We start from the raw sequence: 144,179 nt of genomic DNA, 5'->3' as shown, positions 1-144,179 counted from the left end.
GGATGATGCCATAGAACAGCTTAGAGGAGTGTGCATTAGAGCTTGGAAAAAATCACTTCATGTGGAGAACACTACCCTTTCTTTAGTGCTATAAAACAGGGACCAAGAGAACCATATGTGGATTTTACAGCTTGGTTACAGGAGTCTCTTAAAAAGATTATTGCAGATTTGGCTGCTTAGGATATAGTGTTGCAGTTATTAGCTTTTGACAATGCTAATCCCTATTGCTAGGCTGCTCTGCGACCTATCAGAGGGAAAGCACATTTAGTTGATTATATCAAGACCTGTGATGATATCAGAGGTAATCTACATAAAGCTACTTTGTTGGCACAGGCGATGGCAGGACTGAGAGTGGATAAAGGAAATACTCCATTTCCTGGAGCTTGTTTTAACTGTGGGAAACATGGCCATACTAAAAACAATGTAGAAAAAAAATCAGCGAGTCAGGCCACCAGATAGGGGAAAAAAGAAAACTGCTGATCCTGAAATATGTCCAAAATGTAAAAAAGGAAAACTTTGGGCTAATCAGTGTCACTCTAAGTTTGATAAAGAGGGGAACCCAATTTTGGGAAACTCCCTGATGGGCCCATCCCAGGCCCTGTTCTAATCCAGGGCATTTCCAGCTCAGGCCATTCCCTCACCCCCAAATATTATCTGTCCCCCACCACATTCCATAGTGCTGCAGTAGATTTATGCTGCACAAAGGCTGTGAGCCTTCTGCCTGGGGAACACCCACAAAAGGTCCTAACAGGAGTCTGTGGACCGTTGCCAGGAGGGACAATGGGATTACTTTTAGGAAGATCTAGTTTAAGTTTAAAAGGGGTACAAATACACACTGGAGTCATTGATTCAGATTACAATGAGGAAATTCAAATTGTGATATCTATTTCTGTTCCCTGGAAAGCACAGCTAGGAGTGCGCATAGCACAGCCCCTGAGTGTGCCATATGTGGGAATGGGAAAAAGTGAAATTAAATGAACTGGAGGATTTGGAAGCACAAATAAAAAAGGCAAGGCAGCTTATTGGGTAAATCAAATTACTGATAAACATCCTACCTGTGAAATAACTATCCAGGGAAAGAACTTTAAAGGTTTAGTAGATACTATTTTTTTTTTTTTGGTAGGACTGGACATTTCAATCATTTCTCTACAGCTCTGGCCATCCACATGGCCAATTCAGCCCACTCAATTTAACACAGTGGAAACTGCTAAAGCTCCAGAAGTGTATCAAAGTAGCTATATTTTGCATTGTGAAGGGCCGATGGACAACCTGGGATTGTTCAACCAATTACAACTTCTGTACCTATAAATTTATGGGGGAGAGATTTATTATGACAATGGGGAGCACAAGTTCTAATTCCCTAACAATTATACAGCCCTCAAAGTCAACATATGATGCACGAAATGGGGCACGTCTCTGGTATGGGAGTAGAAAAAAATTTGCAAGGTTTGAAAGAACTGCTTCAAACGGAAAGACAAAGTTCCTGCCAAAGATTAGGATAGCATTTTTGATGGTGGCCATTGTTAAGCTTCCAAAACCTATACCTTTAAAATGGTTAACAGATAAGCCAATTTGGATAGAATAATGGCTGCTAAGCAAAGAGAAACTGGATGCTTTAGAGAAATTAGTTACTGAACAATTAGAAAATGGGCACATAGCTCTAACGTTTTCCCCTTGGAATTCCCCAGTTTTCATAATTAAGAAAAAATCAGGTAAATGGAGAATGTTAACTGACTTAAGAGCCATCAATTCAGTTATACAACCAATGGAAACATAACAGCCAGGATTGCCTTCTCCTACTATAATTCCAAAAAATTGGCCTTTAATAGTCACAGATTTAAAAGACTGTTTCTTTACTACCCTTCTAGCTGAGCAAGACTGTGAACGGTTTGCATTTACAATGCCTGCAGTAAACAATCTGCAGCCTGCTAAGCGTTTTCATTGTTTCACAGATGGGTCTAGTAATGGTAAAGCTTCTTATTCTGGATCAAAAGGTAAAGTTTTCCAGACACCCTATACTTCAGCTCAAAAAGCGGAGCTAGTAGCTGTAATTGAGGTGTTGACTGCTTTTGATATGCCTATTAATGTGATTTCTGATTCTTCATACATGGTTCATTCCACACAGTTAATTGAAAATGCTCAGTTGCGATTTCATACAGATGAACAACTGATAATAAAAACAAAAAAGGGGGAGAAACAGGGATTACGGGATAGCCCATATACAATTGAATCTAACATCATTAACTTTCAATTTTTTGAGCCTGCCCAAAGGCCAGATGTTATCAGCAGCTGAACAGCATCTACAGAAACCAGCTGCAAAGACAGAAGCAGAACAACTGGTTTAGCGGAGCGATCCAATAACAAAAAGTTGGGAAATAGGCAAAATTATAACTTGGCATAGAGGTTATGCTTGTGTTTCTCCAGGACCGAATCAACAACTGATTTAGATACCATCAAGACACCTGAAATTTTATCATGAGCCAGATGCTGAGGAAGAGATAAAAAGCACAATCATCATTGAAATTAGAGCTTCTGGCTGGGTGCAGTGGCTCACGCCTGTAATCCCAGCACTCTGGGAGGCCGAGGTGGGTGAATCACAAGGTCAGGAGATCGAGACCATCCTGGCTAACACGGTGAAAACCCGTCTCTACTAAAAATACAAAAAATTAGCTGGGTGAGGTGGCGGGCGCCTATAGTCCCAGCTACTCAGGAGGCTGAGGCAGGAGAATGGTGTGAACCCAGGAGGCAAAACTTCAGGTTTTGCCAAGAATGACACTGTAAATGTAACAAAGCTTCTGTGCTTGTTAGTGAACACCAAATCAGCTACTCTCCTGTATTTGGAGATCAGGATGAAATGAAAAGAACAAGCAGGCTGGGTGCGGTGGCTCATGCCTGTAATGCCAACACTTTGGGAGGCTTAGGTGGGCGGTTCACCTGAGGTTGGGAGTTCGAGACCAGCCTGACCAACATGGAGAAACCCCATCTCTACTAAAAATGCAAAATGAGCTGGGCGTGGTGGCACAAGACTCTAATCCCAGCTTGGGAGGCTGAGGCAGGATAAGTGCTTAAACCTGAGAGGCGGAGGTTGCAGTGAGGCAATATTGCATCATTGCACTCCAGCCTGGGCAACAAGAGTGAAACTCCATCTCAAAAAAATAAAAAATAAAAAAGACCCCCAACCTTGTCTAGACTGTGGGGTTTCAGTTTCACCCCAGGGGGGTCCTGGTTGGGTTAGAATCCTGCATCTGGTTTGAGTTCGAATCCTAAAGAATAAAGGGAATAAAGGCTGTAGCCACTGACATACTCAATCTGGTCTGGTTCTGGCTTTTGCGTGTCTATCTGTATTTTTGGTCTAAATATTTGGCCCAACAGAGGTTAAAGGCTTTGATGTTCTCAGCAAAAACCTTGTGAGATCTCTAGTTTATCTGTGTGCTCAGCTGGAGCAAAGAGACTCCATAAACTAGAAAAACCTAAAGAAAATGGTACACTTGAAAAATTGAGAGCCAACTCCTGTTTGTTGTTCTGTCCACCTCCCTCTCTCACTCCTCCTTCTGCCTTTGCTGTGGTCCCATGGTGTTTCTGTCTTTACAGGGACCTGCGATTCAGTGTAGGAGTGAAGTCCATGATTTTAAAACCTTCATGTCTCTGCTTTTTAACTCTGCCTGCTTTGCTGAGCTCTTATAATGAGAAATAAACCATTCAGAACAGAAACAACAGGGCATCAGAAAACCAACTTCCGGCAGTGCTCCGGCAAGTACCTCCCTAGAGGGGAAGGGCTTACTAAAGGAGATTTAATCTTGAAAAGGTCAAAATGAGAAGCTCTAACCTTAAGCTTGCTAGGTTTTCTGGGACTCGAGCTGGCTATATATTATGGACCATTCTAGTCACACACACACACACACACACACACACACACACACACACACACACAATTTTTTTTGAGACAGAGTCTCGCTCTGTTGCCCACACTGGAGTGCAGTGGTGTGATCTTGGCTCACTGCAACCTCCACTTCCCAGGTTTGAGCAATTCTCCTGTCTCAGCCTCCTGAGTAGCTGCGATTACAGGTGTGTGCCACTATATCCGGCTAATTTTTGTGGTTTTAGTAGAGATGAGGTTTCACCATGTTGGCCAGGCTGGTCTCAAACTCCTGATCTCAAGTGATCCACTTGCCTTGGCCTCCCAAACTGCTGGGATTACAGGCATGAGCCACTGTGCCCAGCCTATATATATATATATATATATATATATATTTTCTTTTTCTTTTTGATACAGAGTCTTGCTCTGTTGCCGAGGATGGAGTATGGTGGTACAATCGCGGCTCACTGCAACCTCCACCTCCCAGGTTTGAGTGATTATCCTGCCTCAGCCTCCTGAATAGCTAGGACTACAGGTGCACACCACCACACCCAGTTAATTTTTGTATTTTCAGTAGAGATGGGGTTTTGTCACGTTGGCCAGGCTGGTCTCAAACTCCTGGCCTCAAGTGATCCACCTGCTTCAGCCTCCCATAGTGTTGGGATTACATGAATGAGCCACTGTACCTGGCCTCTAGTGCACACTTTAAACCTGACGGCCAAATTACATGAAAGAAAATTCAGAACTCAAATAGTGACTATTTTTAAAAACCATAAAATGAAAAAGTCTCAGTTCTTTTGCCTAACTTTTTTTTTCCACTGCCTACTTTGAATCTGCTGATTTGTCTACTGGTGTTGAGATAAGACTTACTGTCTGTTGTGTTACCAATTCGAGGTTACTTGGCTGAAGAAAAACAAAAGAATGAAACAATTCTATATTTTTTTCTCTTTTTGAGACAAGGTCTCACTCTAAGGTCTCACTCTGTTCCCCAGACTGGAGTGCAGTAGTGGGATCATAACTCACTGTTATCTCAACCTCCTAGGCTCAAGCAATCTTCCTGCCTCATCCTCTCTAGTAGCTGGGACAATAGGCATGCACCACCATGCCTGGCAATATTTATCTTATTCTTAGTAGAGATTGGGTCTCACTATGTTGCCCAGGCTGGTCTCAAACTCCTGAGCTCAAGTGATCCTCTTGCCTCAGCCTCTCAAAGTGCTGGGATACAGGCATGAACCACTGTGCCCAGACAAAAGAGTTCTTTTATAAATACAAATAATTTAAAAAGTATTGGTAAAATAAAAATAGAAATGTCTTCAGAATTGTCAGCATACATTTTTGACTGTGTTTTATATTTACATTTGCTAGATATTTTAAGGTGCTAGGTTTTGGCATGAAGGTTATAAAGCTATAAACACAGGAAAGAAAAGAATATTTGTTTATGTGATTTTTTAAATACATAAGACCAATTTAATACGGTTTGTTGAACAAAAATAATGGAATTTTCTGAGTTATTGGTAAAATACCCTTGTATTTAACTTTGAAGTCCTCACTTATGTGAACACCTGATATTCACAGGCTATATCATGGTTAACAAGAAAATAACTTAGAAATGATGACTAGCTTTGTCTAATACCTCAGTTCTCACAAATACTCTAGATAAACTGTCAAAAATAAGTAAATGTAAATGGATAAATATCTATACAAGACATCTTAATGTATTTTTGAAAATTTTTTGAGCCAGTGTCTCTGTCTGTCACCCAGGCTGAAGTGCAGTGGCATGATCACAGCTCATTGCAACCTTGACCTCCTGCACTCAAGGGATCCTCCCACCTCAGCCTCCCAAGAAACTGTTAATTACAGGCATGCACCACCATGGTCAGCTAACCTTTATTATTTTTTTTGTAGAGTCAGCATCTCTCTATTTTGCTCAGGCTGGTCTCATGGTGTGAGCCACCATGCCCAGCCTATTTTTGAAATTTTAGTTATGTTACATTAAATAATAGATACTCATTAAATATCTGGGTTATTTCCAATTTGAAACTCATGTTTTAGCCCAGGAACTGTGGCTCACACCTGTAATCCCAACACTTTGGGAAGCCAAGGCGGGTGGCTCACCCGAGGTCAGGAGCTCAAGACCAGCCTGATCAACATGGTGAAACCCAATCTCTACTAAAAAATACAAAAAATTAGCCAGGTGTGGTGGTGTGTCCCTGTAATCCCAGCTACTCAGGAGGCTGAGGCAGGAGAATTGCTTGAACCTGGGGGGCGGAGGTTGCAGTAAGCTGAGATCACACCATTGCACTCCAGCCTGGGCAAAAAGAGTGAAAATCCATCCTAAAAAAAATGTTTTAGGAACACATAATTCTAAATTATGAAATTATTCTCATATGTAAGATACTGCTATATGACAATTCAAGATTTCTTGCTTCCTAGGTTTTTTATTAAAATAAGGGTTTCTAAGTGTTAATATCTTTGTAGATATATGTGATTAAGATGACTAGATACAAAAGAAACAATTCTGTATGCAAAATGTATACCGGTTTTTGTTTCAGAGAAAGTAAATTCGCTTAGAGATTTTTAAGGATTATTTTAAATTGAAGGAATAAAAAAGAAAGATAAAACTAAATGTGTATAAAAAGTTAGGAAAGATGGAAAAAATTATACGAGGTTATTAAAAGTTTATGTAAATCTTACCTCGAGGTCAAAACTGATTGAGATCAGATAGACTGTTTATAAAGTTTATTTAAATTAGCTGTAATATTAAAAACATAGTGATAAAAAACTAAAAATTTTGGTTAAAACAACAAAGTTTTCTTAATGTATTTATTTGCTCATAATAAGAGGTAATAAATATTGACTTTTAATCCTGAAATCTGTTACTATAAAAACTTTTCAGATTTGTATATCAGAAATTCAACTTTTCCTGTACTTTCATGTTACACATGACTCACAGATCACATCATTGTCTCCTGTTCCTTCTTGAGAAGGAATAAAAGGCTTGGGTTTCCTGCTTGGCTGGGATGATAACTCTTTCAGCTTTTTCATCAGGTCTAATTTTGTACTCTTGGCTTTTAAATATGTCTTAATTACTTCATGTAACCAGGAAACTTCCATGCTATCTTTGAGAGCTATGGATCCCCACTGCTCTATGCTCTCGTTTTCCTGTTTACATTCCTCTGTAATATTATGCTCACTCATGACCCTGGACACACTCTTTCTATGTCTAATTAAATTCAAGTCTCCTAGTCATCGGGTTTGACTTCCAAGTGATTTAAATTAGCTTCCCATAAGAAGACACAATTATGCCACAGGAGGTTTTACCCTTTAAATGACTGGCCTGTAATGAAGATTTTAGGTTTTATCAAGATAATCCATGTGTTGCCTTTATTGTTTTTTTAATTACTTGGGAAAACTGAGGGTTTTCAGTTTTCACATCCATGTAACCTTCTATGTTGCTTTTGATGTCTTTTGGTTGTCATGCTAATTAAATGAATGACTGTTATTTAAAAATGACATGTGGCTGTGTGCAGCGGCTCATGTCTGTAATTCCAGCCCTTTGGGAGGCCGAGGTGGGTGGATGACTTGAGCCCAGGAGTTCAAGTCCAGCCTGGGCAAAATGGCAAAACCCCATCTCTACTAAAAATACAAAAGCTAGCTAGATGTGGTAGCACGTGCTCATAGTCCTGGCTACTTGGGAGACTAAGGTGGAGGATCACCTGGGCCTGGGAGGTTGAGGCTGCAGTGAGCCATGATTTCACCACTTCACTCCAGCCTGAGCAACAGGGTGAGACCCTGTCTCAAAAAAATAATAAAATGAAAAACAATAAACTGTCATTCTGTTTTGGTCAAATGTTTTCAATTTTTTGACATCTTTGCTAAAACTTAGTTGATAACATTGTATGGGAAGCATTGCCAAAAGATAAGTAACACTAAATCTTCTTTTTTTTTCTCTGAGACAGAATCTTGCTTTGTCACCCAGGCTGGAGTGCAGTGGCGTCATCTGGATTCACTGCAACCTCTGCCCCAAGGTTCAAGCGATTCTCTTGCCTCAACTTCCCAAGTAGCTGGGACTACAGACACGTGCCACCATGCCCGGCTAATTTTGTATTTTTAGTAGAGACAAGATTTCTCCATGTTGGCCAGGCATGTGTCGAACTCCTGACCTCTGAGGATCTGTCCAACTTGGCCTCCCAAAGTTTTGGGATTACAGGCATGAGCCACTGTGCCTGGCCTAAATCTTCTTTTGGTTACATTTATAAGTATGTTATTAATATAAATATTTTCAACGTTATATAAATTATACAAATCTAATATGGTATCAGTCATAATTTTGATGATGTTAAATATTTTCTAAGGTTGTATGTGTATAGATATATTATTAATATACATATTCTAAAGATTATATAAAATTTGTGGAAGTCTGATGGATCTGATGTGTTGCCATCAGTCATGATTCTGGCTGTTATCTTAAAATGCTTCATATAATACAAATAACTAAATTTTCTCGCCATTTGAGAACTTCCACTGGATTTTAACCAAAGGCTATTCTAAGTTTTTGTCATCCACGGTGATTGTTTAAAGTTCTTCTCTGAAAACTTTTACAGGTCGGGCGCGGTGCTGGAGGCCGTGCAGGGCATGGTGCTGGGCGTGGTGCAGGGCACGGTGGCTCGCGCGTGTAAAAATCCCGGCACTTTGCAAGGCCGAGGTGGGTGAATTGCTTAAACTCAGAAGTTTGAAAGCAGCCTGGGCAACATGGTAAAATCCTGTCTCCACAAAAATACAAAAATTAACCAGGCATGATGGTGCATGCCTATGGTCCCAGCTACTTTGGAGGCTGAGGTAGGAGGATGGCTTGAGTTTGGGAGGGACAGATTGTGGTGAACCAAGATCATGCCACTGCACTCCATCCTGAGTGATAGAGCCAGACCATGTCTCAAAAAAAAAAAAAAAGCCTTTACAAACAGCTATCATCTAAATTACTTTTAATGGAAAGGACTCTGACAAGTTCTCTTAAATATGGTTTCAGATAACTTTGGGGATCATACCATTGGACTAGGAAAACCTTCCAGGACTTTAAAAAGCTGAATGAGAATTTCCAATTGAAATCCAGCAAAACACAAAAAACTGAATGAGAATTGCTATTTGAAATCAAGCAGAACAAGATTTAGTTACATGGGACTGAACTTATAAAAGAAGGAAAAGATTTTATTCATGGCCCTTCCATTGGAAACATTGTTGATTCTCTTTATGTTTTGTTTTCCAAAGTCAAGAATTTTTTTTCTTTTCAGCTATTTTTAACTTACAATACATTAGATAAACTACATTGTGAACAAAAATTTGAGCCATTTATCTGTCTCTCTAACTGATTTCTCCAGAATTCAGAAGCCATTAGTGAGCATTCCTAAATTATGGCAATATAATTATTTGCATAATTTCAATAAGAATCTATTTTTAGTAACAGGATTCAATTGGAGACACTGTTTGTTTTATCAAGGCTTTAACTCGAATGGCAGATACAACCAGACCACTTTAAGGAATTGAGGTTGACTTTATAGCACCAATACAAAGCCCCTTAGAATGACTGGCTTGGTGTCCTGTCTACAAGGGTCCTTTACAAAGTTGCTGTCCTTGTGGTAAGAAGTAAAGAATGTCACTTTCTGACGGGCACAGGAACCTCAAGTTATTTGGGGACCTTGAGAAGAGAGGACTACACCCATTCATAAAAGTATTACAGGAGAGCTGGCAAGATGTCTGAATAGGAACAGCTCCGGCCTGCAGCACCCAATGAGATCAACACAGAGGGCAGGTGGTTCATGCATTTCCAACAGCCTCCACTGGTGATACCCATGCAAACAGGGTCTGGAGTGGACCTCCAGCAAACTGGAGCAAACCTGCAGCAGAGGGACCTGACTGTTAGAAGGAAAACTAACAAACAGAAAGGAATAGTATCAACATCACCAACATCAAAGAGCAAAGGTAGATAAATCCATAAAGATGGGGAGAAACCAGTGCAAAAAGGCTGAAAACTCCAAAACCCAGAATGCCTCTTCTCCTCCAGAAGATCACAACTCCCCACCAGCAAGGGAACAAAACTGGACAGACAATGAGTTTGATGAATTGACAGAAGTAGGCTTCAGAAGGCAGGTAATAACAAACTCCTCCGAGCTAAAGGAGCATGTTCTAACCCAATGCAAGGAAGCTAAGAGCCTGAAAAAAAAGGTAGGATGAATTGTTAACTAGAATAACCGGTTTATAGAAGAATATAAATGACCTGATGGAGCTGAAAAACCCAGCACAAGAACTTCATGAAGCATACACAAGTATCAATAGCTGAATCAATCAAGCAGGAGAAAGGATATCAGAGATTGAAGATCAACTCAATGAAATAAAGCAAGAAGACAAGATTAGAGAAAAAAAGAGTGAAAGAAATGAACAAAGCCTCCAAGAAATAGAGGACTATGTTAAAAGACTGAATCTATGTTTGATTCGTGTACCTGAAAGTGACAGAGAGAATGGAACCAAGTTGGAAAACACTCTCAAGTATATTATCCAGGAGAACTTCCCCAACCTAGCAAGACAGGCCAACATTCAAATTCAGGAAATACAGAGAACACCACTAAGATACTCCTCAAGAAGAGCAACCACAAGACACAAAATCATCAGATTCACCAAGGTTGAAATGAAGGAAAAAATATAAAGGGCAGCCAGAGAGAAAGGTTGAGTTACCCACAAAGGGAAGCCCATCAGACGAACAGTGGATCTCTTGGCAGAAAGACTACAAGCCAGAAGAGAGTGGGGGCCAATATACAACATTCCTAAAGAAAAGAATTTTCAGGACAGAATTTCATATCCAGCCAACTAAGCTTCATAATTGAAGGAGAAATAAAATCCTTTACAAGCAAATGCTGAGAGATATTGTCACCACCAGGCCTGCCTTACAAGAGCTTCTGAAGGAAGCACTAAACACGGAAAGGAACAACTGGTAACAGCCACTGCAAAAACATACCAAATTATAAAGACCATTGGCACTATGAAAAAATTGCATCAACTAATGAGCAAAATAACCAGCTAGTATCATAATGACAGGATCAAATTCATACATAACAATATTAACCTTAAATGTAAATGAGCTAAATGCCCCCAATTGAAAGACACAGACTGGCAAATTGGATAAAGAGTCAAGACCCATCAATGTGCTGTACTCAAGAGACCCATCTCATACACATAGGCTCAAAATAAAGGGATGGAGGAACATTTACCAAGCAAGTGGAAAGCAACAAAAGGCAGGGGTTGCAATCCTAGCTTCTGATAAAACAGATCTTAAGCCAACAAAGATCAAAAGAGACAAAGAAGGGCGTTACATAATGATAAATGGATCAATGCAACAAGAAGAGCTAGCTATCCTAGACATATATGCATCCAATACAGGAGCACTCAGATTCATAAAGCAAGTTCTTAAAGACCTACAAAGAGACTTAGACTCCCACACAATAATAGTGGGAGACTTTAACACTCCACTGTCAATATTAGATCAATGAGACAGAAAATTAACAATAATATCCAGGACTTGAACTCAGTTCTGGAGCAAGTGGACCTAAAAGATATCTACAGAACTCTCCACCCCAAATCAACAGAATATACCTTATTCTCAGCACCACATTGCACTTATTCTAAAATTGACCACATAATTGGAAGTAAAGCTCTCCTCAGGAAATGCAAAAGAATTGAAATCATAACAAACAGTCTCTCAGGCCACAATGCATTCACATTAGTATGCAAGATTAAGAAACTCACTCAAAACCTCACAACTACATGGAAACTGGGTGACCTGCTCCTGAATGACTACTGGGTAAATAACGAAATGAAGGCAGAAATAAAGATGTTCTTCAAAACCAATGAAAACAAAGACACAACGTCCCAGAATCTCTGGGACACATTTAAAGCAGTGTGTAGAGGGAAATTTATAGCACTAAATGTCCACAAGGGAAAGCAGGAAAGATCTAAAATTGGCACCTTAACATCAAAATTAAAAGAACTAGAGAAGCAAGAACAAACAAATTCAAAAGCTAACAGAAGACAAGACACAAATAAGATCAGAGCAGAATTGAAGGAGATAGCGACACGAAAAACCCTTCAAAAAATCAATGAATCCAGGAGCTGGTTTTTTGAAAAGATCAGCAAAACAGACCACTAGCCAGACTAATAAAGAAGAAAAGAGAGAAGAATCAAATAGATGCAATAAAACATGATTAAGGGGATATCACCACTGATCCCACAGAAATACAAATTATCATCAGAGAATACTACCAAGACTAAACCAGGAAGAAGTGAAATTCCTGAATAGACCAATAACAAGTTCTGAAATTGAGGCATTAATTATAGCCTACCAACCAAAAAAAATTCCAGGACCAGACAGATTCACAGCCGAATTCTATGAGAGGTACAAAGAGGAGCTGGTACCATTCCTTCTGAAATTTTTCCAAACAATAGAAAAAGAGAGAATCCTCCCTAACTCATTTTATGAGGTCAGCATCACCTTGATACCAAAACCTCACAGGGACACAACAAAAAAAGAAAATTTTAGGCCAATATCCCTGATGAACATTGATGCAGAAATCCTGGATAAAATACTGGAAAACTGAATCCAGCAGCACATCAAAAAGCTTGTCCACCATGATCAAGTCGGCTTCACCCCTGGGATGCAAGGATTGTTCAACATATGCAAATCAATAAATGTAATCCATCACATAAAGGGAACCAATGACAAAAACTGCATGATTAGCTCAATAGATGCAGAAAGGGCCTTTGACAAAATTCAACAGCCCTTCATGCTAAAAACTCTCAATAAACTGGTATTGATGGAACGTATCTCAAAATAGTAAGTGCTATTTATGACAAGCCCACAGCCAATAACATACTGAATGTGCAAAAACTGGAAGCATTCTCTTTGAAAATCAGCACAAGACAAGGATGCCCTCTCTCACTACTCCTATTCAACATAGTATTGGAAGTTCTGGCCAGGGCAATCAGGCAAGAGAAAGAAATAAAGGGTATTCAATTAGGAAAAGAGGAAGTCAAATGGTGTCTGTTTGCAGATGACATGATTGTATATTTAGAAAACCCCATCATCTCAGCCCAAAATCTCCTTAAGCTGATAAGCAACTTCAGCAAAGTTTCAGGATACAAAATCAATGTGCAAAAATCACAAGCATTCCTATACAGCAATAACAGACAAACAGAGAGCCAAACTGTGAGTGAACTCCCATTCACCATTGCTAAAAAAAGAATGAAATACCTAGGAATACAACTTACAAGGATGTGAAGGACCTCTTCAAGGAGAACTACAAACCACTCCTCAAGGAAATAAGAGAGGACACAAACAAATGGAAAATCATTCCATGCTCATAGATAGGAAGAATCAGTATCGTGAAAGTGGCCATACTGCCCAAAGTAATTTATAGATTCACTGCTATCCCCATTAAACTACCAATGACTTTCTCCACAGAATTGGAAAAATATACTTTAAATTTCATATGGAATTGAAAAAGAGCCCGAATAGCCAAGACAATCCTAACCAAAAAGAACAAAGCTGGAAGCATCATGGTACCTGACTTCAAACTATACTACAAGCTATGGTAACCAAAACAGCATGGTACTGGTACCAAAACAAATATATAGATCAAAGGAACAGAACAGAGGCCTCAGAAATAATACCACACATCTACAACCATCTGATCTTTGACAAACCTCAGAAAAACAATCACTGGGGAAAGGATTCCCTATTTAATAAATGGTGTTGGGAAAACTGGCTAGCCATAGGCAGAAAGCTGAAACTGGATCCCTTCCTTACACCTTATACAAAAATTAACTCAAGATGGGTTAAAGACTTAAACATAAGACCTAAAGCCATAAAAACTATAGAGGAAAACCTAGGCAATACCATTCCGGACATAGGCATGGGCAAAGACTTCATGACTAAAACACCAAAAACAAAGGCAACAAAAGCCAAAATTGACAAATGGGACCTAATTAAACTAAAGAGCTTCTGGACAGAAAAAGAAACTATCAGAGTGAACGGGCAACCTACAAAATGGGAGAAAACTTTTGCAATCTATCTATCCATCTGACAAAGGGCTAATATCCAGAGTCTACAAAGAACTTAAACAAATTTACAAGATAAAACAACCCCATTGAAAAGTGGGCGAAGGATGTGAACAGACACTTCTCAAAAGAGGACAATTATGCAACCAACAAACTTATGAAAAAAAAGCTCATCATCACTAGTCATTAGAGAAATGCGAATCAAAACCACAATGAGATACCATCTCATGCCAGTTAGAATGGCGATCATTAAAGAGTCAGGAAACAACAAATACTGGAGAGGGTGTGGAGAAATAGGAATGCTTTTACACTGTTGGTGGGAGTGTAAATTAGTTCAACCATTGTGGAAGACAGTGTGGCTATTCCTCAAGGATCTAGAACTAGAAATACCATTTGGTCCAGCAATCCCATTACTGGGTATATACCCAAAGGATTATAAATCATTCTACTATAAAGACACATGCACATGTATGTTTATTGCAGGACTGTTCACAATAACAAAGACTTGGAACCAACCCAAATGCCCATCAATGATAGACTGAATAAAGAAAATGTGGCACATATACACCATGGAATACTATGCAGCCATAAAAAAGGATGAGTTCATGTCCTTTGCAGGGACATGGAAGAAGCTGGAAACCATCATTATCGGCAAACTAACACAAGAACAGAAAACCAAACACCACATGTTCTCACTCATAAGTGGGAGTTGAACAATGAGAACACATGGACACAGGGAGGGGAACATCACACACTGGGGCCTGTTGGGGGGTGGGGGAAGGGGGACGAATAGCATTAGGAGAAATGCCTAATATATGTAATGGGTTGATGGGTGCAGCAAACCACCACAGAATATATATACCTATGTAACAAACCTGCACTTTCTGCACATGTACCCCAGAACTTAAAGTATAATTTAAAAAAGTAGGTTAAAAAATTATTACAGACACAGTCTGATGCAAATCTTGACTTGGCTAGCTTCAAGGCTCTTAAAAGTCTAAGATTCCTTATTTAAAATTTCCAACAAAGCCAATTTTAAGAAGCCTATATGGCCAATAAATATTCTTGCTGCACTTTATGGAAATAATCAGGCCAGGTATGATAAGACTAAAACTTATTTTGCATACAAAATTGGTCCTACTATGATTTGTCTTTGATAAAATGATGGACTAGAGAGAAAATTTATGTTCCAAAAGAAAACTATGACATATGCTATTAGATTCCAACCCTGATCATTGTTTTAGAGCTTTTATTATTTGCCTATAATTTGGGCTGAATCCTGAATTATTTCCTGGCTCCAAGTGTTCCCTAGTGAATCTGAATATAATATATTTTTAAAAACTTGTTTTATCCTGTCAGGAATGAGATGTATTTTCTGAAGGACTACTTAAACTAGCAATTACAATTCGATTGTTATGATTATAGAATCTCGGGATTTCTCTTCCTTCTTGTCAAGGTCTTTACCTGATGTTTGTCTCATTAAAAAAAAAATGAGACTGATTACACTCTACTCAAGACTGAAGACATGTACTTTAACCTGTCTCTGTTACCAGTAAACCAAAGCCTTAACTTTCAGAATATGTCAGGGACCCTGTGTGGTCCCTGGATCAACCACCCATGGGTTTATGAATGTGTTGACCGCTGGCATATGAGAAGTAATTGTCTATTAGGTTATGTGACTCTTCCTTTTTCTATTTATAACTCCAATGTTTCTGAACACTGAAGTAATTCATCGAAATTACTTTCCAGGATTAGACAAACCATACCTGCACACCAAGGAGATGAATTTTGGCCTATGTTTGGCAGAAGTCACTTGCAATGTTGGGGAGTAACCTCTCATGAACGTATAATTAGAAATCTGTCAACCACTCTAGGTAACTTAGCAAATGAACTAGCTGAAGCCATAGCTACCAAACAAAGATCTTTAGACTCTTTAGCCAGGATAGTCATGGATGACAGAATAACTTTAGGCTACATAGTGGTGAAACAGGGAGAAATTCATATGGCAGCTAGCTAACACATTATGTTGTGTTTAGATCCATGCATCTTCTGAAGTTGAAACACATGTAAAAACATAAGACAATATGAGAATTAATTATGACAAATCCTAGGGAAGAGGCTGAAAGAGCTGTAACACAAACAGGGCTGAGACATGCCCCTTGCTAGCCACATTGTGGGCAAAGAGAAGGAAAGAAGAGCTGTGACCCTTTGGGAAGCCCAGACCTGGGAGCTCCCCGAGCCAGGGCTGTGATTCCCTCTTTGGGGCCCTGTGGTTTCTGGTATCTCCAAGCTTCTGGGTGCCACTGTGTTCCCAGTGTGCCAGCTGCGGAAGCTGCTTGCGGTGCCCGTGGTCCAGCCACAGCCTTGTGGAGAGCTGGTACCCATGTTGGCACCTGGAGTTACCTGCCGCACTGCAGCAGCCAGGAAGTCTGACTGCACAGTGGCCAGACCCCATGCTCGCTCACACACCCCTTGCCACTCCGCGCAGTCTCCCTTGGCAAACATGGGATCCAACCTGGTAGCATGAGCTGAGCACAGCCTGCCAGGCTGAGTGGGCGGGGCCCAAGCAAAACTCAGGTAAAGGTGCCACCAGCCATAGAGTTTTCTGTCCAGAAAAGTGACACTCCAAAGATCCCATAACACCGCTACTCTTCCCAACCTCTGGAAACTCTCAGTCTACTCTCTATCTTGATGAGTTCAATTGTTTTAATTTTTAGCTCCCACAAATGTGTGAGAACATGCAAAGTCTTTCTGTGCCTGGCTCATTGTACTTAACATAATGTCCCCTAGTTCCATCCACGTTGTTGCAAATGACAGAATCTTATTCTTTTTCATGGCCGAAGAGTACTCCATTGTGTACATGTACTACATTTTCTTTATCCCTTCATCTGCTTATGCACACTTAGGTTGCTTCCAAATCTTGGCTATTATGAATAGTGCTGAAATAAATATGGGAATGCAGATAAATCTTTGATATACTAATTTTCCCTCCCTTGGGTATATACCCAGCATTGCTGGGTTGCTGCATTGCAGGATTGCTGTATCATATGATAGTTCTATTTTTAATTTTTTGAGGGACCTCCATATTGTTCTCCATAGTGAATGTACTAATTTACATTCCCACCAACAGATGAAGAGGGTTCTCTTTTCCCCACATTCTTGCAAGCATTTGTTATTGCCTCTCTTTTGCATAAAAGCCATTTTAATGGGGGTAAGATGATATCTTATTGTAGTTTTGATTTGAAATGCTCTGATGATCAATGATATTAAGCATCTTTTCATATACCTATTTGACATTTATATATCTTCGTTTTTGTTTTTGCTCATTTTTTGAGACAGGGTCTCACTCTGTCACCCAGGCTGGAGTGCAGTGGTATGATGATGGCTTACTGTAGTTTTGACTACCAGGGTTCAAGCAATCCTCCCACCTCAGCCTCCTGAGTAGCTGGGACCACAGGCATGCATCACCATGCCCAGATAGTTTTTAAAATTAGTTGCTATGTTTTTCAGTTTGGTCTTGAATTCCTGGGCTCAAGTGGTCCACCTGTCTTGGCTCCCCAAAATGCTGGAATTACAGGTGAGAGCCACTGCGCCTGACCTGTGTGCCTTCTTTTGAGAAATGTCTGTTCAGATTTTTTGCCCATTTAAATAATTGGATTATTAGTTTTTTTCTTATAGAGTTGTTTGAACTCCTTATATATTCTGGTTATTAATCCCTTGTCAGATATATAGTTTGCAAATATTTTCTTCCATTCTGTGGATTGTCCTTTCACTTTGTCCATTGTTTTCTTTACTATGCAGAAACTTTTGAACTTCATATGATACCATTTGTTCATTTCTGCTTTGGTTGCCTGGGCTTTTGGAGTATTACTCAAGAAATCTGTGCCCAGACCAATTTTCTGGAGAGTTTCCCTAATGTTTTCTTTCACTAGTTTCTTGTCCTTGATTTAAGTCTTTAACCCATTTGGATTTGATTTTTGTATATAGCGCAGGAGAGGGTTCTAGTTTAATTATTCTGCCAATGACTTTGGGAGGCTGAGGTGGGCAGATCATGAGGGCAGGATATCGAGACCATCCTGGCTAACACAGTGAAACTCCGTCTCTACTAAAAATACAAAAAAAAAAAAAAAATTAGCTGGGTGAGGTGGGGGCACCTGTACTCCCAGCTACTTGGGAGGCTGAGGAGGAGAATGGTGTGAACCAGGGAGGTGGAGCTTGCAGTGAGCCCAGATCGTGCCACTGCACTGCAGCCTGAGCAACAGAGCTAGACTCAATCTCAAAAAAAAAATTATTCTGCCAATGAATATCTAGTTTTCCCAGCACAATTTGTTGAAGAGACTGTCCTCTCCCCCATGTATATTCTTGGAACCTTCATTGAAAATGAGTTATTTGTAAATGTAAGGATTTATTTCTGGGTTCTCTTTTCTGTTCCATTGGTCTATGTGTCTGTTTTATGCCAGTATCATGCTGCTTTGTTTACAATTGCTCTGTAGTATAATTTAATGTCAGGTGATGTGATTCTTCCAGTTTTGTTCTTTTTGCTAAGGATGGCTTTGGGTATTCTGGGTCTTTTATGATTTCATATAAATTTTAGGATTTTTTTTCTGTTTCTGTGAAGAATGTTATTAGTATTTCAATAGGGATTGCATTGAATCTGTAGATTGCTTTGTGAAGTATGTGTATTTTAACAATATTTACTCTTCCATTCAATGAACATGGACTATCTTTCCATTTTTTTTTTGGTGTCTTCTTTAATTTTTTTGCATTGGTGTTCTATAGTTTTCATCGCAGAGATCTTTCACTTCTGTTGTTACATTTATTCCTAGATATTTTATTTTATTTGTAGCTATTGTAAATGGGATTACGTTCTTGATTTTCTGCTTTAGATTGTTCATTTTTGGCATTTAGAAATGCTACTGAGTTTTGTATTTTGATTTTGTATCGTGTGACTCTGAATTTGTTAATCAGTTCTAATAGCTTTTTGGTGGAGTCCTTAGTTTCTTCCAAATATAAGATCAAATCACCTGCAAACAAGAAAACAATAATAATTTTACTTCTTTCAATTTGGATGCCCTTTATTGTTTTTCACTTTTCTGGATTGCTCTAGCTAGGACTTCCAGTACCATGTTGAGTAACAGTGTTGGAAGTGGACATTCTTGCCTTGTTCCAGATCTTAGAAGAAAGGCTTTCAGGTTATCTCTGTTCAGGATGATACTGGCTGTTGGTCTGTTGCATATGGTTTTTATTGTGTTGTGGTATGTTCCTTCTAAATCTAGTTTTTTTTTTAGGGTTTCTTTTTATCAAAGGGATGTTGGATTTTATTAACTGCTTTTCAGCATCAATTGAAATTACCATTTTTTTTGTTCTTCATTCTGTTGATATGATGTGTCACATTGATTGATTTGCATATGTTGAACCATGTTGGCATCCTTGGGATGAATCCCACTTAGACATGATGAATAGTCTTTTTCATAGAATGATTTTGGAAATACTACAGCGTTCTCTGTTTTTTGGAATAGTTTGAGTAAGATTGATAGTAATTCTTCCTTCAATGTTTGGTAAAATTAATCAGTGAAGACATTGGATCCAGGCTTTTCTTTGCTAGGAGATGTTTTACTATGGGTTCAGTCTCATTTATCCAGTTCTTCTAGGTTTTTTTTTTTTTTTTTTGAGATGGAGTCTTGCTCTGTCACCCAGGATTGAGCTTGATACAATCTCAGCTCACTGCAACTTCTGCCTCCCAGGTTCAAGTGATTCTCCTGCCTCAGCCTCAGGAGTAGCTGGGAGTACAGGTGCACACCACCATGCCTGGCTAATTTTTGTATTTTTAGTAGAGATGGGGTTTCACCATGATGGCCAGGCTGGTCTTGAACTCCTGACCTCAGATGATCACCTGCCTTGTCCTCTCAAAGTGTTGGGATTACAGGCATGGGCCACGGTGCCTGGTCATTACTTGCAGGTTTTTCAATTTATTGGAATATAGTTGGTCATAATAGTTTCTAATGATTCTTTGAATTTCTGCAGTATCAGTTGTAGTGTCTCCTTTTTAATCTCTGGTTTTATGTATTTGAGTCTTCTCTCTTTTCTCTTAGTCTGGCTAAATGTTTGTTGATTTTGTTGATCTTTTAAAAATATATTAACTTTTCATTTCATTGATATTTTATATTTTTCAATTTCAATTTCATTTATTTCTGCTCTGATCTTTGCTATGTTTCCTTCTACTAATTTTGGTTTTGGTTTGCTCTTGCTTTTCTAATTACTTAAGATGCATTATTAGGTTGTTTATTTGAAGTTTTTCTACTTTTTTTGATGTACATGCTTTTTGCTATAAACTTACTCCTTAGTACTGTTTTTGCTGTATCCCATGGTTTGTTTTTTGTTTTTTTGTTTTTGTCTTTTTTTTTTTTGAGACAGAATCTCTCTCTGTTGCCCAGGCTGGAGTGCAGTGGCACAATCTTGGTTTACTACAAGTTCTGCCTTCTGGGTTCATGCCATTCTGCCACCTCAGCCTCCCAAGTAGCTGGGACTACAGGTGCCCGCCACCATGCCCGGCTAATTTTTGTTTTTTGTATTTTTATAAGAGACAGGGTTTCACCGTGTTAGCCAGGATGGTCTCGATCTCCTGACCTCGTGATCCGCCCGACTTGGCCTCCCAAAGTGCTGGGATTACAGGTATGAGCCACTGCGCCTGGCCTGTATCCCATAGGGTTTGGTTTGACTTTAAAGTTTTTCTTTTCTCAAAAACTCAGTGTCGTGGTACCGGCTTCTAGTGCTTTGGGCAGTGAGACCCTTTTACTTGATAACAGTGGTAGCTGGGACAACTTGGCAACATAAATAAATAAACGGCATCTAGATTGGAAAGGAAGAAGTACAGTTATCTTTATGTACAGATGACATGATCTTGCATTTATAAAATCATAAGAAATTTACTAAAAAGTGTTAGGACTCATGAACAAATTTAGGAATGTAACACTATGTAAGATTGGTATACAAAAATAACTGTATTTCTTTACCAAGAAATCAAGAATCCAAAAATGGAATTACAAAAGTAAATCTTGTTACAATAGAATTAAAGCTGGGGTAACTTTAACATAAGAAGCTTAAACTTGAACACTAAAAACTACAATACATGGTTAGTGTTGGAAACACCCAGGTACCATCCCTGAGCCTTCTCTCCTTGGCTCTGAGGACTTTACCTTCATGGGGTGAGGAATGGGGTTGCATTCTTGGCTTTTACATTATATTAGGTGGGTTCAGGGTGAGGTATCTGCAAGTCAAATGAGTATTACAATCTCTACTTTAATGTATAAGAGACTGAGGACCACAAAGAGAGAGAATGACAATCCATATCCTGGAAGGCGAATTGTCAGGCACTGATTTCCCCTATGTATACCCTGTCAATCATCGTGTATTCAAAGGATCCCCAGATACCTTACCAATAGGTGTTCAAGAGAGAGGTCTGTAATCTAGGCTTCTGAGAAAACAAGGCTAGAGATTCCAATATTGGAGACAACAGGGCTCTGGGAAGATTAAGGTTGAGTTTTCTGGATCTGCAGAATAGAGTCACTGAGGACCAATTGCAAGATCAGAGGAGATGAAAGAACAAGTCAGGTCATGCTTAGAAAAGAGAATACCAGGGATAGCTTTTAGGCAAGAGTCACACTGAGGAAGGGCAGGTTCTTGGCATCGCTCAGGAAGGAATCCAAAAGCAAGCCTGTAGTGGAAGAAAGCAGCTCTACGGAGGCACTGGCGGTGTTACAGCCCTGCGTCTGCTCCTGCAGGGCAGGGAGCCCTCCGTGGGTTGTTCTCCCAGAGTAGCAGCCTAGGGGTGGCTTGCAGTCATTTTTATATTTCACTTTTAATGGCATGCTAATTAAGGAGCGGGTTATTCACAAATAGCTAGAAATGGGCAGTAACTTCCAGCTGTTTCCATGGCAAGGGTTGGGGACTTCCCGTGCTGCCATGGCATTGGCAAACTGTCATGGCCCTGGTGGGAGCATCTTCTGGTGATCTGAGGCTTGAGGTGCTTTCGCTGCCTCTCCCAGTTTCATGCGTGCCTCTTACCTGAAAGCCCTTCACACCCCCATCTACCCACCTACAAAGTTCCCTGCCCTTTCACCCCACCCCCATTTCACACGCACTCCCACATCAACCCTGAGCATTCAAGCCTGCGTTTCCCTGTTAGGAACCTCGGTGATAGCCGGGGCTCTGAGAAACCCCTAGGCAGAAAGCCTTGCCTAGTTTGTGGCAGAAATCAGGGAAGGAAACAAATTTCAGGTATTTCTCACAAATAAATAAAGATAGGGAGATTTGATTGATTGATGGATGGATGAAACGTGGGAGTTTACGGGCAAATATTTATCAGACACTGGAAGTGTAAGTTGTCACAAAGATTATGGAGTGCACCTGTCTTATGACCCTGTTAGCACTAGAACATATTTTCTAACTGTGTAAATTGAAGGCTCACAAATTAGTTTAGTGAGAGAAAAGATAACGGATTAGAAGAGAATTACCATATTCATTAGTCGTGTTTTTAAAATTTTAAAGTAAAATAGAGACATGATTTTTTTCACACTTTCGAATGCATCTATAAAAAATAGACTTGAGGGCTGGGCGCAGTGGCTCACGCCTGTAATTCCAGCACTTTGGGAGGCCGAGGAGGGCAGATCACGAGGTCAGGAGTTGGAGACCATCCTGACCAACATGGTGAAAACCCGTCTCTACTAAAAATACAAAAATTAGGCGAGCGTGGCGGCACGCCTGTAATCCCAGCTACTCAGGAGGCTGAGGCAGGAGAATCGCTTGAACCCGGGAAGCGGAGGTTGCAGTGAGCCGAGATCGCACTATTGCACTCCAGCCTGGGCGACAGAGTGAGACTCCGTCTCAAAAAAAAAAAAAAAAAAATAAGTTACTCATTAATAGCATAGACCAATTGGCCTCTATTGAAATTTCTCCTTTATTTTCACAATGTCCCAGGCTGTGAAATCAGGATTTAATAAAGAACCAGAATGCCACATCTGTGTCACCTGGGTAGGGACCAGTCCAGAACAATTAAGTCCGGGTCTCTGGGTAACTGGACTCAACTGCTGGGCTAAACAGAATGTCCAGCGTGGGTTCCTAACGGGGGACCACAGAGCCTCATGGGAAATGTAGTGTCACCTTCCAATGATGTTACCATCAAGGACTTTGGGAACCAGCTTTTCTCTCTGCGCATGCGCCGCCCGGCCCACTCCGCCACTTTCATCCGGAAGTGGGGCACACAGAGGCGGCCCTGTAGCTGGGCCGGCTTGGGGCTTGGTTCTATGTCCCTGCGGGTCGGTGCGAGGGCGAAGAGGAACCCGTGGGCCTCGGGGGACCCCGGGGGGCCAGATCAGTTCCCCTAGTTGTGGGAGCAGACGCGTGGGTGCATCGCGGGAGGGCAGGGCCTGAAGTGCAGGTGCGGGCCGCGGACCGTGGCGGGGGCTGGGAGGATAGGCGTGGGGTCCCGGCAGTGATGCGGGTTCTAGAGGCGCAGAGCGGGTAGGCGAGGCCGGTGGCCCTAGGCCCGGAGTCTGCAGGCCGCGCTCCTGTCCTGCCGCTGAGGGACCCGGTTACCAACCGGCATGACGCTCAGTTTGCCCATCTGTCCCAGTGCTAACACACAGTTCTCGGGAGACGTTCCCCATTCCCAGAGGAGTAGTGTGAAACGCGTGCGCCTCTAGTCTTAAACTTGCCGTTTGTATTAGTTGGGTTTCCTGGTGTCTCTTTAGCAAGTGAAATTTCTGGTTCCCTCCTTCACTGTGTGACCTGCCTAGTCCTCCTGGGTTGCATTTACAGAAGTTTATATGAGACCTAGTTTCCAGGGAAGAACTCACTGATTCCGCGAGGGAGATGGCGTAGTGGATAATGGTCTTCAGCCTTAAGGGTACTTCAGTCTTAACTGTGTGTTACAAAGTTTGAAAGGGAGGGTTCCCTATGAATAAGAAGCACACTTGAAAGAACAGCTGTCTGGTCTAACCTCTCACTGGTGCTTCAGAGGAGGAAAAAAGATCACAGGTGAGGATCCCAGTTTTCCTCGCTCAGGAAATATTAATTCTACTCCCTAGAATGCACAAGATTTGCAAAGACTAGGTGATAGTAGAAGGTTTGGAAGAACTTTCAGAAGGTTGAGGTGAATTCAGCTGAGAAGAACAGGCAAGGACCTAGGAAATATTTCTTATTTGAAGGGGCCTGAAAGTGTGGTCTGGGGTACAGGAGTGACCTTTCATACTTGAGAAGATTAAAATACTCTCCAAACACAGTCCCATTCCTTCAACCTTAGCTCGTTTTTCCCAGCGTATGAGATATATTAAACCTAGTCCATCACCAAATTTAGCATTAGATTGTGAAGTTCTATTGATTGTATTTGATTTGTAATTTGTAAATTTTCTCCCCCTACGTAATTTTGTTAAAAACACAGAAATGAATTCTGTTCACTTAGGTGTAACAGTTAATACTTCCTGTTTAAGGAACTAATTAAACCTTACTGGCTTATTAAAAACAACCACCATTTTATTTGTTTGAAGTTCTGTGGATCTGCATTTTGGTGTGGTGGGTTCAGCTGGGTAGTTGATATATTTGTGTTGCCTGGATCACAAAAAGGCCTTAGTCACCTGGTACCTTGACTGAGCCTGGTTGGTTTAAGATAGTTTCCTTCACAATCTGGTGGTTTGTGGTGACTCTTGGCTAGGCCCTGTGTCTCCGACAGGGTAGTTCCAGACCTCTTCACAATATGACTGTGTCCAAAAAGGGAAGAACCAATGGATATTTGCATCACATTTTCCATTGTCCATTCACTGGACAAGTCAGATGGAAGAGCCCAATTTATTGTCAGAGCATAATATGAGGGCTTGGATAGAAGGAAAGGTGTTATTGGGAAACATGAGTACAATGGTGTACTGTAGGAAATACATATTATGTACATTTTAAAAAATGTAATTGTAGGCCAAAATTGCTGGTTTGCAAGATGCACTTTCCATGATGTTCAGGTATAGAAAAGCAAGATGTACTGTCATGGGAACACTCATATGAAGTTATTTGTGGAATCTACATATTAATAGGAAAATAGTTAATACAGCCCAGTATATTTCTATAACACTTATTTTAGTGAACTTATAATGTTTCTTTGCATTAAATTTTTAGATATCTTTAGATAATATTGTTACTAAATTAGTAGGTAATACATATTTTTATTCAAAAATAAATTGTGCATCTAATGTCTACCAATTAATGTACTTGTAGATGTATCTTATCTTAACTTGAGTCTTTGCTGCCCCTAATGAGGTGTGAAGGACTCTTCTCCCATGGGGAAGTTTTTCTTTTTCAGGAGGGAGGAGGGCTTTCCCAGGTAATGTGTCTAGAGTGTTGGGCAGAAGAATCTGGGACCACACCTCACCAGTTCTCTCCTTAATCCACGTCATTTGCCTTCCATCCCAGCTATGTTTCCAGTGTCCTCTGGGTGTTTCCAAGAGCAACAAGAAATGAATAAATCTCTGGTGAGTTGTTTATTTGTTCTTCACTTTGTTTTACACTGTATTTTCTGATTTTATGGGTGTCTGTGAATTAAAAAGGAAAAGTAGAAATAAGGAAAACTCAGGTTGAAGGAAATATACATAAATAAGATAAACTGACCTGTAGATATAGGCAGGTTATAAGAGCTTAGAGTTGTCTAAGTTGGGTGCAAATTTTCCTCTGATCTTTCTGATGCCAAGACGAAAAAGGCAGTCATATTTGTTACGTGATTGGAATGGAACCTGAGAAGAGAGCATGCTGTGTTCTTGTGGGACAGGAAAGTTTGTGTGCACCAAGTCTAAATCACGACCTTCATTGGTGACATAGATTATGTGCTTGAACATATTTCACACCGGCCTGGCAGTAAACACTTGTAGTGTTGTGCAGTGGAAACGGTCATCTTCCGCTAAAGCATGGCATGTTGTGCAGTGGAAATGGTCATCGGCCACTAAAGCACAGCTTCCATCGTAAGGTATGCTCCTTGCTCAAAGAGTGTGGTCCCAAACAGCTTTTGGGAGGTCCTCCTTGGTTCATGGATGAAACCTGGAACATCTTGAGGACTGAGTTAACCATAGGTCCTTAAATAACTCTCCACACCTTTTTCTTAGTTTATCTCTACATGCAGGGTGTGCAGCAGCCTGTTCAAAGTCATATTTTCTGGGAAATATTTCCAGTGTTTATTTGCAATTTAGCCCACTCTGTGTAGTCTTAACTTATTTCTTCTAAACTCACCATTAACCTAAATAATAATCAAATTTAGGGGGGCTGTATTTGTCTAACTCGAGTCTTCTACCATAGTTGAAACTGTCGTACCCAAGCGAGTTAGAGAGAAATGCCACACTTTGAGACGAATTCAGGAGTCCTTTATTAGCTGGTGACTGAGAGATGGCTAACACAGGAAATACTCTCGGCCCTAAAGAATGGGCTAGATTTTCTTTTATACATTGGTTTAGAGAGGGGAGGGGGGATTCCAGCTGCAATAAACTTACAGAAGAAAAAACAGACAAAAAAATTAAAAAGACAGATGGTTACAGGAAAACAAATTGTTCCAGGTGCAGAGGCTTTAAATTCACCACAAAGTGATGAGTGAGGGGGCTCTGGGCATTATCTGCCAGACAAATGTAGGGGCTTTATGATATTATCTCTGGGTAATTTGCTGGGAACTGCGGACATCACTTGCCTCAGCACTTTATCAGTTAATTGCACTCTTTGATATGTTGAAAATCAGCTTGCACAAGTTAAAGTCCTTGAGGAAAGGGGGTGGGTAAGGAGCCCTTGATGTCTTGTAAATGAAGGAGCCAAATGGAGTTTGTCTGGTTTTCTCAGCTGAGGGAGAGTCTATTCATATTAAAAACAAGGTTAGCTATCTAAGGAAGAGTCTATTCATGTTAATACAACGTTGGGTATTACAAAACGTCTGTTCATGATCTGGAAATTCTTCCGTGTTAGTTCTGTTAAAAGAAAAACTTTAAAGGAGTTTAATTGAGCAATAAACGATTCACGAATCGGAAAGTCCCCAGAATCACAGCAGATTCACAGAGACTCCAGCACAGTCATGTGGTGGAAGAAGATTTATAGACAAAAGGGAAGTGGCATACCGAAATCGGAAGTGAGGTACAGAAACAACTCAGCGTTTGCCTTGTTTGAGCACAGTTTGAACATTTGGCAGTGCCTGAGTGGTTGAAGTTTGGCCATTGGGATTGGCCAAGATGTAGCTGTTGTTTGAGGTGCATACACTCAAGTTAGGTTTTCATTCTTGTTTACCTATTAAGGTAGGTTGCAGGTCATCCACAAGGACTCATATATATAATTACGGAGTCCTTCTCAGGACATACTTAGTTCACTGTAACAATGCCTTCCCTTTGGTTATTTTCTCAATTTTGAGAGATTGGCCAAAACTTCAGTCACTGGTGTCACTATTACCATTGCAAATGTACTTATTTGGTTTAGAAACCCACTGGGAAATAGAACAGTGAGATTTGAAAAGGTGGAACAAGGACTTGAGTAGAAGGTGTCTTCTTATGCTGGAACATCCTGTTTACAGGAGAAAAACAAAACCTGGTTTGTTCTAGGATTTATGTGTTCCCTTAAAGTCTTAGTTTGATTATGTTCCATTTAGCATGAGTGACTCCATTTTGGTTTGGTTTGTTCTGTTGGGACCTATTGCATGAGCTTAGTTCAAAACAATGGCCTCCCATAATTTTGCTTAAAAAATTCCTCCTTTTGGCTGGGCGTGGTGGCTCATGCCTGTAATCCCAGCACTTTGGGAGGCCGAGGTGGGCAGATCACGAGATCAGGAGATTGAGACCATCCTTGCTAATACGGTGAAACCTCATCTCTACTAAATACACAAAAAAATAGCCAAGCATGCTGGCGGGTGCCTGTAGTCCCAGCTACTCAGGAGGCTGAGGCAGGAGAATGGCCTGAACCCGGGAGGCAGAGCTTGCAGTGAGCCGAGATCATGCCACTGCACTCCACTCTGGGGGACAGAGCAAGACTCTGTCTCAGAAAAAAAAAAAAAATCCTCCTTTTCAGTCAAGTTCTCACTTAGTTGAGAGTGTGACCAAAATGTAGGGCCTTAGCCTCACTCTTAGTTACCATTGTTTTGGGTTTCCGGTTTAGCACATCACTCCCATTGTTTTGGGTAATGGTTTTAGCACGTCACTCCCATTGTTTTGGGTTCTGGTTTTAGCATGTTACTCCCATTGTTTTGGGTTTCTGGTTTAGCACGTCACTCCCATTGTTTTGGGTTCTGGTTTTAGTACATCACTCCCATTGTTTTGGGTTCCGGTTTTAGTACATCAGTCCCATTGTTTTGGGTTTCTGGTTTAGCATGTCACTCCCATTGTTTTGGGTTTCCGGTTTAGCATGTCACTCTTAGGTTACGGTGTCCTTATGGTTGCACATTTTTTTTAATCTGTTGTCATTCCAGTTGAAGAGATACCATTTGACATTTTAGAGATGGCTGCATGCAAACTCTTAAAACATTTGAGTAAGTACAGTGCACCAGGGAGACTCTTATGACTATTGGGATAACACCAAGAATTTGGTATATGCTCCTTACTCAGGGTCCCCATAAATCAAACCACCTAAAATCAAATAGATTAAAGAATGAATTAGATAAAGAGTTTACTTGCTTAACTAAGTGGGTTTTTTTGTTAATTCTCTACAACCAAATCTTTATAATACCCGATGTTTTCTCCATATGCCATGTTAGCAACTGCATAGATACTTAAGATAAGAGTCTCATGATAGTAGAGAAGTCTTGATCTGTGATCTTGGGAAAAGCTGTTCACATTAAGGATGCCATCTTCTTCTGGTGGGGAACTGTCCTTGTTAGCTTTACCTTAAGGGTTCCAAGGGGTGTATGGTTCCGAGTGTGGAGGGACCCTTCTGAGTTGTAAGACTATGAACCCAAAGTTTAAGGTTTTAAAGTTTTGCTGCCATGTGGATGGCAAGGGCAGTCCTCTGATGTTCTCAGAAGATCCAGTCATCAGATTCTAGATTGTGAAGGGGTTGGCTGTCCTCTGTGAACCATAAAAGGCTTTCTTTAGCTGGTGAAAATACACTTCAGCATAGTAATCTACTGTTTTAACATCAACCCTCTTGCATGGAAGAGCTTTTATACAATCAGAAAACATGCACTGAAAATGACAACTGAATGAAATCCCTTTATAAAAAGTTTAAATGGCCCATCAGGTAACCAAATGTACCTGAAGTTTTGATTGTTTTCCTAGGAATATAGGTTTGACAAACCAAACATTGATTATAAACTATTTTAGCAATTTAGAGATCACCACAGCAATATATTTAATTTGGATCATTTTCTCTTTCCATGATGAGTTATGGAATGCAGAACTTTTAATAACAAAAGTTTTAAGGACTTAAGACGGACAAGGTGGCCATCCTGGTTCTTCATAAGTCCGTGCTTAATTAACATTAGACTTACATCCTCTTGAATACCAGCTGTTTCTTCAAATTAGGTGCATGGCACTGGTAACTGATGAGTTATAGGTAATTTGGCTTAGACCATAGAGTTTATTTAAATTATATATCTAAACAATTTCAATATTGGTGATTTAGCATGCAAATCTGGCAAAATATTTCCTTGATATTCAATTTTTGTTTTACTTGGGTTAGCAGTTTTATAAACCAGTTGGTCTTCTTATTAAACTTTAGGATTTTTTTTTTTTTTTTTTTTTTTTTTTTTTTTTTTTTTTTTTTGAGACAGAGTCTCACTCTGTTACCTAGGTTGGAGTGCAGTGGCACAATCTTGGCTCACTACAACCTCTGCCTCCTGGGTTCAAGTGATTCTCCTGCCTCAGCCTCCCGAGTAGCTGGGATTACAGATGCATACCACCACACCCGGCTAATTTTTGTAGTTTTAGTAGAGGCGGGGTTTCCCCATTGGCCAGGCTGGTCTCAAACTCCTGACCTCAAGTGATCCACCGGCCTCAGCCTCCCAAAGTGCTGGGATTGCCAACATGAGCCACTGCACCCAGCCTAACTTTTGAGAATTCTTAACCAGTCCAATTATTGGGGGATCGGGGAACTTATGGGGAATTTTTACCCTTGATATTAAAGTTATTAGAAACCTGTGTTCCCGAGTGTTTTTCATGGTCCTTTTCATTCTTTCATGAATCTTCTATTCTAGAATTTTGCATGCTTGTGAAGTTTTTAGAAACTGCATCACCATTAAGCAATTAACTGTGGAAATGACTTTAAATAGTTATAGTTAAAGACAATTGATAAGGAAATTTGGTTATTTCTGTGGTCTACAATAACTTAATAACCATAATTAGGGTGGATGTGGTGGCTCATTCCTGTAATCCCAGCTCTTTGAGAGGCCAAGTTAGGTGGATCACCTGTGGTCAGGAGTTTGAGACCAGCCTGGCCAACATGGTAAAACCCTGTCTCTACTAAAAATAAAAAAAGTTAGCCAGATGTGGTGGCAGTTGTCTGTAATCCCAGCTACTTGGGAGGCTGAGGCAGGAGAAATGCTTGAACCCAGGAGGTGGAGGCTTCAGTGAGCCTAGATCACACCATTGCACTCCAGCCTAGGTGACAAGAGTGAAACTCTGTCTCAAAACAAACAAAACAGGTAATTATGATAGATAGCATATAGGCATATTAGAATTTTAGAATCCTGGCCAGGTGCAGTGGCTCACGCCTGTAATCCCAGCACTTTGGGAGGCCGAGGTGGAAGGATCACGAGGTGAGGAGATGAGAACATCCTGGCTAACACGGTGAAACCCCGTCTCTACTAAAAATACAAAAATTAGCTTGGCATGGTGGTGGATGCCTGTAGTCCCAGCTACTCGGGAGGCTGAAGCAGGAGAATGGCATGAACCCAGGAGGCGGAGGTTGCAGTGAGCCGAGATTGTGCCACTGTACTCCAGCCTGGGTGACAGAGCAAGACTCCTCAGAAAAAAAAAAAAAAAAGAATTTTAGAAATCCTATACAATTTTAGAACGGGTTGATGACATAAACTAAATATAACCTGTAGAAGGTTCAACATTATGTTTTATTTTGACAGTGCTACCCATGTGACTTAACATGTTAAATAGTCCTGTTTACCTCTCTTTTGGGTGCTTCAAGGGCCTCTGTAGTTTCCCAAAGTTAGAGGTCAGAAAAGACAATTTTGAAGTTGAAATTTGATTTTGGGAAGCCTATTAAATATATTAAAAGTTTAAACACTTGATGTTATGAAATAGAATTCCAGGTCACCGTAAGTCATTCATTTACTTAAAATCATGACTTAAAAAAGTTTTAAAGGGCAAAAATCTTTACTCATTGATAGAGGGAAGACTTATCTTCACAAATGATCTGCCTCTTGTTTTTCCTTTTTTTTTTTTTGGTAGTTTATTTAAAGACAAACAAATTTTTCATTATTTTTTAATATTACCTGAACATCTTCTTTAAAGAGAGAAAGCCAAATGTCACCCACTTTTTCATAAAACCTTATAGACAAACCTATTATTCTTTCTTTTTTTTTTTTTTTTGAGATGGATTTTCCCTCTTGTTGCCCAGGCTGGAGTGCAAAGGTGTGACCTCGGTTCACTGCCACCCCCTGCCTCCCGGGTTCAAGCGATTCTCCTGCCCCAGCCTCCTGAGTAGCTGGGATTAGAGGCATGTGCCACCATGCCCAGCTAATTTTGTGTTTTTAGTAGAGACGGGGTTTTTCCTTGTTGGTCAGGCTGGCCCTGAACTCCTGACCTCAGGTGATCCACCTGACTCAGCCTCCCCAAGTGTTGGGATTACAGGCATGAGCCACTGCACCTGGCCATTTTTTTTTTAAACATTGCGTCTTGCTCTGTCACCCTCCTCACCACATTATAGCTCTGGGGGCCAAGCTGCATCACAATGGAAAATCATGGAATCACAGGAAGAATCCACTCAGCTTTGCAAGATGCTGCCCAAGGGGTTGCTTGGAGTATCCAAATTAACATTTTTCATTCTGCTCAGAGCAAAATACATGTGACAAAACATAGACACGTGCCACTTTGCTCAGCACCCAGTATCAAACTGGTAAGACTCAAACTTGCTCCCAGATGGGCCGTGCCATCTCTAAATCTTTTTAGAAGCTTCTGCCTATTAATAGGCATCCCTAGATGAGACTAATTTGGGAGCCCTCATTTTTAAATGCACTTCAGGGCATTATTCATTTGGAATGTTCCACTGTAAGTTATCTTAATAAGATTTTGCCATTTCTGTAAGACTTTGCTGCTTCCCAGGCCTAATGTATTAGCCAGAAGGAGCTTAGTTTGCCAGAAATTAAGGATCCTATTTTTACCTAAAATATTGGCTTTACTCCCAGGTTCCCTTCATTAACTTAGCCAATGATTTTTTTTTTCCTGCCTAAGCGTGTGAGAAAAATGAAACAAAGGGGTAGAACACAAAAATCCCTGTGAATTTTCAAAAGCCAAATGTTACACCCTTCCAATATTATCATTTACTACCACTTTCCTTCTGACCCAGTCAGATGTAGGAGGCCTCTAACTGGAACTGGATTCAAGCCAGTTAACTACTGGATCAAATCTGATCCTGGACCCGGTCCCTTTTCTGTCATAACTTCTAAAACATCCAGCCAGTCATGGCTGGATAGCAGTTTGGAACAGAAATTTGCTCAAAGAAACTCAGAGCTCAAAACACAAATCCATGGAGCTCTGAAATCCGAGAGAAAATTTACCATTATCCCCAGCTGCTCCGAGAGATGAAAGGACACAAGTGTTACAGAATCCTGAGGTGTCACTTTTCTGCCTGAAACCTCTGGCTGGTGGAGCCTTTACCTGTGTTTTGCTCGGGCCCACTGGGTTAGTTCTGTCCACTCAGCTCATGCTAGTGGTCTGGATCCCACACCTGCCAAGGGCGAGCTGGGTACAGAGCAGTGAGGGGTGTGTGAGCAAGCGAGCATGGGATCTGGCCACTGCACACAGCCAAGCATGCCAGCTGCAGTGGGGTGGGCAGCTCCAGGCACAGGTGCCAGCTCCCTGTGAGGCTGCAGCTGGACCAGGCCGACTGCAAACAGCTTCCACTGTGGGTATCAGGGAATGAAGTGGCACCCAGAAGCTTGGAGATGCAGGACCTGCAGAGCCCCAAAGAAGGTGTCACAGCCCTGGCTGTGGGAGCTCCTAGGTCTGTGTTCCCTGAAGGGACACAGCTCTTCTCTCCTTCTCTCTTCTCTTCTTCTTGCCTGCAATTTGGCAAGCAAGGAGCGCGTTTCAGCCCTGTTTATGTTACACCTCTTTCAGCCCTGCTAGTTGGCAGGTCCCGAGTTCTTGTCCTGAGTCCAGGAAAAATGAGGTATGTGGACAAGTAGAAGGTGAGCAAGGTGAAGAGGTGCTTTATTGAGCCACAGTATAGCTCAGAGGAGACCTGCAGTGGGTAGCTCCTTTCTGCAGGCAGGTCATCCCAACGTCTGTTCAGCTCTCAGCAACTGAGAGGAGACGCACGGTGGGTAGCTGTGCCCATAGTGCCCAGGCGTTCAAGCTGAGGAGGGCCTTCCGACCACTGCTGAGCCACTCTTAGCCCCACCTCAGCCTCCGTCCTGTGCTTGCCAGTGCCCAAAGTCTGGAGGGGGCCGAGGTGGCAGGGGGCTGGCATGTCAGCACTGCCCTGAGCTTGCACAAACTGGGCCGGGTTGTGACTGTGCCCGGGTTTGGCCTCAACTTGGATCCGAATTTGGAGTGGGCTCTGGAAGCAGAGAGATGCCAGGTGGCAGGACCAGGTACAACTGAGCCTGCAGGGCAGGGGGGCTTGCTGGGCCTCTGAGAGTGCAGAGATGCCCGGGTTTGCAGTCATGGCTGGATGGCTGCAGCTGTGCCTGGGAGGGCACGGCTCCTGCCTGATAATTTAGAAGGGGCAGGTCTCCCACCCATTCCTGGCTCCCACCAGCTTTGAGGAGCGCACAGCCCCAGCCACTCCTCTCCATTGCAGCCAGTGTCTCCATAGCAACTGCTCCACGTGGGCCACTGCTGCCATCACAAACGGGTCCTTTCAGGTTCCTTCCTTGTACCTCAGCACTCTGGGGGTCATTAGAAGCCTTAGCAACACTGCTCACCACAGTATAGCTCCAGAGGCCCTAGCAGTCCTGCTCCCACAGATCCCACTTCTGACACCATCTATTAAAAGAAAATCTTCAGCTGAATTAAATTTAAAGGAACTTAATTGAGCAACGAATGATTCACGAATCAGGCAGCCCCCAGAATCACAGCAGATTCAGTGAGACTCCAGCACAGACACATGGTGGAAGATTTATAGACAATAAAGGGAACATGATGTACAAAAATCTGAAGTGAAGAGTGAGGTCTAGAAGCAACTGGGTCCATTACAGTTCTCAGCAGTGAGGTCCAGAAACAACTGGACTGGTCACAGTGCTCAGCATTTGCCTTATTTGAACACAGCTGAACACTCAGCAGTGTGTGAGTGGCAGAAGTTTGGCTGTTGGGATTGGCCAGGACTCAGCTACTGTTTTAGGCACATACTCCTAAGTTAGGTTTTCAGTCTTTCTACCTATTAAGTTAGGTTGCAGTTTGTCCACAGGGACTCAAATCTAGAAGTACAGAGTCCTTCCCAGGCCATATTTAGTTCACTGTAACAGTTCCTATTATGACCTCACTGACAGTTCTTTTTCTCTGAATTCTCCTTTCTTCTCAACAGCTTATCCAAATGTTCCATTGGTCCCTGTTCATCTTGCCCTGCAGTTCTCCTTAACTGATTCAGCCCTTTGTGGTTTGCAGTCCTGTTTCTCTACAGCTTGGACCTCTTCAGTCTTTCCATCATAGGTTTAACTCTCTGTTGAATGCTTCTTTGTAGCTATCCAAATTTACTTTAAGATCAAAAAATTCGAAGTGAAAGCCACATCCTCTTCTCTTCCCTTATGAGTATGGCATTACTACCAAGCAGCTAGTGACCCAAAATCGGATTTCTTCTGGGCTTTTCTTGCTTAGATTCAGGCTCATCTGGTGTCAAGCCTTGTTACTTTTGTTTCCTTGTTCTTTTATTTTTATTTTTTTTCTTTTGAGACAGAGGTTCGCTCTTGTTGCCCAGGCTAGAGCGCAGTGGTGTGATCTCAGCTCACCGCAGCCTCCACCTCCTGGGTTCAAGCAATTCTCCTGCCTCAGCTCCTGAGTAGCTGGTATTACAGGCATGTGCCACCACGCCCGGCTAATTTTGTATTTCTAGTAGAGATGGGGTTTCTCTGTTTTGATCAGGATGGTCTCGAACTCCTGACCTCAGGTGATCCACCCACCTCTGCCTCCCAAAGTGCTGGGATTACAGGCGTGAGCCACCGTGCCTGGCCTGCTTGTTGTTTTCATCTCATCCTGATTTCCAAATACAGGAGAGAAGCTGAGTTGGTGTTCACTAACAAGCACAGAAGCTTTGTTATATTTACAGTGTCATTCTTGGCAAAACCTGAAGGGTGTGTTTGCGGGGTGATGAGGTTCAGTCACCTGTGACCTGTGCATCTGGCCAGCACTGTGGTGACATCCTTAGGAATCCACGGGGAGAGAGAAAGCATTCAGGAGTTAGTGGGTCACGTTTGACAAGGGCCAATAAAGAAATATGCAAAGACAAAAAACAAGAAGAACATTGTCATATTTTCTACCTTTTGTTTATATAAATTTATGTCAATGATTTTAGCTTATGTTAATATGCAATGTATACAATATGCTAACATTTACAATATATGTTTATAGTTTAAACATTTCTGTCATATTTTCAGATTCTTTAAAGATTATATTATGCTTCCTATTTCAGATAGCTGCTTAAAATGAGTAAGGAAAAACGGATGTGTGCATCAGTTCCAACTGTTTATGGACTAAAACTAGTTGATTTCTTGGTTAAGAACAAAAAGTGACAACCTAATTAACTGAAAATTTTAAGTGGGCAATTATAGTTTTAGCTTTAACGTAAAATATTAACTATGCTCCATTCTTGCATTTTTAACCTAATACTCAATATAAATCGCCACATGCCATGTTTCAGATCAAGGTTTTACTTGGGATCTCTCATGAGTTTTTCAAAGTTTTAATTATCTGCAATGTAACAATGTACCAGTAACCTTACTGACTTAAACCAGGAATTTATTCTTTTTACATGTCACAATTTTCTGGGTCAAGACACTGGACAGGCGATGTGGGTTCATTGCTTCATGATGTCCTTGGTCTCATCTGGAAGGACTCTAGTGGCTGGGGACATGGAGCAGGAACCCAGCCCTCTCTTTGTGGCCAGCACGGACTTCCTCCCAGTCTGGCAGTGTCTGGTAGTCAGGTTTGTCTGGCTTCTCCCAGGGTGTGTGTCCAAGAGGCCCAGGCAGAAGCTGTAAGGTCTCTCATGATCATCCCTCAGAAGTCCCAGAGCATCTCTCCTGCCACACTGTCCAGTCGTACTCATCACTGAGACCAGCCATGATTCAAGGGGGGAAGGTGATTAGATTCCACCTCTTGATGAGAAGCATAGTAGGAACCTGCAGCAGTCTTTAATAAACCACAGTCTGTCCTCTGGCCACAAACTATTAACGTTTCTCCCACATGCAAATTATGCTTTGCCCCTCTCAAGAGTCCCAGGATGGTTTTCCTTATGGCACTGGCTGGTAGCCCAACTGAATCCTGAATCAGGTTGTGGTGGCCTGTCACCTGCACCCACACACACTCAGCCTCAGTGAGGACTGAATCAAGTTGTGGTGGCCTGTCATCTGCCCCCCCACACACAGCCACAGTGAGGACTGAATCAGGTTGTGGTGGCCTGTCGTCTGCCCCTGACGCACTCAGCCACAGTGAGGACTGAATCAGGTTGTTGTGACCTATCATCTGTGCCCACACACTCAGCTGCAGTGAGGGGACTGGTGTGAAAACAGTCGGCATTCTGCTAGCTTTTGAACGTGTTTGCTCTTGCTTTTCTAGTTCTTTTAATTGTGATGTTAGGGTGTCAATTTTGGATCTTTCCTGCTTTCCCTTGTGGGCATTTAGTGCTATAAATTTCCCTCTACACACTGCTTTGAATGTGTCCCAGAGATTGTGGTATGTTGTGTCTTTGTTCTCGTTGGTTTCAAAGAACATCTTTATTTCTGCCTTCATTTTGTTATGTACCCAGTAGTCATTCAGGAGCAGGTTGTTCAGTTTCCATGTAGTTGAGCAGTTTTGAGTGAGTTTCTTAATGCCGTGTTCTAGTTTGATTGCACTGTGGTCTGAGAGACAGTTTAATTTCTGTTCTTTTACATTTGCTGAAGAGGGCTTTACTTCCAAGTATGTGGTCAATTTTGGAATAGGTGTGGTGTGGTGCTGAAAAAAATGTATATTCTGTTGATTTGGGGTGGAGAGTTCTGTAGATGTCTATTAGTTCCTCTTTGTGCAGAGCTGAGTTCAATTCCTGGGTATCCTTGTTGACTTTCTATCTCGTTGATCTGTCTAATGTTGATAGTGGGGTGTTAAAGTCTCCCATTATTATTGTGTGGGAGTCTAAGTCTCTTTGTAGGTCACTCAGGATTTGCTTTATGAATCTTGGTGCTCCTGTATTGGGTGCATATATATTTAGGATATTTAGCTCTTCTTGTTGAATTGATCCCTTTACCATTATGTAATGGCCTTCTTTGTCTCTTTTGATCTTTGTTGGTTTAAAGTCTGTTTTATCAGAGACTAGGATTGCAACCCCTGCCTTTTTTTGTTTTCCATTTGCTTGGTAGATCTTCCTCCATCCTTTTATTTTGTGCCTATGTGTGTCTCTGCACATGAGATGGGTTTCCTGAATACAGCACACTGATGGGTCTTGACTCTTTATCCAATTTGCCAGTCTGTGTCTTTTAATTGGAGCATTTAGTCCATTGACATTTAAAGTTAATATTGTTATGTGTGAATTTGATCCTGTCATTATGATGTTAGCTGGTTATTTTGCTCGTTAGTTGATCCAGTTTCTTCCTTGTCTCGATGGTCTTTACATTTTGGCATGATTTTGCAGTGGCTGGTACCGGTTGTTCCTTTCCATGTTTAGTGTTTCCTTCAGGAGCTCTTTTAGGGCAGGCCTGGTGGTGACAAAATCTCTCAGCATTTGCTTGTCTGCAAAGTATTTTATTTCTCCTTCACTTATGAAGCTTAGTTTGGCTGGATATGAAATTCTTGGTTGAAAATTCTTTTCTTTAAGAATGTTGAATATTGGCCCCCAATCTCTTCTGGCTTGTAGGGTTTCTGCCGAGAGATCCACTGTTAGTCTGATGGGCTTCCCTTTGAGGGTAACCTGACCTTTCTCTCTGGCTGCGCTTAACATTTTTTCCTTCATTTCAACTTTGGTGAATCTGACAATTATGTGTCTTGGAGTTGCTCTTCTCGAGGAGTATCTTTGTGGCGTTCTCTGTATTTCCTGAATCTGAACGTTGGCCTGCCTTGCTAGATTGGGGAAGTTCTCCTGGATAATATCCTGCAGAGTGTTTTCCAACTTAGTTCCATTCTCCCCATCACTTTCAGGTACACCAATCAGACGTAGATTTGGTCTTTTCACATAGTCCCATATTTCTTGGAGGCTTTGCTCATTTCTTTTTATTCTTTTTTCTCTAAACTTCCCTGCTCGCTTCATTTCATTCATTTCATCTTCCATCGCTGATACCCTTTCTTCCAGTTGATCGCATCAGCTCCTGAGGCTTCTGCATTCTTCACGTAGTTCTCAAGCCTTGGTTTTCAGCTCCATCAGCTCCTTTAAGCACTTCTCTGTATTGGTTATTCTAGTTATACATTCGTCTAAATTTTTTTCAAAGTTTTCAACTTCTTTGCCTTTGGTTTGAATGTCCTCCTGTAGCTCAGAGTAATTTGATCGTCTGAAGCCTTCTTCTCTCAGCTCGTCAAAGTCATTCTCCATCCAGCATTGTTCCGTTTCTGGTGAGGAACTGCGTTCCTTTGGAGGAGGAGAGGCGCTCAGCTTTTTAGAGTTTCCAGTTTTTCTGTTCTGTTTTTTCCCCATCTTTGTGGTTTTATCTTCTTTTAGTCTTTGATGGTGGTGATGTACAGATGGGTTTTTGGCGTGGATGTCCTTTCTGTTTGTTAGTTTCCCTTCTAAAAGAGAGGACCCTCAGCTGCAGGTCTGTTGGAATGCCCTCCCGTGTGAGGTGTCTGTGTGCCGCTGCTGGGGGGTGCCTCCCAGTTAGGCTGCTCGGAGGTCAGGGGTCAGGGACCCACTTATGGAGGCAGCCTGCCCGTTCTCAGATCGCCAGCTGCGTGCTGGGAGAACCACTGCTCTCTTCAAAGCTTCCAGACAGGGATATTTAAGTTTGCAGAGGTTACTGCTGTCTTTTTGTTTGTCTGTGCCCTGCCCTCAGAGGTGGAGCCTACAGAGGCAGGCAGGCCTCCTTGAGCTGTGGTGGGCTCCACCCAGTTCGAGCTTCCCGGCTGCTTTGTTTACCTAATCAAGCCTGGGCAATGGCGGGCGCCCCTCCCCCAGCCTCGCTGCTGCCTTGCAGTTTGATCTCAGTCTGCTGTGCTAGCAATCAGCAAGACTCCGTGGGCATAGGACCCTCCAAGCCAGGTGCGGGTTATAATCTCGTGGTGCGCCGTTTCTTAAGCCCGTCGGAAAAGCGCAGTATTCGGGTGGGAGTGACCCGATTTTCCAGGTGCCGTCTGTCACCCCTTTCTTTGACTCAGAAAGGGAACTCCCTGACCCCTTGCACTTCCCAAGTGAGGCAATGCCTCGCCCTGCTTCGGCTCATGCACGGTGCGTGCACCCACTGACCTGCGCCCACTGTCTGGCACTCCCTAGTGAGATGAACCCGGTACCTCAGATGGAAATGCAGAAATCACCCGTCTTCTGCATCCCTCACGCTGGGAGCTGTAGACCGGAGCTGTTCCTATTCAGCCATCTTGGCTCCTCCTACCACCCTGGCTTTTTCATACATCCTTTGAAATAAAGGTGGAGGCTCCCAAGTCTCAACTACTTGCATTTGGTAAACCCACAGGCCTAACACCACATGGAAGCTACCAAGGTTATGGCTTGCACCCTCTGAAGCAGTGACTGGAGTTGTAACTGGGTCAATTTGAGCTACACCTGGAGCTGAAGCAGTGGCCAGGAAGCAGGGAGTCTTGTTCCAAAGCTACCCAAGGCAGCAGGTCCTAGGTCTGATCCCAGAAACTATTCTCTTCTTTCAGGCCTCAGGGCCTGTGATGGGGTGCTGCCTTTTAGATTTTTAAAATGCCTTCAATTCCTCTTTCCCATTGCCTTGGCTATCAACACTTGCTTTTTTTAGGTTATACATATATCTCTAACAAGTAGTTGACACATATCCTGCTTGAGTTCCTCTCTTATAAAAGCTTTTTATATTTTAGCCACATGACTAGGCTGCAAAGTTTTCAAGCTTTTACACTATGCTTCTTTTGTAAGTATAAGTTACTACTTATTTTATTTTACTTTTTTTTGCTAGAACATGTGAGCATAGGTTATTAGAAGCAGCAAGGCCACATCACAACTGCTTTGCTGCTTAGACATTTTTCCAACAGAAACCCTAAATCATCAATTTCAAATTCAAACTTTTATATATCCGTAGGGCATGACAGAAATTCAGCCAACAACTTTGCTAAGACAACATGCATGATCTTTGTTTCAGTCCCAATAAGTTTCTAGTTTTCATCTGAGACCTCCTCAGCCCAGGCTTCACTGTGCAGATCACTATCAGCATTTTGGTCACAGATATTCAACCAGTCTCTAAGAAAATCTCAACTTTCCCTAATTTTTCTGTCTTCTGAATCCTACAAACTCTTCCAACTTCTGCCTGTTTATCCAGTTACAAAGCTGATTCCACATTTTGGGGTATTCTTATAACCATTTTCCATTCCTTGGTGCCAATTTACTGTATTAAGCTATTTTTGCATCACTATGAGAGTGGGACTGGATAATTTATTTTTTACAAAGTAGGTTGAAGTGGCTTATGATTCTACAGGCTGTAGAGAAGACATAGCACTGGAATATGCTTCTGGGGAGGTCTCTGGAAGTTTACAGTCATGGCAGAAGTTGAAGCAGAATCTTGCACATCACAGAGCAAAAAGCAGGAGCAAAAAACAGAGGGGCGAGTTGTTACACAGTTTTAAATAACCAGATCTTAACAAATGGGATGGTGCTAAACCATTTATGAGTAATCCACCCCAATGGTTAAATCACCTTTCACCAGGCCCATCTCCAACATTGAGAATTACATTTAAATATGAAATTTGGGAGGGGACACACATTCAAACCCTATCAGAGGAGTCTTTATGCTTTTACCAATATAAGATTATATAATTGGCAAAAAAAAAAAAAAGGTAATTTGACTTCTTTTCCAATTGGGATGCGTTTTATTGCTTTCTCCTGTCTGATTGCTCCAGATAGGACTTTCAGCATTATGTTGAATAACAGTGGTAAAAGTGGACATTCTTGTCATCTTCCAGATTTTAGAGGAAAGGCTTTTAGTTTTTCCCCACTTAGTGTGATACTAGCTGTGGGTCTGTCAAATGTGACTTTTATTATGTTGAGGTATGTTCATTCCATACCCAGTTTTCAAAGAGTTTTTTTATTATTAAAGACTATTAAATTTTATCAAAAATTTTTTAGCATAATTGAAATGATTATATGGATTTTGTCCTTGTTTTGTTTTGTTTTGTTTTGTTTTGTTGAGATGAAGTCTCCCTCTGTCACCCAGGCTGGAGGGCAATGGCATGATCTCAGCTTAATGCAAACTCTGCCTCCCAGGTTCAAGTGATTCTTCTTCTTCAGCCTCCTGAGTAGCTGGGATCACAGGTGCCCACCACCACGCCTGGCTAATTTTTGTAATTTTAGTAGAGACGGGGCTTCGCCATGTTGGCCAGACTGGTTTTAAACTCCTGACCTCAGGTGATCCGCCCACCTCGGCTTCCTAAATTGCTGGGATTTCAGGTGTGAGCCACTGTGCCTGGCCCCTTCATTCTCTTTATGTGATCTATCACATTGATTGATTTGCATGTTGACCCATCCTTGCATCCCTGGGATAAATCCCACTTGGTCATTATGAATTACCTATTTATGTATTGCTTAATTCAGTTTGTTAGGTGTTTTGCAAATTTTTCCACCAATATTCTCAGATATGGGCCTGTCGTTCCCTTTTTTTAATATGTCTTTGTCTGGTTTTGATATCAGGGTAATACTAGCCTCAAAGAATGAGTTTGGAAATGTTCTTTCCTTCTCTAGTTTTCAGTCTGGTCCTACAGACTTTTTTTATTAAGGCTTTAATTTTGTTAATAGTTATTGATCTGTTCAGGTTTTAGATTTTTTTCCTAGTTAAATCTTGGTAAATTGTGTGTGTCTAAGCATTAATTTCCTCTAGGTTTTCTAATTTGTTGGCATACAATTGCTGATATTATTTACTAATTATCCTTTGCTTTTCTGAAGCATTATTGGTAATGTCTCCTTTTTCACCTCCGATTTTACTAATTTGTATCTTTTCTGTTTTTTAGTTAGCCTGTTTATATATTTGTCAATTGTTTTACTTTTCAAAAAATCAACATTTTCTTTCATTAATTCTTTACATTATTTTCGTCATTTTAACTTCATCTACTTGTGCTCTAATCTTTATTATTTCTTTTCTTCTAATTTTGGGTTAGGTTTGGTCTTTTATTCTAGTTAATTAAGACGTATTGTTAGGTTATTTATTTGAAGCTTTTCTGTTTTTTATGTAGGCACTTACAGTTATAAATTTTCCTTTTATAATAGTACTTCTTTAACTATATTCCATAGGTTTTTCTATGCTATGTTTCCATTAACATTTGTTTCAAGAAATTTTTCTATTTTCTTCTTAACATTTTTATCAACCTACTAACCATTCAGGAGCATATTGCTTAATGTCCATGTGTTTATATAGTTTCTTAAATTCCTTTTTTAATTGATATCTAGTTTTATCCCCTGTAGTCAGAGAAAATGCTTGATATTACTTCAATTTTTTGGAATGTTTTTAGACTTGTTCCTTAACATATGGTCTATCCTTGAAAATAATGCATGTGCTGAGGAGAAGAATGTGTATTCTGCAGCTGTTGGATGAAATTTTCTGTAAATATCTATTAGGTTCATTTGTTCTATAGTACAGATTAAGTCTGATGTTTCTTTGTTTATTTTCTGTCTGGAAGGTCTACCTAATGACTAAAGTGGGGTGTTGAAGTGTCCAGCCATTATTGTATTGAGGTCTCTTTCCTTAGCTCATAATATTTGCTTCATTTATCTAGGTGCTTTAGTGTTGGGTGCATATATATTTTCAATTATTATATCCTCTTGATGAATTGATCTCTTTATTATTATATAATGACCTTTTAATTTCTTCCTACAGTCTTTTGTGGAAATCTATTTTTGTCTGGTATAAGTATGGCTATTTCTGCTTTTTTTGGTCTCTATTGGCATGGGATAACTTTTTCCATCCTTTTATTTTCAGTCTAAATGTATCTTTGTAGGTAAAGTGTGTTTTTTTTTTGTAGATCACAGATTATTGTCCTGCTTCTCTATCCATTCATCCACTATTTTTCTTTTGACTGGAGTATTTAGTTCATTTAAATTCAATGTTATCAGTGATAAGCACTTACTCCTGCCATTTTTCATTTGTTTTCTGATTGATTTTTGCCCTCTCTTCCTTCTTTCCTTTCTTCCTGTCTTCCTTTTAGTGAAGGTAATTTCTCTTGAATTATAATCTAATTTCTTGCTTTTTACTTTTTGTACATCTTTGGTACACCTTTTGATTTGAAATTACCATGAGGCTTGAAAATAATATAATACATGATTTTAGACTGTGGACAATTTAACACTGGTTGCATAAACAAAGAAACAAGCAAAACAGAGGTTGGAGCCCAGATGGCCAAATAGCAACAGCTCCAATCTACAGCTCCCAGAATGAGCAACACAGAAGATGGGTGAGTTCTGCATTTCCAAATGTGGTACCGGGTTCATCTCACTGGGGAGTGTCAGACAGAGGGTGCAACACAGTGGGTGCAGTGCACTGAGCATGAGCAGAAGCAGGGTGAGACATCACCTCACCCAGGAAGCACAAGGGGTCAGGGAATTCCCTCTGCTAGTCAAAGAAAGCGGTGACAGACGGCACCTGGAAAATCAGGTCACTCCCACCCTAATACTGCACTTTTCCAATGGTCTTAGCAAATGGCACACCAGGAGATTATATCTCACGCCTGGCTTGGAGGGTCCTACGCCCACAGAGCCTCACTCATTGCTAGCACAGCAGTCTGAGATCAAACTGCAAGGTGGCAGTGAGGCTTGGGGAGGGTCCCCTGCCATTGCCGAGGCTTGAGTAGGTAAAGCAGCCGGGAAGCTTGAACTGGGTGGAGCCCACTTCAGCTCAAGGAGGCCTGCCTGCCTCTGTAGACTCCACCTCTGGGGGTAGGGCATAGCCAAACAAAAGGCAGCAGAAACCTCTGCAGACTTAAATATCCCTGTCTGACAGCTTTGAAGAGAGTAGTGATTCTCCCAGCATGCAACTGGAGACCTGAGAATGGGCAGACTGCCTCCTCAACTGGGTCCCTGAACCCTTAGTAGCCTAACTGGGAGGCATCCACAGTAGAGGCGGACTGACACCTAACATGGCCGGGTAATCCTTTGAGACAAAACTTCCAGAGGAACGATCAAGCAGCAGCATTTGCAGTTCACCAATATCCATTGTTCTGCAGCCACCGCTGCTGATACCCAGGTAAACAGGGTCAGGAGTGGACCTCCAGCAAACTCCAACAGACCTGCAGCTGACGGTTCTGACTGTAAGAAGGAAAACTAACAAACAGAAAGGACATCCACACCAAAAACCCATCTGTACGTCACCATCATCAAAGACCAAAGGTAGATAAAACCACAAAGATGGGGAAAAAACAGAGCAGAAAAACTGGAAACTCTAAAAATCAGAGCTCCTCTCCTCCTCCAAAGGAATGCAGCTCCTCACCAGCAACAGAACAAAGCTGGAAGGAGAATGACTTTGAGGAGTTGAGAGAAGAAGGCTTCAGATGATTAAACTACTCCAAGCTAAAGGAGAAAGTTTGAACCCACGGCAAAGAAGTTAAAAACCTTGAAAAAAAGTTAGATGAATGGCTAAGTAGAATAACCAATGCAGAGAAGTCCTTAAAGGACCTGATGGAGCTGAAAACCATGGCATGAAAACTAAGTGATGAATGCTGAAGCCTCAGTAGCCAATTCGATCAACTGGAAGAAAGGGTACCAGTGATGGAAGATGAAATGAATGAAATGAAGCGAGAAGAGAAGTTAAGAGAAAAAGGAACAAAAAGAAATGAACAAAGCCTCCAAGAAATAAGGGACTATGTGAAAAGGCCAAATCTACGTCTGACTGGTGTACCTGAAAGTGACGGGGAGAATGGAACCAAGTTGTAAAGCACTCTGCAAGATATTATCCAGGAGAACTTCCCCAATCTAGCAAGGCAGGCCAACATTCACATTCAGGAAATACAGAGAATGCCACAAAGATACTCCTTGAGAAGAGCAACTCCAGGACACATAATTGTCAGATTCACCAAAGTTGAAATGAGGAAAAAATGTTAAGGGCAGCCAGAGACAAAGGTCAGGTTACCCACAAAGGGAAGCTCATCAGACTAACAGCTGATCTCTCGGCAGAAACTCTACCAGCCAGAAGTGAGTGGGGGCCAATATTCATCATTCTTAAAGAAAAGAATTTTCAGCCCAGAATTTCATATCCAGCCAAACTAAGCTTCATAAGTGAAGGAGAAATAAAATCCTTTACAGACAAGCAAATGCTGAGAGATTTTGTCACCACCAGACCTGCCCTAAAAGAGCTCCTGAAGGAAACACTAAACATGGAAAGGAACAACTGGTACCAGTCACTGCAAAAATGCCAAATTGTAAAGACCATCGATGCTAGGAAGAAACTGCATCAACTAACGAGCAAAATAACCAGCTAACATCATAATGACAGGATCAAATTCACACATAGCAATATTAATCTTAAATGTAAATGGGTTCAATGCTCCAATTAAAAGACACAGACTGGCAAATTGGATAAAATGTCAAGACCAATCAGTATGCTGTATTCAGGAAACTTATCTCATGTGCAGAGATACACACAGGCTCAAAATAAAAGGATGAAGGAGGATCCACCAAGCAAATGGAAAACAAAAAAAGGCAGGGGTTTCAATCCTAGTTGCTGATAAAACAGACATTAAACCAGCAAAGATCAAAAGAGACAAAGAAGGCCATGACATAATGGTAAAGGGATCAATTCAACAAGAAGAGCTAATTATCCTAAACATATATGCACCCAATACAGGAGCACCCAGATTCATAAAGCAAGTCCTTAGAGACCTACAAAGAGACTTAGACTCCCACACAATAACAATGGGAGACTTTAACACCCCGCTGTTAATATTAGACAGATCAATGAGACAGAAAGTTAAAAAGGATATGCAGGAATTGAACTCAGCTCTGCACCAGGTGGACCTAATAGACATCTACAGAACTCTCCACCCCAAGTCAACAGAATACACATTCTTTTCAGCACCACACCACACCTATTCCAAAATCGACCACATAGTTGGAAGTAAAGCTCTCCTCAGCAAATGTAAAAGAACAGAAGTTATAACAAACTGTCTCTCAGACCACAGTGCAATCAAACTAGAACTCAGGATTAAGAAACTCACTCAACACCACTCAACTACATGGAAACTGAACAACCTGCTCCTGAATGACTACTGTGTATATAATGAAATGAAGGCAGAAATAAAGATGTTCTTTGATACCAACGAGAACAAAGACACAACATACCAGAATCTCTGGGACACATTCAAAGCAGTGTGTAGAGGGAAATTTATAGCACTAAATGCCCACAAGAGAAAGCAGGAAAGATCTAATATGGACACCATAACAGCACAATTAAAAGAACTAGAGAAGCAAGAGCGAACACATTCAAAAGCTAGCAGAAGGCAAGAAATAACTAAAATCGGAGCAGAACTGAAGGAAATAGAGACACAAAAAACCCTTCAAAAAATTAATGAATTCAGGAGCTGGTTTTTTGAAAGGATCAACAAAATTGATAGACCGCTAGCAAGACTAATAAAGAAAAAAAGAGAGAAGAATCAAATAGACGCAATAAAAAATGATAAAGGGGATATCACCACCGATCCCACAGAAATACAAACTACCATCAGTGAATATAATAAACACCTCCATGCAAATAAACTAGAAAATCTAAAAGAAATGGATAAATTCCTCGACACATGCACCCTCCCAAAACTAAACCAGGAAGAAGTTGAATCTCTGAATAGACCAATAACAGGCTCTAAAATTGAGGCAATAATCAATAGCTTCCCAATCAAAAAAGCCTACGAGCAGATGGATTCACAGCCGAATTCTACCAGAGGTACAAGAAGGAGCTAGTACCATTCCTTCTGAAACTATTCCAATCAATAGAAAAAGAGGGAATCCTCCCTAACTCACTTTATGAGGCCAGCATCATCCTGATACCAAAGCCGGGCAGAGACACAACAAAAAGAATTTTAGACCAATATCCTTTATGAACATTGATGCAAAAATCCTCAATAAAATACTGGCAAACCAAATCCAGCAGCACATCAAAAAGCTTATCCACCATAATCAAGTGGGCTTCATCCCTGGGGTGCAAGGCTGGTTAAACATACGCAAATCGATAAATGTAATCCAGCATATAAACAGAACCAAAGACAAAAACCACATGATTATCTCAGTAGATGCAGAAAAGGCCTTTGCCAAAATTCAACAGCATTCATGGTTAAAACTCTGAATAAATTAGGTATTGATCGGACGTGTCTCAAAATAATAAGAGCTATCTATGACAAACCCACAACTGATGTCATACTGAATGGGCAAAAACTGAAAGCATTCTCTTTGAAAACTGACAGAAGTCAGGGATGCCCTCTCTCACCACTCCTATTCAACATAGTGTTGGAAGTTCTGGCCAGGGAAATCAAGCAGGAGTTGGAAATAGAGGGTATTCAATTAGGAAAAGAGGAAGTCAAATTGTCCCTGTTTGCAGATGACATGATTGTATATCTAGAAAACCCCATTGTCTCAGCCCAAAATCTCCTTAAGCTATTAAGCAGCTTCAGCCAAGTCTCAGGATACAAAATCCATGTACAAAAATCACAAGCATTCTTATACACCAATAACAGACAGACAGCCAAATCATAAGTGAACTCCCATTCACAATTGCTTCAGAGAGAATAAAATACCTAGGAATCCAACTAACAAGGGATGTGAAGGACCTCTTCAGGGAGAGCTACAAACCATTGCTCAAGGAAATAAAAGAGGATAGGAACAAATGGAAGAACATTCCATGCTCATGGGTAGGAAGAATCAATATCGTGAAAATGGCCATACTGCCCAAGGTAATTTATAGATTCAATGCCATCCCCATCAAGCTCCCAATGACTTTCTTCACAGAATTTGAAAAAACTACTTTAAAGTTCATATGTTTACTCTTTCTATTTGAGATTTTTGCCCCCCATAATTACCATATTATAATATTCAGTGTTTTTCCATGTGCTATTGCTAGTGAGTTCTGTACCTTCAGATGATTTCTTCTTGCTCGCTAACTTTTTTTCTTTTAGGTTAAGATATCCCTTTAGCATTTCTTGTAGGACAGGTCTGGTGTTAATGAAACCCCTCAGTTTTTGTTTGTCGGAAAAAGTTCTTATTTTTCCATCAAGTTTAAAGGCCATTTTTGCCTGAGACATTATTCTAAAGTAAAAGTCTTTTTTTTTCTTCAGCTTTTTTAATATGTCATGCCAGTCTCCCAGCCTGTAAATTTTCCCCTGAAAAGCCTGCTGTCAGATGTATTGGAGTTCCACTGAAAGTTATTTGTTTCTCTTCTCTCGATGCTTTTAGAATCATTTCTTTATCCTTAACTTTTGGGAGTTCAGTTAAGCGCCTTGAGGTGGTCTTCTTTGGGTTAAATCTGCTTTATGTTCTGTAACTTTTTGTTACTGGAATATTGATTTCAAATGTTGAGGAATTGTTTAATATGATTTAATATTATTTATTTAAATAAATGTTCAACTCATCTCTTTTTCTACCTCCTCTTTAAGGCCAATAACTCTTAGATTTGCTATTTTGAGGCTACTTTTTAAATTCTATAGGCATGCTTTATTTTTTATTCTTTTTTGTCTCCTCTGACTTTGTATTTTTAAACAGTCTGACTTCAAGTTCGCTAAATCTATCTTCTTCTTGGTCAATTCTTTTAAGTAATTCTGATCCATTCTTCAGTATGACAATAGCAATTTAACTTCAGAATTTCTGCTTTATTCTTTTATTTCAATCTCATTGTTAAATTTATCTGATAGAATTTTGAATTCCTTCTCTGTGTTATATTGTACATTTCTTTGAATTACCACAACCAACTATTTTGGATTTCCTGTATGAAAGGTCACATATTTATGTTTTTCCAGGATTTGTCCCTGGTGCTTTACTTGGCTTGTTTGGTGAGGTCATGTTTTCCTGGATGGCCTTGATACATGTAGATGTTCATCTGTATCTGGGCATTGAACAGTTCAGTCTTTACTGTAGTCTTCACAGTCTGGGCTTGTTAGTGCCCATTATCTTTGGGAACACTTTCCAGGTATTCAAAGAAACTTGGGTCCCAAACCCAATAGCACAGTAGTTTATGCAAACACATAGAGGTACTGCCTTGGTGGCCTTGAATTAACATCAAGAAAAATTCTCTTGATTTATCAAGTAAAGACTCTTGTTCTCTTCCCTTACATTCTCTCAAATCAGCAGTCTCTCTTTCTGTGCTGAGACATGTGAAGCTGGGGTTGGGGTAACATAAGCAATCCTGTGGCCACCACCACTGAGACTGTGCTGGTTCACACCTGAAGTAGGCACAGAACTTGGTCTCACGCAAGGCCCACTGCAACACTACTTGGCTACCATATGTTTATTCAAAGCCCTAGGACTCTGTGATTAATATGTGGCAAAGCCAGCCAGGTTTGTGTCTCTGCCTATAGGGCGGCAAGTTCCCCTAGCCATGAGTGGCTCCACAGATGCTACCTGGGAGCCAGAGATTAAAGCATAGAATCTTCAAAATTTACCTGCTCTTCTATTTTACTGTAGCTAACCTGGCACTTAGGGAATAAGACAAAGTATTTTCTAATCTTCCTTGCCCTGTCTGCAGGCAGAAGAACCTCTTCTATGACTGCAAACACTACTGGCCCATGGGAGGTTTCCACCAAATCATCATCACTTTCTCACTTAAAGCCCAAGCACTCTTTAATTAGCTTGTGATGAATTCTGCAATGTCTGGGACTCAACCTTTGGCCCAGGGCAAGCACAGAAATGCTGACCAAGAAGACCTTAGGCCTGGACTCAGGGACTCTAAGAATCTGCTTGGTGCTCTACCCCACTGTGGTTGAGCTGGCATATCAGGTGCAACGCAGAGGTCCCTTTACATTCCCCCCTGCTTTTCTCAAACAGAAGTCTTTCACCATAGCTCCCACAGCTGGAAATGTACTGGGTCACACCTGAAGTTGGCGCTTCTCAGAGCCCAATGCCCATGGTGTATTACCTGGTTGTCACTGTTTTTTATTCTGGGTACAGGGGTTCTTTAGTCAGCAGGTGATGAATTCTGCCAGATCTTTACTGACATGGCAGCACTGAGTTTAATGCAAAGTCCTCCAGTCACTGTGCTCTCCCTCTCCCAAATTCACAGGTTTCTCTGTGTTGTGTGGCTGCTGCTAGGTGGGAGTGGGGGAGTGGTGTTGTGAGCAGTCCCTTTGCTTCTCTGGCTGCTGTCTCAGTAGACTCCATTCTCCCCACCATCCACATTCCACTGGCTCTGAGCCCAGCTCGGAATATGACTTGCCTAATAATTGAAGTCCTTGTGGCTTAGAATTCCCCTTAAGTTCTCTTAGAGTCCAATAGCACGTCAACTCATGATGGCAAGACTTGCAAAAACTGAAGCTCCCAATACTGGGATGGGAGGTTTTCCTCTTTGTAAGGCCAATACAAGTGCTCCCCCCATTGGGAGATGTCAGCTGAGTACAGTCTCGTTCTGCTTTTCACTGTGACAGGGTAGTACTGAGTTTATTGCAAAGCCTCACAAACTATGCTCTCCCTCTCCCAAACATACTATCTCTGCACGATGTAGCCACTACTGGTGGTTGAAAAAGAGGTGGCATACTTGCTTCTAGACCGTCTTTTATTTGTTTGCCTTCTCCAATGTCTGTTTCAGTGATATGAAGTTAATACCAGGTACTGTGATTGCTCACCCAATTTTTGGTCCCTTTGACAGTGCTTCTTGAATGTAGTGAGTTGTGAAAATTTGGTGTTTTTGTGTGGTGGATGAGAATGTAGGCTTCTATTCTGCCCTCTTATTCTGTCTCTGCCTTAATTTTTTTAGATTTAGGGAGTATATTTGCAGGTTTATTACATGGATATATGGTGTGATGCTGAGCAATGTGGGATATTATTGATCCCATCACCAAGGTAGTGAGCATATATTGTGGGATATATTTGATCCCATCACCTAGGCAGTAAGCATAGCATTCATAGTTTCTCACCCCCTGCCCTCCTCCTTCCCTCCTTCATCTAGTAGTTCTCAGTGTCTATTGTTGTCATCTTTATATTCCTGAGTACCCCATGTTTAGATCCTACTTATAGGCAAGAACATGTGGTATTTGGTTTTCTGTTCCTGTATTAATTTCCCTAGGATAATGGCCTCCAGACGTATGCATGTTGCTGCACAGGACATGATTGTATTCTTTTTAATGTGTTCATAGTATTTTATGGTGTATATGTGGCACATATTTCTATCCAATTTATTGATTAACACATAAGTTAATTCCATGCCTTCCCTATTGTGAATAGCAATATGACTCATATACAAGTGCATGTGGGGTTTCTTTTTGTAGAATTTTTAATTTTATTTTGGACATATACTCAGTAATGGAATTGCTGGTTGAATGGTACTTCTGTTTTAAATTCTTTGAAAAATCTCCAAACTGCTTTTCACAGTGGCTGAACTAATTTACATTCTCAGCAACAGTGTATAAGCATTTCATTTTCTCTGAAGTCTAACAAGAATTTGTTATTTTTTTACTTTTTAATAGTAGCCATTCTGACTAATATGAGATGGTATCTCTCTGATGATTAGTGAAGTTGAACATTAAGAAAACAACTCCATTAAAACATTGACAAGGGACATAAGCAGACACTTCTTAAAAGAAGATGAGACGGGCACAGTGGCTCAGACCTGTAATCCCAGCACTTTGGGAGGCCAGGATGAGTGGATCACAAGGTCAGGAGATCGAGACCATCCTGGCTAACACAGTAAAACCCTGTCTCTACAAAAAATACAAAAAATTAGCCAGGCGTGGTGGCGGGCGCCTGTAGTCCCAGCTACTCGGGAGGCTGAGGCAGGAGAATGGCGTGAACCCGGGAGGCAGAGCTTGCAGTGAGCCAAGATCGCACCACTGCACTCCAGCCTGTGCGACAGAGTGAGACTCCGTCTCAAAAAAAAAAAAAAAAAAAGATATAGAAGTGGGATTCGTATTCTATCACAATAAGCTGCCTTTCCTTTGCAAATACAAAATCAAACCATTCAAAAAATCACTTTAATTGTAGGGATTGACAGTATGTTTCCCCTTCTCTATCTCCTTTCCTCTTTCGTGATTTTTTCTGATCACTATCAATCCACTCAGCAAAGTAATCTCTATTCTTATTCTGTGTGAATTGTGGTGATGAGCTAGTCAGCTCTCTTAAAATCACTAACAAAAAGTTTTAAATTTCCTAGTTAGTAATAAGTTTTTAGCATGCCACAAGATACTCTTAGAACAAGGACTTCTGGTCCAGGCATTGTGGATTATGATGATTAGTTCTATGGATTTCTATAAGCTTTGAAATTAAGAGGTAAAAATCTAAAATAAATCGGACTTCATGTTATTTATACATTCATTGGGTTTGTTAATTATTCCACAGGAAAACAGATGAAAGACTTTTGTAGAATTCAATTCTGCTTCACCATATTTAGGGTTACAAGAAGGGAATTATATTGATGTAATTGACAGACTGAATTAACCTCAGTCATCACATGTGATTTTTCTAGAGTTTTTTTAATGGTGCTGACATTCTCTTCAATATGTCCATGCTTAGTTGGGTTTCTGGGGGAGAGATGAGTAGCTAGTACTACCCATCTAAAACATAATGTTCATTAGTTGGAATAATGGTGTGATATGATAGTCTTCGACATGATGCCCTCAATTTCTTTCCTCCCTGCATGCACATGCTGCTCTTTACATTGACAGTTAGAGTCGAATCTCCCATTTCTTGAATCTGTGCTGGTCACAATGACTTGCTTTACCAATAGGATGGAGCAGAAGTTGTATTCTAGGACTTCCAAGGCTAGGTCCTAAGAAGCTTTGTGGTATTTGCCTGTGTGCTTTGGGACCAACTACCAAGTTGTGAGCACTCCAGATAACATGGAGAGGTCAGATAGGCATCACACCCAGCAGCCAATATGCACTGCCAGCCATGTAAGTGACCCGTCTAGGCTCTTTAGCCTAGTTGAGCTTTCAGGTGAGTTCAGCAGCAGCCAACCAACCGCAACTGCAAGAAAGACTCCAAAAGAGAACTTTTGTAGTGCCCATCAACCCACAAAACCATGAGAAATAACATTATTTATAATCACTAAACAATAACAATAAACAATATTAAACTATAAACAATTCCTTACATTTTGGAATGGCTTACTATTCAGCAAGAGATAGCTAGAACAAGTACTAAATGTTGCACAATACTGAATAAGTGTAAGTTTAGTTGTATAATATACTTCTACATTTTAAAGGCATTGACATTTCTGGAAAGAGTGCAAAATGAGCACTGATTAAATGGTTCCCAAGAGAAGTTGTCTGTTGTATCTCAACATCACCATTTGCCAATGGGAGCTGTATTTTGTTTTTGGAAAATATATAATTTTAATGTTCATTTTAAAAAAATACTAACAATTTTTTAGAAAGGCATATGCTATTTTGCAAAAAATTTGAGAAAACCAGAGAAGTGTAAACTTTAAGGCTCTAATCATATTTTTATGCCATTTAACCCATAAATCCAAAATCTGATGACAAACATGTTTATCTAATACTGATATTTGGAAAAATAAGTTAAACTAACAGTTTTCTTTTTAAATGATAGGGCTTATAATTGGTATGATGTTGAGATGGCTGCAGTGGATGGGCTCATCACCATAATAATATTTTCTCTTTAATATTTTTTAGAAGATTAAGTGACAACCAAAGGGTCTAAAACTGCATTACACAGCAGTAATAAAATCAGAGTGACACTTACTTTGCAACAGCAGGACTGGAATTCTTGCTGTTGGGGTTGGTGGCAGCAAACTCAATTATGGGTGTCTTCTGCTTCGTGCTTGGATGGTGTGTTGGAACATTTCCTGTTTAGAACTTTCTAACACTTCCTGACTAGAGCTGTTTAAAATAGAAACAAACCCCTCTGATTTTGAATTCAGCCTGTTTATTGTTATGATTTGTTCATATGTTTCTACTCTTTAGACCGTGGCTTTCTTGTAGACAGAAGTTGTATCTTATACCTCTTTTTGTTCAGCAGCGGTGTGCCTGGCACCTAGTTGAATTGTCAGGTTTGTTGAATAAGTAAAGTAAAATTATACTAGAAGTAAACTATTAAATTTATCAATTTTACTCAGAAAATATATAGCTAAGTATGACATATGAATCAATTCACTCACTGATTCAACAAACATTTTTTAATTGACTACAATATGCTATTAGCTAGGAATATGGCAGTAAACAAATCTCACCTTGTCTCAAACTTCAGTGGATCCAGGAGTCTCTAGAAGTTTAATTCTTGCTCAATCAGCAATTCCTTTTCACTGAAGACTTGACAAGAAGGTTTGAGAAGGCAAGAGTGTGTGAACTCGGCAGATGTTTGTGATGCACCTACTGTGTGCCAGACACTGTAGTGTCACAGGTTCTGCCTGTGTCTCCTAGGAAAGGTGAAAACTAAGGACAATATTTTAAACAAGAAATAATGCCAAGTATGCCACATGATGGAGAGGGAAAGCACTGGGTCCCAAGAGTATAACAGGCACTGAGCCTAGCGTGGGGTCCAGGCGTCTCTGGCATCGTGCCTTCCTAGGTCGTGGTTGTCCCTCCTTGTTGCTCCTGCTGTCTTCTTCAGTTACATCTGCTTCTCTGCATTTCCTCATTTTACAGTGTGTGGGATGCAGTCATCTCTGAACAGGAATAGGCAACTGTGCACCTGTTACACCGTGCTTGATGCTCTGCATTGATGTACACTGGGCCCAGGTTTCCCTGGTGGACTGCTTGGGCCGTTCTTGTCATCTGGCTCTGAAGTCTTTGTTCACAGAGGTGCACTTGCCAGATGGGGAAGCCAGAGATCTGGGGTCCTCTGATGAGGCCACTCTCGCCCTACTTATCTTCCCTGACATACCTAACAGATGAAGCTCAGGTGGGCGATGCACCTCAGGCCACAGTGTGGACTGTTGTAACCAAGCGAGTTATAGAGGAAAGCCACCCTTTGAGACAAATTAAGGAGTTCTTTATTAGCCAGCGACCGAGAGGCAGCTAACGCTCAAAATTCTCTTGGCCCTGAGGAAGGGGCTGGTTTTGTTTTTATACCGTCGTCTAAATAGGGGAGGGGGGAGTTTAGCTGAAGCAATTTTTACAGAAGCAGAGCTAGAGCTAGCAAACAGTTAAAAAAATTAATTGGTTACAAAAGCAGTTACAAAAAAAAAATAAATAAACCATTCCAGGTTCAGGGGCTTAAACTATCACAAAGAAAGAAATACAGGGGTTTTGGGTGCCATTCACCGAGCGCGTCCCCAGGAGCTGCTGGTGCAGCTTGCCTCAATATCTTAATAGTAAGTGCATTCCTGGACGTGCTTTGAGTCAATTTACACTAGTTATGCCCTTAAGGAAGGGAGATAAAGGGGGCTGCACGTGAAGAAACTAAAATGGAGTCTGTCCGGCTCTCTCTCCGCTAGGAGAGAGTCACTCAGGTTAAAACAAGGTAGGGTATCACAGGACCATGTACAATTATTCAAGCTCCAACTTCAACTCTCTTTCTTATTGCTCTCTTAGGGCAGTATATTTAGATGGGAATAAATGAAAGTAATGTTATTAGGGGATAAGATTAAAATCGATCCCACTTGTAAAAAAGGGAGTAGATTATTTGTGAGCTATAATACTTTTTTTTTAGTGAAGAATCACCTTAAAACTTGGAACCTGGATACAAGATAATTCCTTCATTCTGCAAACGTTTAGTAGCAAACTATATGCCAGAACTGTGATAATTACTAGGGATACATGATTGAATATATAGTATAAGATGCCTTGGAGTGTCAGATAGTTTCATATAAATGGCTCATGCAGTATATAGACAGTGTGGTAAAAAGAGACTACTGAGATGTGCAGAGGACAGACAATAAAGGGTCTTTGAATGGTAGATGAATGTGTTTGGACTTTTCACTCAGGGCTGTTGAAGTTTTTGAAGGGGAGTGGTCTTAGAGTTTTGCTGTACATTCATCTCAAAGGGTTAAACTTTTCTTTTGATTCAGCAGTTTTGAAACTCTCTTTTTGTAGAATCTGCAGGTGGACATTTGGAGTGCATTGTGGCCTATGGTAGAAAAGGATATATCTACACAAAAAATCTAGACAGAAGCAATCTGAGAAACTTCTTTGTGATGTGTGCATTCATCTCACAGAGTTGAACCTTTCTTTTGATGGACCACTTTTGAAATACACTTTTTGTAGAGTCTGTAAGTGGACATTTCTAGCGCCTTCAGGCCTTTGGTGGAAAATGAAATATCTTCATTTAAAAACTAGACAGAAGAATTCTGGGAAACTTCTTTGTGATGTGTACCTTCATCTCATAGAGTTGAATCCTTCTTTTGATTCAGCAGTTTGGAAAAACTCTTTTTGTAGAATCTGCAAGTGGACATTTGGTGTGCTGTGCGGCCTATCGTAGAAAAGGAAATATCTCCACATAAAATATAGACAGAAGCAATCTGAGAAACTACTTTGTGATGTGTGCATTCATCTCACAGAGTTAAACCTTTCTTTTGATGAGCAGTTTTGAAACTCTCTTTTTGTAGAATCTGCAAGTGGACATTTGGAGCGCTTTGAGGCCTATGGTGGAAGAGGAAATATCTTGACATAAAAACTAGACAGAAGAATTCTGAGAAACTTCTTTGTGATGTGTGCGTCCATCTCACAGGTTTGAAACTTTATTTCAATTGAGCAGTTTGGAAACCTTCTTTTTGTAGAATCTGCAAGTGGACATTTGGAGTGCTTTGTGGCCTACTGTAGAAAAGGAAATATCCTCACAGAAAATCTAGACACAAGCAATCTGAGAAACTTCTTTGTGATGTGTGCATTCATCTCACAGAGTTAAAACTTTCTTTTGATTGAGCAGACTTGAAACTCTCTTTTTGTAGAATCTGTGGGAGGTCATTTGGAGCGCTTTGAGGCCTATGGTGGAAAAGGAAATATATTTACGTAAAAACTAGACAGAAGAATTTTGAGAGACTTCTTTGAGATGTGTGCATTCATCACACAGAGTTAACCCTTTCTTCTGATTGAGCAGTTTTGAAACTCTCTTTTTGTAGAATCTGCAAGTGGACATTTGGAGCACTTGTGGTATATGGTGGAAAAGGAAATATAATCACATAAAAACTAGATAGAAGCATTCTGAGAAACTCCTTTGTGATGTGAGCATTCATTTCCCAGAGTTGAACTGTTCTTCGGAAAGACCAGTTTTGAAATATGCTTTTTGTAGAATCTGCAAGTGGACATTTCTAGGGCCTTGAGGCCTGTGGTGGAAAAGGAAATATATTCACATAAAATCTAGACAGAAACCATCTGAGAAACTTCTTTGTGATGTATGCATTCATCTCATCGACTTAAAAATCGCTTTTGATAGAGCAGTTTTGAAACTCTCTTTTTGTAGAATCTGCAAGTGGACATTTGGAGCACTTTGAGGCCTATGGTGGAAAAGGAAATATCTTCACATAAATACTAGACAGAAGAATTCTGAGAAACTTCTTTGTGATGTGTGCATTCATGTCACAGTGTTGAAACTTTCTTTTGATTGAGCAGTTTGGTAATACTCTTTCTGCAAAATCTGCAAGGTGAAACTTGCAGAGCTTTGTGGCCTATGTTAGAAAAGGAAATATTTTCACCTAAAATCTAGACAGAAGCCATCTGAGAAACTTCTTTACGATGTGTGCATTCATCTCACAGAGTTAAACCTTTCTTTTGATTGAGCAGTTTGGAAACTCTCTTTTTGTAGAATCTGCAAGTGGATATTTGTAGCACTTTGAGGCTGATGGTGGAAAAGGAAATATTTTCATATAAAAACCAGACAGAAGAATTCTGAGAAACTACTTTGGGATGTTTCCGATCATCTCACAGAGTTGAACATCTCCTTTGATTGAGCAGTTTTGGAAACACTTTTTTTGTAAAATCTGCGAGTGGACATTTGGAGCGCTTTGTGGCTTGTGTAAGAAAAGGAAATATCTTCACGTAATATCTAGACAGAAGGAATCTGAGAAATTTCTTTCTGATGTGGGCATTCATCTCCGAGTTGAACCTCTCTTTTGATGGGCCAGTATTGACATACACTTTTTGTAGAATCTGAAAGTGGACATATCGAGCGCCTTGAGGCCTATGGTGGAAAATAATATATCTTCACATAAAATCTAAAAGAAGCAATCTGAGAAACTTCTTTGTGATGTGTGCATTCATCTCACAGAGTTAAACCTTTCTTTTCATTGAGCATTTCTGAAACTCTCTTTTTGAAAAATCTGCAAGTGGACATTTGTAGTGCTTTGCAGCCTTTGGTAGAAAAGGAAATATCTTCTCATAAACTCTAGACAGAAGCAATCTGAGAAACTTCTTTGTGGTGTGTGCATTCATCTCACAGAGTTAAAACTTTCTTATGATAGGGCAGTTTTGAAACTCTCTTTTTGTGGAATCAGCAAGTGGAGATTTGGAGCGCTTTGAGGCGTAGGGTGGAAAAGGATATATCTTCACTTGAAAACTAGGCAGAAGAATTCTGAGAAACTTCTTTGTGATGTGTGCATTCATCTCATAAAGTTGAACTTTTCTTATGATTGAGCAGTTTGGAAACACGCTTTTTGTGGAATCTGCAAGTGGACATTTGGAGCGCTTTGTGGCCTATGGTAGAAAAGGAAATATCTTCACATAAAATCTAGACAGTACCAATCTGATAAACTTCTTTGTGATGTGCGTATTCATCTCACAGACTTAACACTTTCTTTTCATTGAGTAGTGTTGAAACTCTCTTTTTGTAAAATCTGCAAGTGGACAATTGGAGCCCTTTGCGGCCTGTGGTAGAAAAGGGAACATATTCATATAAAACCTAGACTGAAGCAATCTGAGAAACTTCTTTGTGATGTGTGCTTTCATCTCACAGAGATAAAATTTTCTTTTGATTGAGTAGTTTTGAAACTCTCTTTTTGTAGAATCAGCAAGTGGATATTTGGAGCGCTTTGAGGCCTATGGTGGAAAAGGAAATATCTTCACATGAAAACTAGACAGAAGAATTCTGAGAAACCTCTTTTTGATGAGTGCACTCATCTCACAGAGTTGAACCTTTCTTTTGATTGAGCAGTTTTGAAACTCTCTTTTTGTAGAATCTGCAAGTGGACATTTGGAGTGCTTTGATACCGATGGTGGAAAAGAACATATCTTCACGTAAAAACTAGACAGAAGCATTCTGAGAAACTTCTTTATGATGTGTGCATTCATATCCCAGAGTTGAACCTTTCTTTTGAAGGACCAGTTTCAAAATACGCTTTTTGTGCAACCTGCAAGTGGACATTTTGAGAGCTTTGTGGCCTATAGTAGAAAAGGAAATGTCTTCACAAAAAATCTAGACAGAAGCAATCTGAGAAACTTCTTTGTGATGTGTGCATTCATCTCACTGATTTAAAACTTTCTTTTGATTGAGCAGTTTTGAAACTCTCTTTTTGTAGAATCTGCAAGTGGATATTTGGAGCGCTTTGAGGCCTTTGGTGGAAAAGGAAATATCTTCACATAAATACTAGAAAGAAGAATTCTGAGAAACTTCTTTGTGACGTGTGCTTTCACATCACAGAGTTGAACCTTTCTTTTGATTGAGCAGTTTGGAAACACTCTTTTCTAGAATCTGCAAGTGAACATTTGGAGCACTTTGCAGCCCATGGTAGAAAAGGAAAAATCTTCACATAAAATCTAGACAGAAGCAATCTGAGAAACTTCTTTGTGATGCTTGCATTCATCTCACAGAATTAAAACTTTCTTTGGATGGAGCAGTTTTGAAACTCTCTTTTTGTAGAATCTGCAAGTGGACATTTGGAGCGCATTGAGGCCTATGGTGGAAAAGGTAATATCTTCACGTAAAAACTAGACAGAAGAATTCTGAGAAACTGCTTTGTGATGTGTGCGTTCATCTCACAGAGTTGAACTTTTCTTTTGATTGAGCAGTTTAGAAACACTCTTTTGGTAGAATCTGCAAATTTACATTTTGGGAGCCTTGGGGTGTATGGTGGAAAATGAAATATCTTCACATAAAAACTAGACAGAAGAATTCTGAGAAACTTCTTTCCAATGCGTGCATTCATCTCACAGAGTTGAACTTTTCTTTTGATGAGCAGTTTGGAAACCTTCTTTTGTAGAATCTGCAACAATATATTTGGAGCAGTTTGTGGCCAATGGTAGAAAAGGAAGAATCTTCACATAAAATCTAGACAGAAGCAATCTGAGGAACTTCTTTGTGATGTGTGCATTCATCTCACAGAGTTAAACCTTTCTTTTGATTGAGCTGTTTTGAAACTGTCTTTTTATAGAATCTGCAGGTGGACATTTGGATCCCTTTTAGGCCTTTAGTGGAAAACAAAATATCTTCACATAAAAACTAGACAGAAGTATTCTGGGAAACTTCTTTGTGATGTGTGCATTTATCTCACAGAGTTGAACCTTTCTTTTGATTGAGCAGTTTTGCATCTCTCTTTTTGTAGAATCAGTAGATGGATATTTAGAGGACTTGGAGGCCAATGGTGTAAAAGGAAATATCTTCACATAAAAACTACACAGAAGCATTCTGAGGAACTTCTTTGTGATGTGTGCATTCAACTCACAGAGTTGAACCTATCTGTTGATAGAGCAGTTTTTAAACTCTCTTTTTGTAGAATCTACAAGTGGTAATTTAGAGCCCCTTGTGGCTGATGGTGGAAAAGGAAATATCTTCATATAAAAACTACACAGAAGCTTTCTGATAAACTTCTTTCTGATGTGTGCATTCATCTCACAGAGTTGAACATCCCATTTTATTGAGCAGTTTGGAAACACTCTTTTTGTAAAATGTGCAAGTGGATATTTGGAGCGCTTTGTGGCCTAATGTGGAGAAGGAAATATCTTCACAAAAAAACTACACAGAAGCATTCCGAGAAACTTCTTTGTGATGTGTGCATTCATCTCACAGAGTTGAACCTATCTTTTGGTAGAGCAGCTTTGAAAATCTCTTTTTGTAGAATCTGCAATGGATATTAGAGCCCTTTGCAGCCTAAGGTGGAAAAGTAACTATCTTCACATAAAAACTACATAGAAGCATTCTGATAAACTTCTTTGTGATGTGTGCATTCATCTTAAAAAGTTGAACCTTTCTTTTCATTGAGCAGTTTTGAAACACTCTTTTCGTAGAATCTGCAAGTGGATATTTGCAGGGCATTATGGCCAATGGTGGTAAAGGAAATATCTTCACATAAAAACTACATAGAAGTATTCTGATAAACTTCCTTTTGATGAGTGTATTCAATTCACAGAGTTAAACCTATCTTTTGTTAGAGGAGTTTTGAAACTATCTTTTTTTTTTTTTGTAAACCTCAAATGGATATTTGGAGCCCTTTGCTGCCTATGGTGGAAAAGGAAATATCTTCTCATAAAAACTACACAGAAGCATTCTGAGAAGCTTCTTTGTCATATGCGCACTCATCTCAGAGAGTTGAACATTTCATTTGATTGAGGAGTTTTGAAACACTCTTTTTGTAGAATCTGTAAGTGGATAATTGCAGGGCTTTGAGGCCTACTGTAGAAAAGGAAATATCTTCCCATAAAAATTAACAGAAGTATTCTCAGAAACTTCTTTTTGATGTGTGAATTCACTTCACAGAGTTGAAGCTTATTTTGATTGAGCAGTTTCGAAACACTCTTTTTGTAGAATCTGCAAGAGGATATTTCGAGTGCTTTGAGGCCTATGGTGGAAAAGGTAATATCTTCACATAAAAACTACACAGAAGCATTCTGAGTAACTTTTTGTATTGTGTGCATTCATCTCACAGAGTTGAACCTATCTTTTGTTAGAGCAGCTTTCAAACTATCTTTTTGTGGAATCTGCAAGTGGATATTTGGAGCCCTTTGCAGCCTATGGTGGAAAATTCAGTATCTTCACACAAAAACCACAAAGATGCATTCTGAGAAACTTCGTTGTGATGTGTGCATTCATCTCACAGAGATGAACCTTTCTTTTTATTGAGTAGTTTTGAAACACTCTTTTCATAGAATCTGCAAGTGAATACTTGGAGCGCTTTGAAGTCCATGGAGGAAAAGGAAATATCTTAACATAAAAACTACAGAGAAGCATTCTGAGCAACTTCTTTGTGATATGTGCATTCAAATCACAGAGTTCAACATGTCTTTTGATAGAGCAGTTTTGAAACTCTCTTTTTGTAAAATGTGCAAGTGGATATTTGGAGCCCTTTGCATCCTATGGTGGAAAAGGAAGTAACTTCACATAAAAACTACACAGTAGCATTCTGAGAAACTTCTTTGTGATGTGTGCATTCATATCATAGAGTTGAGCCATTCATTTGATTGAGTAGTTTGGAAACACTCTTTTTTAGTATTTATAAGGTGATAATTGGAGAGCTTTGGGGCCTAAGGTGGAAAAGGAAATATCTTCATATAAAAACTACACAGAAGCATTCTGAGAAACTCCTTTGTGATGTGTGCATTCATCTCATGAAGTTGAACCTTTCTTTTCGTTGAGCATTTTTGAAACACACATTTTGTAGTATCAGCAAGTAGATATTTGGAGCGCTTTGTGGCCTGTGGTGGAAAAGGAAATATCCTCACATAAAAACTACACAGAAGCATTCTGAGAAACTTCTGTCTGAAGTTTGCATTCAACTCATGGAGTTGAACCTACCTTTTGATAGAGCAGTTTTGAAACTGTCTTTTTGTAGAATCTGCAAGTGGTTATTTTGAACCCATTGTGGCTGAGGGTGGAAAAGGAAATACTTTCCCATAAAAACTACATAGAAGCATTCTGAGAAACTTCTTTGTGATGTGTGCAATCACCTCAGAGAGTTGAACATTTTATTTGATTGAGCAGTTTTGAAACACTCTTTTTGTAGAATCCGCAAGTGGATATTTGCAGTGCTTTGAGGTCTACTGTGGAAAACGAAATGTCTTCCCGTAAAAACTACAGAGAAGTATTCTCAGAAACTTTTTGTGATGTGCCCATTCATCTCACAGAGTTGAACATTACTTTTGTTTGAGCAGTTTGGAAACACTCTTTTATTAGAATCTGCAAGTGGATATTTTGAGCCCTTGGAAGCCTATTGTGGAAAAGGAAATATCTTCACATAAATACTACACAGAAGCATTCTGAGAAACTTCTTTGTGATGTGTGCATTCATCTCACAGAGTTGAACCGTTCATTTGATTGAACAGTTTGGAAACACTCTTTTTGTAGAAACTGCAAGTGGATATTAGGAGCCCTTTGAGGCCAATGGTGGAAATGGAAATATCTTCACATAAAAACTACACAGGAGCATTCTGAGAAACTTCTTTGTGATGTGTGCATTCATCTCACAGAGCTGAACCTTTCTTTTGAGTGAGTAGTTTTGAAACACGCTTTTTGTAGAATCTGCAAGTGAATATTTGGAGCGCTTTGAGGCCTATGGTGGAAATGGAAATATCTAAACATGAAAACTACACAGAAGCATTCTGAGAATCTTCTTTGTGATGTGTGCATTCACCTGACAGAGTTGAACTTTTCTTTTGATTGAGTAGTTTTGAAACACACTTTTTGTAGAATCTGCAAGTAGATATTTGGAGTGATTTGAGGCCTATGGTGGAAAAGGAAATAACTTCACATAAAAAGTACACTGAAAAATTCAGTGAAACGTCTTTGTGATGTGTGCATACATCATACAGAGTTGAACCTCTCTTTAAATATAACAGTTTTGAAACTCTCTTTTTGTGGAATCTGCAAGTGGGTATTGGGAGACTTTGCGACCTATGGTGGAAAAGGAAATATCTTCACATAAAAACTACACAGAAGCATTCTGAGAAACTTCTTTGTGATGTGTGCATTCATCTCACGGAGTTGAAACTTTCATTTGATAGAGCTGTTTTGAAACACTCTTTTTGTACAATCTGCAAGTGAATATTTGGAGCACTTTGAGGCCTACGGTGGAAAACGAAATATCTTCACATAAAAACTACACAGAAGCATTCTGAGAAACTTTATTGTGATGTGTGCATTCATCTCACAGGGTTGAATCTATCTTTTGGTTGAGCAGTTTTGAAACTCTGTTTTTGTAGTATCTGCAAGTGTATATTTGGAGCCCTTTGCAGCCTACTGTGGAAAAGGAAGTATCTTCTCTTAAAAACTACACAGAAGGATTCCGACAAACTTCTTTGTGATGTGTGAATTCATCTCACAGAGTTGAAACTTTCTTTTGATTGAGCAGTATTGAAACACTCTTTTCGTAGAATCTGCTTGTGGATATTTGCAGCCCTTTGAGGCCTATGGTGGAAAAGGAAATACCTTCACATAAAAAATACACAGAAGCATTCTGAGAAACTTCTTTGCGATTTGTGCTTTCAACTCACAGAGTTGAACCTGACTTTTGATAGAGCAGTTTTTAAACTCAGTTTTTGTAGAATCTGTAAGTGGATATTTGGAGCCCTTTGCCACCTATTGTGGAAAAGGAAACATCTTCACATAAAAACTACACAGAAGCATTCTGAGAAACTTCTTTTTGATGTGTGCATTCAACTCACAGAGTTGAACCTATCTTTTTATATAGCAGTTTTGAAACTCTCTTTTTGTAGAATATGCAAGTGAATACTTGGAACGCTTTGAGGCCTATGGTGTAAAAGGAAATATCTTCACATAAAAACTACACAGAAGCATTACGAGAAATTTCTTTGTGATGTGTACATTCTTCTCACAGATTTGAACCTCTCTATTGATTGAGCAGTTTGGAAACATTCTTTTTGTAGAATCTCCTAGTGGATATATTGAGTGGCTTGAGGCCTATTGTGGAAAAGGAAATATCTTCACATTAAATCTACAAACAAGCATTCTGAGAAACTTCTTTTTTGATGTGTACATTCAACTCACAGAGTTGAACCTATCTTTTGATAGAGCAGTATTGAAACTCTCTTTTTGTAGAATCAGCAAGGGGATATTTGTGGCCATTTGCAACCTATGGAGGAAAAGGAAATATCTTCACATAAAAACTACACAGAGTGTTCTGAGAAACTTCTTTGTTGTGTTTGCATTCATCTCACGGAGTTGAAACTTTCTTTTTTTGAGCAGTTTTGAAACAACCTTTTTGGAGAATCTGCATGTGTTTTTTGGAACTCTTTGTTGCCGATGGTGGAAAAGGAAATATCTTCTCGTAAAAACTACACAGAAGCATTCTGAGAAACTTCTTTGTGATGTGTGCATTCAACTCACAGAGGTGAACCTATCTTTTGATTGAGCAGTTTTGAATCTCTATTTTTGTAGAATCTGCATGTGGATATTTGGAGCCCTATGTGGCCTATGGTGGAAAAGGAAATATCTTCAAATAAAAACTACACAGAAGCATTCTGAGAAACTGCTTTGTGATGTGTGCATTCATCCCACAGGGTTGAACATATCTTATGATTGAGCAGTTTTGAAACTCTCTTTTTGTAGAATGTGCATGTGGATATTTGGAGTGCTTTGAGGCCTACTGTGGAAAAGCATATATCTTAATATAAAAACTACACAGAAGCATTTTGAGAAACTTCTTTGTGATGTGGGCATTCATCTCACAGGGTTGAACCTTTCATTTGATTGTGCAGTTTTGAAACACTCTTTCTGTAAATTCTGCAAGTGGATATTTGGAGCTTCTGAGGCTTATTGTGGAAAAGGAGGTATCTTCACATAAAAAATACACATAAGAATTCTCAGAAACTTTTTTTGTGATGCGTGCGCTCATCTCACAGAGTTGAAAATTTCTTTCCATTGAGCAGTTTTGAAACACTCTTTTTGTAGAGTCTGCAAGTGGATATTTGGAGTGCTTTGAGGCCAAGTGTGGAAAAGCAAATATCTGCACATAAAAACTACACAAAAGCATTCTGAGAAACTACTTTGTAATGTGTGCGTTCACCTCACAGACTTGAAACTTTCTTCTGATTGTGCAGTTTTGAAACACTCTTTTTATAGAATCTGCAAGTGGATATTTGGAGCGATTGTGGAAAAGGAAATAAATGCACATAAAAAATACACAGAAGAATTCCTAGAAATTTCTTTGTGATGTGTGCCTTCAACTCACAGAGATGAACCTATCTTTTGATTGAGCAGTTTTTAAACTCTCTTTTTGTAGGATCTGCAAGTGGATATTTGGAGAGCTTTGAGGCCAATTGTGGAAAAGAAAATATCTTCACATAAAAATGGCACAGAAACATTCTGGGAAACTTCTTTGTGATGTGGGCATTCAACTCACAGAGTTGAATCTATCTTTTGATTGGACAGATTTGAATCTCTCTTTTTGTAGAATCTGCACGTGGATATTTGGAACCCTTTGCAGCCTTTGGTGGAAAAGGAGATATCTTGAAGTAAAAACTACACAGAAGCATTCTGAGAAACTTCTTTGTGATGTGTTCATTCATCTCACAGAGTTAAGCCTATCTTATGATTGAGCAGTTTTGAAACACTCTTTTTGTAGAATCTGCAAGTGGATATTTGGAGCGACTTGAGGCCTATTGTGGAAAAGGAAATATCTTCACATAAAAACTACACAGAATCATTTTGTGAAACTTCTCTGTGATGTGTACATTCATCTCATAGGATTGAAACCATCTTTTGATTGAGCAGTTTAGAAACTCACTTTTTTCAGAATCTGCAAGTGGATATTTGGAGAGTTTTGAGGCCTATTGTGGAAAAGGAAATAAATGCACCTAAAAACTACACAGAAGCATTCTGAGAAACTTCTTTGTGATGTGTGCATTCCACTCAGATAGTTGAACCTATCTTTTGATTGAGCTGTTTCTGAATGTCTCTTTTTGTAGAATCTGCAAGTGGATGTTTGGAGGCCTTTGTGACCTATGGTGGAAAAGAAAATATCTCCAAATAAAAACTACACAGAAGCATTCTGGGAAACTTCTTTGTGATGTGTGTATTCATCTCACAGGGTTGAACCAATCTTATGATTGAACAGTTTTGAAACAATCTTTTTGTAGAATCTGCAGGTGCATATTTGGAGTGCTTTGAGGCCTACCATGGAAAAGCAAATATCTTCACATAAAAACTACACAGAAGCATTTTGAGAAACTTCTTTGTGATGTGTGCATTCACATCACAGAGTTGAACCTTTCTTTTGATTGAGCAGTTTTGAAACACTCTTTCTGTAGGATCTGCAAGTGGATATTTGGAGCTTTTGAGGCCAAATATTGAAAAGGAAATATCTTCACATAAAAACTACACAGAAGCATTCTCAGAAACTTCTTTGTCATGCGTGCATTCATCTCACAGAGTTGAATCTTTCTTTTGATTGAGCAGTTTTGAAATGCTCTTTTTGTAGAATCTGCAAGTGGATATTTGGAGCGCTTTGAGGCCTACTGTGGAAAACCAAATATCTTCACATTAAAACTACACAGAACCATTCTGAGAAACTACTCTGTGAGGTGTGCATTCATTTTACAGAGTCTAACCTATCTTTTGATTAAGCAGATTTGAATCTGTTTTTGCAGAATCTGCATGAGGATATTTGGAGGGATTTGAAGCCCTCTGTGGAAAAGAGTATATCTTCACATAAAAACTACACAGAAGCAGTCTAAGAAACTTCTCTGTGAGGTGTGCATTCAACTCATGGAGTCGAACCTATGTTTTGATTGAGCAGTTTTGAATCTCTCTTTTTTCAGAATCTGCAAGTGGATATTTGGAGCGCTTTGGGCCTACTGTGGAAAATCAAATCTCTTCACATAAAAAATACACAGAAACATTCTGAGAAACTTCTTTGTGAGGTGTGCATTCAACTCACAGAGTCCAACCTATATTTTGATTGAGCAGTTTTGAATCTCTGTTTTTGCAAAATCTACAGTTGGGTATTTGGAGAGCTTGGACGCCTGTTGTGGAAAAGGGTATATCTTCACATAAAAATTACACAAAAGCATTCTGAGAAACATCTTTGTGATGCGTGCATTCAAATCACAGAATTGAACCTATCTTTTGATTGAGCAGTTTTCCATATCTCCTTTTGTAGTATCTGTATGTGTATATTTGGAGCCCTTTGCACCCTGTGGTGGAAAAGGAAATATCTTCAAATAAAAACTACAGAGAAGCATTCAGAGAAACTTCTTTGCGATGAGTCCATTCATCACACAGAGTTGAAACTTTCTTTTGATTGAGCAGTTTTGAAAAACTCTTTTTGTAGAAACTGGAAGTGGAAACTTGGAGGGCTTTGAGGCCTATTGTGGAAAACGAAATTTCTTCAAATAAAAACTAGACAGAAGCATTCTGAGAAACTGCTTTGTGATGTGTGCATTCATCTCACAGGGTTGAACATATCTTATGATTGAGCAGTTTTGAAACTCTTTTTGTAGAATGTGCATGTGAATATTTGGAGTGCTTTGAGGCCTACTGTGGAAAAGCATATATCTTAATATAAAAACTACACAGAAGCATTTTAAGAAACTTCTTTGCGATGTAGGCATTCATCTCACAAGGTTGAACCTTTCGTTTGATTGAGCAGTTTTGAAACACTCTTTCTGTAATTTCTGCAAGTGGATATTTGGAGCTTCTGAGGCTTATTGTGGAAAAGGAGGTATCTTCACATTAAAACTACACATAAGAATTCTCAGAAACTTTTTTGTGATGCGTGCATTCATCTCACAGAGTTGAAAATATCTTTCCATTGAGCAGTTTTGAAACACTCTTTTTGTAGAATCTGCAAGTGGATATTTGGAGTGCTTTGAGGCCAAGTGTGGAAAAGCAAATATCTGCACATAAAAACTACACAAAAGCATTCTGAGAAACTACTTTGTGATGTGTGCGTTCACCTCACGAACTTGAACCTTTCTTCTGATTGTGCAGTTTTGAAACACTCTTTTTATAGAATCTGCAAGTGGATATTTGGAGTGATTTTAGGCCTATTGTTGAAAAGGAAATAAATGCACATAAAAACGGCACAGAAGCATTCTGAGAAACTTCTTTGTGATGTGTGCATTCCACTCAGATAGTTGAACCTATCTTTTGATTGAGCTGTTTTTGAATGTCTCTTTTTGTAGAATCTGCAAGTGGATGTTTGGAGCCCTTTGCGGCCTATGGTCGAAAAGGAAATATCTTCTAATAAAAACTACACAGAAGCATTCTGAGAAACTTCTATGTGATGTGTGCATTCATCTCACAGGGTTGAAACTATCTTATGATTGAGAAGTTTTGAAACACTCTTTTTGTAGAATCTGCAAGTGGATATTTGGAGTGCTTTGGGGCCTATGGTTGAAAAGGAAATATCTTCATATAAAACCCACACAGAAGCATCTGAGAAACTTCTTTGTTATGTGTGCATTCAACTCACAGAGTTGAATCTGTCTTTTGATTGAGCAGTTTTGAATATCTCTTTTTGCAAAATCTGCAGCTGTATATTTGGAGCGCTTTGAGGGCTACTGTGGAAAAGCAAATATCTTCACATAAAAACAACACAGAAGCATTCTTAGAAACTTCTTTGTGAGGTATGCATTCAACTCACAGAGTCGAACCTATGTTTTGATTGAGCATTTTCAATCTCTCTTTTTGCAGAATCTGCAACTGGATATTTGGGTACTTTTGAGGCCTATTGTGGAAAAGAAAATATCTTCACATATAATCTACACAGAAGCATTCTGAGAGACTTATTTGTGATGTGTGCATTCAACTCAGAGTGTTGAACCTATCTTTTCATTGAGCAGTTTTGAATCTCTCTTTTCGTAGAATCTGCAAATGGATATATGGAACCCTTAGCAGCGAAGGGTGGAAAAGGACATATCTTCAAATAAAAACTACACAGAACATTCTGAGAAACTTCTTTCTGATGTGTGCATTCATCTCACAGGGTTGAACCCATCTTACAATTGAGCAGTTTTGAAACACTCTTTTTTAGAATCTGCAAGTGGATATTTGGAGCACTTTTAGGCCTATTGTGGAAAAGGAAATATCTTTACAGAAAAAAACTACATAGAACCATTCTGAGAAACTACTTTATGATGTGTGCCGTCAACTCACTGAGTCGAACCTATCTTTTGATTGAGCAGTTTTTAAACTCTCTTTTTGTAGAATCTGCAAGTGGATATTTGGAGCCCTTTGTGCTCTATGGTGTAAAAGGAAATATCTTCAAATAAAAACTACACAGAAGCATTCAGAGAAACTTCTTTGTGATGAGTGCATTTATCAGAGAGAGTTGAAAACTTCCTTTGATTGAGCAGTTTTGAAACACCCTTTATGCAGAATCTGCAATTTGATATTGGGAGAGTTTTGGGGCCCATTGTGGAAAAGGAAATATCTTCACATGAAAACTACACAAAAGCATTCTGGGAAACTTCTTTGTTATGTGTGCATTCAACTCACAAATTTAAACTTATCTTTTGATTGAGCAGTTACGTATCTCTCTTTTGGAGAATCTGCAAGTGGATATTTGGAGTGCTTTGAAGCCTACTGTGGAAAAGCAAATATCTTCAAATAAAAACTACAGAGAAGCATTCTGAGAAACTTCTTTGTGAGGTATGCATTCAAATCGCAGAGTAGAAGCTATTTTTTGATTGAGCAGTTTTGAATCTCTCTTTTGGCAGACTCTACAAGTGGATATTCATAGAGCTTTGAGACAAATTGTGGAAAAGGAAATATCTTCACATAAAAACTATACAAAAGCGTTCTGGGAGACTTCTTTGTGATGTGTGCATTCAACTCACAGAGTTGAACCGATATTCTGATTGAGCAGTTTTGAATCTCTCTTTTTGTATAATCTGCAAGTGAATATTTGGAGCCCTTTGCAGTCTATGGTGGAAAAGGAAATATCTTCAAATAAAAACTACAGTGAAGCATTCTGAGAAACTTCTTTGTGATGTGTGCATTCATCTTGCTGGGTTATACCTATCTTATGATTGAGCAGTTTTGAAACACTCTTTTTGTAGAATCTGCAAGTCGATATTTGGAGCGCCTTGAGGCCTATTGTGGAAAAGGAAATATCTTCACATAAAAACTAGACAGAAGCATTCTGAGAAACTTCTTTGTGATGTGTGCATTCATCTCACAGAGTTGAAACTTTCTTTTGATTGAGCAGTTTTGAAACACTCTGTTGGTAGAATCTTCATGTGGATATTTGGAGCGATTTGAGGCCTACTGTGGAAAAGGAAGTATCTTCACTTAAAAACTACACAGAAGCATTCTGAGAAACTCCTTCATGATTTGTGCATTCAAATCACAGAATGTAACCTATCTAATGATTGAGCAGTTTTGAATCTCTCTTTTTGCAGAATATGTAACTGGATATTTTGAGAGCTTTGTGGCCAATTGAGGAAAAGGAAATATCTTCACATAAAAACTACACAGAAGCATTCTGAGAGACTTATTTGTGATGTGTGCTTTAAACTCATAGTGTTGAACCTATCTTTTCATTGAGCAGTATTGAATCTCTCTTTTTGTAGAATCTGCAAGTGGATATATGGAGCCCTTTGTCGCCTATGGTGGAAAAGGAAATATCTTCAAATAAAAAGTACACAGAAGCATTCTGAGAAACTTCTTTGTGATGTGTGCATTCATCTCACAGGGTTGAACCTATATTATGATTGAGCAGTTTTGAAACACTCTTTTTGTAGAATCTGCAAGTGGATATTTGGAGAGCTTTGAGGCCTGTTGTGGAAAAGGGAATATCTTCACATAAGTATTACACAGAAGCATTCTGTGAAATTTCTTGTTATGTGTGCATTCAACTCACAGAGTTGAACCTGTCTTTTGATTCAGCAGTTTTGACTCTCTCTTTCTGTAGAATCTGCAAGTGGATATTTGGATCCTTTTGCACCCTATGGTGGAAAAGGAAATATCTTCAAAAAAAAAAAAAAAAAAACTACACAGAACCATTCTGGGGAAATTCTTTGTGATGAGTGCATTCATCACAAAGAGTTGAAACTTTCTATTGACTGAGTAGTTTTGAAACACTACTGTGTAGAATCTGGAAGTGTATATTTCAAGGGCTTTGCGGTCAATTTTGGAAAAGGAAATATCTTCAGATAAAACTACACAGAAGTATTCCGGTAAACTTCGTTGTTATACGTGCATTCAACTCACAGATTTGAACCTATCTTTTGATAGAGCGGTTTTGAAACTCTCTTTTTGTAGCATTGGAGAGCTTTGTGGCCTGTGGTAGAAAATGAAATATGCTCACATAAAATCTAGAAAGATGCAATCTGAGAAACCTCTGAGTGATGTGTGCATTCATCTCACAGAGTTAACCTTTCTTTTGATTCAGCAGTTTTGAAACTCTCTTTTTGTAGAATCTGCAAGTGGACATTTAGAGTGCTTTGGGGCCTATGGTAGAAAAGGAAACATCTTCACATAAATTGTAGACAGAAGCAATCTGAGAAACTAGTTTGTGAAGTGTGCATTCCTCTCACAGAGTTAAAACTTTCTTTTGAGTGAGCCGTTTTGAAACTGTCTTTTTGTAGAATCTGCAAGTGGATATTTGGAACGTTTTAAGGCCTATGGTGGAAAAGGAAATATCTTCACATAAAAAGAAGACAGAAGCAATCTGAGAAACTTCTTTGTGATGTGTGCATTCGTCTCACAGAAATAAACTTTTCTTTTGATTGAGGAGTTTTGAAACTCTGTTTTTGTAGAATCCGCAAGTGGATATTTGGAGCGCTTTGAGGCGTATGGTGGAAAAGGAAATATCTTAACATAAAAACTAGACAGAAGAATTCTGAGAAACAACTTTGTGATGTGTGCATTCATTTCACATAGTTGAACCTTTCTTTCAATTGAGCAGTTTGGAAACACTCTTTTTGTAGAATCTGCCGGTGGACATTTGGAGAGTTTTGCGGACTATGGTAGAAAAGGAAATATCTTCACATAAAATCTAGACAGAAGCAATCTGAGAAACTTCTTTGAGATATGTGTATTCATCTCATGGAGTTAAACTTTTCTTTTGATATAGCAGTTTTGAAACTCTCTTTTGTAGCATCTACAAGTGGACATTTGGACCACTTTGAGTCCTATGTTGGAAAAGGAAATATCTTCACATAATGTCTAGACAGAAGCAATCTGAGAAACTCCTTTGTGATGTGTGCATTCATCTCACAGAGCTGAAGTTTTCTTTTGATGGAGCAGATTGGAATCTCTCTTTTTGTAGAATTTGCAAGTGGACATTTGGAGCACTTTGAGGCTTGCTGTGGAAAAGGAAATATCCTCACATAAAATGTAGACAGAAGAATTCTGAGAAACTTCTTTGTGATGCGGACCTTCTCACAGAGTTGAACATTACTTTTGATTGAGCAATTTGGAGACACTCTTTTTGTAGAATCTGCAAATGGACATTTGGAGCGCTTTGGGGCCTATGGTAGAAAAGGAAACATCTTCACATAAATTATAGACAGAAGCAATCTGAGAAACTACTTTGTGATGTGTGCATTCATCTTACAGAGTTAAAATTTTCTTTTGAGTGAGCAGTTTTGAAACTGTCTTTTTGTAGAATCTGCAAGAGGATATTTGGAGTGGTTTGAGGCCTGCAGTGGAAAAGGAAATATCTTCACATAAAAACTAGACAGAAGAATTCTGAGAAACTTCTTTGTGATGTGTGCGTTCATCACAGAGAGTTGATCCTTTCTTTAATTTGAGCAGTTTTAAAACTCTCTCTTTGTGATATGAAGATATTTCCTTTTCTATCATAGGCCGCAAAGCATTCCAAATGTCCACCTGCAGATTTTACAAAAAGAGTGTTTCCAAACTGCTCAATCAAAAGAAAGCTTCAACTCTGTGAGATGAATGTACACATCGCAAATAAGTTTCTCAGATTGTTTCTTTCTCGATTTTATGTGAAGATATTTCCTTTTCTACCATAGGCCACAAAGCGCTCCAAATATCCACTTGCAGATTCTACAAAAAGAGTTTTTCCAAACTGCTCAATCAATATAAAGGTTCAACTCTGGGAGATGAATGTACACATCACAAAAAAGTTTGTCAGAATTCTTCTGTCTAGTTTTTATGTGAAGATATTTCCTTTTCCAACATAGCCCTCAAAGCCCTCCAAATGTCCATTTGCAGATTCTACAAAAAGAGAGTTTCGAAACTACTCAATGACAACAAAGGTTTAACACTGTGAGATGAATGCACACGTCACAAAGAAGTTTCTCAGATTGCTTCTGTCTAGATTTTATGTGAAGATATTTCCTTTCCTACCATAGGCTGCTAAGTGCTCCAAATCTCCACTTGCAGATTCTACAAAAAGAGTGTTTCCTAACTGCTCAATCAAAAGAAATGTTCAACTCTGTGAGATGAGTGGACACATCACAAAGAAGTTTCTCAGATTGCTTCTTTCTAGATTTTAAGTGACGATATTTCCTTTTCTACCTTAGGCAGCAAAACGCTGCAAATGTCCACTTGTAGACACTGAAAAAATAGTGCTTCCAAACTGCTAAATCAAAAGAAAGTTTCAACTTTGTGAGATGCATGCAAACATCACAAAGAAGTTTCCCAGAATTCTTCTGTCTAGTTTTTATGTGAAGATATTTCCTTTTCCACTATACGTCTCAAGGAGTTGCAAATGTCCACTTGCAGATTCTACAAAAACAGAGTTTTGAAACTGCTCTATCAAAAGAAACGTTTAACTCTGTGAGATGAATGCACACATCACAAAGAAGTTTCCCAGATTTCTTCTGTCTAGATTTTATATGAAGATATTTCCTTTTCTACCATAAACCGCGAAGCATTCCAAATGTCCAGTTGCAGATTTTACAAAAAGAGTGTTTCCAAACTGTTCAATCAAAAGAAACGTTGAACTCTGTGGGATGAATGCACACATCACAGAGAAGTTTCTAAGAATTCTTCTGTCTAGTTTTTATGAGAAGATATTTCTTTTTCCACCATTGGCCTGAAAGTGCTCCAAATGTCCAATTGCAGATTCTATAAAAACAGAGTTTCAAAACTGTTCCCTCAAAAGAAAGGTTTAACTCTGTGAGATGAATGCACATATCACAAAGAAATTTCTCAGATTACTTATGTCTAGATTTTATGTGAAGATATTTCCTTTTCTACATTAGGGGGCAAAGAAATCCAAATGCCACTTGCAGAATCTACAAAAAGAATCTTTCCAAACTGGTTAATCAAAAGAAAGTTTCAACTCTGAGAGATGAATGCATTCATAACAAAGAAGTTTCTTAGAATTCTTCTGTCAAGTTTTTATGTGAAGATATTTCCATTTCCACCGTAGGCCTCAAAGTGTTCCAGATGGCCAGTTGCAGATACTACAAAAAGAGAGTTTCAGAACTGCTCAATCAAAAGAAAGTTTTAACTGCGTGAGGTGAATGCACACATAACAAAGAAGTTTCTCAGTTTGCTTCTATCTAGATTTTATCTGAAGATATCTCCTTTTCTACCATAAACCACAAAGCGCTCCAAATGTCCACTTGCAGATTCTACAAAAAGAGAGTTTCAAAACTGCTCAATCAAAATTAAGGTTTAACTCTGTGAGATGAATGCACACATCACAAAGCTGTTTCTACGATTGCTTCTGTCTAGATTTTCTGTGAAGATATTTCCTTTTCTACCTTAGGCCACAAAGTACTCCAAATGTCCACTTGCAGATTCTACAAAAAGAGGGTTTCCAAACTGCTCAATAAAAAGAAAGATTCAGCTCTGTGTGATGAACGCACACATCACAAAGAAATTTCTCAGAATTCTTCTCTCTAGTTTTTATGTGAAGATATTTACTTTCCCACTATAGGCCTCAAAACGCTCAAAATATACACTTGCAGATTCTACAAAAAGAGAGTTTCCAAACTCCTCAATCAAAAGAAAGATTTAACTCTGTGAGGTGAATGCACATTTCACAAACAAGTTTCTCAGATTACTTCCGTCTAGATTTTATGTGAAGATATTTCCTTTTCTACTATAGGCCCCAAAGCGCTCTGAATATCCACTTGCAGGTTCTACAAAAAGAGTGTTTCCAAACTGCTCAATGAAAAGAAAGATTCAACTCTGTGAGATGAACACACCTATCACAAAGAAGTTTCTCAGAATTCTTCTGTCTAGTTTTTACATGAAGATATTTCCTTTTCCACCACAGGCATTTAAGCACTCCAAATGTCCACGTGAAGATACTACAAAAAGAGAGTTTCAAAACACCTCAATCAAAAGAAAGGTTTAACTCTGTGAGATGAATTCAGACCTCACAAAGAAGTTTCTCAGATTGCTTCTGTCTAGATTTTATGTGAAGTTATTTCCTTTCCTAACATAGGCCGCAAAGCGCTCCAAATGTCCACTTGAAGATAATGCTACAAAAAGAGGGTTTCAAAACTCTTCAATCAAAGGAAAGGTTTATCACTGTGAGATGAATGGACACATCACAAAGAAGTTTCTCAGATTGCTTCTGTCTAGATTTTATGTGAAGATATTTCCTTTTATACCATAGGCCACAAAGTGCTCCAAATGTTCACTTGCAGATGCTACAAAAAGAGTATTTCCAAACTACTCAATCAAAAGAAATTTTCAACTTTGTGAGAAGAATGGACACGTCACAAAGAGGTTCCTCAGAATTCTTCCGTGTAGTTTTCTTGGAAGCTATTTCCTTTTCCACCATAAGACACAAAGCGTTCAAAATGTCAATTTGCAGACTCTACAAAAAGAGAGTTTCAAAAGTGCTCAAAGAAATGTTTAATTCTGTGAGATGAATGCACACATCACAAAGAAGTTCCTCAGATTGCTTCTTTCTAGATTTTAAGTGAAGTTATTTCTTTTTGTACCATCGGCAGCAAATCGCTGCAAATGTCCACTTGTAGACACTGAAAAAATAGTGCTTTCAAACTGCTAAATCAAAAGAAAGTTTCAACTTTGTGAGATGAATGCACACATCACAGAGAAGTTTCCCAGAATTCTTCTGTCTAGTTTTTATGTGAAGATATTTCCTTTTCCACTACACGCCTCAAGGAGTTGCAAATGTCCACTTGCAGATTCTACAAAAACAGAGTTTCGAAACTGCTCTATCAAAAGAAACGTTTAACTCTGTGAGGTGAATGCACACATCACAAAGAAGTTTCCCAGATTGCTTCTGTCTAGATTTTATGTGAAGATATTTCCTTTTCAACAATAGGCCGCAAAGCGCTCCAAATGTCCATTTGCAGATATGACAAAAAGAGTGTTTCCAAACTGCTCAATAAAAAGAAATGTTCAACTCTGTGAGATGAATGCACACATCACAAAGAAGTTTCTCAGAATACTTCTACCTAGTTTTTATGTGAAGATATTTCCCTTTCCACCATAGGCATCAAAGTGCTCCAAATGTCCACTAGCAGATTCTACAAAAGGAGACTTTTGAAACTCCTCAATCAAAAGTTTTAACTCTTTGAGATGAATGTGCACATCACAAAAAAGTTTCTCAGATTATTTCTGTCTTGATTTTATGTGAAGATATTTCCTTTTCTGCCATAGGAAAAAAAGCCCTCCAAATGTCCACTTGCAGATTCTGCAAAAAGAGTGTTTCCACACTGCTCAATAGAAAGAAAGGTTCAACTCTGTGAGATGAACGCACACATCACAAAGAAGTTTCTCAGAATTATTCTTTCTAGTTTTTATGTGAATATATTTCCTTTTCCACCATAGGCCTCAGAGCACTCCAAATGTCAACTTGCAGATTCTACAAAAAGAGAGTTTCAAAACTGCTCAATCAAAAGAAAGTTTTAACTCTGTGAGATGAATGCACACATCACAAAGAAGTTTCTCAGTTTGCTTCTGTCTTGATTTTATTTGAAGATATTTCTTTTTCTATTATAGGCCGCAAAGCACTCCAAATGTCCACTTGCAGATTCTACAAAAAGAGTGTTTACAAACTGCTCAATAAAAAGAAATTTTCAACTCTGTGAGATGAATGGACACATCACAAACCAGTTTCTCAGAATTCTTCTGTCTAATTTTAATGTGAAGATAATTCCTTTCCCACTATAGGCCTAAAAACCCTCAAAATGTCCACTTGCAGATTCTACAAAAAGAGAGTTTCAAAACTCCTCAATCAAAAGAAAGTTTTAACTCTGTGGGATGAATGCACACGTCACAAAGAAGTTCCTCAGATTGCTTCTCTCTAGATTTTATTTGAAGATATTTCCTTTTGTAACTTTGGCCACAAAGCGCTCCAAATGTCCACTTGCAGATTCTGCAAAAGATTGTTGCCAAAATGCTCAATCAAAAGAAAGTTTCAACGCGGTGAGATGAACTCAGCCATCACAAACAAGTTTCTCATAATTCTTCTGTCTAGTTTTTATGTGAAGATATTTCCTTTCCCACCATAGGCCTCAAAGCACTCCAAATGTTCACTTGCAGATTCTACAAAAAGAGATTTCATAGACTGTGTAATCAAAAGAATGGTTTAACTCTGTGAGGTGAATGCACACATCACAAAGTAGTTTCTGAGATTGCTTCTGTCTAAATTTTATTTGAAGATATTTCCTTTTCTAACATAGGCCGCACAGCCCTCCAGTGTTCTACTTGCAGATTCTACAATAAGAGTATTTCCAAACTGCTCAATAAAAAGAAATGTTCAACTCTGTGAGATGAACTAACGAATCACAAAGAAAGGTGAAAACTAAGGACAATATTTTAAACAACAAAAAATATCAAGTATGCATTGTGATGGAGAGGGAAAGTCCTGGGTCCCAAGAGTATAACAGGCACTGAGCCTAGCATGGGGTCCAGGCGTCTCTGGCATCGTGCCTTCCTAGGTCGTGGTTGTCCCTCCTTGTTGCTCCTGCTGTCTTCTTCAGTTACATCTGCTTCTCTGCATTTCCTCATTTTACAGTGTGTGGGATGCAGTCATCTCTGAACAGGAATAGGCAACTGTGCACCTGTTACACCGTGCTTGATGCTCTGCATTGATGTACACTGGGCCCAGGTTTCCCTGGTGGACTGCTTGGGCCGTTCTTGTCATCTGGCTCTGAAGTCTTTGTTCGCAGAGGTGCACTTGCCAGGTGGGGAAGCCAGAGTTCTGGGGTCCTCTGATGAGGCCACTCTCACCCTGCTTATCTTCCCTGACATACCTAACAGATGAAGTTCAGGTGCGCGATGCACCTCAGGCCACAGTGTGGACTGTTGTAACCAAGCGAGTTATAGAGGAACGCCACCCTTTGAGACAAATTAAGGAGTCCTTTATTAGCCAGCGACCGTGAGGCAGCTAACACTCAAAATTCTCTTGGCCCCGAGGAAGGGGCTGTTTTTTATTTTTTATTCCGTGGTCTAAACAGGGGAGGGGGGAGTTTATTGAAACAATTTTTACAGAGGCAGAGCTGGCAAATAGTTAAAAAATTAATTGGTTACAAAAGCAGTTACAAAACAAATAAACAGTTCCAGGTGCAGGGCTTAAACTATCACAAAGAGAGAAATGCAGGGGTTTTGTGTGATATTCACTGAGTGTGTCCCCAGGAGCTGCTTGTGTGGCTTGCCTAAATATCTTATCAGTAAGTGCATTCCTGGACGTGCTTTGAGTCAATTTACACTAGTTGTGGCCTTAAGGGAGGGAGGTAAAGGGGGCTGCACTTGAAGAAACTGAAATAGAGTCTGTCCGGCTCTCTCTCCGCTAGGAGAGAGTCACTCAGGTTAAAACAGGTAGGGTATCACAGGACCATGTACAATTCTTCAAACTCCAGCTTCAACTCTCTTTCTTATTGCTCTCTTAAGACAGTATATTTAGATCGGAGTAAATGAAAGTAAAGTTATTAGGGGATAAGATTAAAATCGATCCCATTTGTAAAAAGGGAAATAGATTATTTGTGAACTGTAATACTTTTTTTTTAGTGAAGAATCACCTTAAAACTTGGAACCTGGATACAAGATAATTCCTTCATTCTGCAAACGTTTAGTAGCAAACTATATGCCAGGACTGTGCTAGGTACTAGGGATACTCTGTGTATCCCTAGTATATAGTATATATACTAGGTTGAATATATAGTATAAGATGCCTTGGAGTGTCAGATAGTTTCATATAAATGGCTCATGCAGTATATAGACAGTGTGGTAAAAAGAGACTACTGAGATACACAAAGGACAGACAATAAAGCGTCCTTGAATGGTAGATAAACGTGTTTGGACTTTTCACTCAGGGCTGTTGAAGTTTTTGAAGCTCAGTTGTCTCAGAGTTTCGGTGTTTTCAAGCCCTGCTAAGCACTTTTTTCTAGCTGACGATTGGCCACCATTACTGATCATCTATTGGCTCTGTCTGATTCAGCAATCCCACCACTGAGTATTTATGCAAAGGAAAAGAAATCAATTTATCAGAAAGATAACTGTACTCGTGTATTTGTTGCAACACTATTCCCAGTAGCACAGACATAAAATCAAACTGAATGTCCATCAACAAATGATTGGAGAAAGAAAATGTAGAAAATATACACAATGAAATACTATTCAGGCATAAAAAACAGTAGAATCATAACTTTTGAAGACACATGGATGGAACTGGAGGCCATTGTTGTAAGTGAAGCAAGCCAGACACAGAGTAAACATCGTATTTTATCACTCATAAGCGGGTGCTAAAAGATGTGAGGGTATTGATGTAGAGAGTGGAATGATAATGGAGACTCTGCAGGGTGAGGGGATGGAAGGGGTGAATAGTGAGAAATTACTTAATGGGTACAATGTGCATTATTCTGGTGATGGATACCTAAAAGCCCTGACTTCACCACTATGCCATCCATGCTTACAGCAAAATTGCACTTGGAACCCATAAATTTATACAAAAAAAGTCTTAGATCTCTCTCTCTTCTCTCATAAGCCTCAGAGCTCAATGATCCCCTTGGATCTCCTCAGCCTGCTGAGCTGTGATTTTCCTACCAAAGGTGATTTTTGGCAGAGACAAGGGAGTGTTTCAGGAAGATGTTCTCAGGTGCACGCTTCTAAAGAAACATTGGAGACTCTTCTACTGGCCTTTATCTAGTCACTGCTTTAAGCAAGGAATAAAACATCTGTTGCTAAAGTTTGTAAAACTGTGTTTCCCACCCACCCTTCAGACCTGACAGAAGAGTTTTTAGGATTTTAAGGGAACAGCTTTTTCCTGACCCAAAAGGGCACAGTAGTGCAAAGGCCAATGTCACGTACGTACCTTTTCCCCATCTGTAAAATAACTTTCAGATACGATTCCCACACCTGGAATCAGTACAATGTTTTGACTGAGGTATTAGAAAAGCTTATGGGTTCATTATCATTTGAACATATGAGTAATGTAAAATTTAGGCAGAATTTTATTTGAAAGGATTATTTATGCAATTTCTGATTAAATGATTTATATTGCAGTTATTTCAAACAATAAAAATCAGGTCATTGTGTTTTAAGCTAGAAATATTTACAGTAACACATGGTCTTGATTATCTCACATGATGAATTGAAGATTAAAGCAAAATAATTTATCTTAGGGAATTCTGTGACAGTTTCTCTTTCTCTTTGCTTTAATAATGACTTCAAACTCTTGTACATGTATAGAGAACTCCTGACTAAAGATATTTTTTTGTCTATTGTGCTATGTTTCTGTAACTTTTTAAGATCTAGAGGAACATACAATTAGTCTCAGTTGGCCAACTAAATGTTATGGAGTCAGCTTCTGTGTTATGTGGTGAGCATTGAAGGAACGGTGGAGACAAGGCTGCTACCCTCGCTGAGTCTGCTGAGAAAACCTGATGGAGTGTGGCAGGGAACATTCTGGGAGCATCCCAGGATGCCAAAAGCGCACACGGATGGAACACCTGCCTTAGAACAGGGCAGGGTCAGACAAGGAGAGGTGTCAGGAAAAACAAGGAAAGTTTAAAATGCCGGAATAGAAACACACTTGAGAAATCCATGGGGAATGAAAAGAGAATGGCTGAGCAGCAGCAGATTGTCAAAAAGGAAATCAAGAAGGAGCAGCCAAAGAGGTTGATGGAGAACCAGGAGAAAGAAGATGACACTGAAGCCAAGGGAAGGAAAGTGTTTCAACATTTCTGGGAAAAAATGACATGCTCTGTCTTAACCTTGCTGTTTTATGAGTCATATATCCACATTCCAGGTTCTGAGAAGTCCAGAACTAAGATGTTTCTTTTAATTTGCTTAACCCAACATTTGCCAGAATAATCTGGGCTCAGTGTGAGTGTGTGTGCATGTGTATGCCTGTGTGTTCTACTAATGTCTCACTGAGGCTAGTGCTGTACACAACATAATTTTTAAAACACTGGTTTTATCCATCTTTTTGTTCAGCTGCAGCAACATTTACAAAGGTCAACTTTGATCATGTGTCTTCATTACTAAAGGAAACAAAACAAACTAATGAATAAAGCCCACCTGGCAGTGGGCTGTACAACGGAGCCCACCTGGCTTGGCCTGGATGCCCTGTGCTGACCTGGCCGTGCTGTCTTCTGCCTGCTGCTTTGCCTCCCCTTTCCTCCTGGAGAAGGTAGAGATGCTCTGAGCTTTGGCCCGTCTGAAACATGTGTCCTTCCCCTCATGTGGCCCATGTTTTCCTGAGTCCACTTTAATCTCGTTTAAGGGTATAGAACTTTCCTTAAAGCTTTTGGTCAGGTCTCACTCTCTACGCTGTCTTCCTGCCCCTTCTACAATGTACATACTTTACTGATACATTAATTATGCTATACCAGCCCAGGTTTTTATTTCTATATCATTTTATATCATCGTCATTTTTCTTAGAGCTTAGTTCATTTATTTATTCAGTCTTTCCACAATATAATTGTACGTCATATAATTTCATATTTATTTTCATTGGTGTTTATATATCTTTTCTGTAAAAATGGAGGCTTTCTAAATAGATCTTCATTAATGTTGAAAGAACAAGGTTTCATGTCTTGGTCTCAGCCAAAAGGAGTTCCCCACATTACCAGGAGTGAAATAAACACTTGCATTGTTGCATTAGATATTCTTACAGAGAAAGAGAACCATGAGTAATGGAAAATTGCTAACTTTGCCTCAGGGAGACCAGGCTGATTCACTGAGAAAGTCTGAATTGGTTTAGAAAGCATAGTTCTGAGTTTTCTAGAAGGACAAAAGTTAGAGTAGGGCATAAGAAGTAATGCCCATATCAAAAAATTAGAAATATCTCAAATTAACCACCTAACATCACAACTGAAAGAATTAGAGAAGCAAGAACTCAACCACGAAGCTTATAGAAGACAAGAAATAACTAAAATCAGAGCTGAATTGAAGGAAATTGAGACATGAAAAACTGTTCAAAAGATCACTTAATCAAGGTTTTTGGAAAAAATTAATAAGATAGATAGGGCACTAGCTAGATTAATAAAGAAGAAAAGAGAGAAGATTCAAATAAATAAAATTAGAAATGATGAAGGGAATGTTACCACTGACCCCAGAGAAATAAAAATAACAACCAGAAACTACTATGAGCACCTCTATACACACAAATTAGAAACATTAGAAGAGATTAATAAATTCCTGGACACATATACTCTCTCAAGACAGAACCAGGAAGAAATTCAGTCTCTGAGCAGACAAATTATGAGCTCCAAAAATTGAATCCATAATAAATAGCCTATCAACACCCCCCCAAAAAAACCCAGGACCTGATAGATTAATAAATTTTAACAGATGTACAAAGAAGAGCCAGTACCAGTCCTACTGAAACTATTTCAAGAAATAGAGGAGGAGGGACTCCTCCCCAACTTGTTCTACGAAGCCAGAATCATCCTGATACCAAAGCCTGGAAGTGACACAACAAAAGAAGAAAACTTCAGGCCAGTATCCTTGATGAACATCCATTCAATAATCCACAACAAAATACTTGCAAACTGAATCTAGCAACACATCAAAAGGCTAATTCACCATAATGAAGTAAGCTTCTTCCCTGGAATGGAAGGTTGGTCCATCATGGGCAAATCAATAAAATGTGATTCATAACATAAATTAAACTAAAGGTAAGAACCACGTGATTGTCTCAATAGATGTAGAAAAGGCTTTCAGTAAAATTCAACAAAGCTTCATGTTAAAAATTCTCAATAAATGAGGTATCAAAGGAACATACCTCAAAATAATAAAGGCCACCTATGACAAACTCACAGCCAACATTATACTAAATGGGCAAAATCTGCTAGCATCCTCCTTGAAACACGCACAAGACAAGGATGCCCTCTCTCACCACTCCTATTCAACATAGTATTAGAAGTCCTTTCTGGAGCAATCTGACAAGAGAAAGAAACGAAGGGTATTTAAATAGAAAGAGAAGTCCAACTACGTCTGTTTGCAGACAACATAATTATCTATCTAAACCCTATAGTTGCGACCCAAAAGCTCCTTAAGCTGATAAACAACTTCCACAAAGTTTCAGGACACAAAATCAATGTACGAAATTTGCTAGCATTCCTATACACCAAGAAAAGCCAAACTAAGAGCCAAATCAGAGAGGCAATTTTATTCACAATTTCCACAAAAAGAATAAAGTACATACGAATACAGCTAACCAGGGAGGTGAAAAATCTCTACAATGAAAATTACAAAACACTGCTCAAAGAAGTCAGAGAAGACACAGATAAATGAAAAATCATTCCATGTTAATGGAGAGAAATAATTAATATCATTTAAATGGTTGTTCTGCCCAAGGCTATTCCTATTAAACTACCAATGACATGCTTCATGGAAGTAGAAAAAAGCTATTCAAAAATTCATATAGAACCAAGAAAGAACCTAAGTAGCCAAGGCAATCCTAAGCAAAAAGAACAAAGCTTGAAGCATCACATTACCCGACTTCAAACTATACTACAGCAGTATAGTAACCAAAACAGCATGGTACTAGTACAAAAACAGACACATACACCAGTGGAACAGAATAGAGAGGTTAGAAGTAAGACCACATACCTACAACTATCTAATCTTTGACAAAGCTGGCAAAAACAAGCAATGGGGAAAAGATTCCCTATTCAACAAATGGTGCTGGGATAATTGGCTAGCGATATGCAGAAGATTGAAGTTGGACTTCTTCCTTATACCATAAGCAAAAATCACTCAAGATGGATTAAATACTTAAATGTAAAACACAAAACTATAAAAGCCCTGGAAGACAGCATAGACAATACCATCCTGGACATAGAAAGAGGCAAAGATTTCATGATAAGACATCAAAAACAACAAATACAACTATTGACAAGTGGGATCTAATTAAACTTAAAAGCTTCTGCTCAGCAGAAGAAATTATCAAGAGAGTGAACAGACAACATATAGAATGAGGAAAAATATTTACAAACTATGTATCTGACAAAGATCTAATATTCAGTATAAGGAACTTAAATTTACAAGAGAAAAACAAAAAACCCTATTAAAAAGTGGCCAAAGCCCTGACTTCTGAATGGCACTTCTGGACCCAGCCAGGGACTGAGGGATCTCACTGCCCTAAAGAAAAGAACACAGGCCTGTCTGGCTTTGCCAACTGCTAATTGTAGAGACCAAAGGCCTTGAGTGAACATAGGCAGTCGTCAGAAAGTGCATGCAGCAGGACTTCAGCAAGACCCGTGCTGTGCTAGCTTCAGGTCTGATCCAGGGCATCATAGTGGTGGTGGCCAGGGGTGCTTGTGTCTTTCTTCTCCCAGCTTTAGGTGGCTTAGAACAGAGAGAAAGACTCTGTATCTTTGAGAGAAAATAAGGGTAGGGAAAAAGAGTCTCTGGCTAGTAATCCAGAAAATTCTCTTGGATCTTGTTGAAGGCTGTCAGGGAGGTACTTCTCTGAGTCTGGAAGAATTACAGCATTATTGGGTATAAGGTGCCCCATAAAGCAGATATGGCTTAGATCACAACACCCAACTCTTTTCAAATATGTGAAAAGCCTTCCCATGAAAGACAGCTACAAATAAGCCCAGACAATGAAGACTACAATAAATACTCACCTTTTCTCTCTTTAAATTTTATTTTTTAAACCTCTCATATGGTGCTGCATGCCCAAGATTTTAATGTCCAGACACTGAAGAACATCTACTAGCATCAACACCATCCAGGAAAACATGACCTCACCAAGTGAACTAAATAAGGCACTGGGGACAAATCCTGGAGAAAAAGAGATATGTGATGTTTCAGACAGAGAATTCAAAATAGCTGTATTTAAAAAAAAAAAAAACTGAAAGAAATTTAAGATAGCAAAGTAAAGAAATTCCAAATTTTATCAGCTAAACTCAACAAAGAGATTGAAATAGTTACAGCAAATAAAGCAGAAATTCTGAGCTGAAAAATGCAATTGGCATGCTGAAGAATGCATTAGAGCCATGTAATAGCAGAATGGATCAAGCAGAAGAAATAGTGAGCTTGAAGACAGGCTCTTTGAAAATACATAGAAGAGAAAAAAGAAAAAGAATAAAAACAACAAATCATGCGGACAGGATCTAGAAAATAGCCTCACAAAGACAGATCTAAGAGTTATTTGTTTTAAAGAAGATGTAGAGAAAGAGGCAGGGGAGGATCTAGAAAATAACCTCACAAAGACAGTTCTAAGAGTTATTGGTTTTCAAGAAGATGTAGAGAAAGAGGCAGGGGTAGAAAAATTTATTCAAAGGGATAATAACACAGAACTTTCCAAACCTAGAGAAAGATATCCATATCCACCTACAAAAATGTTATAGAACATTAAGAAGATTTAACACAAAAAAGACTACTTCAAAGCATTCAATAGATCTTCCAAAAGTCAAAGATAAAGAAAAGTTCTAAACGAAGAAAGAGAAAAGGAACAAATAACATACTGGGGAGCTCCAACACGTCTGGCAGCAGACTTTACAGTGGAAACTATACTGGCCAGGAGAGAGAAGCAATAAATATTTAAAGTATTAAAGGAAAAAAACTTTTACCTTAGAACAGAATATACAGTGAAAATTTTCTTCAAATAAAAAGAAATACTGACTTTTTCAGACAAACAAAAGCTGAAGTATTTTATGAATACCATACCTGTCCTAAAGTAATGCTAAAGGGAGTACTTCAGTCAGGAAGAAAAGGACATTAACGAGCAATGAATGATCACCTAAAGGTAAAAAAAAAATCCTCACTGCTAATAGGATACAAATCAAAACAGAATATTATAACACTATAGCTGTGTGGTATGCAAACTACTCTTACTCAAAGTAGGAATACTAAAGAATATCCAATCAAAAGTAATAACTACAACATTTCAAGACATAGCACAATAAAATATAAATAGAAGCAACAAAAAGTTACAAAGTTAAGGGATGAGCACGACCCGTCCTGAGCCGGCAGATGTGGTGGAAGCCCCAGAGCTCGGGAGCTCGCGGAAGGACTGGAGCGTGGGCTGAAAGGAGGCCGCCCCGAGAGCCGGAAGCCTGGGCAGGGGACGGAGGCCTCCGGCGCCCCCCAGCAACAGCAGGGCGGCACCACATTTGTCCTGCGCCAGGTCTGGCCGCCGGTGACGGCGGGACGCTCTGGGAGGCCGGCGGTGCTCGGGTGTAGAGGGAGACAGCTGCCTGGGGGCACCGGCGAGCGCCTCTGGGGGTCCCGGATCCGAGACCCGCGGTCCTGGGAGGGCGGTGACGCCTGGAGTCGTGCGTGTGTTGCTGGGCCGGGCTCTTGGGGCAGCCAGGCGCCCCTGCTGGCGTCTAGGCTACACCACCCTGAATGCGCCCGCTCGCCTCTGATTTGTTGAAGCTAAGCAGGGTCGCTCCTGGTTAGTACTTGGATGGGATTCCGTCTGGTAATAGCCGGTACGGTAGGCTTTTGGCTTCCCGCTCTCTCCCTCTTTCCCCCTTTTGTTTCCGTGCTTCCCAACCGCCCCCCCGACTCTGCTTCCCCTTGACCGCCCCCGCTCCCCAGCCGAAGCCCAGGACCTCCTCCTGAAGATCCACCACTGCAGCACCGCCAGGCAGCAGCATCCCACCTCTTCTGACTCGCGGCAACCCCACCAGGAGCCCGACTCCAACCCGGGCAGGATGGGACTGACCCCGAGGGCGCAGGCGTGGGTCCCCTGAGGTCCCGGGTGTCTTCACACTCCCCGGACTCCCAGGCAATTCTATTCATTCATCCAGCGACGCTGCAACCGTCCAAGCCGGGGAAAGGGGCGGGCAGGGGCAGTGGGTCCCACAGACCCCAGCCAAGACCTCCGCTCCTGAACCCGTGGGCTGCTTTCCCCAGGGGAAGGACATTGTCTTCGCCAGCCACGAGGAAATCCGTCCCTGTGCACCCGGTTTCCCAATGCCACTGACTTCCTGTGAACTCCAGTTCCTGAGGAGAGGAGAGAGACCCAGGCCTCGCCCCATGGACAAGCTTGGCACCACGGCTCCCTCCAGACAAACGAGCACACTCTACAAATCTCGGGGCCCACCGCAACAAGGAGACAGAAAGAAGCAAACAAAGGAAGGACCTTATGAAAGGCACCCACAAAGCAACCAACCAATTCAAGAAAATAAAACACGTCTTAGGACTCCGTTGGTTTTCCCGGGTGGGGGGCCCTGACACCCTGTTCTAGCCCGGCCCAAGCACCCTCCACCCCACCCCGGCCTGCCGAAAGGTGCCCTGTCTACCTGAGCAGAGCCTCCCTCTCCAAGGCTCTGTTGCTGTCACTCTACCACTCCCTCACCCTCTCCCTTTCTCTACTTCCCACTCCACCTTGCGCTCTACTGTGGCGCTCTCTCTTCCCCCTTCTCTCTCTCTCCTCCCCCCTTCTCTGTCTCTCTCTCTCTATCGCTGTCTCTCTCTCTCCTGGTTCTGTTTCTCCATCGCTCTCTCCCTTGCTCTCCTTCTGTAGCAGGAGGAGCTGCAAACAAAACCTCTCAGACACCGAGTTGTAGAAGGAGGGGCTTTATTCAGCTAGGAGCATCGACAGACTCACGTCTCCAAAAACCTAGCTCTCTGAATGAGCAATTCCTGTCCCTCTTAATGGCTTACAACTCTAAGGGGGTCCGCGTGAGAGGGTCGTGATGGATTGTGGAAGCAGAGGGTACGTGACTGGGGGCTGCATGCACCGGTAATTAGATCAGAAAAAAACGGGACAGGGATTTTCACAGTGCTTTTCTATACAATGTCTGTAATCTATAGATAACATAACCGAGTAGGTCAGGGGTCGAAGTGGAGGCAGAAATTGGGCATAAGACAATATGAGGGGTGGTCTCCCTTCAAGCTATCTGTGTCTGTGTCTTTGTGTGCCCATGTGTGTGTGCCCGGGTGTGGTGTGTCTGTGTCCGTGTGTGTGTGTCTGCCCGCGTGCACCCGTGTGTATCCGTGTGTGTGTCAGGGTGGGTTTGCTCGTGGTAGTGGTGGGGTGTGTCTGGGTGTCCGTCAGCCCCTCTTTCCCAGGGTGAGGCTGCCGGGGCTCTAGTGCTGGCGTGGGGCAAAGCAGAGCCTTCCTGCCCCGTTGGCCACGGCGGGTCCTTGTCGGAACAAGCGACGATTGTGTAGGCGTTGTAAGAAAAATGGCCCGCGGGGCTGGGCCGTCTGTTCGCCCCGGTCAGCCCTGGCGGCTGTGGGTGTGTGGGGCAAGAGGGGGCCTTGAAGGAGGGGCAGCAAGGAATCCAAAATAATTTTTCCGCGGCAAGGCGGAGGACCGGAGGGGACCCCAGGACAGTGGGCCCTGGGCCCTGACGCCTCGGAGCACACCCCTTCCTGAGCGGGCCCCAGGTGTTGGAAGCTCTGGAGCTCGAGAGCCGGGGGAAGGCCTGGAGTGTCAGCGAGAGGGTGGCCACCTGGAGAGTCCAGAGCCCTGGCAGAGGAGGGAGGCTTCTGGTGCCTAGGCGGTCTCGCACGTGGTCTGGCTGCCGGCGACAGCGGGACGCTCTGGGAGGTCAGCGGAAAGCGCAGCGCGGTGACTGGTGGTGCTTGGGCGTAGAGAGGGAGAGCCGCCCGGCCAGGGGCAAGTGGCTCTGAGGTGCCTGATCCCAGCCTTGTGGCCCCGGGTTGCTGGTGACGCCTGGAATCAAGCGGGCGTAGTTGGACTGGACTCTTGGGCCAGCCAGGCGCCACTGCCATTGTCTATGGCCACACCACACGGAAAACGAGAGAGACCCAAGCCGCGACCCGTGGGCACGCTCAGCGCCACTGCTCCTGCCAAAGTGAGGGGCGCGCTCTACAACTTTCAGGGCCCACAGCACCAAGAGGACAGGGAGGAGCCAACAAAGGAATGAGGCTACGAAACGTACCCCCAAAGCAACCAACCAATCCAAGTAAAAACACGTCTCAGGGCTCTGTTGGTTTTCCCGCGTGGGTGGCCCTGCCCCCCTGTTCCAGCCCGTCCCAGACGCCCTCCACCCTACCCTGGCCAAAGGGGCCCCTGTCTACCAGATAGAGCCTCCCTCTCCAAAGCTCTGTTGCTCTCCCTCTCTAGCTCCCTCACCCTTTCCCTTTCTCTACTTCCCTCTCCACCTTGCTCTCTCTCAATCTCCCCGGTTCCTCTGTGTCTCTCTCTCGATCGCTGTTTCTCTCTCCTTCCGTTTCTATCTCTCCATCCCTCTGTCCCTTGCTCTCCTTCAAGCTGTCTGTGTCTTTCTGTGTCTGTGTGTGTGCTTGTGTTCCCGCGCGTGCGCCCATGTGTGTCTGTGTATTTGGGAGTGGGTTTGCTAATGATTGTGGTGGGTGAGTCTGGATGTCCATCAGTACCTTAGTCCTGGGATCAGGCTGCCAACTCTATTGCCAGCGCGTGGGTGTCACAGTTGCTGTGATATTCTCATACATGCAGGTGTGTGGATCTCGTTCATTTTCACGTAGACAACGAGAGCGAAACCACAGAGAAAAGAAACATCCCGTGCATCACGGCCTGACGATGGATTCCTGTTTCCTGCAAAATGGGGAGTCTCCAATATAGCCTGTTTGAAAACCGGAAAGGAGAGCACTGACACAATGGTGGTCTTCCACGCATTCCTGGAAGTTTCCGGGACCCCACAGAGCACGGGAAACAAACAGTCAACATGGTCACGCTTTCAGAGGGCAGAAACTTGAGCAACAGGAACCTTTGCAGAGGGCAAAGAAACGTGGAATCCAGAATCACGCTTCAGTTGGCCTAAGTGTGACTCCTGTGTGGATGGGACTATCCGCCTCGCGCTCTGTTGCAGGGCTCAACGTGGGGATATGTCATCTGTGAACCATGTGGATGAAAAACAGACAACCAGGTGAGTCTCGGCTCATTGCTCTCTGGGGAATTCGCTCATTCGGAAACGGAATTGGTCTGAATTGCTCTGGGATGAAGTAACCCAGGCTGGCGATCCAGACGGCTGCTGAGCGCCCCACCGGCCAACGGGGCTGTGGGCCCAGCACTTAGCCCGCACTGGGCACCCTACATTTTCCCGGAGTGCTGGGTCCTGTTGGTTCTGGAGGCAGAAGACCGTTTTTCTCTCTGCCTTCCGTTCTCTGTTTCTTGCTCCTTTTGTCCCTCGGTCCATCCTTCCCTCTGTTCTTCCTTCCCTCCCCCGGTTTTTTTCTCCCTTTCTCCCTCCCTCCCTCTTTCTCTCCCTTTCAGGGTCCCTCCTTCCACCCATTCTTTGCTAGCTCCATCCTTCCATCTCACTTTGTCTCCGTTCCTTTCCTCATCTCTGCCTGCCTTCCGTCTTGCCTGGAAAGGGCAGCACCTCGGTTTGCACGCGGTCTCGGGTCTACATTTAGTTGCAAGGCGCTTCATGGTGCTGGCAAGGAGGCTGGCGGGACAACGGTTGGCAAGTGATGGAGAGCGAAGAGACAGAGGAGTCGAGCCGCAGAAAGGACTGGCCTGGCTTCTGCCCCGGCCCAGTGTTTCTCGGACTGAGGTCTCCGCCAACCCGATTGAAGAACGCGGGGGAAAAAGGAATGAGAGCTCCGCCTGGGCTAGTTAGAAAACCTAGGCTGCTGCCTGGAAACCCGCGCATGCGCAGTAGACAGCCCGCTTCCGGGTACCTGGACCGGCCCTGGGATCCCCAGGATGCTCAGGAATTCTTTCTTGTCATTCTTGACAGCCCTCCTCTGTGTGGAGTCTCTCGCTGGACCTGGAACTCAGGGATCCTAGGCAGGTCAGCTGGAAGGGAAGACACGTCTCTCCATACCAAGCCTGAGGTTCACCGCGAAAGAGAGGCCGCCGCTCTGCCCCCACCCCGCCCCAACCCCGCCCAAACCTGCTCCTCCAGCAGAGCCCAGTGTTCATCCTGGCTGAGGAGTGGTTCCAGCAAAGCGGGCTCTTCCACGTCCTTCAGCTCCCCCAGTGGCGCCGGATCTAGGAAATGTTGTGCCTTTTGCTGAAACTCTGGGGTTGACAGGAGCTCATCTAACAGGCTGGAGGTGAGTGCAGACGAGCTCCTCGGCTCCTGGAGCGGTTGGGAGGCGCCTGGATGGCTGGCATCTGTGCTTGCCGCGGAGGCCTCGGGTCGCGATCTCCGGAGGTGGAGGTGCCCCGTCTTCGGGTTCCCACGTCACCCTGGCGACCTGGGGCTCCAGCCCCACCACGGATTCTGGTGGGACGTGGGTGGCACAAGCACACCTTGCCCCTGTGACTCAGCTTGAGGGGGCCCAAAATGAGCACGCGCCCAGGAGGCCCTCGCGCAGCGGTTTCTGGTCTTCCTGTCATTTGTTGGGGTGCGGAGGCCACCAGGGAGTCTGAGGATGGGACAGCCCCAGTTCCGGAGGAACCAGGGCAGGGAACACAAAGCCCCACATGCTCGGGCAGGTTGGGAGAGTCCTTCTGCCTGCGCAGCCTGGCTGGGCTGGAGCAGGGGGATGGCCCTTGCTGCCTGGCTCACGAAAGCCCCCTGTGGGAGAGCCCCAGGCGCGCAGGGCATGTGCGGTGTCGGAAGCGCCGTTCCCCATGCCCTGTTGTGGGTGAACTCGATAGAGGAGGGAGGAGGGTGACACCCACCGGTGGTGCCAATTAGTAACCACAGTGGCCTCAAAGAACTCAAATGAAAGGAAGACTTTCACGTCTTTCACTTGAAGTCCAGAGCTAGAAATGATTAAGCTTAATGAAGATGTAGAATTTTCATAGCTAGAGAGAAGTCAATGCTTGGCTTCAAAACTTCAAAGGATGGGCTGACTCTCTTTGAGGACCACTGCAGCTGGTGACTTTTAAGTTACAGCCCAGTGCTCATTGACCACTCTGAAAATCTCAGGGCCCTTAAGAATTATGCAAAATCTATTCTTTCTGTGCTCTAGAAATGGAACATCACTGTCTGGGTGACAGCACATCTGTTAATGGCATGGTTTACTGAATATTTTAATCCCAATATTGAGACCTACTGCTCAGAAAAAAAAGTGATTCCTTTAAAAAGATTGTTGCTTGGCCAGGCATAGTGGCTCACACCTGTAATCCCTGCACTTTGGGAGGCCGAGGATCACCTGAGGTCAGGAGTTCAAGACCAGCCTGGCCAAAATGATGAAACCCCATCTCTAATAAAAATACAAAAAAATTAGCCGGGCATGGTGGTAATACCTGTAATTTCAGCTACTCAGGAGGCTGAGGCAGAAGAATGGCTTGAACTCTGGAGGCGGAGGTGGCAGTGAGCCGAGACCACACCACTGCACTCCAGCCTGGGGAACAAGAGCGAAACTACGTCAAAAAAATAATAATAATAAAATAAAATAAAAGGAAAGAAAAGGAAAAAGGAAAAAAAAGATTGCTGCTTATTGACAATTCACCTAGCTACCCAGAAGCTTAGATGGAGAGGTACTTGGAAATTAATGTTATTTTCATGGCTGCTAATACAATATTTACCTTCAGCCTGTGGATCAAGGAGTGGTTTTGACTTTCAAGTGTTTTTATTAATTAATAATTGCATTTTGTAAAGGTATAGCTATCATAGATAGTGATTTCTTTGATGAATCTGGATAAGCTGAATTGAAAACCTTTTGGAAAGGATTCACCATTAATCCTTTCATGATATTTGAACCTCCTCCCGTGAATCACAAATGTCCTTAATAGCAATCCTTAAATGCAATTAAGGACATTTGTGATTGATGGGAGGAGGTTGAAATATTAACATTAACAGGAGTTTGGAAGAAGTTGATTCCAGCCCTCATGGATGACTTTGAGGGCTCAGGATGTCAGTGGAGAAGTCCCTGCAGATGTGGTAGAAATCGCAAGACAACTAGAATTAGAATTAGGGCCTTAAGGTGAGATGAAATTGCTGTAAACTCATGATGAAACTTGAACAAATAGGGAGTTGCTTCTTATGGACGAGCAAAGAAAATATTTTCTTGAGATGGAATCTAATCCAGGTGGAGATGCTACAAACATTGTTGAAATGACAACTAAGGATTTAGAATATTCCATAAACCTAGTTGATAAAGCAGCAGCAGGGTTTGAGAGGGTTTACTCCAATTTTGAAAAAAGTTCTACTGTTAATAAAATGCTGTCAAACAGCATCACATGCTACAGGGAAGTCTTTTGTGAAAGGAACAAACTTCATTGTTTGAAGAAATTGACACAGGCACCCAACCTTCGGCAGCCCCCACACTGATTAGCCAGCAGTCATCAATATAGAGGCAAGACCCTCACCAGCAAAAAGATTATGACTTGGTGAGGCTCAGATATTCATTCGCATTTTTTAGCACTGATGTATTTTAACTTAAGGTATGTACACAGTTTTTCAGACATGCTATTAATTGCTAATTAATAATTAAATACTCATTAGACTACAATATAGTTTAAGCATAACTTTAATAAGCACTGGGAAACAAAATGTTTATGCAACTAACTTGATTGTAACAGTTGCCTTATTGCAGTGGTCTGGAACCAAACCCACAATATTTCTGAGGTGTGCTTGTAAGTTTTTGGTTGTAACATTTGCCTTATTGCAGTGGTCTGGAACCAAACCCACACTAACTCTCAGGTGTGCTTGTAGATTTTTGGTTGTAACATTTGCCTTCTTGAAGTTGTCTGGAACCAAACCCACAATATCTCTGAGTATGCTTGTAGGTTTTTGGTTGTAACATTTGCCTTATTGAAGTTGTCTGGAACCAAACCCACAATATCTCTGAGTATGCTTGTAGGTTTTTGGTTGTTCTTTGTTTTGAGATGGGGTTTCGCTCTGTCGCCCAGGCCAGAGTGCAGTGGCATGATGATAGCTCACTGCAGCCTCAAACTGCTGGGTCAAGTTATTTTTCTACCACAGCCTCCTGAGTGGCTGGGACTACAGGCATGCAGCACTATGCCTGGCTATTTTTTTTTAATACTTTTGTTGTAGAGACGGGATCTCACTATGTTGCCCAGCTGGTCTTGAACTCTGGGGCTGAAGCAATCCAGCCACTTCAGACTCCAAAAGTGCAGCCATTACAGGCTTGAGCCACTGCACCCAGCTTGTCTGAAGTTCTTAAAACAAAAACGGCCAGGTGTGGTGTCTGACGCCTGTAATCCCAGCACTTTGGGAGGCCAAGGCAGGTGGATCACAAGGTCAGGAGTTCGAGACCAGCCTGGCCAAGATGGTGAACCCAGTCTCTACTAAAAATACAAAAATTAGCCGGGCGCAGTGGCGGTCACCTGTTGTCCCTGCTACTTGGGAGGCTGAGGCAGGAGAATCTCTTGAACCCGGGAGGTGGAGGTTGCAGTAAGCCGAGATCGTGCCACTGCACTCCTGCCTTGCGACAGAGCAAGATTCCATCAAAAAAAAAAAGAACAAACGTAATTTAAAAGATTAAAAGTTAAGATAGATTTTTACAAATGTATATATCTACCATTACAGTATCATACAGAATGGTTTTACTGCCGTGAAGTTTCTCTGTTGTCTGTGTATCCATCTCTTCCTTCCCCTTGGTCCATGGCAACCACTGATCTTTCTACTGTTCCCATAGTTTCACCGTTTCCAGAACGTCATATAATTGGAATCGAACAGTACGTAGACTTTTCGGATTGGCTTCTTCTTTTAGCAATATGCATTTAAGTTTCCTCCATGTATTTTTTTGTGGCTTGATAGATCATCTCCTGTTAGGGGTGAATAATATCATATTGCCATTATACTTTTGTCATGACTCAGAAAGTACAATGTGAAGAGTAAATAAGTATGAATGTGCACTGTAAGCTTTGAGTGATAATGAAGGGTCAAGGTAGGTTCCTGGTTGTCACAGGTGTGCTCCTGTGAGGCAGGAAGCTGTAGTGGGGAGGCTGTGTGTGGGGAAAGGGACATATGAGAAGTCTTTACTCTCTGCTCCGTTTAGCTGTGAACCTGCACTTCTCTAAAAAATAAAATTAGTTAAAATTAAGAGCAAAAAATTAGAAAAATTAAAACATTACAATGTGTCATATAGTTTTCACATCACAAGACAGAAAAAGACATAATAAAAGAAACTGTAGAAAACAACAAGGATAGGAATAAAAAACATCAGTGATAGAAGGCAGAAGACAGAAACGTGGAGCCAAACACATTATTTTATTTTAATCATTAGTTATACTCATTTATACTAATTTATATTGATTTAACATATTAATTTTGACAAAATGGCATTAAAGGAGGTTTGAGAAATTTGCATGTCACATTCTGGATGAGAGGACTCAATAATATTAACTCTTTAGTTTGCTGTAAATCATTTAAAAATATGCTCAAATTCCAATAAAAATTCCAAGAAAAATATTTTCGAACAAGAAAATGTGATTTTTAAATCCACATATTGAACACACACGAGAGCCAATTTTATAAAATTTACTATAACATATTTAAGATTGTTATTACTATTCAAAATTAAACAAATTTGAAATGGCACAAAAATAAACACATTAATGAAAGAGAAACAAAAACACAGAAATTGAGTGTAATTTTATCTAGTAACGGTAATATTTTAAACCCACAAAACAGAGCAATTTTTCCATTTATGATGTTAAAATATTGGGTAATGATTTGAGAATATAAAATGATAGAATTGAGTCCTGGTCCCACACCTTACATAAAAGTTAATTCCAGTATTAAATGTAAAAAAAAAAAAAAAGAAAGAGAGAGAGAGAGAGAGAAAAGAAAAGAAAATTAGATGTACCTGTGTTTTATGACCTTGAGAATGAATGAATGTCTTCTAAAATCAAAATTGCAAACAGAAACTATATAAAAAGGAATAAACCTAACGTACCTAAAACGTACATTCTTACACATTTCCACACCAAGTAAATAGGACAAAACAAACTGGGGACATTTTTACAACAATTATGTTAGATGAAACTTAAAATCCTTATGACATATACAATGTATAAAACAGTATTATTACCACTATTATTACTACCATTATGATTACCTGGTCTTCCCACGCACCAGTCCTCTTCCGGTGCCCTATGGTGAAACAGAGCCCTCCGTCTCTGGCCACAGTGAGGGATCCATCAGGAACCCTGCCTAAGCCCTCAGAGGGTGTGAGCCAAACCAGGACATCACATTCCCTCCTGCAATGACGCAGATATCCACTCACGACAGAGATTTGGTACCTCTCTGGAAAAGCTGTGTAACAATTATTGCAGAAACTTGTTTCTTATGTTCCCAGACACATGGAGAAAGCTGGTCTGGAAGACTGATGTCCACATGCTAAGAGAAGCAGTCACTCATAACACACACTGCACACACCACACCATGTGCACACACACCCCACACACAGACACCACACAAACAGCACACACACCATGTGCACACGTGAAGGGGTGGTCTGCCCCTCCACACTTGTGGGCGTTTCTCATCGGGTGGAACAAGAGACTTGAGAAAAGAGACACAGAGACGAAGTATAGAGAAAGAAAAGTGGGCCCAGGGGAATGGCGCTCAGCATACGGAGGACCCACGCTGGCACCAGTCTCTCAGTTCCCTTAGTATTTATTGATCATTATCAGGCGTTTCTCAGAGAGGGGGATGTGGCAGGACAATAGGGTAATAGTGGAGAGAAGGTCAGCAGGAAAACATATGAACAAATGTCTCTGCATCATAAACAAGGTAAAGAAAAAAGTGCTGTGCTTTTGATGTTCATATACATAAACATCTCAATGCCTTAAAGAGCAGTATTGTTGCCAGCATGTCCCACCTCCAGCCCTAAGGCAGTTTTCCCCTATCTCAGTAGATGGAATATACAACTGGGCTTTACACTGAGATATTCCATTGCCCAGGGACAAGCAGGAGACAGATGCCTTCCTCTTATCTCAACTGCAAAGAGGCCTTCCTTTTTACTAATCCTCCCCAGCACAGAACCTTTATAGGTGTCAGGCTGGGGGATGGTCAGGTCTTTCCCTTCCCATGAGACCATATTTCAGACTATCACATGGGGAGAAACCTTGGACAATACCTGGCTTTCCTAGGCAGAGTTCCCTGTGGCCTTCCGCAGTGTTTTGTGTCCCTGGGTACTTGAGAGTAGGGAGTGGTGATGACTCTTAACAAGAATGCTGCCTTCAAGCATTTGTTTAACAAAGCACATCCTGCACAGCCGTTAATCCATTTAACCTTGACTTGACACAGCACATGTCTCAGGGAGCACAGGGTTGGGGGTACGGTTACAGATTAACAGCCTCTCAAGGCAGAAGAATTTTTCTTAGTACAGAACAAAATGGAGTCTCTTATGTCTACTTCTTTCTACATAGACACAGTAACAGTCTGATCTTTTTCTTTTCCCCCCACACATGCATACACACCCCACAGACACCGCACACACTGCACACACACCCCAGACACCACACCCACTGCACACACCACACCATATGCACACACACAACCCAGACACCATACACACTGCACATACCTCATGAGCACATGCACACACATCACACAGACACCACACACTGCACACACACCATGTGCACAAACACCACACACACTGCACACACACCATGTGCACGTATACACACCCCACACTGCACACACACACGTGCACACGCACACACCCCAGAGACTACACACCGCACACACCACTCCATGTGCACACACACCCCACACACAGACACCACACACTGCACACAGCCCACCACACTGCACATGCCACACCGTGTACATGCACACACCACACACACACCACACACAGTGTACACAAGCACACATGCCCCACACATACACCACACAGACACCACACACACTGCACACAGCACAACATGCATACACGCACACACACCCCCACACACCACACATACTGCACACATACCACGTACACACACACCCAACACAGACATCACACACTGCACACACACCATGTATACATGCACACAAACCCCCAAACATCACACACACCACACACCATGTGCACGTGCACACACCCCACCACAGACACATACACTGCACACAGACCAGGTGCACACACGCACACCCCTGATACGCCACACACACACCATGTGCACACACACACCCCAGACACCACACACACTGCACACACACCATGTGCACATGCACACACATCCCCACACCACAATGCACAATGTGCACACACGCATACCCCCCACACACCGCACACACTACACCACACACAAGAATCTACTACACACACAACATACACATACAGCACCACACACACCCCATACTCCCCACACACATCAAACACACGCCCCACACATACTCCCCACACACTGCACACGTATATATAGCACCACACAGAGCACACACATCACATACACACCACACATACTGTGCACACACACACCACACATTCTACACTCATCACACATCAAACACTACACACAGTACACACACATCCAGCACCATACACACACACATCACATAAACCACAAACTGCACACACATATATCATACGCACACCACACCACACGTAGTACACACCCACCACACACACATACACCACAAACACAGCACATATACACACCATGCACCACCCACAAACTACACACAGTATACACACATAACACCCACAATACACACTACACACACATATACATACCCCATGAACCTACTACACACAAAGACCACAAACACACACCATACATACACATCACACACATACACCTGCGCACACCTCACAGCATACATACAATCCTCACTTTTAGAAATTAATTTGGCTTTTAAGGAGCCTGGATAGTAAAGTATTTTATTGGCATTTGAATGAACCAAAAAAATGCATATAAATACACAAGCGTAACTATAAGGGCAAAAGTAGTACTTTCGAAATCACAACATTAGATTAAACCATGTAAATTTTTTATTGTTTTTAAAAAATCGAGTCTTTCTCATCTTACGATAAATTATTTACCAGAGTAAATAAGCTTCTTACTGAGGTCAAAAGACTTTCTGGAAAAACTTCTCCTTGATGAAATTGCACTTAAAACATCACTTCCATCATGAAGTATTTAAGATGGTCTTGGTCCTTTTCCTGTTATGTGGAATCGTCAATTCAAATTTTAAAAGTGACGTTGAGATGTTTTTCATCTATTATTTTAAAAACGTTGAAGGCGTTTTTAATTCTGCCTTCAACAGAGATCGACATACCTCTGATTATGATGTAAAACTGAACACGTTACTCTGACAGGCTTTCTTTTCTGCAGCGCAGCTACCATCATTATTAATAAGGATTGAAGGCTTTTACTCCATGCACAATCTGTATTCCCTGCTTTATAAAGAATAGAAATCTAATTCTCACTATGAAGGCAGATAAAAGTAATCCCTTCAACCTATAGATGAATCATTTACCAAAGCACTCAGACTTTAAATAGCATTTATCAAATGTGTCTATATTTCTATGCAGATTCATAGAAAGAACATGTAGTTTAAATCATTGCACATTTTATGCTTTTAATGAGTTGTGATGGTCATTAGTATTTTTATCACATTTCCCCAAAGGTAGGCTAATTACTGTTTTTATTTTCAGCTAGAAATATAAAATGAATTTTCTATTTTTGAAGACTTTGAAACATAATCCTTGGAATATAATATCTGTGTATAATATCTGTGGAAAGCATGAAAGCAACATTCAAACAGTATGCATTTTTTCCAGATTGAAAATTTACTCTACAATAACATTCATCCTTTTTTCCTGATGGGCACATAAAAGTCAACATTTCTGACATTGCTGGATGTTATTTACATTAAACTTGCCTCAGATTCAGGTGTTGCAGAAACTGGACAAGAGGCCACAAGGTACACAATACACACACACACACACACACACACACACACACACAACTTGTATTATTATACTTACCTAAGTGTCTAAAGAGGTGGATAAATATATTAGATTGCTCCAGAACAAGGATTTTTATGGGGCCTATTGGAAAGTATGACTGCAGTTTGAGTGAGATGCCTGTAAGAGATTCAATTTTGCCACTAATGGAGTACCCAATTTTAAAAATACTGACAGAAGGGTCATGAGATAGAAATTTTCACCTAGATCTATTGGAAATATGCTACTAGATTCTGTAGTAAAAAGACTGGTGTGGTAATTGTAAAACACATCTGATATCTAAACCTTTGTTTGTTTTTTACCTGAAATCCTTATAGGGGTGATTGTGTATGTCAATTTGAATCTTCCCATCAACAAGATAAATAAATACATAAATAAACAGCCACCTGCCTGTATAAATTAGTTCACCTTTTCTATATTTTGAGGGCAGTGCTTCTCCTCCTTTGACAGCCACAAGTTTCACCCGGGGATCCCTTAAAATGCAAAACCATAGCCCACACTTTGACAAGCTTGGATAAGAGGCCAGAGCTTTGAAATGAGTGTGTAGCTGACTGTGCTAAGATTCTGCTGCTCATTTGGGCACTGGCTCACCATATAAACAAAGCCTAGGACCTCTATTCCTTGCTGGAAAAGAAATACACATACATAGGATGTGACTGTGCATATGGAATATCTGTTGTGTTCTGGACATTGTGCTAGACAACAGAGATAAGAAGTCAAATAATCCTTTGTCTCTATCTGAAAAGAGCTTCCTACACACTGGCTTCTGAGGTCTTTGAAACTAGATTCACTTTCAGATTTGACTATTATATTTATGATTTGATATTTTCATTGAACCCCATGATATGATAAAGTTTTCTAGAACCTGCTAGAATAATTGACTTTCCTCTCAGCATTATGAAGCCACTGGGGCACATAAGTAGTTCATTTATGTTTCTATTTAACCAGACAGGAACAACTTGAGCTACTTTTCTAGCCACTTTTGTTTAGAGCTGTTTTTGTTTGTTATTTTTGTTTGTTTTTGAGACAGGTCTCACTCTGTCACCTAGGCTGAAATGCAGTGGCGTGATCGGAGCTCACTGCAGCCTCTACCTTCTGGGCTCAAGCAATCCTCTCACCTCAGCCTCCTGAAAAGCTGGGACCACAGGCTCATACCACCATACCCTCCTAATTAAAAATTTTTTTTTGTAGAGACGGTTTTTCCATGTTTCTTAGACTTGTCTCCAACTCTTGAACTTAAGCAATCTGCCTGCCTCAGCCTCCTAAAGTGTAGAGCTGTGTTTTCAGTCTTTTTTTGAGCTGTTTTACAATCCAGCTTTGAATTGATAACTTTGGATTCATTCTGACATTTACAGATTTTACATCCTACTTCACAAGATGCTCATAGCCTTAATCCATTACAGCCGCTGCCTCACATCCATCTCTGCTCATAGCCTTGATCTATTACAGTAGCCACCTCGTCCATCTCTGCTCATAGCCTAAACTTATAGAAGCCAGAGGGAAGAAATGGAAGCCAACGTGAGATCAGAACACACATTTTATAAGAGTATAAGAAATTTAAATATAGCAAAGTATATCATGAAGTTTGTAAAAGATGTGCATGGCTAAAATTTATTCTTAATCAATATATTCTATAAATTGGGAGAAAATATTAAACACATGAAAAATAAGGAACTTGGGCTGGGTGCGGTGGCTCATGCCTGTAATCCCAGCACTTTGGGAGGCCGAGGCTTGCGGATCACATGGTCAGGAGATCAAGACCATCCTGGATAACATGGTGAAACCCCGTCTCTACTAAAAATACAAAAAAATTAGCCAGGGGTGGTGGTGGGTGCCTGTAGTCCCAGCTACTCGGAAGGCTGAGGCGGAAGAATGGCATGAACCTGGGAGGCAGAGCTTGCAGGGAACCGAGATCACGCCATTGCACTCCAGCCTGGGGACAGAGCGAGACTCCGTCGCAAAAAAATAAGAAAGAAAAGTAAGGAACTTTCATCATTAATATATAACTAATATGACAAGAATGTGGTTTATGTTTTTATCTTTGCAAGATTTAGGAACATTTAGTGGAAGGAGGAAGAATTTATAATCATGGGGAGCGTGTATGATACTGGAGGGAGGCTTCTGACAAGGGGGAAATGGCATCACGAGGTATGCTGTGGTCATAGCTATGTGGGAGCGCAGCTAGCTGTGATCTCCCCCATCAAACCCACTGGGCAGTGTTCAGTTACCAACATTGAGATAGAGCTCACCCACCCAGGACAGAAGAGAAAATATACACTGCAGTCAGAAGCCACTGTGTAGGAAGCTCCTTTCAGAAAGAGGCAAGGGATATTTGATTTTTTATCTCTAGTGTCTAGTACAATGTCGAGAACACAACAGACATTCCATATGCACAGTCATATCCTATGTATCTGTATTTCTTTTCCAGCAGGGACTGGAGGTCCTAAGCTTCATTAATATGGTGAGCCAGTGCCCACATGAAGAGTAGGATCTTAGCAATGTCACCTGGACATCCATTTAAATGCTCTTGTCTTAGCTAGTCAAAGTGTGGTCCATGAGTTTGCATTTTAATAAGAAGATGCCAGGGTGAATCTTGTGCATGTTACAGGGAAACACTGTCCTACATCGTATCTGACAGGCTCTCATAGTCGCCATCATCACGGGAATCTTGCACACGTTACAGGGAAGCACTGTCCTACATCATATGTGACAGGCTGTCATATTCACCATCATCACGGGAATCTTGTGCATGTTACAGGGAAACACTGTCCTACATCATATGTGACAGGCTCAAATAGTCACCATCATCACGGGAATCTTCTGCATGTTACAGGGAAGCACTGTCCTACATCATATGTGACAGGCTGTCATATTCACCATCATCACGGGAATCTTGTGCATGTTACAGGGAAACACTGTCCTACATCATATGTGACAGGCTCAAATAGTCACCATCATCACGGGAATCTTCTGCATGTTACAGGGAAGCACTGTTCTGCATAGTATCTGACAGGCTGTCATTGTCACCATCATCACGGGAATCTTGGGCAAGTTACAGGGAAGCACTGTCCTACATCATATGTGACAGGCTCAAATAGTCACCATCATCACAAGAATCTTGTGCATGTTACAGGGAAGCACTGTTCTACATAGTATCTGACAGGCTCTCATAGTCACCATCATCATGGGAATCTTGCCCACGTTACAGGGAAGCACTGTCCTACATCATATGTGACAGGTTCTCATAGTCACCGTCATCACGGGAATCCTCTGCATGTTACGGGGAAGCACTGTCCTACATCATATGTGACAGGCTCTCATAGTCACCGTCATCACGGGAATCCTCTGCATGTTACGGGGAAGCACTGTCCTACATCATATGTGACAGGCTGTCATAGTCATCATCATCACGGGAATCCTGTGCATATTAAAGGGAAGCACTGTCCTACATAGTATCTGACAGGCTGTCATAGTCACCATCATCACGGGAATCTTGTGCATGTTACAGGGAAGCACTGTCCTACATCATATGTGACAGGCTCTCATAGTCACCATCACCAGGGGAAGCTGCATTTAGAGCATTTAACTATATGGGCTCTGAAATCAGATAATTTAAGTTTAAACTTATTTCTACTTCTTACTAAGCAGAGAACTCTGGGGTGAAAACTTTACAAGACCCAGTTTTATCATGTCCAAATTAGAGGCATGGTGAAATTATAGCATTTTGCATAGAATACTGTTTTAAGTATAAAATGAAATAGTAGATAGTAAGCTTCTGCCATACACTGACTGCACAATAAATATTAGTTAATAGTAACTCATTTAATCCTAAGGTCTATAAATTTGTGCACAATAATTTTTTGTGACTACCCAAATTTTCATAATTAGTCTAGATTTAAAATCAAGGAATGTTCTTATGTGTAGTTGGCAATCAATATGACATGCCAAAATTATATGTAAGTATTTTATTGATGGTGGGGATATAATAAATTTACCATCAAAAGAGAGACGATACTCTATATTTGCAGACTCCAGAAAGCTGTCTCTCACATAAGAATTTGCAATTTCTGGGGGAAAAGAAAAAGTTGATTGTGCAAATAAACATTACCATGGAGGCTTCTCTATGGCAACATCAAAAATGAAAGCTGATTCTCATCTTCCTAACAATCTGCAAAGACGAGAGAAACACAACCTACTGAGCATCAAGTTAAAGAAGGAGAGAATTTGAGTGGCACAGGAGGAAATCATGTCACCGCTAGGGAAATCAATATGACCAGTGCTCCTCTGCCCTCCTCCGAGGCTAAGGATGGGTTAAATATCAGTGGCTGACCTCAGGTAATGGAATGAGCAAAAAAGCTATAAAAATGCATGCATTACATAATTAAGAGGGTGGGAAGGGATTTTTTTAAAAAGGCAATTCCTACTTGGGTTCCTTCCTGTTCACCCCATTGGCCTAGAATTCTGGGAATGGCTGCAGACAAAACAAACACTGAGCAGATGAAATTCCCAGTAATTTACTCGTCAAACATACTCAGCCAGGGGGATGACACTGCATTTATGCAGGTCTACCCAGGGTTGCACTCTGGAACAGAGGGTGTGGGAGGCAGGCTTGATAGAAATCAGAGGGTGGAGTAACCCCTGGTCCCTTCAGGGATGTGCTTGACTAATTCAGAGTTTTGCAGTCTGGTGGGGCCATGAAAGCCATTAGGCTGAGAACATGGTGGGGTGCTGCATGAAATTTTAGGTGTCACAATACAATTGACCCCTGATGCTTTAACATCAGACATTTATTTTCATGATGACTAATATTTTGAGAGGCTGAGAGAAAGCTGCTGAGACATTGTAATAAGTGCTTAGGGATATGAGAAATTAGGAAGGCCACAGTTATGAGTAATGTAATGTGGAAACCGATGCAAATCTACTGCCCCCATTTATTTAGCAGGAGGCAGGAAAAGTGATCTGGGGTCTCTGGCAGCACAAGCCTGTTCATAAATATTTGGGTGACATCATGCATTCCCCATGCATTGGTTTAGAGATCTGGGGTCTCTGGCAGCACAAGCGTGTTCATAAATATTTGGGTGACGTCATGCATCCCCCATGCATTGGTTTTCATGTCTCCAGTGAGTTGTTGGGCAAGTCTGATATTACTGATCCACACGCAGCAGGCAGCTTCCTGTACGGAGCTACCTCCACCCCTTGGACAGTCCAGGACTGAATGGTTGTCAAAAATGTGAACTCCTTGATGTCCAGTAAAGGCAACTGAGGGAACTGTGTAGCATTGGTGTAAAAAGTGCAATTTCCTAAGAAGCATGAACTTAAGAGTAATCAAAGCCTGTGGCAACAGTGGAACCCAGCAGGGCGTCCACTCGCTGCTTCGTAACTTAAATAGGGATTCTTTGAGGAGCTCAGTCTATCTCTCAACTAAAGCAGCTGCCTGCAGCCTATAGGGGCAGTAGAAGCCCTACTGGACACTTTCACAAGCCTAGCACTGTGTTTTCTGATGAAATGTTGCCTTGGTCACCATCAGTAGTGTCTGGAACTCTCTGCAGGGGATAAGGAGTGTCCCTGTGAGATCCGTACTGTGTCCTTGGTTAAAAAAAAAAAGGCATCTGTTACCTTGACTGTATTCTGAGTATCCATGAGGCAAGAAGTTTCTTTAATTCAATGGGGAGGGAAGGTGGAGAATTCTTGGCAATTGCCAAAAATTTGTAAAAATGTACAAATGGGGCTAATTGTTGGCCCAGCATCAGTGCTGAGATGACCACCTCAAGTTTGGCCAGTCGTGCTGAGGCTTTGGTGTCATCCTTTATCAGGGACATCCTAGCTAAGCGAGGGAAGGCAGCAGCATCCCACTGAGCTCCATCACGTCAGATGATGGCATCCATTCAGGAGGTGGACGAACTTCACTGCTGGTCACTCAGTCGATCCCAAGGGGCCTCGGAGACGGGTGACTTCCAGCAACACAGACTAAGGATGAAGGAGGCCAGTGTTTCCTGCAGATGAGAATGGCAGGGGGTCCAGGTTTGACTCCATCCTGATGCAAGGAGGTCTCTGCAGCTGTGCCAAGGCTGTGGGGTGCTGCTTCCCAAGGCCTGATGGCCAGATGGACATGAAGCCTCGTGGACATGGATGCAGAGCCCTCTGTTTCCAGAGGGTCCAGCATGTGGTCAGCAATCGCTGCCCTGATGCTGTACAGAACAGGGTCAAAAGGGGCAGGTTTGTTTTTTACATCAGAAGCCCATGGACTACTTATGGCCACCATATGCAACCCAGATACTTCAGGAGGCATAGGAAGAGGTTGCTAAATCATCCACAGTGTGTTCTCTGAGGGAATTCATAGGAACACCTGCTAATTTAAATTCGGACAGATTCCAGACTTGGAGGAGGCTTCATTCAAGGTGGGTCAGTTTGCCAATGACAGCATCCGTGAGATTAAGTAAGATTTGTAAATAAGAAATATATTGTCACCTGAACCCCAAGTAAAGAATTAAAGGGCTGGGCACAGTGGCTCACACCTGTAATCCCAGAACTTTGGGAGGCAGAGGCAAGAGGATCGCTTCACCCCAGGAGTTTCAGACCAGCCTGGGTAACATAGCGAGACCTTTTCTCTACAAAAATATAAACAAAATTAGCTGAGTGTCATGGCACACACCTGAAGTCCTAGCTACTTGGAAGGCTGAGATGGGAGAACTGCTTGAGCTCAGGAGGTCGAGGCTGCAGTGAGTTGAAACCATGCCACTTCATGCCAGCCTGGGTGACAGAGCAAGACTGTACCTCCAAAAAACAAAACACAAATTAAAGAATATTAGGCTTGTATTAACATTGTGGATGCTGAGAGGATGAATAATTATTTTTTGAAAGTCTCAGGAATAGGGCAGCCCCATATTTACCAAGGAAATTTCAGGAATTGAAGCAAAGTGGCAGGGCCTTGCACTACTGTGTTGGGAAAGGTCCATTCCCTTTGTGTAAGCCTCCTTGTGTCTGTGTGTCCTTAGTGTGTAAAATGAATTTTCTCTGAGAATGATGTCATCAGTACAATGTCACACCTGTGCTCCTGTAGAAAGGTGGTTGCAGTGAGATCTTGTCTGTGAAGATTGCATGTAATGACAAGGCTGCCGAGGCACTCCGTGGGTCGCCTGGTCCCTTCAGAGACGAAGGAAGGCTATGACTGAGACTCTGTTAAAATAGGCACCAGAAGAACATGGTAGCCAAATCTGTAACAACAAAATATTTATCAGTTGCATGAATATATATAGGTTTATTATAAGGGATTGGCTCATGTGGTTATGGAGGCTAAGAAGTCCCAGGACCTGCAGTCAGCAAGCTGGAGAACCAGGACTGCCAATGTTGGAGTTCCAGTCCAAGCCTAAAGTCCTGAGAACCAGGAAAGCTGATGGCATAAGTTACAGTCCACGTCTGACTTCAAAGTCGAGAGAAGATCTACGTCTCAGCTCTGAAATCATCAAAGAGAGTGAATTCTCTCTTCCTCTACCCTTGTGTTTTATTTGGGTTTTAATGGATTGGATGAGGCCCACTCACACTGGGGAGGGCAATTACTTTACTAAGTCTACATATTCAAATGTTCGTCTCATCAAGGAACACCCTCACAGACACATCCAGGGAGTTTAACCAAATATCTAGGCAACCCAACTTGGCAAATAAAATTAACCATCATAAGGTGAAAGAGGTATACGATCTGAAGAGAAACCAGGGATGCAGGATGGTTAAACATCTGCAAGTCAATAAATGTGATACACCATATAAACAGAATTAAAAACAAAAATCACATGATCCTCTCAATACATGCAGAAAAAGGATTTGACAAAATCCATCATCCCTTTATGCCTAAAACCCTCAGCAAAATTGACATAGAAAAAGCATTTGACAAAATCCAGAATCCCTTTATGATTAAAACCCTTAGCAAAATCAACATCGAAGGGACATATCTTAAGGTAATAAAAGCCATATATGACAAACACACAGCCAACATTATATGGAATGGGGAAAAGTTGAAAGCATTCCCCCTGAAACTGGAACAAGACAATGATGTCAACTTTCACCAGTTCTATTCAACATAGTACTAGAAGTCCTCGCCAGAGCAATCAGATAAGAGAAATAAAGGGCATCCAAATCGGTAAAGAGAAAGTCGAACTGTCACTCTTTGCTGATGACATGATCGTATACCTAGAAAACCCTAAAGACTCATCCCAAAAGCTACTAGAACTGGTAAATGAATTCAGCAAAGTTTCAGGATAAAAAATTAATGTACACAAGTCAGTGGCTCTGCTATACAGTAATAGTGAACAAGCTGAGAATTAAATAAAAAACTCACCCCCTTTTACAATAGTTGCAATAAAAACCTTAGGAATATTATAATTCCTATAATTATAATAGTATATTCCTATAATTGTCAATTGCATGCAATCTTTGCAGACAAAATCTTAATTATATCCGGAATACTTAACCAAAGAGACAAAAGACCTCTACAAGGAAAACTACAAAACACTGCTGATAGAAATCATAGATACAAAGAAATGGAAACATATCCCATGCTCACGGATGGGTAAAATCAATATTGTGAAAATACCATACTGCCAAAAGCAATCTACAAACTCAATGTAATCCCCATTAAAGTACCAACATCAGTCTTCACAGAACTACAAAAATTCACACGGAACTAAAAAAGACATAGAAGGGAAATACCTTAAGGTAGTAAAAGCCTAGAACCAAAAAAGAGTCTGTATAGCCAAAGCAAGACTAAGCAAAAATAACAAATCTAGAAGCCGACTTCAAACTATACTAGAAGGCCATAGTCACCAAAACAGCATGGTACTGGCATAAAAATAGCCATAAAGATCAATGGAACATCATAGAGAACACAGAAATAAAGCCAAATACTTACAGTCATCTAATCTTCAACAAAACAAACAAAAACATAAAGCAGAGAAAGAATACCCTATTCAACAAATGGTGCTGAGATAAATGGCAAGCCACACATAGAAGAATGAAAGTGAATGCTCATTTCTCACCCTATTCGAAAATCAACTCAAGATGGATCAAGGACTTAAATCTAATACCTGAAACCATAAAAATTCTAGAAGACGACATTGGAAAAAACCTTCTAGACACTGGCTTAGGCAAAGACTTCATGACCAATAACCCAAAAAGCAAATGCAACTAAAACAAAGATAAATAGATGAGACTTAATTAAACTAAAAGGCTTCTGCGCAGTAAGAGAAATAGCAGAGTAAACAGATAACCTACAGAGTGGGAGAAAATCTTCGCAATCTGTACTTCTGATTAAAGGACTAACACCCAGAATCTGCAAGGAACTCAAACAAACCAGGAAGAAAAATATCCCATCAAAAAGTGGGCTATGGACATGAAAAAACAATTCTCAAAAGAAGATAAGCAACTGGCCAACAAACATGAAAAAATGCTCAGCATAACTAATTATCAGGGAAATGCAAATCAAAACCACAATACAATATGATACCCCTTCACTCCTGTAAGAATGGTCATAATCAAAAAATCAAAAACTAATAGATGTTGGCATGGGTGTGTTAAGAAGGGAACACTTTTACACTTTTTGGAGGGAATGTGAACTAGTACAACAGCTATGGAAAACAGTGAGGAGATTTCCAAAGAAGTAAAAGCAGATCTATCATTTGATCCAGTAATTCCACTCCTGGGTATCTACTCAGAGGAAAATAAGTCATTATATGAAAAAGATACTTTCACACGCATGTTTATAGCAGCACAATATGCAGTTAGAAGAATTTGAAACCAGCCTAAATGCCCATCAATCAGTAAGTGGATAAAGAAAATGTGGTATAAATATTTACCACATGGAATACTACTCAGCCATAAGATGGAATGAAATAATGCATTCACAGCAACCTGGATGAAACTGGACACCATTATTCTAAGTGAAGCAACTTAGGAATGGAAAACCAAACATTGTATGTTCTCATTCATAAGTGAGAGCTAAGCTATGAGGATGCAAAGGCATAAGAATGATACAATAGTCTTTGGGGACTCAGGGAAAGCTTGGGAGTGGTGGGGTGGGTGCAGTGAGGGATAAAACACTACACAACGGGTACAGTGTACACTGCTTGGGTGATGGGTACACCACAAATCTCAGAAATCGCCACTAAACAACTTGGTCCTGTAACCAAAAACCACCTGTTTCCCCAAAACCTATTGAAATAAAAAGAAAACCATCATATTCCCCAAAAACCTATTGAAATAAAAAAAAAATTAACCACAATATTAGGCATTGGGTACGAGGGCCTGAATGGATGGGAGCACTGCAGTCACATTACAGTAATCCACTGTGAAACACCATTTATTATTTGCAGGTTTAAGAACAGGCCAGATTCTACTGCTAAACGTTGAAGCAATGAGGATTATCACCCCTTCACTAATTAATTAGGTCTTATATAATAAGTTTTATTTATTTGAAGTCATGTTGTAATTTATGTTGGATCATATTTGATAATTTATCAAGATGGGGAGGCTAGGCACGATGGCTCACACCTGTAATCCCAGCACTTTGGGAGGCCGAGGCAGGGGAGGATTTCTTGAGGCCAGAAGTTAGAGACCAGCCTAGGCAACATAGCAAGACTCCACTTCTATAATTTTTTTAATTGGCTGTGCTGGTACATGCCTGTAATCCCAGCTACTTGGAAGGCTAAACTGGGAGGATTGCTTGAGCCCAGGAGTCCAAGGCAGCAGTGAGCTATGATTGTGCCACCGCACTTCATTCAGCCTGGGTAATGGAGCAAGACCCCATCTCTAAAAAAAATGAAAAATTAAAAATAAATCAAATTTAAAAAAAACAGGAGAGGGAGTTCTGTAAGGTTACATTTGGTGAAGTCAATGTGTAAGTTCAAATGATTTAATATCAATTTGTTACTCATAGGGTCAGAGCATCCAGGTCACCTATGGACAAAGGCTTCTATGACTACGGTAAATTTAGTCAAGGTAACAAATGTGAGGCATAACTATGTGTCCTGTATTCTATATGCAGTTACTCTGCTAGGATTAGGGGATGCAATGTTTAAATTTAGTGAAATCTCAGGTATAACAAAGTTTGAGCTCCAGTATTGGTTAAGTTTGTGAAGGTATGCCAATTGGTAGACTTCAGCAGATGTTAAAATTGATTCGAATACATGCTGGAGAGTTACAAATACCAATCAGCACCCTTTTACCTTTGGACTGTATAGGTTATTTTAGAAAATAGTACATTTCCAATTAGGTCAGCTGATAGAATTCCGTTTTAATTTAAATTTTGTTTTTGTGCATATCCAAGTTCCTTCCCTTCCTTCCTTCCTTCCTTCCCTGCTTCCTTCCTTCCATCTTTCCTTCCTTCATTCCTTCCCTCCTTCCTTCCCTATTTCCTTTTCTTCCTTCCCTCCTTACTTCCCTCTCTCCTTCCTTCTTTCCTTCCTTCCTGCCCTCCTTCTCTCTTTCCTTCCTTCATTCCTTCCTTCCCTCTTTCCTTCCTTCCTTCCATCCCTCCCTCCCTCCCTACTTCCTTCCTTCCCTCTCTCCTTCCTTCCCTTTTCTTCCCTCTCTCCTTCCTTCCCTCCTTCCTTTCTTCCCTCTCTCTCATTTTTTTGCCACTGGATATGGCGAAGGTTGTTCTCTTTCCCACTCATATTTATAATTTCTTTTTTGAAACAGCCCCAAATCGGTATCTTCAGAGTTAAGGTCCTCCTTGTGAGCAGATTGTGTGGTTTAAGAACCCTAGACTTAAGTCAGGTTTGGATTTCTCCCTTCTCTCTGCCTCAGGGGTACCACAGGTGTCTTTTCCTATAACCCTGGGAATTAGATCTTTTTTGTGGCAGAATCATAAGTCACAGAGCGATGCAGCACAACCAGCCCACAATTCAGGGGTCAGTGGATTTAAATCATCTTCTGCTACGGCTCCATCTGGTTCTTCCAGGACTTCCCTCCCCCCCCTTTTTTTTCCTTTTGGGGTGTTGAAACTTTAGTGGTATATACATTGCCTCATAATCAGTAAAAACTCCCCTTATCCCACATCATGGATTAAAGAGAACATTGCCAGGAGCCCTTCAGTCTTCTAGAAGGACTTTATTTGATAGGTCCTTTTTCCATGGTTTAGAATAAAAGAGGTAATAACTAGAAATATCTCCCTCATAATAGGCTCTACAGCAAATTCTACTTTAAAGGCTGTTGTTCATGTCTTTAACTGTGGCTGCCCTTAATGTTTTTGTCATCCACAGACAATTGTCTCATTTTGGTCCTCTTTAAATGATGGTCTTATAATCAGCTATAAAATTTAACAGATGCCCTTAAATGCAGGATTCTGATTAATGACGCTGGAGATTGTCACATTAGAATAGAGGGAAAACTTTCAAATAGAAGAGTGAATGATGTTTGGGCTACTTTGGACTATATTTTTATAAATATGTTATTAATATGTGTTCCAAAATTATTAGAAACTTCTATAGAAATGTAATCCCCAGTGTCGGAGATGGGGCCTGCTGGGAGGTGGCTGGTCCATGGGAGCAGTTTCCAGTGGTTCCAGGTGTTGGAGACGGGGCCTGCTGGAAGGTGGCTGGTCCACAGGAGCAGCCTCCAGTGGTTCCCACTGTCGGAGATGGGGCCTGCTGCGAGGTGGCTGGTCCATGGGAGCAGTTTCTAATGGTTAAGCATAATCCCCCTAGTGCTGCTCTTGTGATAGAGTTCTCATGAGATCTTGTTGTTTAAAGTGTGTAGGACCTTCCCCCTCTCTCTCTTCCTCCTGCTCCTGCTTTCCCTTCCACCATGATTGTTAAGTGTCCTGAGGCCTCCCCAGAAGCTGAGCAGATGTCAGCATCATGCTTGCTGTACAGGCTGTGGAACTGTGAGCCAATTTTCAGTACTCTTGTTTTCTTTTTATTTTTTAAAATTTTATTTTAAGTTCCAGGATAAATGTGCAGGACATGCAGGTTTGTTACGTAGGTAAACGTGCACTGTGATGATTTGCTGTACCTATCAACCCACAGCCTAGGTGCCTAGGTATTAAGCCCCACATGCGTTAGCTCTTCCTGATGCTCTTCCTCCCCGTCCCCAATGACAGGCCCCAGTGTGTGTTGTTCCCCTCCCTGTGTCCAGGTGTTCTCATTATTCAGCTCCCACTTATGAGTGAGAACATGTGGTGTTTGGTCTTCTGTTCCTGTATTAGTTTGCTGAAGATGATGGTTTCCAGATTCATTCATGTCCCTGCAAAAGACATGATCTCATTCCTTTTTATGGCTGCATAGTACTCCATGGCGTGTATGTACCACATTTTCTTTATCCAGTCTATCACTGATGGGCATTGGGATTGATTCCATGTTTTTGCTAATGGGAATAGTGCTGCTATAAACATACGCTTGCATGCATCTTTATACTAGAATGATTTATAGTCCTTTGGATATATACCCAGTAATGGGATTTCTGGGTCAAATGGAATTTCTGGTTCTAGATCCTTGCAGAATTGCCAAACTGTCTTCCACAATGATTGAACTAATTAACATTCCTACCAACAGTGTAAAAGTGTTTATTTCTCCACAGCCTTTCCAGCATCTGTTGTTTCTTTTTCTTTTTCTTTCTTTTTTTTTTTTATTATACTTTAAGGTTTAGGGTACATGTGCACAATGTCCAGGTTAGTTACATATGTATACATGTGCCATGCTGGTGTCCTGCACCCATTAACTCGTCATCTAGCATTAGGTTTATATCGCCTAATGCAATCCCTCCCCACTCCCCCCACCCTAAAACAGTCCCCAGTGTGTGATGTTCCCCTTCCTGTGTCCATGTGTTCTCATTGTTCAATTCCCACCTATGAGTGAGAACATGTGGTGTTTGGTTTTTCGTCCTTGCGATAGTTTGCTGAGAATGATGGTTTCCAGTTTCATCCATGTCCCTACAAAGGACATGAACTCTTCATTTTTTTCTCCTGCATAGAATTCCATGGTGCATATGTGCCACATTTTCTTAATCCAGTCTATCATTGTTGGACATTTGGGTTGGTTCCAAGTCTTTGCTATTGTGAATAGTGCCGCAATAAACATACGTGTGCGTGTGTCTTTATAGCAGCATGACTTATAGTCCTTTGGGTATATACCCAGTAATGGGATGGCTGGGTCAAATGGTATTTCTAGCTCTAAATCCCTGACGAATTGCCACACTGACTTCCACAATGGTTGAACACGTTTACAGTTCCACCAACAGTGTAAAAGTTTTCCTATTTCTCCACATCCTCTCCAGCACCTGTTGTTTCCTGACTTTTTAATGATCGCCATTTTAACCCGTGTGAGACGATATCTCATTGTGGTTTTGATTTGCATTTCTCTGATGGCCAGTGATGATGAGCATTTTTTCATGTGTTTTTTGGCTGCATAAATGTCTTCTTTTGAGAAGTGTCTGTTCATATCCTTTGCCCACTTTTTGATGGGGTTGTCTGTTTTTTTCTTGTAAATTTGTTTGAGTTCATTGTAGATTCTGGATATTAGCCCTTTGTCAGATGAGTAGGTTGTGAAAATTTTCTCCCATTCTGCAGGTTGCCTGTTCACTCTGATGGTAGTTTCTTTTGCTGTGCAGAAGCCCTTTAGTTTAATTAGATCCCATTTGTCAATTTTGGCTTTTGTTGCCATTGCTTTTGGTGTTTTAGACATGAAGTCCTTGCCCATGCCTATGTCCTGAATGGTATTGCCTAGGTTTTCTTCTAGGGTTTTTATGGTTTTAGGTCTAACATGTAAGTCTTTAATCCATCTTGAATTAATTTTTGTATAAGGTGTAAGGAAGGGATCCAGTTTCAGCTTTCTACATATGGCTAGCCAGTTTTCCTAGCACCATTTATTAAATAGGGAATCCTTTCCCCATTTCTTGTTTTTGTCAGGTTTGTCAAAGACCAGATGGTTGTAGATATGTAGCATTTTTTCTGAGGGCTCTGTTCTGTTCCATTAATCTATATCTCTGTTTGGGTACCAGTACCATGCTGCTTCGGTTACTGTAGCCTTGTAGTATAGTTTGAAGTCAGGTAGCATGATGCCTCCAGCTTTGTTCTTTGGGCTTAGGATTGACTCGGCAATGTGGCCCCTTTTTTGGTTCCATATGAACTTTAAAGTAGTTTTTTCCATTTCTGTGAAGAAAGTCATTGGTATCTTGATGGGGATGGCATTGAATCTATAAATTACCTTGGGCAGTATGGCCATTTTCACGATATTGATTCTGCCTACCCATGAACATGGAATGTTCTTCCGTTTGTTTGTATCCTCTTTTATTTCACTGAGCAATGGTTTGTAGTTCTCCTTGAAGAGGTCCTTCGCATCCCTTGTAAGTTGGATTCCTAGGTTTTTTATTCTTTGAAGCAATTTTGAATGGGAGTTCACTCATGATTTGGCTGTCTGTTTGTCTGTTATTGGTGTATAAGAATGCTTGTGATTTTTGTACATTGATTTTGTATCCTGAGACTTTGCTGAAGTTGCTCATCAGCTTAAGGAGATTTTAGGCTGAGACAATGTGGTTTTCTAGATATACAATCATGTCGTCTGCAAACAGGGACAATTTGACTTCCTCTTTTCCTAATTGAATACCATTTATTTCCTTCTCCTGACTGATTGCCCTGGCCAGGACTTCCAACACTATGTTGAATAGGAGTTGTGAGAGAGGGCATCCCAGTCTTGTGTCAGTTTTCAAAGGGAATGCTTCCAGTTTTTGTCCATTCAGTATGATATTGGCTGTGGGTTTGTCATAGATAGCTCTTATTATTATGATATATGTCTCATCAATACCTAATTTATTGAGAGTTTTTAGCATGAAGTTTTGTTGAATTTTGCCAAAGGCCTTTTCTGCATCTATTGAGATAATCATGTGGTTTTTGTCTTTGGCTCTGTTTATATGCTGGATTACATTTATTGATTTGCATATGTTGAACCAGCCTTGCATCTCAGGGATGAAGCCCACTTGATCATGGTGGATAAGCTTTTTGATGTGCTGCTGGATTTGGTTTGCCAGTATTTTATTGAGGATTTTTGCGTCAATGTTCATCAAGGATATTGGTCTAAAATTCTCTGTTTTGGTTGTATCTCTGCCAGGCTTTGGTATCAAGATGATGCTGGCCTCATAAAATGAGTTAGGGAGCATTCCCTCTTTTTCTATTGATTGGAATAGTTTCAGAAGGAATGGTACCATTTCCTCCTTGTACCTCTGGTAGAATTCAGCTGTGAATCTATCTGGTCCTGGACTTTTTTTGGATGGTAAGCTATTGATTATTGCCACAATTTCAGAGCCTGTTATTTGTCTGTTCAGAGATTCAACTTCTTTCTGGTTTAGTCTTGGGAAGATGTATGTGTCAAGGAATTTATCAATTTCTTCTAGATTTTCCAGTTTATTTGCGTAGAGGTATTTTTAGTATTCTCGGACGGTAGTTTGTATTTCTGTGGGATCGGTGATGATATCCCCTTTATCATTTTTTATTGCACCTATTTGATTCTTCTCTCTTTTCTTCTTTATTAGTCTTGCTAGTGATCTATCGATTTTGTTGATCTTTTCAAAAAACCAGCTCCTGGATTACTTAATTTTTTGAAGGGTTTTTTATGTCTCTATTTCCTTCAGTTCTTCCCTGATTTTAGTTATTTCTTGCCTTCTGCTAGCTTTTGAATGTGTTTGCTCTTGCTTTTCTAGTTCTTTTAATTGTGATGTTAAGGTGTCAGTTTTGGATCTTTCTTGCTTTCTCTTGTGGGCATTCAGTGCTATAAATTTCCCTCTACACACTGCTTTGAATGTGTCCCAGTGATTCTGTTATGTTGTGTATTTATTTGTTTAAGGCAGAGTCTTGCTCTGTCGCCCAGGCTGGAGTACAGTGGCTTGATCTCAGTTCACTGTAACCTCCACCTCCCAGGTTCAAGCGATTCTCTTGCCTCAGCCTCCTGATTGGCTGGGATTACAGGCGCCTGCCACCACACCCAGCTAATTTTTGTATTTTTAGTAGAGATGAGGTTTCACCATGTTGGCCAGGCTTGTCTCAAACTCCTGGCCTCAAGTGATCCACCCGCCTCAGCCTCCCAAATTGCTGGGATTACAGGTGTGAGCCACCGTGCCTGGTCTGTTTCTTGTATTTGATGATGAATATCTGTTATTGACAGTCACCCTGCCTGTTTCTTGTATTTTATGATGAAAATCTGTTATTTACAGTAAGAGCATGGGGGCTTAGATTAACAACAGGGTTTGAGAAAAGCAGCAGTGAAATTTTGGTTCTCAAAACAATTGATGTCTTATTCCTTTTTTTGAACATGGGTATTGCTAAAAAAGGCCAGCCATTTTGAAACTTGATTTTATTGTCATGTTCTCATTTTGAAATTCATCTTATTGTTTGTCCGAATTGGCAGCCGTATGTGGAAAATTTCAGTTTTGCACATTTTCAGATTATTTTCATTTTTACATCAGAGATTTTGAACAGATGCTATACAAAATTATTAATTTATTTATTCAACAAAATTTAGTGCTGGTTATGTTGCAAGCACTTAGTGAACTTCATGCTGTACACGCCTCAGATACTTTTGTGAATGTAATGGCAACATCAAAAACTTTGCCCTTATGCACCTTATAAACCTTTAATTTCAAGGCATGTTGATAAGTGAGCCTCTGCTATAACATGCTTTCATTGTCATTTAATTAACCATTATTTGGGTATACCTTATATTAAAACTGATTATTAAAAACTGGAAAATATTTAACACATCTTTATCTTACCTTTTTCCTTAACATATGTAGATCAAGGGAGTCACTGAGAATCAATTTTAGGGATAGTTATAAAAATCTTAACTTTGCAACTATAACTTTGTCCTCAATGCAATAACTGGAAAAAATAATTTACGTTTCAAAGGCTTTAATCTTTGTATTTTTTTGAAAAGGAGCCTTTACCGAGATTCTTTAAAAATTCTTGCTCTGTCCTACAGTAGAGACTGATGGACTCATGGATATGGTCCTCTAATGGATCTGTACCACCTCAGTTCTCTGATTGTCGCCCTCCTGTGGTGAAAATTAAAGCTTATTTTCATTTCATGTCTAGGATGTAGTATGTTCTTGTTGGGAAAAAATGATGTTTCTTGAGAAGTAAGTGCCTTCAGTATCACTGTGTGTCAGTTAATAAATATGACTAATATCTACTTTTACCAATGGCTGCAATTTGATCCTTAAACAGCCATCTTTAAATTATACTTTTTCTTTGGTTAAAGAAAAGTAATTATAATAGACATTAATTATTTTTACATAATTTTCTTATGTGGACACCCATTCTTAGAACTAAAACTTTCAGATGTTTATATTACAAGTACAATTATTATTTATTATTATTAATGTCAGTAGCCAAATGTAATCAACTCTCTTCCTTTTACTTCCTTTTTTGAATCAAAATGTTACACTTACACAAGCAAGAGCAACAGCTCTATATCTGGATCACTGCAGTGCCTAGAAGATACAACAGCACAATTTAGAAATCCAAATTTCCAGGAAGTCTCTGCACATACCTCTAGTACAAAAGATGCTTCAGAGACTAGAGGGTCAGAGGGCAAAGAGAGGAAATATTCAACTCCCAGTTCAGGTAAAAAGGGAAGAAAGCCTGGTGTTGAAAGAAATCCAAGAATGACTGTGTCTGCAACTCGCTCCTTTCTGTAAAGTATTCATGGTGTTTTACTTAAAATATTTGCTCTTATGATGGTCAATAATATTAATAGTTATGCTTTGTAAAAGAATTTATTCTTTACTTATAATTAATGGATCATTCTAAGTTATTATATGTTTAGTTGATATAGTAAGATGATGTGAAAGATTTGTTGCCTGTTAAATGTTTCTGGGATCTTTGCTTTATTTTTATATTATGATCTGTGCTTCCAAAGTTGAGCTGTAATTTTATTGTTTATACAAATGTAGAATAAACCTTAAGTTTGGGGAGAAAAATGAAAGCTAGAGTTTTCCTTTCAGCTATAGAACAGTCATTTATTTCTATAAATGTTCTTTATGTAGCTTTCCTAGTTCCACATTTAAAAAGATAAATACGGGGATCTACACAGTTTTCAGTAAATAATAGTTCTTGATTAATAATGCATTATTATAAATCTTGAAGTTTAAAGTAGAATTTTGCTCAGCTCATATCTTTTATGGTCAGGCTGCTATAATTATGTAATACCCAGTTAAATTTCAATTTCAGATAAACAAGGAATAATATTTTAGTATACGCATGTCCCAAATACTGCATGGGATATACTTACACTGAAAAAAGTATTTGTTTATCTGAAATTTCAAATTAACTGGGCATGCTATATTTTCTGTGGCAACCTGCTTTATAGTTAACAGAGTAAGTCAGCTGAATTTTAGAATACTTAACCCAAACCTGGTGTTCTAGGTCTTTCCTTTTTGTAATTATTATTATTATTTGGAGTCAGGGTCATGCTCCATCACTCAGGCTGGAGTGCAGTGGCACAATCACAGTGCCCTGCAGCCTTGAGCTTCTGGGCTCAAGTGATTCTGGCACCTCTGCCTTTGCCTCCCAAGTTGCTAGTACCACAGGTACGTGGGCCCAGCTATTTATTTATTTATTTATTTTTCTCATAGAGACAGGTTCTCAGGCTGGTCTGGAACTCCTGGGCTCCAGCAATCCTCCCACCTCTGCCTTCACTTCCCAAATAGCTGAGACCACAGGCACACGCCACCACCATACCCAGCTTATTTTTTTATCAGGTTGGTGCAAGAGTAATTGCGGGTTTTGCCATTGAAAGTAATGGCAAAACCCGCAATTACTTTTTGCACCATCCTAATAATTTTTTGTGGAGACAGGGTCTTGTCCTGTTGTCTAGGCTGGTTTCCAACTCCTGGGCTCGAGTGACCCTCCTGCCTTGGCCTCTAAAAGTTCTGGGATTACAGATGGGAGCCACTGCACCAAGTTACTTTGTATAATTTTTAACATAAACATAAATATTTTGAGAAATAGAAATGTTAAAACCATTGGAAGAAAATATATTGTAAAGTATACAATAGAAAGAAACAATCAAGCAAAATACAACAAATACAACATAAAATTATCAAAATTTTCAGAGGAACAAAACAGAATCTAGTTTTACAATATTCAGAATTCAATCCCATTATATCAAACATATAAAGAAACATATTCAAAGAAAAAGGCAATCAATAGAGACTGACCTCGAGATGACCCAGATGTTGGAATTAGTGTGGATTTTTAAAGTAGTTATTGTAATTCTTACTAAAATCAAAACCCTAAAAACCCATAAAATAAATGGATAGGAAATCACAGCAGAGAAGAAGAAACTACAATAATAACAAAGGCTCAAGTGGAAATTCTAGAAGTGAGAAAGTTTTCAAAATTAAAAAATAACAATCAGTTGTGTTCAGGAGCAGCTTGGAGGTGGTAAAGAGTCAATGAACCTTAAAATACAATTGAAATGATTCAATCTGAAAAATGTGAGCAGTCATAGGTTGGGGTGAGGGAGCTTTCCTTTGGTTAGTGCTTTTAGGTAGTCTTGGTTTTGATATGATTACTAGACTGATCCGTCAGGGGCATGCTAAGCCAGAGTTTATCTTGGTTTCAGTAGTGCTTTAACCAAAACTCATGATATTCTTGTGTACAAGATGGAAGAAGAGTGGACCAGATGACAATATTTAGATGCAGTCATTCTTAACCTCCGTTGCTCTCCCAGTGGTCTAGCTAGGGTTTGTATAAAGTGGAATGGGAGGAATAGGGAAGGAGCCCCCACCTACCCTCTCCCCTTGTCCACTTGTCCTCCTCCACTAGTGGATAAAGTCCACGGGAACAGGCAAGTTATTTTAAATCTGTATCTTCTGTTGTCAAGATCTGTAATCAGTTCTGCTCGCTGGACTGGGGAGAGGAACCAAGGGAACATGAGGGTGAATGGGTTGACATGGAGTCCAGGAACACACTGTGCCTACATGCAGAATGTTTGTGCCAGGAAAGCCAGTCAGCAGGCAGATGGTCTCAGATACCAAGCTAGGGTTGGGAAGCAGGATTCAGTCTCCTGAAGGCGTGTTCCTCATTCTGTGGTTTGTATCACTTGAACCAACCTCAGTCCTGAGGCAGAATTTCCCGTGGCATCTGATACACAGCCTGGATTTGGAGCACTCACTGGGATTAGATGCCACGGGAATATTGTGTTTAGGAACTCTGAAAGAGACAGGCTTCAACAAAGCAGACCTAAGCAACACGTAGCGTCTGAACTTCTTTATCAGCTTCCATTCCAGCCCAAGAGGACAAAAGCATCACATACATATCCACTGTGGCAAACCTTTCCTCAGTAGGGAGTTTTCCCAGTACTACTCTCCCCTCTGTTCTGAGACTACTTGCTCCTTTGTAATGTTTCTACTTTCTGTCCCACTCCCTAATAGATGATTTGTCCTTTCTGCCCGGTCCCCTAGTTCTGATATTTGGATTGTCTGTGATCTGGATACTACTTAGGAGGTAGAATCAAAGCCTTGTTGATTGGATTGGGAGTTTCTAACTTCCTATTAAAGGCACTGATTAAGCATCTATTGTATAAAGTAAGTAAGATTATGATCCAGTAAGAAAGATTCCACAAGTAGCGCAGGAAGAATTGGTTTCTACTACACTTCATGCTTCAGGACAGGAAATCCAGAAAAAAATTATGTGGTATGTTAAGTGTGTACTGTAAGTTTCATTTCCATGTGAAAAACTGTAGTTAGCTAAAAAGTACATCCATGAAGAATCCTGATTAAACTTGTTTAATCCTGGTTAAACTAGGTACTAGCTAAATAATAATTTCACAACAACTCAAGAACTCTGTAAAAGCATTTCCTCTGAATATTTTATTCAGAAAAAAATACAAAAAGATAAGGCAGAAACAAAAATCCCAGTCATTTGCAGTATCTGTCGGCTTTCAATTTGGTTATCTTTTTTAAACAAAGAAAAATAGTAAAATTAATCTATGTAAAACATGCCACATATATTCAACTGCTACTAAATATAAAAAGCTTTAAAACTGTCTGTTCAATTTTGGTTACTGTATTACCACAACACTTATATTAAAATATGTATACTTTCAAATTTGGTTTCTATAAAAAATGGATTCTAATCTTATAAAAGTTATTTCCTAATATTCAATAAATGTCACCTAAGGGCTTTTTCAATCCAAATAGCAATTTTAATTATTCTAGAATTTAAAGATGCTTTAAATTTCCATTTAATAGGGTGAGAATGCTGTATTATTACGAGTGATAAAAGTTACAGGACATAGAGGTTATTCTGTTTTAGAGTCCACATCCTGATTATATTTTATATCCTCTTCTTGATTTCTTACAACTAGATACATACTCATTTGCTCAGCTGGAAAAAACTCTTAACATTATTTACTGACTTTAGGTATGAACTCTACCAGCTAGTTAATAGAAAATATGTAATTAAACATTGCCTTTATCAAGTAATGTAAAAAAAATGTAAGAGTAACTTTGCAACATAGGACTTGAATGAGCGGCTGGTGATTATCAAAATCTGGCACTTAATTGATTTATACTTGTACACTCACAGCTAAATGTCTCTACCTGTTTTTCTATGTTGTAAATCTAGGACACTACTTATCTACATAGGAAGAGTAATAAATATTAATAATGTGCTATGATAAACATCCTGCACTCTTCCAAATCTTACAATAAAACTGTTTCAATTTCACTTGTTCAGCTTTTATACTTAGTTTTTTAGTTGATCTATGCTTATTTTAAGGAACCTGAACTACTCTAACAGAATCCACATAATTTTTATATTAGTCAAACTGCTTCTTTCTAACTCTGGTTCTAATAGTTATAAAAAGATGATGATAAATTTATGAAGTAGATACAGTCAAACCTGAATTTCTTAAAATATATACTTAGAATCGGTTATAATTTTTAGATATTCTTTCTTGACAGTCTTTTCCCAAACTCATGATGTCCTCTCTAGGTAATATTGCCACACTCATAAATTAGAAATAAACACAAAAATGTGAAAACTACAGTAATTTAAGAGAATATAGGTTTTCTACATGCCATTTCTATGGGCTACTGAAAATAGTGAAAATAAGTAAATAAATAGCTACCTGTCCAGAAGCATCTCATGAAAAATCCATCTTTCTGAGCCTTTTTTAAGAATTTTACTCTCTTCTTTCCTTATTTTAAGTTTGTGGTCTTGGAAGCTCTGAAATTTCTTTCTGCAAAGAAAATGTCTTCATTGAAAAATACCTCAAACTGATTATACATATTTACTATTAAATTTGTAAATACCGTTAATTTCTTTTTCACTTATTAAAAAGATCTAATTGTAGGCCAGGCACAGTGGCTCATGCCAGCAATCCCAGCACTTTGGGAGGCCAAGGCAGGCGGATCACTCGAGGTCAACAGCCTGGCCAACATGGTGAAACCCCATCTCTACTAAAAATACAAAAATTAGCCGAGTGCAGTGGTGCGTGCCTGTAGTCCCAGCTACTCGGGAGGCTGAGGCAGGAGAATCACATGAACCTGGGAGGAGGAGGATGCGATGAGCCGAGATCATGGCACTGCACTCCAGTCTGGGGGACAGAGTGAGACTCTGTCTCGGGGGAGAAAAAAAAAAAAAGTCTAATTGTATTTTTTTAAATAAGCTGGAGATTTTGAACAACAAAGATGACCTTCATAACCTCTCAAGAGGAGGGCCACTCATTGACTGGGTAGCAGAAGGCCCCACTTCTATTAAGGCATGCTGGCTGGAGTCCCCTGTGTCCTGGCCATAGCACAGCCTTTGACTGGCATCAGGCCCATTCTATGAATGAATAGAGAGATTGACTAACCAGAGTGACTACCTTTGGGAGCTGGTAGGATGATTAGGAAAACTGAACCCTCAAGAAGAGAAAAGCATTTAGCTCAGTGCTCTGTCCTAGAGGCTACATTGTGTTGCCTCTTCTTGTCCATCAGTTTTCATTTTTTCAGACAGGGTCTTACTCTGTCACCCAGGCTGGAATGCAGTGGTGATCCGAGCTCACCGCAGCCTTGAACTCCTGGGCTCAATCCTCCTGTCTCAGCCTTCCGTGTAGCTGGGCCTACAGGCATGCATCACCAACCCCAGCTAATTAGGTAATTTATTTTGAAAGCACTTTGAGAAGCACTTCACTGTCAAATCTGTAGGTCTAAAAGGAAAATCATACATACACATAATTGATTTCACATTGTTTTACATTTCCTTTGTCTTCTTCTGGAATGTCATCTTTTTTCTTGGTTTCTCTTTCAGCACAGGATCTAATCTAGATATTGGAAAAGAGAATCCAATGGGTTATATGTTTATCTTCCACCTTCCCCACTTTACGCATCACATAAGAACATTCGAGATGATTTCTTATGCAGAAGACAAAATTAACTGAGCAACAATATTCAGAAAAAGACAGGTTCTGGCTATGTGTTTTTACTTCATATATATAATCTATATGAGTAAGTGCTATCACATGCTTTCTCCACAGCCCTTGTGTCAGAAACACTACAGACAAAATTATTTCAGAAACACTTTACACATCAGATTCTGCTAGGCAATAAAGAAATCATTAATTTAATTTTGTCCTCCAAGTGAATACACTGAGATCAAATTATCCCTAGTAGACAAGTGTTCATTTGATCAGATTAAAAGCTTAATAGCTATTTTACATTGCACAGACTATTACCAAAGTATTAAATCTTTTAACATTACACAACTTGTTTTTAATTAATTGGAACCCACCTCTTTTACTAGCTTCTTATATCCTCCTAAGTTTGGATAGATGTTTACTATCACATGTCATAAGTTAATTAATCTGCATTCAACAATTAGGATCGCCCACAGAACAGGCAATTGGCAATGGTAAGGACTCAAGTCTCCTAAGGGATCTCTGTGGCCAGAGTCCAGTTCCAGGGCTGCTTAGAAAGTGATGACAAATAACGTGTTTGTGCCAATGACATCTTTGTGACAGTTTTGATTGGAGGGGTCCCAGACCAGAAAACATTCCCTGCTAGGGCCTGTAGCACAATGCCACCTTTAGTAAGAGGGGTCTGTGTTCTGGTAGACAAGGCAAGCTCATAAAGGTGAAGGGCTGACAGAGATTAGGACAGCCTGCAATTAAATGGTACAAAAAGAGTCCTAAATAATCACTGTTCAGAGCTTCCAAGTACTTGACTAATCAAAAAGACCCAGAAAACTTTGTATTTCATCTGAAAATTGCTTTAAATCATGAAAAATGCAATCTTTGTATAAGTATCTTTGTATCTTTGTATAAGTGCAAAGCACTGCACATATATTTGCAATTGTTGCCTTCAGTAACACTTTTGTGATGATATCCAGATGAAAAATAATTTAAACATGATACAATAAAATATAAATAAATAAAATTAAATGTAAGTCACAAACCCATCTGCATTTCCCCAATGACCTGTTTCCTGAGAAGCAATGTGCTATGAAATACTGAGAGTGGCCTCTGGAGTCAGCTGGGCCTGGGTACACATCCTGTCTTTCCACACTTTGAAATCACTGTTATTTCCATGAACTGACTGACAAAAACCACGAGGATGTAAGGAGGATCAGAGGCTGTCTTCCTGTCTGTAAGGCTGAGTTCACATCCACCTCACAGGAGCATTATGGAAATTCAAGACTACAACGCATGTGCCGGATGCATGCAACGAAAAAATATAACATTTCACTTCTCTAACTGTAAGAAAATACCTACATTTTAGATTGAAATTGTTTGAGCTTTAGATTTGAAAGTATCTGAAATCAAGACTATTCTAAAAAGAAAATCAAACATATGACCGGAAATCTAACATGAAGCACATACAGAGAATTGATAGATGCTTTTAAATTACATTGGTAGTAGAGAAAAATGTAACATAAATTTTTATGCTCTAATTATAAGAATGAAGGGCATTTTAGAAAAGGCATTTGCCCCCTCTCTTAGAGCCTTCCACTCTGGCCCCCACAATGCCTTACAGAGCAAATCTGGGTCAGACTGGATGCAACCTGTGATTCCCAACAGAGGCAAACAAAGTAAGGTTCTGGATGCTCAGTACTGGGATGGAATGCCAAGACACAGAAAAGCCATGTGTCAAGAAGGGGGGAGTTATTCTTTAGACACATCCTGGTATATGTTTATCATTAAAGATCAGTGCCTTTGCTCAGTACTGCGATGGAATGCCAAGACACAGAAAAACCATGTGTCAAGTAGGGGGGAGTTGTTCCTTAGACACATCCTGGTATATGTATATCATTAAAGATCAGTGGCTTTTGTGAGTCTAAAAAATTAATCCTTAAATGTTTTCATCAAGTTCCAGTTAACTACCTGATTTATGTAGGTTATATTAACAGTATTATTTGGAATTTCACCTTGATATGAAGATGTCTGTGTAACTTTTACAATGATGTAAAACAAAGAGTAGGATTAGGGAGGGCACAGGCCACTGGTGCAATGGATAACACATCTGACTATGGATGAGGGAATTTAGCCTGGAATAAGGAACTTTTATTTCCAGCTTAGTGATGCACATGAATTTTAAAAATAAAATAAAAACCATGTTTTATGTGATTCATGTTTCTCCTAATGCAAAGAAGACAGGTACTATTAATAAAAATATTTTTAAAATGTAAGGGCTAAGGCCTCAGAAGTTCTGCTATGATTTTTTACGTTTCATAGAGTGATTATCATCACAGAAGCTCAAGCATTACGTAAATACAAACACGTATACCCCGATCTGGTAATTCTGCTTCTGGAAATTTATCTTCAGGTCTACCCGCACATCTACAAATTGATGCATATTCAATGTTATGTACTGCAGCACTGTTTATAAGAGCAAAAGACTGGAAACAGCCTAAATTTCCATCTACAAAAGACTAAATAAATTAAGGTACATCCCTAAAATGGAATTTTGTGTGGCTGTTAAAAAAGAGAGAGAGAGAAAGAGAGGAAAAGCAAGACAAAGAGAAAACGTTCTACATTCAAACTAATAGTAGAAAACTCTCCAAGATACAATTTTAAGGAAAAAAAAATCAAAGTCGAGAAGACTATAGAGGAGGTTGTCTTTAGTGTAAAACAGTTGAAAATTATAAATATATTCATATGTTTATAAAGAAACTTTAGGAGGCTATAAAAAAACAAAACAAAGGGAACGAGGAACAGGAGCTGGGACACAGGTGAGTAAGATGCATGGCAGGCATGTATCTTAATCTTTTATGCTTTTATTTAAAAATGTTGGACCACGTGTACATGTTATCTATTTAAAAAATCAGATTTTAAAATACAAGCAAGAAAACAAGAAAATGAAAGCCTAAAAGGAGCATGTGGAACTACCAGAAAAATATACTAATCCATGGAGATAATGGCAAGGTAGTTCCTAGATGCACTGATTTCTCTAACATATTGTATAAACAAGCCACCAACTATGGGATTTATAATTTAAAATGAGTCTATTTGAAACACCACATTATAAAAAGCTATTAACTAAATCTTTAAAGTGACAGTAAATGATGACTTAACATTTTAAAGAGATACAGTCACATCGCATGTGTGAATGCAGTCATCTGTATAAAATGTCATCATTACCTTGATCATTTATTCTTCTGCTGTTTTACTTTTTGCTTCTATGTCCCCTGCTTCATTGCATCTAATAAAGCAGCTATTTGAGGCCAACAAAGCCATTTTCCCCTAAGTGAAACAAAATAACAAAATAGCCATGAGGATACTTCTTGTGGAAGAAACATTAAGTGTTTAGACTGAATTAATTTTTCCTCCCTGATTTAAAAATCACAGAAAAGAACTTAGAGAAAAACCTGAAAAATATAATACAAGAACATATAGAAAAGGAAACCAAAATCACCTTTCATTTTACTATTCAAAGATTACCACAATAAACATTTGTAATGTATCTTCCTAGTAGGACTAAATTCTAATTAGATGAGGTAGGATTGCTTCCTTTCTGAAAGATCTACTGAAGATGAAACTGATTTAGTTCTGTTTGGAAAATTAACTTTAAAAACAGGAACATAATTATGAATGCACACTTTATTCAAATATTAACATTTTAAATAAAATTTATTTTCTTCACAATTAGAAAACATGAAAAGGTACATACAATACCTTTGGTGTTTTGAATTTAAGAATCAATGTCTGAGGGACTTTTGTGTGTGAAAATAAATATTCATATACATTTTTAGTTGTTTAATGTTTGATGTATTACACTGCTTTCTATTAAACAAAACTTTAAAAACTGATTTTCTTGTGTATCTAAATCTGGGTTACAAATTTGGTTAGCTTAACTCCCGTAACAAATATAATGTTTATTTATAACTTGTATTTGGTTGATTCTTTTGGAAAACTTGGAATACCATAACATTTAGACAAAATATTTATAAATACAATGATTACAAAATATGTTAACCTTATATCACATCCAGTTAAAAATGTGCTGATAACATGGATTTAATTTCTTAGTCAAGTCCCAAGGGCTGGGTGGTCTCTCATCTGGATGGCTCCTGGTGAGCCCTGGAACATGGCGGTGTGGTCCAAGGCGATTTAAACCTGTGCCACAGATTATTCAGCTGAGTCCTTTTTGAAATAGAGTTTTAAGACCCTCTTTCATTTAAATTTAAATTTTTGAAACTTAGCGTCCTTCCTAAAAATAAAATGAAAAGAACTTTCCTAAAGTGTTGTATTATTAGTACTATCTAAGTCATTATCCTGGCCTTATGAAATATTGGCATTTTCTACTGGTGTAACTTTTATTAGAAACATCTCATCACAACTAGTAGGATCATCTCAAAGGGGTTGCAACACATTAACAGGTAATGAAATCAATGTAGTGTTTCCTAAACGGTATTGGGTGGGCTGGGGGGAAAAGGAATACACACAGACACACAGAGGAAGGGGTAAAAGAGAATAAGAAATATCAAGGTGCATAACACATGGATAAGTAAGTATTGTTAAGTACAACTCTTGCTTCAGTTATGCATATGTGTGTGCTGGGCTGCAATGTAAAAATGCATTTCTCAATGGATTGGGTCAAAATAGTTTTCAAGTCACTGACTTAAGATATTATCCTAGGGGATGAAGAAATTAGTCTAAGTGATTACCTCTTTCTGGTGGGATGTTTGTTTAATCTGTCAACTTAGAAAACACTGCTGAGTTCCTATTTTCAGTTCATTATTGTATACTACCAAAGCTGCTACTCAAAGGCTGAGCTTATCTTCTATTTGCTTGTTCTGCGTGGTACCCACTGGTCCTTACTGTTTTTGATATAGTTATCTACTTTTTAAAGACAGTTTAGCACTCACATATTTTTTGTTCAATCTTTACTTCTCACACAGAAAAAGGAAATCATGTATTCTGTATCAACAAAGATTTAACAAAACATCCATATACTACAACTGTCTACTTACTAAAATTAAGAATTAGTATATTATCTTTCTTTCTTATATTAAAACTATCTTTTCATACACTAATTTAAGCTTATGAACTGAAAGTCTTTTAGAGATAATTTACTTCAATGAACTATTATTATTTATATTTTATACACAAATTGTCACAACTTGTTCTTAGCTAGCTCCACTGTTCTCTTACAGTCTGTAATGTTTCTGAAAGCATCCATGATTTCTGCTACAAGGAACATACTTAGGAACTATTCTGTTTTCCTACTCTGTGACCTAAAATTGACTGGTTCTTCAGTGGAAATGAGATATATATCTAGGCACTAATGGTACACAGAAATAATTGTGGGCAAAAGTACTAAAGCTATTTTTGTTGCACTATATTTTGAGATCTCTTTAAGGCTCTATGTTCTTACTGATTTATTCCTATTTAATGTATTATACTATTGCATCCTACTTTTTCTTTTTAAATATATTATGATTGACTGTTACAGACTTTCTGTTAAACTGACAGGAAGTTTTTATAAACAATAACAGCACTTATATTTTTAAAGACTGGTTCCTATTGTTCTCTTGGTTCAACTGCATCTGAATGCCCAACAAGAAGCTCATCTGAATTTATACCAAGATATTTTCCATAGCCAGATTTCAGGGCGATTCTATACATTAATAAGATAGATAAAATTTAAAAACTGACAGAAAATTAATTATAGGACATCAAAACAGGACATGTGTATGTGTGTGGGTGTGTACATATCTAAAATTTCAGACTGGACATATTCCAAGTGTTCAGAAGATGCATGTGGCTGAGTGGTGACTCACGCCTGTAATCTCTGTGCTTTGGGAAGGCAATGGGAGAATTGCTTGAGGCAAGAAGTTCAAGATCAGCCTGGACATCATAGTGAGACCCCATCTCTACAAAAAATTTTAAAAGTTAGCTGGGCATGGTGGTGTGCACATGTAATACCAGCTACTTGGGAGGCTGATGCAGGAGGAGTGCTTGAGCCCAGAAATTTGAGGTTATAGAACTATGTTCACACCACTGCCCTCCAGCCTGGGTGACAGAGTGAGACTCTGTGCCTTCAAAAAAAAAAAAAAAAAAAAAGCTACATGTGACTAGTTGTTGCCATATTGGACAGTGCAGTTTTAAATTTAGTTTCATATTTTGCTTTTTTAATATAAACATTGTACCTTATATATTACATAACAAATATTTTCAAAATTCATCATTCTTCAATTATACCTCTTTAGTTATGAACTTCAATAATTACTAAAACTTTATGTCATTAAACTGTTTTCCAGAAAATGCTGCTTCCATTTACATTCTTACCTCAAATTAACAGAGCATGTTTTGTATCATGGATTTTTTTTTAAACATTATGACTCTAGAAAAATACTTGAAAACGTGATATGGAAAAAACAGTATCCTATTAATTTGCATTTTAGTAGTTAACTAGAATAACAGTTGTTTTTCTTTTCCTTTCCTTTTTAGTTTTTAGATTATCTGGTAATTTGCCTTGTCCACTTTTCTATTCAGATCTGATTGTTCGCAATTTTTCTACTGGGGTCTTCAGTGCTATGAATTTTATACAAGATACATATGAAGAGTAAGAACTCACTGCCTATTAAGATTGTTGTAAATATTTTCCTCATTTGTCAGTTAATTTTCTTTATATTCCTTTTTTGTTTATAATTGTAAAGCAGTTTAAAACTATTGAATTTTTTCTTCCTCTGCTTTTATTCTTTGTCTTTCACCCTACTTATCAGACTTCCAAAGAAAGTACAGAAATAATCATCTTAATGTGATTTTTTAAAATTATGATTTCTTTTACCTTACCAAGAATCTCCTTGGATGCCAGAATTGACTTTTACTCCTTTATACATTAATGATTATATAACAGAAATCATTATCATGTCGATGTAACCAATTACTAAAATATGTAAATTCACTTTCAGTATCTTTTACCCAAAGAATCATTCTATACTTCTGCACAAGGTGAGAATAAAAAAGGCTACTTTATAAAATGACTGTAAAAATAGTGAGTAAAAATATTCTTTTGGTCGTTATGATGCTGTAACATTCTCTGCTGGTTTCAACAATATTCCTTTTTTTAGTCTTCCTGTTTGTCTTTAGACTTCCAAACAGTGAGTTTAAATATCATAGCAACAGTGAACCAGGTTTTGCACTATTTGATTTATTTTTTAATCTATCTTACTTGGTGTGTGAAATTATTAATCTTCATTTTTTAACTTACATATCTTTTTTCCAGCCTAGCATTATATATTGATAGGAAATCCACTAAAAGTAGATCACAAAATCTACTTTTCAAAAAGCTATTTCATTTTTTATATCAAAATTACTGTGGGCTTAACACAGATACTAAAATTTTTAATGAATACAATTAAATTTTTAAAATAACTGGTTACTAATTATATTACAACATAAGCTCACCTGGAATCAGATAATTTGACAGCCATAAACTGCTCTGGAGGACTAGGGCCCTCATCAACTATTGGAGAAAAAACATTTGAAAATAAATTTGACATTTGCTATAAATATAAAGACATTATTTTGCTTTAAAAAATGTGGCTATTTTCTTCCGCAATTAAATGTAAGAATATTCAGATATACTGATGTCACTGTAATACTGTATCTTTGGAATCAAGATCTATTTTACCTTCTTGTAACTACAGTGCTAATTTTATACACTGAGTAAGACAGGGTGATATAATGCTTATTTAATAACCTTCGAGATAGCTTATCTTTATGTTTTAAAATACAGTCATAAATAAGCACTTACTTAAAAAAGCTAAACGTTTTCATTTATTCAATGGATGGCCTTGCTGACCAAATGATACTGCTTTTTACCTTCTAATTACTTCATATCTCATTAGTGCTTCCTCTGATGGGCTAAAGAAAATGAGGAAACTTCAAATTGTTAAATGCACCCAGGTTAGTTTTGGTAATAGGTCTGAATAAAAAAGAAATTCAAATATGTTTGACTCAAGTAGGTTTTCTTTTTTCTTTCCACTTACTATTTTAATTATTCATATTGTTTTGATTTCCAAAGATACTCTTATGGAACTATATGGAATGTTTTCAAATGCTTATATTAGAAAGAGGGACTTCCCAATGGCTGGTAAATATTAAGGAATTAAAAAATGGAAGAGTCAAATGCAATGGTTCCATTTCTTTGGAAAATGTTTGACACTAGTTAGAGTTTGGCCTGAGTGAATGAATGTCCTAAAATCTACACTTGTGGCAGGATCTTCCCTTCCAGACACAAACCTTCTTTGTGTGGAGCTCCCAGGGTAAAAAGACCATTGTCAAGTGCATGTATATAGGTTCCCTCATCCATTTCAATGGCTATGGTTCCTGAAATTCCACCAAAGTTTGTTACTGTCCACCAGATTCCTAAAAAATAAAATTGATATTTCAACTTTACATTTTAGTTTTGACACAGAGTTCTTTGTTATTATAACTTAGTTTTAAAAACTTTTTATTTTGCAGTCATAAGAAATACTACAAAGATCTCACATATCCTTCACTCACTTTGTCTCAATGATGACATCCTGCATAAGTATCATACATTGTTAGAATCAGGAAACTGACATTGATATAATCCATGAAGCTTATTCAGATTTCACCAGTTTTACATGTACTTGTTTGCATGTATGTGCACAGATTCATGTGACTACCAGCACAGTCAGGATTAGGTTTTTAAAATACACAATAGCAACATACAGCCAGGCATGGGGGTGCATGCCTGTAATCCCAGCTACTCGGGGAGCTGTGAAAGAGGATCACTTGAGCCCAGGAGTTCAAGGTTATAGTGAGCTATGATCACGCCACTGCACTCTAGCCTGAGTGACAGAACAAGGTCCTGTCTCAAAAAAAGACCAAAACAAAACAAAAGGCAACATGTGAGGGTACAAAGTGATATATGGAGAACGGTCTCTCTCATGATAGACCCCAGCCATCTATTCATGCCTGCTTTCCCGAGGCAATGCCTATCATAATGCTTCTTAAAAATGCCTCTACAGGAAGACTTTCTAGCATAGTAATCTTTTTTTTTTTTTGAGATGGAGTCTTGCTCTGTCACCCAGACTGGAGTGCAGTGACGCGGTCTTGGCTCACTGCGACCTCCACCTCCTGGGTTCAAAGAATTCTCTGCCTCATCTTCCCAAGTAGCTGCAGTTACAAGAGCCTGCCACCATGCCCGAATATTTTTTTTTTGTATTTTTAGTAGAGACGGGGTTTCACCACATTGGCCAGGCTGGTCTTGAACTCCTGACCTCGTGATCCACCCGCCTCTGCCTCCCAAAGTGCTGGGATTACAGGTGTGAGCCACTGCACCCGGCCAGTAATCTTAACAACGATTTTAGATTGAAAGCAAAATGAGCAGAATCTATGTCTATGTATACTAATTTCCAATTTGCCAATAGAAATGTTAGACTCTAGCAACAATTATTTTAGCAGTTGTTATAAAAGTTTACATCTTAATGTTAAAAAATATCCTCAAACCTTCTCCTAAATTGTACTTTAACTAGAGTAGAAATGAGTCAATCATTAACTGGATATGACATATTAAGGAATTCTTGTTAATTTTACAAGGTCTGATAATGACATAGTATAATGTATAAAAGTAAACAACAAAACAGGTGATGAGAGAAAGACATACCACATTAAGAAATGTACATTTATGTACTTACGGGTAAAATGATGTAATATCTGTGATTTTACTTAAAATTTTCTTGGAAAAAACGTGTGTGGGGGTGCATGTAAACGAAACGAGATTGGCAAAATATTGATAATTAATGCTGGGGCCTGGGCACATGGGGGACTCATTATATTCTTCTATGTATGGATTAGTTTGGATATTTCCATAATAAAAAGGTTTTAAAGATTCAGTTAATTCCACTGCACAAAATTTTCTATTCAACTAAACATTTCATGCTTTTCATAATCAATTTTAAAATACATAAAATTTCAGCTAAAATGAAGTTGGACCCTTATCTAACACCAAACACAAAAAGTAACTTAAAATAGACCACAGACCTAAATGTAAGAGATAAAGTTACAAAACTTTTAGAAGAAATTGGAAAAGCTTCACGACAATGAATTTGGCAATGATTTCTTATATAGAACATCAAAGGCACAGGCAACAAAAGAAAACACAAACAAACTGGACTTCATCAGAATTAAAAACTTTTGTGCATCAAGAACCACTGTCAACAGAGTAAAAGGCAACCCAGAGAATGGAGAAAATATTTGTAAACTACATACAATATAAGGAATTAATATTCAGACTACATAGAGAACTCCAAAAAGACAAATACCACAATTCAAAACTGGGCAAAGGATATACATGGACATTGCTCCAAAGATGATATACAAATGGCCAATAAGCACTCGAAAAGATGCTCAACATCACTAGTCACTAGGGAAATATAAATCAAAACCATAATGCAATACCACATCACACCCATTAGAATGCTATTATCAAAACAAACAAAAAACAGAAACCAAGAAAACCAGAAAAACAAATGTTGGGCAGGTTGTGGAGAAACTGAAACCCTGTGCAATGCTGGTGGGAAGGTAAAATGGTGCATGTATTTAAATGTCACTGAAGTGTACACATAAAAACAGAAAAACTGGCACATTCTCCTTGAAGAGGTCCTTCTTCAAGGAGAACTACAAACCACTGTTCAAGGAAATAAAAGAGGATATAAACAAATGGAAGAACATTCCATGCTCATGGGTAGGAAGAATCAATATCGTGAAAATGGCCATACTGCCCAAGGTAATTTACAGATTCAATGCCATCACCATCAAGCTGCCAATGACTTTCTTCACAGAATTGGAAAAAACTACTTTAAAGTTCATATGGAACCAAAAAAGATCCCGCATCGCCAAGTCAATCCTGAGCCAAAAGAACAAAGCTGGAGGCATCACACTACCTGACTTCAAACTATACTACAAGGCTACAGTAATGAAAACAGCATGGTACTGGTACCAAAACAGAGATATAGATCAATGGAACAGAACAGAGCCTTCAGAAATAACGCCACGTATCTACAACTATCTGATCTTTGACAAACCTGAGAAAAACAAGCAATAGGGAAAGGATTCCCTATTTAATAAATGGTGCTGGGAAAACTGGCTAGCCATATGTAGAAAGCTGAAAATGGATCCCTTCCTTTTACCTTATACAAAAATCAATTCAAGATGGATTAAAGACTTAAACGTTTGACCTAAAACCATAAAAACCCTAGAAGAAAACCTAGACATTACCATTCAGGACATAGGCATGGGCAAGGACTTCATGTCTAAAACACCAAAACCAATGGCAACAAAAAGCCAAAATTGACAAATGGGATCTAATGAAACTAAAGAGATTCCGCAAAGCAAAAGAAACTATCATCAGAGTGAACAGGCAACCTACAAAATGGGAGAAAATTTTCACAACCTACTAATCTGACAAAGGGCTAATATCCAGAATCTACAGTGAACTCGAACAAATTTACAAGAAAAAAAAAACAACCCCATCAAAAAGTGGGCAAAGGACATGAACAGACACTTCTCAAAAGAAGACATTTATGCAGCCAAAAAACACATGGAAAAATGCTCACCATCACTGGCCATCAGATAAATGCAAATCAAAACCACAATGAGATACCATGTCACACCAGTTAGAATGGCGATCATTAAAAAGTCAGGAAACAGCAGGTGCTGGAGAGCATGTGGAGAAATAGGAACACTTTTGCACTGTTGGTGGGACTGTAAACTAGTTCAACCATTGTGGAAGTCAGTGTGGCGATTCCTCAGGGATCTAGAACTAGAAATACCATTGGACCCAGCCATCCCATTACTGGGTATATACCCAAAGGACCATAAATCATGCTGCTATAAAGACACATGCACACGTATGTTTATTGTGGCATTATTCACAATAGCAAAGACTTGGAACCAATCCAAATGTCCATCAATGATAGACTGGATTAAGAAAATGTGGCACATATACACCATGGAATACTATGCAGCCATAAAAAATGATGAGTTCATGTCCTTTGTAGGGACATGGATGAAATTGGAAATCATCATTCTTAGTAAACTATCACAAGAACAAAAAACCAAACACCGCATATTCTCACTCATAGGTGGGAACTGAACAATGAGAACACATGGACACAGGAAGGGGAACATCACACTCTGGGGACTGTTGTGGGGTGGCTGGAGGGGGGAGGGATAGCATTGGGAGATATACCTAATGCTAGATGACGAGTTACTGGGTGCAGCACACCAGCATGGCACATGTATACATATGTAAGTAACCTGAACATTGTGCACTTATACCCTAAAACTTAAAGTATAATTATAATAAAGAAAAAAAAAAAGAAAAACTGGCAAATTCTATATTCTGTATATTTTACCTCCACACACACACACAAAAACCGTGGAGAAAAAGAAAATTAATCAAAATTAAAATTTCAGCTAAAGACGATTAGAAAGCAATAAAACTAATGACAATTTAGATGATTGAGTTATAGCTACAATTGTTTTCAGTAAAAGAAATAATGCTTTATTCAGAATCATTATGAACAGCGTGATGATTAGCAAGCCTTTCTTATAAATGTAACAGTTAATAATTTTAAATTAGTTTTATTTTGTATGTTCTATGCCAAGTTCACCAAGTACACTTAATATTAAATAAAATCATTTAAATATAATATCTCATTAATGTTTTGCAAATGAAGAAGAAATTTTTGGCAGACAAGCTCCTCAAAATTTTCACACTCTGTCCAAGTAGGGAAATGATACAATAACATTACTTATAATATCGTCAACTGAAAAAGAAATTACTTTGAGCAGATGCCAGTATTTTTTCTCAATGGGATTTCAAAGAATAAGAAAGCTAAACACAGTATCATCAAGAATTAAATGTGAGCATTCTGCCTACTTTCTGCAAGTGGCCTACATTCAACCTTTGAAGGTATGCTTATATGTTTAGCGACTAAAGTAACATAACATAATATTTAACGGTGCCACTCCGGGGTTTTAGCTGTGAAAAAGCAGTGGATCCTAAGAACAGTGGGCACTGAAGTTGCCTGTCTCTACGTCAGGTGACAGCTCAAGCTGTGTATATGCTGCAGACGCCCAAGCTGAATTTAAGAGAATCCACTCAAAAACATTACTTGCTATTTAGACACATGCTTAAAGTTATTTCCTTTTAAACCTTAGGCAGATGGTGAAATATTTCCGCTGTGTTGTCTCACAATGCATAACAAAGTTTTCACATATTTTCACATAGTTGAGAATGTTCCCATATGTCTGGCATGCCTGTAATCCAGCACTTTGAGAGGTGGAAGCAGGAGAATCATTTAAGCCCAAGAGTTCAAAATCAGCCTAGGCAACAAAAGGAGACCCCCATCTCTACAAAAAAAATTAAGAAATTAGCTGGGTATGGTGGTACAAGGCTGTGGTCCCAGCTACTCGGGAGTCCAAGGTGAGAGGACTGCTTGAGCCTACGAGGTCGAGGATGCACTGAGCCATGATCATGTCACTGCACTCCAGCCTGAGCAACAAAGCAACAGCCTGTCTCAAAAAAAAAAAAAAAAAAAAAACTGGCCCGATGCACCAGTGTCATGGCTGATAAGATACTACCAGGGCACCCTCATTCTAGCATCAAGGCTGTGTGACAGCTCACCTCACATTCTGACTAACCCAGTGCTTCTGTGCTAAGGACCCCCTTAAATCTCTGCCTTCATTATGTGCTTGGCACAAAGGAATGGTATATCTTAGATTTGGAAAGGGAATTTTCTTCCCCAATCTTACTGTAGTCTAAGTACTCTTCACAGACCTTCTATTAACCCATAGCTGACTTAGCTTTAGTTCTTGGGTAAATCAAATCTGTGTTTTGCAAACTACGATGTTGTAAGTTCAATTGCTTCTGAATCTAGCAGAGCTCAGTGAAAATCCTTGCTTACAGACAGGCTCATTTTTATTAATGTCACACATGGTACTCTCCATGTGAAAGACAGAGTTTCTTTCATCCTATTTACCAATCCCTTCAGATCCTTGTGAGGAACCAACAGAGGGGCTTTAAAAAATTAAAAGGTTTTTTTCTTTCCCTTCACAAATAGGCAATTGCTTACTTATACGGCAAGTTTAGAAAATCCACAATGCAAAAGAAGGTGGAAGGACAAAGAGAAAAAGATGCAGAAGGACTTCCTCTTCCAGCCAAGATGGACTTGCCCTCCCACCATGACCAACGAGAAAACTGAAACTGGATAGAATATTTGAGAAAACTGTTTTCGGGGACTGGAACACAGGCAGAACAGGACTGTGATATTTGAGAACAGGAAAACACAGGAGGCAAATCTCACACACACTTCTGTTTTCTGCCCAATGGCAGTTTCTTGACCACGCAGAGAGGTAGAGACCTCCAAAAATGAGACAATGTCACTGTCACTAAGCTGAGAGTCTTGCAGTGCTAACATGTTTGGAATTTATAGAATAAGGTACTGGAGAAGAGGGAACTACATACAGGTGAGGCCTCGGAATAGTATGCAAAAGTTCTCTGCAGGTCTGGGGCCAAGGGCTGGGGGGAGTGCATACAGTAGGCAGGCTCCACAAGGCCTCTGTAGAGTAGCTGGCACTTCTGAGGGCTGACTGGGGATGCCAGAGATCACACAAATTTGGGACACAGCAGAGTGGACAGAACTCACCAAGTATACTTAGAACATGTGGCTGAGGCCCATGAGGATGAGCCTTTCCTAGAGTAAGAGTCACTGTCTAAGTCTACAGGCAAAAACCTAATAAATAACCACAAACTAACAAAGGCCCGGCTTGACAGGAGAAAAAGGGTGGTCAAATAATTTAACTAGGCATCAAGACATTTAACAGAAATAAAGGTTAAAATGTTATGAAAATGAAAGACTGAATTTATAAGGAAGACTTCACAATCCTAAATGCGTACACATGACAGCTTCAAAATACTTTAAGCAAAAACTGCTCAAGTAGACAGATCTAGAATTACAGCTGGAGATTCTAACATAACTCTCATTACATTGTAGGATGAATAAAAAATCAGTAAGGACACAGATGTGCACAGTCACAAGCTCCACCAGTTGATCTAACTGACATCTAAAAAACACTGAACCGCCGGGCGCCATGGCTCACGCCCGTAATCCCAGCACTTTGGAAGGCCGAGGTGGGTGGGTCGCCTGAGGTCAGGAGTTTGAGACCAGCTTGGCCAACGTGGTGAAACCCCGTCTCTATTAAAAATATTTAAAAAATTAGCCAGGCATGGTGGCAGGTGCCTGTAATTCCAGCTCCTCCGGAGGCTGAGGCAGGAGAATCACTTGAACCTGGGAGGCAGAGGCTGCAGTGAGCCGAGATTGTGCCACTGCACTCCAGCCTGCTGGGCAACAGAGCGAGAATTCATCTCAAAAAAAAAAAAAAAAAAAAACCCTGAACCAACATCTGCAGAATACACATTCTTTTCAAGTGTACGTATAAATTCACTAAGAAAGTATGTTCTCCAACTATACTATAAATGAATTAGAAATCAGCAACCATAACATACCTATAATATCTCTATGTAGTAGAAATTAAAAACAATCCACTTTTAAATAACTCAAGTGTCCATGAAAGGAAAAATCACAAGGAAAACTAGATAATATTTTGAATGGAATGAAAATGAAAACAAAATGTGTTGACTATAACTAAAACTAAAGTGGAATGAAGAGATCTAACTCTCTTCTTCAGAAGCAATAAAACAAGAGCAAAGTAAACTGAAAATAAGTTAAAGGGAGGGAAAAAAAAAGACTGAAAATACATGAAATAAAAAATGAAAAAAAGATAAAATAAGTAATACTGAAACAGGCTTGTCAAATCCTGAGGACTGCATGTGGCCCAGGCCAGCTTTGAATGCAGCCCAACACAAATTCATAAACTTTCTTGAAACATTATGAGATTTTTTTTTTTTTTTTTGGCTCATCAGCTTATCGTTAGTGTATTCTACGTGTGGCCCAAGACAATTCTTCTCCTTCGATTGTGGTCCAGGGAAGCTAAAAGATTGAATACCCCTGTAGTAAAAGATCATTAATGATCTAAAATAAATGATCTTATAAAGAATTTATAAACCTCCAGCTAGACTGACTGATCCAGGAAAAAATAGAAAAAACACAAATTGCCAATATGAAGAGACTGCAATACAGATTAGATTCTACAGACATTAAAAGGATATTAAAGGAATATTCTGAACAATTTTATGCCAATAAATCCAACAACTTGGATGAAATGAAATTTTCCTAAAAGACACAAGTTACCAAAACTGACAACAGAAAAATCTGAACATATCTCTTAAAATATCTTAATTCTCCCACAAAAAATTAAAACCAAACCAAACAAAACCCTCTAGGTTCAGATGACTTCACTGGTAAATCCTATCAAACATGTAAAGAAGAAATCATACCGATCTTACACAGCTATTTCCAAAAACAGGGAAGGAGACAGCACTTCCCATCTAATTTTATGACACCCAGTATCGCCTTGACACCAAAATCAAATAAAGCCATTACAAGAAAAGGATACAAAAGTTCAATATCTCCCATCAACACCAATATAGAAATCTTAAAAAAAAAAAAAAAAAAAAACCTAGAAATCAAATCTAGCAATATCCCAAAAGGCAACGCACCACAACCAAGTGGGGTTTATCTCAGGGATGTAAAGTTAGTTTAAAAGTTGAAAATGAAACCAATGTAATTCATTGGCAAAATGAAGAAAGTTGTATAATCATCTCAGCAGACACAGAAAGAGGCATTTGACAGCATTAAACATTGTTATGATAAAAAACTCCCAAGAAACAAAGTTTAAAAGGAATGTCCTCATTTTGATAAAGGTTTTCTCTGTAGATCCTAGAGACACCATACCATATGGTGGACTACTGAAAGCTTTCTGCCTAAGCTTGGAAACAATGCAATTATGCCCATTCTCATGACTTATGTTCAACACTATGGAAGTCCTGGGCAGTATAATAAACCAATAAAAAGCAAGACAAGACATAAGGATCAGAAAGAAAGTAAAATGATAGTCACAGGAAACATAATTGCAAATTTCTTAGTATTCTATATAAACAAACCACTAGAAGTAATAAGTGAAACAGACTTATGAGACTACAAAGTCACTATACAAAAATCAATTGTATATCTACATACTGAGAGCAGACAACTGGAAAATCAAATTCAAAAGTTCTACTGACAGTAGTGTAAAATTATAAAATACTTAAGAATAAATTTTAAACAGGCATGCAAGACTGCTACATTGAAAATTATGAAATATTGAGGCCCAATATTAAGATGTTGATTCTCCCCCAAATGATCTAGACTCAATACAATTCTCCGAGAAAATCCAACAGGCCTCACTATAGAAATTAATAAACTAATAGTAAGTACAAAGTTGGAGGACACACACTACCTGATCTCAAGACTTCATGAAATTATAGCAATCAAGAGAAATATACCAAAAGAAAAACAGACAATCGATAGAACAGGGTCCAGAAATAGACCAATATATAGAAAGATAATTGATTTTTTATGAAGATATGAAACTGGATTAATGGAAAAAGGAAACACCAGTGGTGCTGGCACAAATGGCTATCAAGATGTTAAAAAAAAAAAAGTATATTTTGAAAACAAACTCACACCATGCCATAAATTAATTTGAGACTAAAGACAGATGTAATGTAAAAACTAAAACTATGATGCCTCTAAAAGACAACGTAGAATATTTTCCTGACTTTGGGGTAAGCAAAGATCTCTTAGATCAAAGAGATAAGGTAGTAACCATAAAAGAAAAAAATAAACTAAGCTTTATAAAAATTAACAGCTTCTGACCATCCTGGCTAACATGGTGAAACCCTGTGACTACTAAAAACACAAAAAATTAGCTGGGCGTGGTGGCAGGTGCCTGTAGTCCCAGCTACTTGGGAGGCTGAGGAAGGAGAATGGCATGAACCTGGGAGGTGGAGCTTGCAGTGAACCGAGATTGCGCCACTGCCCTCCAGCCTGGGCGACAGAGTGAGACTCCATCTCAAAAAAAAAAAAAAAAAAAAAAAAAAGCTGTCCATCCAAAAACCACCATTAAGAAACTGAAAAGGAAAAACTCAGACTGGGAGAAAAGACTGACAACACCATCAACTTTTGGCAAGGGTGTAACTGGAGAACTAATTCATTCTTGGTGGGAGGGTAAAATGGCACAACCACTTTAGAAAATTTTTGGCA

The 144,179-nt window shown here is 39.8% G+C and overlaps 1 protein-coding gene and 1 long non-coding RNA gene across 10 annotated transcripts; one reads left to right on the top strand and one right to left on the bottom strand.

The window, feature by feature from the left end:
- Positions 1-23,399: 23,399 nt before the first annotated feature.
- LOC134808261 (uncharacterized) lies at positions 23,400-94,142 on the top strand. Its single transcript, XR_010150849.1, has 5 exons — positions 23,400-23,992; positions 25,412-25,470; positions 78,275-82,907; positions 91,131-91,560; positions 92,377-94,142. It is a non-coding gene; the product is annotated as an uncharacterized LOC134808261 (long non-coding RNA).
- Positions 94,143-107,095: 12,953 nt separating this feature from the next.
- LOC100611163 (protein FRG1B) lies at positions 107,096-129,174 on the bottom strand. 9 transcript variants are annotated; one of them, XR_010150847.1, is made up of 6 exons: positions 129,073-129,174; positions 125,669-125,760; positions 124,585-124,695; positions 108,520-108,687; positions 108,126-108,241; positions 107,096-107,466 (listed from the first exon to the last, which is right to left on the bottom strand). XR_010150847.1 is itself a non-coding variant. In XM_063792764.1 (4 exons), the coding sequence occupies exons 1-4, from the start codon at positions 129,079-129,081 to the stop codon at positions 108,636-108,638; spliced, it is 264 nt and encodes an 87-aa protein (XP_063648834.1). In that variant the 5' UTR covers positions 129,082-129,174; the 3' UTR covers positions 107,096-108,635. The 9 variants fall into 9 exon arrangements, 2 of the variants coding, with proteins under 2 accessions (XP_063648834.1, XP_063648835.1); XR_010150844.1 differs by having other exon boundaries at positions 107,096-108,247; positions 108,364-108,687; XR_010150845.1 differs by having other exon boundaries at positions 107,096-108,247.
- Positions 129,175-144,179: the final 15,005 nt, after the last annotated feature.

The sequence above is a fragment of the Pan troglodytes genome, chromosome 15 (assembly GCF_028858775.2).
Source record: "Pan troglodytes isolate AG18354 chromosome 15, NHGRI_mPanTro3-v2.0_pri, whole genome shotgun sequence".
In the NCBI taxonomy this organism is placed as follows: Eukaryota; Metazoa; Chordata; class Mammalia; order Primates; family Hominidae; genus Pan; species Pan troglodytes.
This window is presented reverse-complemented; position numbering and strand designations above follow the sequence as displayed.

Coding starts and splice junctions, on each gene's coding strand:
- LOC100611163 (XM_063792764.1), bottom strand. Junction 124,696..125,668: donor CAATGTGAAATCAATTATGT/GTATGTATGATT, acceptor TTTTCTTTGCAG/AAAGAAATTTCAGAGCTTCC. Junction 108,688..124,584: donor CATGAGATGCTTCTGGACAG/GTAGCTATTTAT, acceptor TTGTTGTTACAG/ATTTGGCTACCATGTTCTTC.